The following is a 144,179-nucleotide window of genomic DNA, read 5'->3' as shown; positions in this document are numbered from 1 at the left end:
CTACCACTGTTATATAATTGCAACAAATCTTGTACTAAGTATGTCAAGTAAGGTGTCTATGGAGAGGTTATGATTTGCTGAATATGATTATTTGTATACATGTATATTTTTTGTATTGGAAGTTGAGTATTGGCTCTATACCTGTATTTCAAATATGTTTGCTCCTGTGGTAATGCCGACAAGCTATTTAGCCTGCACATCTTGAAGGGACTATTCAAGTTAAATGGCTCATCAAGGAACACTTAACTCACAATGGACCATGGGAGATGCCTATCTACACTTAATGGACTTTCCTGTGAACATTCTATCTGGAGTATAGATAATGGCATCTTCTGTGACTAAGCGAAATCATGCATGGACATGTGACTTGCCCATGTGACTCCAAACCCCATCTTGGTCCCTGTAATTTTCCACAGTGAGAACAATGGGATTCCCTTCAATTGGCAGAAGCTATAAAAGGCCCTGGTAACCCCTCCATTTTGCCTCTTTTCTGCTCAAACCTCTGGACTTTGAACTTATACTAATGGGAGCATTCTAACTAAGTGACTGAGGACCTTCCAATGATTTGGAAGCAACCAGGGACTTGACTTACGCCAGCAGTTTATTCCATCACTGCTACAAGTCTGATCCAAGAACTTTGCAATTATTGTATGTATTTGATTCCTTTAGCCAATTTTAACTCTCACCTTTCTTTCTTTCTTTTTATAAATAAACCTTTAGATTTTAGATACTAAAGGATTAGCAACAGCATGATTATTGGGTAAGATCTGAGTGATGCATTGACCTTGGTGTGTGGCTGGTCCTTTGGGATCAGTAGAACCTTTTGTTTGATTAAATTGGTTTTAAATAACCACTCATCATTAACTCTAGTGTTTTTGGTGGTGGTACAAGGACTTGAATGCCTAAGGAGACTGCTTTTCTGACTTCTTTTTAGCCAATATGGTGAGACAGAAATTTACTTTTGTTGCTGGTTTGGTAAATCTTATGGGAGAATAACCACTAGTTTTGGGGGTGGGTGTCTGCCCTATTTCTTAGCAGTTTGTCCTGAATTTGGTATTCTTAGTTGTGACCCATGGAGGCACAGTGACACATGGAACCCAGAATCACCTAGAAGATTTAAAAACACAACTGTGACAGAGTGCAATATGTCTGGGACAAATTGTGATCTTAGTTTTGTACTGCAACCATTTTGTATTATGCAATGAACTCATGTGTAACCAAGGGTTGCCAACTGTGGTTGGACAAATTCCTGGAGATTTCATCACATGACTTAATCTTTAATTAAAGATTAATCTTTCATTCCTGGAGACTCCAGGTCAATCCTGGAGGGTTGGCAACCATAGTCTAACCTCACCTACAGCAATGCTGTTATGACATATTCCAGAGACCCATCCTGCCCACAAAAGGTGTTTTGACATGTAATTGAATGACAGAAAAGTCATCACAAAGGCTGGAGGAACTGTAGTGTCTCAGTCTGGGTATGTGGTGGGGGGGAGGGGGAGAGAGGACAGATAGCAGTTTTCCATCACCATGTACAAGGAAAAATAGGCTGGAGAGAGGAGGCAGGAGGGACTCTGCCTAGTCTGAAACGCTGACAAGATCTCAAACTCACAGAAGGGGTGAGTATGCAGTGGTGGTGTAGCTGTGTCGGTTCCAAGATACTAGAGAGACAAGGTGGGTGGAGTAATATCTTCTTTGAACCACCTTCTGTTGGTGAGAGAGACCCGCTTTGGAGCTTACACGGAGTTGTTCTACAAGTCTAGGAAATGTGCTTAGCGTCACAGCTAAATACAAATGTGGAACAGATTGTTTACCATAAGCAGTTAACACATTTCAAATGATCAAAGTGAAGTGGCCCATTAACATCCCTCCAGTCATAGGGAGGAAAGAAAGTGGGGGGAGACTGGGGGAGGGTGTTAGTAGGTTTTATAGTGTTGTAATATGCCATAAATCCAGTGTCTCTGTTCAGTCCATGATTTTTAGTATCTATCAAAGTTATGAATTTAAACTCCCAAGCTCGTCTTTTGGAAGTGTTGCGCAGGTTTCCTTTGAGGATGAGGACTGAGAGGTCAGATACAGAGTGATCACTTTGTGAGACGTGTTCACCCACAAGTGATGTGGTGGTTTTATCTTTTATCATTTTCCTGTGTGAGCTCATTCAAGAGTGTACTGATTGTCTGGTTTCACCCGCATAGTTGCTATGGGGGCATTTAGTTCACTGGATGAGTTACACCACATGTTGTCATTGGCATACGTAGGACCCATGGATCTTGAAAGGTGTGTTGTGGGGGGTGTTGATCATTGTAGCAGTGGAGATATCTCTACAGATTTTGCATCTGATGTTGTGACAGGGTCTAGTGCCGCTTTGATTTGGTCTGTCCTGGGCTGTGGGGAGCTTGCTTCTGGTGACTAGCTTGGAGAGGCTGTTTGAAGGCCAGAAGTAGGGGTTTAGGAAAGATTTCTTTCAGGATGTGGTCCCCATTGAGTATGGGTTATAGTTGTTTGATGATGCACTGTTTGTCGGTGACAACTAGGGAGTGAGGTTGGAGGGGTTTTTATTTCTGAACCTGAAGCATGTTCTCTTGGGGTATTTTGGTGGCCCATTCCATGGTGCAATCTACTTCTCTGGTGGAGTGTCTTTGTTTGATGATAGCAGTTTTGTGTGAGTTATGGTGTATATCCCAAACTTTTTCCTCAGAGCATATTCTGTGGTATCTGAGTGCCTGTCTGTAGATAACAGATGGTTTAGGAGGGTCAGTGGAGATATTTGAGGTGAGGTCAGACCTTTTGTTATTTGTAAATATCTATTACGCTGTAGTACTTTTAAGAGTAAATGTGATTGTTAAGAAATTCCTTTGCATAGCTGTTCTTTGCTTGCCAGCTATTTTGTCCCCAGAAGGTTAAATGAGAATCCAGAGTGCCCCAGCATAGGTGGGATGCTGAGAAAGCATGTGTAAACTACGAGGGGGGTTGGGAGGTCTGAGGCACTGGTTACAGGGTCTGCAGTAGCTGGACTGCAGAGTCCCATGTTCCCAGGAAGGGCTCATACAAGAGGTCTCAGCTGGGAGTGCGCCCTAGAGACCCAGAGCTAGAAACAGTGATTAGACTCAGCCTAGATCCAGTTGGCTTGGAAGCACATGGAAGTTGGAACCCAGCAATTGGATACACCTGCAATAGACTGGTGACTGTCAAGAAGGGGGACTGGGCCAGGTGGTTTTAACAACTTCCATTAATTTCAATGGGATTTGCTCGTGTAAATATCCCAACCTTACAGTGCTAGTGACTCAGATACAGGCAGCACCAGAGTGGGGGAAGCATTCATAAATTGCAGAAGGTATAGGCTGTGCAAAGCTGGAGTGAAGGGTTTCCTTGAAGAAAGACATACCTCCTTGCAGTGAGAGGAGGTGGCTGCGCTGACAGCGTGGGGTTCATTAGTCTCCTGCTAGTAGAAAAGTCACAATCTGAGATGGGCAGTGACAGAGAGACTTCTAGACGGGATACAATTTTTTTAACTTGGTTAAAATATAGCTAGTTGCAGCAAACAATGTTGTAGATTTATTCATCTGCAGAATAATTAGTACTTGGGGGTCCTTGATGGGTCTGAAGAAAAAAGTGAAGGGGGAAAATGGGAAGAGTTGATGAGAGAGCAGCCAGAGGGAAACCTCTCGAAGGTTCCAGCATGCACGCTGCTGCACTAATGGTTTATGTCACTGCAAAACATTAAATGAGCACTTAAAAAGGTAATTAGCACCTTTTCATTGGACCAGAAATCAAAGGTGTAATTTACCAAAAGTCAGTGAACAATATAAGAAATCTAATTTAATCACATTGCATAGCTTATCCGAGATGAAAAATTAGAAGCATCTCTTGGCTGAATAATTATACTTACAACATAGTCACTTTTTTCCTGCCCTCGCAGAACAACATAACTGTAACCAGAACTGCAACTGGTACAGACATTGAAACAATATGGGGCATTCTTACTGCTTGAATTTCACTGCATCATTATTGCTGTTCCCTGCCATAGGTAGGGTTTTGTGATGGACAAAATAAGACACTCTTCTCTAGAAGAGAGAACAATTTATAGCCCAAATTGAGAGTCCAAATACGTGGACTCTGTTCAGAACACTCTGCCAGGGTCCAGGGTATCAGAATCTTCTGAGATTCAGGGGTGTCTGGATCTGAGGTTTTGTTTGGCTCATTGTAGAGGTAGATCATATTGGGATCTAAATTTGGATTTCAAAACACCCAATCCCACCCCAGAGTTTGGGGATGTTGTTTCAACTGATCTCTGTTTAATATAAAGCAGAGTATTCAAAAATAAAATAAAGTAAGTGCCATTAAAAGTTAAGTGCCATATAAAGAACCTCAGGAGGTCTAGCAAATTCCTTCACTGGCCATAGTTACACCACAGTGCATGTTACCTCTCTAGGGCATTCTTAATTAAAAAATGTTACTGTGTACACAATGTAGAGACCAGCTGGCAGATACACTGCTGACCACAACTCGGCTGTCAGTGCAGCTCAGGGCAAATCATGTTCAGTGTTGTGTCAGCTAATCATTCCCAGAACACTATTTCCTTCCTAAGATTCCCCTCTTTTCTCTGCTAGATCTTCATGCTTGTTCCAGTGATATTAGAAGGTGAACACCCAGATTCAGTAGCGAGCTTTTGTTTTTAATTGAAACTCCTAATCAAGCAAGGCCTCCCCTTTGAACTGCTTCCTGGTATGTATGGTCAGATAAACTGACACCACTCTTTTTAAGAGTTCACTTCACTGCTTTGCAGCTAGATTACATATGCACAGGCAGTTAATTTGTCAGTGACTGTGCTGTGGATTGCAAACCAGGAAATGGTATGCACTTAGTATAGGCCAGGGGCGACTCTATGTATTTTGCCGCCCCAAGCACGGCAGTCAGGCGGCTTTCGGCGGCGTGCCTGCGGGAGGTTTGCCAGTCCCGCGGCTTTGGTGTACCCGCCGCCGAATTGCCACCGAAGCCGCGGGACCGGCGGACCTCCCGCAGGCATGCCGCCAAAGGCTCCCTGACTGCCGCCCCCATGGGTCTATAGTTTTTGCCGCCCCAAGCGCAAAAAAAAAAAGCCGCGATCGGGAACTCTAACGCCGCCGCTTCATTTTTCGGCGGCAATTCGGCGGTAGGTCCTTCCCTCTGACACGGACTGAGGGACCTGCTGCCGAATTGCCGCCAAAGAGCTGGACGTGCCACCCCCTTCCAGGGGCCGACCCAGGCACGCGCTTGGTGTGCTGGTGCCTGGAGCCGCCCCGGTATAGGCTATATGAGATGGGATGCTTTCTGTTGAACCCAACAGACAGTATTCTCCCAAAAAACCCTTCCCAGAGCCCTGGCACAAACATCTGACTGTACCCATCATAGCTAGAACCATAAACACATGTAATCATTATATATTAATGTGACAAGTCAAACTGAAATTTTAGCTCTGCACCCAGATAATGCATCTTACCGAAGAAGTCTAACTTATCAAGGAATGACCTCTTCAGCAACTCTAGCCAACACAGCCCAAATGTTGAATACTCAAACTATTTGCAATCAGTCCATAGATAGAAAATTGCAAAAGCAGTTCAGCAATTGAACAGGAACCAGAGACCCTGATGTCTCTGAAAGGATCCAATCTTCTTAGGGACAATTCTTTAAGCCAAAAAAAAAAAAAAATCTTATTGACTCAGCTTTAATAACAAATTACAATGCTCCTAATCCGAAGAAGTGGGTTGTAGCCCACGAAAGCTTATGCTCTAATAAATTTGTTAGTCTCTAAGGTGCCACAAGTATTCCTGTTATTTTTGCGGATACAGACTAACACGGCTGCTACTCTGAAACCTAATTTATTAGCATCTCTAATTGTATGTAGAGTGCCCTAGGCACATTGGTGGGGTAAATGTATTGTAAATTGTATTATTAAATATTAGTCTATTGTTGGGCCAAACCCTGTGATGTTAAAAGCCCACAGCTCCCATTGATTTCAATGTTACTCTATTAGTTAATGCCTATGTTATTAAAAAGTGATGTCACAAACTTCTCCTTGCTTGTTTAATTTCACTTCCCTGTTCACCAAAGTGACACTTAATGCCTCTTAAAGAACTTGCTTCCCTTACCCATCACCTCTTCTCCCAAGTGCATATTTCCCCCAACTTGCCTTCTTTTTTTTGCTAGTTGCTGAAGAGACTCATCATTTTTTCCCATCCAGACTACAGTAATGACAGTTTAATTTCACTGTAAAGCTTCATGAACTAAAAGTGCCATTTTTGCCTCCAGTACTATATTGCTGCCTGGTGCTTATGGGGGGTTTTGCTCTTCTCCTGGTCCTTAATGTTTCTGTGTTCCATATTATATGGGCTTGAGTGCCATATAGTGTCACTTTACTTACTTCCACATCACTACTAGATAATATCTTTAGCTTAACACCATTTAGATGAAACAGTTAGACTTTGATAAATCTGCATTAAGTGAATTAGGAAACTAAGCCATGAGGAACAGAAACTTGGCTGCAAAGCCTGGAGGAGGGCGTACTACTGGGCAGACTTGGGAGAAATTATTTCTCCCTTTCTCTCTTCATGGATGGATAACACCAGGTAGTATGTTTGACATAGGTACTGTATTTCATCGTCCACAATAAATATATTATGGGCCTCCTTTTAAAAACCATGGAAAGAAGTGATTAACTGTTCAGAAAAACCTTGAGCAATTCATTTAAATCGAATGGAAAAAAGGCTCCTAAATAGGGTTACCATTCGTCCGGATTCCCCCGGACATGTCCGGCTTTTTGAGCTAAAAATAGCGTCCGGGGGGGAATTTGTAAATGTCCGCACTTCTCTCCCCCCCCATGCAGAGCGCGCGCGGCTAACAGGGCAGCCGGCCGGATGGTGCCACTTACATGGGGCTCCGACAGCCAGAGAGAGCCCCTCCTCCCCCTGCAGCTGAGATCACTCCCTCCCTCCCTGCATTCGCAGATCGCCTCCGGCAGTCTGGAACTCCTCCCCCGCTCCCCAGAGTGCCGGGACGAATGGCTCAGGCTGTTCCTGAGCAAGCTCACAGAGACATTAGGCGAAGGCCAACAACAAGGGGGCCAGGTGGTCGGAGTAGGGGCAGGGAGGTTCTGGAGGGGGCAGTCAAGAGACGGGGGGGGGCTTTCTGGGGGTGGGGGTGTGGATAAGGTTTTGGGCAGTCAGGGTACAGGTAGGGGGTAGGGTGCTGGGGGGCATTTGGGGGGGTGTCTTAGGAGGGGGCAGTTATGGGACAAGGAACAGAGAGGCTTAGGTAGAGGGTGGGGTTCTGGAGGGCAGTTAAGAGCAGGGGTCCCAGGAGGGGGCAGTCAGGGGACAAGGAGCGGGGGGGGGTGTTTGGGAGTTCTGGGGGGGGGCTGTCAGGTGGCAGGGGTGGGGAGAGGGATCGGAGCAGACAGGGGACAGGGAGCAGAGGGGTTTAGATGGGTCGGGAGTTCTGGGGGGGCTGTCAGGGGGTGGGGAGTGGTTGGATGGGACGTGGGAGTCCCAGGGGTCTGTCTGGGGGTGGGGGTGTGGATAAGGGTTGGGGCAGTCAGGGGACAAGAGGCAGGGAGGCTTAGGTAGGGGGTGGAGTCCTGGGGGGCAGTTAGGGGCAGGGGTCCCAGGAGGGGGCAGTCAGGGGACAAGGAGCGGGGGGAGGGTTGGACGTTCTGAGGGGGGGAAGTGGGAAGGGCAGGGGCGGGGCTAGGGCAGGACAGGGGCGGGGCTAGGGCAGGACAGGGGCGGGGCTAGGGCGGGGCTCCTCCCGTCCTCTTTTTTGCTTGCTGAAATATGGTAACCCTACTCCTAAATCATTACATTTATTAACTTCCAACCACCAGTATTTAAAAGTAAGCCCTTGTAGACATCTTGCAAGCGCTTTGAAAAAAATCTCCATATTAGTTGCTACTAATTGCACAATAAATGACTTCAAATATCCCTTGTATATTTGCCACTCCTATGTCGTGTGGTGACTTGCAGTACAAGCCCTGTTTCTTAATTATGCAATGATTGGGTTCTACACTTGATGAGTGCATTAACATATACATACTGCCGGAAGAGCCTTATATCATGAATGGTGGAATAAAAACAAAGCAAGAAGCTGGGGATGTGATTGATTAAAGTAATTCTTTAGTATAAGCCTTTTTTGCATGATTAACTGGTTGGGTTTTTTATTGTAAGTCACAAACATAATATATGGAGATATACCTATCTCATAGAACTGGAAGGGACCCCAAAAGGTCATCAAGTCCAGCCCCCTGCCTTCACTAGCAGGACCAAGTACTGATTTTTTGCCCTAGATCCCTAAGTGGCCCCCTCAAGGATTGAACTCACAACCCTGGGTTTAGTAGGCCAATGCTCAAACCACTGAGCTATCCCTCCCCCCTAATAGCATATTAAAAGGTAATAAAAATAATCTAGCGGCCTCAAATTCATACAACTGGTGTAAGAAAAGCACTCAAAGGTCTGCTGTTCACCCCCACCCTGCTGGGTCTTACGAGAACAGGTTCTCTTGTCATATGCGGATTACTGCTTACAATAATCTGTATGCAAAGTGAAGAAGAAAAATCTTTATGAACCTCAATGTTCCATGTGAGTTTTGGGCAAAGGTTTGAAGGAGGATTTTTAATGTCATCTGAAAAAAATTGCATTTCTTATTTACAAAACCTAAATCCTTGAATTTTAGAGGAAATCTGTAGGTCCCTTTTCTAGTCTCATGTTCATTGTGAGAAACCTCTTGAAGTCAAAGTACTTGATGAACAAGAACCAACTAACTTCACCAGTTAACCAGAGCCGGTCTTAAATCTTTGTAGGTAGAGAGAGAGAGACTATTTGCAAATATATATATAGTATGTGTGTATATAAATTTTTAGCCAGCTCTACTGCTCTTAAATTTTCCTACACAGGTAGCAAAACATTCTTGTAGACTAAAGTTTCTTAAGAAAAACAAGAGAAAAAATTGTGTCATGACAGGGTATAGTAAATATTCTATCAGGGTACAGCATCTGAGAACAAAATGGCTGTACAGTTACTAAAATGTTAGACACCGTACACAAAACAAAGGTATGAGAATTACAAGTTTCAAACATCACCTCTCCCTTTTCCACTGTAACTGTAGCAGTATGGCCACAGAAAGGGACCAGAACCACATATCTATTAGATATTTGTAAGGTGTTGGTTCTTGTTACCTCACAAACATCTAAGAGACTGATAATCTCCAGGGTTGAAGTTAATCCAGCTCCTGAGAATCCATTCAAGTGGTCAGTTACCTGTTGCCTCAAAGCTGCTCAGTGTTTTTTCTAAACTACTTCCTCCTACCTGGACCTGCCCACTTAGACCACTTAAGAACCTACTGAAGTCAATGAAAGTCTTCCCATAGTGTTCAATAGGTTGTGGATCAGGCCCCTAACATAGTAGAGCTGGTTGAAAATTTTTCAAATGAAATGGTGGGTAGGGTTTTTAAGAATGAGAAATTTCCCAAAATACTGAACAGTTTGGATAAATGTAGAAAAGGTAATCTAAACTTGTTTATCTGAACCTGCTTTTCAGCAAACAAAGAGAGTCAATAACCCTTTTGATGTTTTGAAATAAAATTGACCAACTTAAACTAAACTTTGCAAAAGAATAAAGAGAGGAAAAATGGATCTGCTTTTAAACTCTGTCAGATGGAAACACCTGTGATTTTTTGTTCCTCAATTTTTCATCCAGTTCTTCTACATAACCACTAAGCAAACATTACATTGTTTAGGATCTGGAAGCCTCCAGGATAACCTCTGATATTTCCTCCTGCTCCACCTTTTTTTCCTTCAGAATGATCACTGAAGGACTTTGTCTTTCTCCAAAGCAGATTATTGTCCATCTGCCAGCTATAGCCATCTAGCTTTGATAGAGTGGGCCAACACGCACTTACCTATATTTTCAATTTCAGTGAAACTTGACCCAAACCCTCTGATTCAAAATCTGCCCGGGCCTGCCTGAAAAGGGTGAAGTGTGGCCAGCACCAAGCCATCAAAACTCATGAGTCAAGTCCCAAAAAATCATGTCCTTTTTTTATTAATTTTTTTTTAAAATGTTGGGTTATCTTTCTTCGGCTCTGAGTCTTGAGGCTTTACTCTGATTTTTTTGAAGCTTTTTCACCACAAGCATGATGACCAGAAACTTATAATTTAAAAACAAATAAAATCCTAGAGATTTTCACTTAATCACATTTCCAGGAGCTGAAACTCTAAGGGGAAAAAAAACACCAAATACCATGAGACTCATGACAAAATAGAGTTGGCACCATTGATTATGGAAGGCTTTAGTGTCAAACTTGCTCATAGAAATCCTAGGGATTTATTGGCACACTACAAGTAACAATTCCATCATCCCAGGCAGGATATAACTTCTTACGAAACCACCCCATCTCCCAGTCAGATACAACATAACAAACAAGACAACAACTTTAACACTAAGGTAAACTATCATCTGTTGGTGGAGGTGCTGTCTATATTATCAGACCATTAGCTCCAGAGTCCCACATATCTATTAACTAAAACTTATTAAATGTTAATGTATTACTGGTTAAAACTTTGGAGTCCCCCAACTTCTCAAACTATTATATCCAAAGGCAGAGCCATGATGCATATTGAGTGAATGTAAACAAGTTGCTGTGTTTTTCTAAGGTGCCAGCAAGCATTTGCAAGCATGGTTTCCAGAGCAGACTGCTGAACAGAGGATACTGTGTCTTTTTCAGAAGGAATCCCTGGCTTCTCTGAAAGAGAACAAACTTGGCAGAAAGCATGATTGAACTTACTAAAACATCGTTGAACTCTAGGAACATAGTTCCTTTAATACTTCAGTAGCGTTTCAAGGTTATAGCACTTCACCGTGACTGCAGGTCTATCAATCGTTAACAAGCAGTCACTCCATCGGACACCAAGGGCCAAATCCTGGTCCCTATAAACAGCACAACTCATAGACTCTGCACAAAGTTATACAAACGTGGGAGATTCAGCAGTGTGCCGTGACCCCCATTCCAACCCATTGCACCATCGCTACAGGGCTTTAGTATCATCTGCATAAACCCTCTGCAGAAGAACTCTGATTCAGCAGGGTCTTGATGTGTCTAACTTTAGTCCTATGACGTCAATGGATTACTCCTTTGTTTAATGTTCAACAAACTTAAGGATGTTGCTAAATCAGGGCCAAGGTTAGGTCCAACTCTGCTCCTGGTCCTACTCTGCTTCACAGAACAGATTCAGGTAAGGGTGAAATGAACAAGAAACACACCGGTACTGTAGCTATTGATACACGGCAATACACTAAGAAAGGTGATGGATATGGCTATGGGAAGACGGCAGAGGAACTAACAAGTTTAAAAGCAGGTAGTGCCCTGGAAAGACTCAAAGCAAGTTAGGATGCTCTCATTGTAGTAAGCAGGGCTGCTCAGCCAATGTATGATACTATCACAAAAGACCAGGCAAACGGGCATGTTGGATGGATGTGCAGAGGAAGTTAAGGTACAGCTACTAGGAAGGCAAATCCAAAAACCTTATTTGAAGGGGGAAAAAGACACACCCACATTTGAACAAATAGAGACTCCAAGTGAGGGTGAAGACAGCAATTCAGAGCAGGTAATGAAATTTCCCTATGTACTATAAAGGCACTGAAATGAAAAGAATATCCAGAAATCATGAGGAAACAGAATTAGCCTATAGTTATGGAAGTGGATGCTGCTGTCTGTTCTTGCTATTTAAAAAACTAATGACAAATAACGTTAATAGCATGGTTGTATGGTGATGTCTGTGTGATGTGCACAAATAACTCTTCACATATTTCATTTGTAATTTTGAAAAGGCTCAACATTGGCCTAAGGACATAAGAATGGCCATTCTAGGTCAGACCAAAGGTCCATCTAGCCCAGTATCCTGTCTTCTGACAGTGGCCAATGCCAGGTGCCCCAGAGGGAATGAACAGAACAGGTAATTACCAAGTGATCCATCCCCTGTCTCCCATTCCCAGCTTCTGGCAAACAGAGGGTAGGGACACCATCCCTGTCCATCCTGGCTAATAGCCATTGATGGACCTATCCTTCACGAACTTATCTAGTTCTTTTTTGAACCCTGTTATAGTCTTGGCCTTTGCTGGCTGTGTGTTGTGTGAAAAAATACTTCCTTTTTTTTGTTTTAAGCCTGCTGCCTATTAATTTCATTTGGTGACCCCTAGTCTTATGAGAAGGAGTAAATAACACTTCATTATTTACTTTCTCCACACCAGTCATGATTTTATAGACCTCTATCATATCCCCCCTTAGTCATCTCTTTTCCAAGCTGAAAAGTCCCAGTCGTATTAACCTTTCCTCAAACGGCAGCTGTTCCATACCCCAATAATTTTTGTTGCCCTTTTCTGAACCTTTTCCAATTCCAATATATCTTTTTTTTTCAGATGGGGTGACCACATCTGCATGCAGTATTCAAGATGTGGGGTTACCATGGATTTATATAGAGGCAATATGATATTTTCTGTCTTATTATCTATCCCTTTCTTAATGATTCCCAACATTCTGTTTGCTTTTTTGACTGCCGCTGCACATTGAGTGGATGTTTTCAGAGAACTATCCACAATGACTCCAAGTTCTGTTTCTTGAGTGGTAACAACTAATTTAGACCCCATCGTTGTATAAGTATAGTTGGGATTATGTTTTCCAATGTGTATTACTTTACATTTATCAACACTGAATTTCATCTGCCATTTTGTTGCCCAGTCACCCAGTTTTGAGAAAGCCTTTTGTAGCTCTTCGCAGTCGGCATGGGACTTAACTGTCTTGAGCAATTTTGTATCACCTGCAAATTTTGCCAACTCGCTGTTTACCCCTTTGTCCAGATCATTTATGAATTGGTTGAATAGGACTGGGCCCAGTACAGACCTCTGAGGGACACGACTATTTACCTCTCTCCATTCTCAAAACTGACCATTTATTCCTACTTTGTTTCCTAACTTTTAACCAGTTACCAATCCATGCGCAGACCTTCCCTCTTATCCCATGACAGCTTACTTTGCTTGACAGCCTTTGATGAGGGACCTTGTCAAAGGCTTTCTGAAAATCCAAGTACACTATATCCACTGGATCCCCCTTGCTCACATGCTTGTTGATCACCCTCAAAGAATTCTAGTAGATTGGTGAAGCATGAATTCCTTTTACAAAAACCATGTTGACTCTTCCCCAACAAATTATGTTCATCTATGTGTCTGACATTTTTGTTCTTTACTATCGTTTCAACCAGTTTGCCCGCTACTGAAGTCAGGCTTACCAGCTTGTAATTGCTGGTATCACCTCTGGAGCCCTTTTTAAAAATTGGCGTCACATTAGCTATCCTCCAGTCATTTGGTACCGAAGCTGATTTAAATGATAGGTTACAGACTATAGTTAGTAGTTCTGCAATTTCATATTTGAGTTCCTTCAGAACTCCAGGTGACCAGATGGTATTCTGGACTGTTTAGTTTATCAATTTATTTCAAAACATCCTCTAATGACACCTCAATCTGGGACAGTTCCTCAGATTCATCACTTAAAAAGAATGGCTCAGGTTTGGGAATCTCCCTCACATCCTCAGCCGTGAAGACCAATGCAAAGAATTCAATTAGTTTCTCCGCAATGGCCTTATCATCCTTGAGTGCTCCTTTAGCATCTCGATCCTCCAGTGGCCCCACTGGTTGTTTAGCAGGCTTCCTGCTTCTGATATACTTAAAAAATATTTGCTATTACTTTTTCCGTCTTTGGCTAGCTGTTCTTCCAATTCTTTTTTGGCCTTCCTAATTATATTTTTACATTTCATTTGCCAGCGTTTATGCCCCTTTCAATTTTCCTCACTAAGATTTAACTTCCACTTTTTAAAGGATGCCTTTTTGCCTCTCACTGCTTCTTTTACTTTGTTGTTTAGCCACAGTGGCACTTTTTTGGTTCTCTTACTATGTTTTTTAATTTTGGGTATACATTTAAGTTGAGCCTCTATTATGGTGTCTTTAAAAATATTCTGTGAAGCTTGCAGGAATTTCACTTTTGGCGCTGTACCTTTTAATTTCTGTTTGACTAACCTCCTCATTTTTGTGTAGTTCCCCTTTCTGAAATTAAATGCTACAGTGTTGGGCTGCTGTGGTGTTTTCCCCACCACAGGGATGTTAAATTTAATATTATGGTCACCAAGCGGTCCAGCTATATTCACCTCTTGGACCAGATCCTGTGCTCCATTTAGGACTTAATCAAGAATTGCCTCTCCTCTTGTGGGTTCCAGGACTAGCTGCTCCAAGAAGCAGTCATTTAAGGTATCAAGAAACTTTCTCTGCATCCCGTCCTGAGGTGATGTGTACCCAGTCAATATGGGGATAGTTGAAATCCCCCATTATTATTGAGTTTTTAATTTTAATAGCCTCTCTAATCTCCCTGAGCATTTCACAGTCACTATCACCATCCTGGTCAGGTGGTCGGTAATATATCCCTACTGCTATATTCGTCTTCTTAGAGCATGGAATTACTATCCATAGAGATTCTATGGTACTGTTTGGTTCATTTAAGATTTTTACTTCATTTGATTCTATGCTTTCTTTCACATATAGTGCTACTCCCCCACCAGCACGTCCTGTTCTGTCCTTCTGATATATTTTGTACCCTCGTATTACTGTGTCCCATTGATTAACCTCATTCCACCAAGTTTCTGTGATGCCTATTATATCAATATCCTCATTTAATACAAGGCACTCTAGTTCACCCATTTTATTATTTAGATTTCTAGCATTGGTATATAAGCACTTTAAAAACCTGTCACTTTTTAGCTGTCTGCCATTACACGATGTAATTGAATGGGATTCTTTTTCATTTGACTGTTTCTCATCAGATCCTACCTGTATTTTATCATCTTCCATCCTCTCCTCCTTACTAGGACATAAAGAATCTCCGTTAATAGATCCTCCCTTAAGGGATGTTGCTGTCTGAACCACGTGCTCCTCTGCTTTCCCCCAGCGCTTAGTTTAAAAACTGCTCTATGACCTTTTTAATTTTAAGTGCCAGCAATCTGGTTCCATTTTGGTTAAGTGGAGCCCATCCTTCCTGTATATACTCCTCCTTTCCCAAAAGTTTCCCCAGTTTCTAACTCTGCTAGTCTTGAAGTCAATAGGAAAATGCTCATTGATTTCCATTTGATTTCAATAAAGGCTCATAAGGATATGGCCAATCACCATCTGCCAACTTTATTTGTTTGTTACTCCCCATCCTCTGTTAGGTTTTCGGGGTTTGGTGGATTGTTTGGTTTGATTACTTTTTCCCACCAGAGTGTAATTCTTCAGTGCAGGGACGGCGACTACCTCTCGGTTTGTGGTGTACCTAGCATATAAATAAGGAAAGGTTTAAGGAACCACCATTTCAGGGCATAGATATCAAGGTAAAAATGTTGATAGGTCAAATGTGATCAGATACTGTCAAGGATGTGAAGAATCCATGTGTAAGTGTAAACCTGGTCAGTTAGCACAAAGACTTCTCTTGCATCAGCACATTCTAAGGTATGGGCACTATGGCCCATGGCAGTGAGTTCATATGTAATTTACCTTCCATAGGTGAACAACCTTCTGATTATAGCACATGCATAATTAGAATAGCAATAAATTGTTTGTATGTTCTAACAGAGCCAGATGATGGGAGCCTTTCTGGATGGGGATGTAATAGTATGAGGAAAGGATCATCTTCCTTCCTTCCTGTGGCCCACAATGAGGCTGCAAAAGCTTTGTTGTTGTTTTAAAAAGTTTGCAACCAGCTCTATTCTCCATGTTTATTAGTCTCTTACCATCAGAACCAGGGAAGCCAAATGCTTTGTGAGAATTCTTTAACCCTTCCAGGAAAGCTGTCAGAAGAGAGTAGGGTGACCAGATGTCCTGATTTTATAGGGACAGTCCCGATTTTTGGGTCTTTTTCTCACATAGGCACCTATTACCCCCCACCTCCTGTCCCGATTTTTGACACTTGCTATCTGGTCAGCCTAGAAGAGAGAAATTATCTTAAAATCAGAAAATAACTTCTTTCTTGTCTTGTCAGGACCACCACACAGGGCCGGTTGGAGTCACATCATCCTAAAACTACTGTAACAATGTGGAGAATGAGGCTGTCTGTTTCTACCAAAAAGCAACAGAGAGTCCTGTTAGTCTTAAAGGTGCCACAGGACTCTCTGTTGCTTTTTACAGATCCAGACTAACACGGCTACCCCTCTGCTACTGTTTCTACCAAGTGTAGATCAGCTGAGCTACTATTAAGATGTCTATGCACCAAACTGGAAGCTAGGAGTCAAATTTACAAAGGTATTTAGGTGCCCAGTGGGATTTGCAAAAGCATCTAAGTGAGTTAGATGCCTAACTCCCATTGACTTAATGAACTATATACAAATAATTTACACCTCCTGGAAAGAGAACTTGTTATGCAGAACTTGGTGACCCTCTACAGCTTTTGTTATATGCAGTGTTGGGTATGTAGAACATGTAGAAAAATGGAAACTCCACAATATGAAGAAAAAGGAAGCAAAACTTAACAGCTGAGTACATTTCTCAGACCTGAGAAGAGCTCTATGTAAACTTGAAAGCTTGTCTCTCACCAATAAGTTGGTCCAATAAAAGATATTCCCGTAACCATCTTGTCTCAGCTTTTATTATGACAGAACCAGGAAAGGAAGTTGAATTTAAGATCTCATTGCACAAAAGATCAGGTGCTATAGCAGGTTAAGAAGGAGCTCTTATCTTGGAAAGCACATTCACTAGCAGAGAGGCTATCAGATTTTTGCTGGTGTAATCAGAATATAATAAGATATGGTGTACGGGAAGTCTCCTGTTCACTTAACATTACTGTTCTTCCTCAAGAGGGCGGGGTCACTACTTACCTTTAGAAAAGATACCAAACTTGATGTAAACGCAATGAATATTTATGACCTACTCATTAAAAGGGTGTGCTCCAAGAACCCCAACGCAAACATTCACAGATCTGAGCATACTAGAAGAATACCCATTTACTTACAGGAATTTAAAATGGATTAGGCATACGACGGGTTTAGTAAGAGCCTGGCAGATTAGCCTCTTGACTTGATCTCATGGTTCAGGTAGGTCTAACAAGTCCCTGTACTATTTCAAGTTAAATTGCAGTTCATCAGTCAAAGTCAGACCTGTTTGCAGCAGTTCAATTTAAGTTAGAGTTTCTTTTTGATAAAGATGCTTTAGAATCCTTTGCATAACACTTTGCAGGGGGAAGGATGAGGTGGGAGGAAAAGATCATAAATAATATCAAGGGCTTGATTCCTCATTCACCATGTAAGGAGTGGTGTAATGACTTAGTTGTTGACAAACTATCTACCTTGGACGCATACAGTAAGTGAGATGGAAGTGCAATGTGCAAGCTGATGCAATTCAGTGCTAGTGCAACTGTGTGCTAAATCCCCTTGCTCAGGGCTGGGACAGAGTTGGGTAATGCAGGCAGGAAACAGGGTGTGATCTATACAAATTAGGGGCTGGTCCACCCTTTCTGCCTGTTACGGATAGAGCCCTGCACAGACACACAATTTGTAGCCGCATCCAATCCCTGATCTGCAGACCATTTTTGCGGATATCTGCGGATATAAAGCAGAGATCCATGGATTTGCATGGATTTCTAGTGACAGTCATGCAGCAGTGGTGTTGGTGTTGGTGAAGGTAACTGATACAAGTGTGGGCAGGCCCGGATTAACCTTTTGTGGGCTCGGCGCCAAACATATTTGTGGGCCCCCATGGAGGCAATGGAGCATGGCGTGGGGACGTTAGTCCCCAGAGCGAGGGGCCAGCCAGAGGCAATGGGGCATGGCATGGCATGGCATGGCTAGGGCACTATTTACAAACCGGCAGTTGCCAGACATACAGTGGCCCACCTGACCCTGTGCTGCCAGCATGCCCCTTGCCAGCGGGGGCAGCCCATGCTGTGCCACACAGCACCCCTGGCCAACACCGGAACACCGCCCCCCCCCATTCCCTCTGGCCAGAGTCTCCTGGACCCACTGTGCCCAGCACCTCCCCCACCCCCAAATGCACAGCACCCTGCACAGTGCCCCCCTGCCCACAGCCCCACCACCAGGGCCATCCTTAGGATTTATGGGTATGATTAAACTGGTGCCCCTATGCCCAACTTGGGGCACAGCCACCATCTCTGCCCACAGACCCCCAGAAGACACACACTCCCCCCAAATGCTGACACACACTGAGCTTTGTATGCAGCAGATGGACATATCAGGGGAGAGAGATGAGGCTAGGGTTACCATATTAAAACATTTTAAAAAGAGGACACTCCACGGGGCCCTGGCCCCGCCTCTTCCCCATCCCCGGCCCCGCCCCAACTCCGCCCCTTCCCCCACCCCTGCCCCAACTCCGCCCCCATTCCAACCGGCCGGGAGGGGAAGCGCCCAGCCGGGGGCGCAGGGTGTGGAGGTCTGGGGGCTGCCCGGCAAACCGTGAAGCCGGTAGCGCTCAGGCAGCTCGGCTCTTCAGCTGCACAGAGCTGAGGTGTCTGGGGGGAGCAGCAGCAGCCACCGCTGCCGGAGCCGCTCTAAGGTAAGCAGGGGACAGGGATGCCGGCAAAGCATTTTCCCGGACATGTTCGGCTTTTTGGCAATTCCCCCCGGACGGGGATTTGAGGACCAAAAAGCCGGACATGTCCGGGAAAATCCGGACGTATGGTAACCCTAGATGACGCACCAAAGGATACCGAGCTGCCCAGCCCGCCTCACAGTGGCAGAGAGTCACAGTTCCCCACAGAGACCCCTGTACCCTCTCCCTCATGCAGAATGCGCCACGCCGGTGCATTTGGCTCTGTGAATACGGCCCCTGCCTAAGGAGACAGCCATGTGTGCTGGGTGTGTGGGAGCCAACCCACTCTTACCTGCTGTCCCGATGGTGCCCCAAATTTTTGGGTTCCCTACGTAGCTGCATATGCCGAAGGACGGCCCTGCCCACCACAACTGCCCAGCACCCCCTACAGAACCTCCATTCCCTAGTGCCCCAACACACAGCTCTTCCCCGCCACCTCACAGGCCAGTACCCCCCCGAGACCCACTTCCCACCCCCTGCCTCCCGGCTGCACACACCAGCACTGCTGGGAGGTGACTGTGTCTGCTGAGCTGAGCCAGCAGCGCAACCAGAGCTGGTCCCGGGGCCGGGAATCACTCTGGCCCCTCGGGAGTGCCGCGATCAGCCAGGCCAGGGCCTGCTCCACCCAGGCTCCCTCAGGACCCATTTGCCTGGAGGGACCCAGGCAATCTCCCCCCATACTGTCACCCCGCACACACCTGGCTGAGACTGGCCAGGCTTCTGCACCAGTCCTAAGCAGCTCAGCTACAGGGAGACAGGCGGGGCCCCACAGGTGTTGGGAAGAAGAGACTGCCCGGAGCCAGAGGTGCACTGGGGTCTGGCCAGGGGGCAGAGAGGAGCAGGGGGGTGGGGCCAAGGGGTGGAGAGGCGCCCTTGGCCTGAGGAGCAAGTGGTGGGTGGTGGGGAGCCAGCAGGCTGGCGGGGTCTCAGGATGCAGTGCAAGTGGAGCAGGCCAGGGCCCCTTCTGAGCATGGGACCGGCTCCATGGAGCCACTGGTGCCATTGTAAACCTGGCACTGAGTGTGGGGTTTGTTTGTTTTTTGTTTTTTTTATTTAAGTTGCACCACAGTGATGAAGGCAGTATGGACAACGACACTTTGAAAACTGTAAGACCAAAGCTTCAAAAAGAGAGGTCCTAGAGCCATGTACAACTGTGCACTTACATGTTAATCATTGCAGGTGCATGAAAATAACTGGCTAGATGACTGTGTGTTTGTTTGCATATGCAATCACAGTAACTTCAGACCCTAATACAGATTCATTACACAGTGCAAACTTCCAATTGCCTTTTTAAAAATGGAACCCTGAGAGTTTACATTTGTTACCGGAAAATTTCCACTTATCTGTTTGTATTTTTCCTCTCAGTAACTAGAGGTTCAGCAAAAAGAATTCCTCTATTGTTATATAAGTTAAAATGAGGTTAAATTTTAGAACTCTTTCTTCCTCTATTCAGTCACCTGACTAGTTTAGAGTTACAGCACTACACTGGGTTCTCCTGCTATCACAGATCAGACAATCTTATCCAATGTAAGGAGAAGATATCTGTATTAATAAAGCAGACACAGATCAATAACCTGCAAAGGACACATGTCACTGAATTTGGTTTACAAAATGGAAGCTGATTCAAAATAAAATATGTTCCCTTAGAATTCCCTCCCCTAGGCTATTTGTGCCCCTGATTTGGATCTTGGTTTTAAAACCAAACTTAAATTTCACCTTTGTATTTGATTATTTTTCATTTGTTTGCCACAAACTTCAGCACACATGACATGCTTCGACTCTGCTCAAAGGTCACTCTGCTCATCCCCTCTGTTTGAATGTGATAGTGCATCTCATTTGCATCTAGCCATTATGCCTCTCTTTACTTGTAAATGGCGCTATAAGATTTATGTAATAGCACTAGTGGTTTGTGCTAACATCTAGTTAGTGTTCCGTGTGTTCCATGTTGTAGAGAATACAGTTGAATGCCACTGTTTGTCAATGCTGGAGTATGCAATGTCAGTTACTGTATGACTTTTTCAGTATCTCTATAAAACTAGCATGTTTATCTGCCAGGAAATGAGAGGAGCTTCAGAACCTGGTAACTTACAATATGGTCACTGATGATAATACAGGAGATTTAAATATGATAAACTTCATTTGACTTCCAGGAGTTTGAGGTTGAGGTTTTGTTGTAAAATGGTGTTTAGGCCAACACATACTTCTGTTTCTTCATCATTTCCACGACCCATTTCTCTCCCATGAGTCTTCTGTAGCCTCATGTCACATCTGCCACAAGAAAGCTCCCTGCACTGCTTCATTCCCCCAGGTATCCTTGCCTCTGAATCCTATCCCTGCTCCAGGGAACCTCCCTCTGGGACCAGCCCCTTGCTCCTGGGTTCCTCCTGCAGCCCTCCACTCAGGCCTTCTGCCAGAGGGCTCCCTGAAGAATTACATTCCCTAGGTCTCCTTGCCTGTGAGTCCAATGCCTGCTCCAGGGAATCTCCCTCCAGAGTCAATCCCTTGCTTCTGGGCCTGGCTTATGCTGACCAAGCTGATTCTTCCCCTTTTTTCTAGGGGCTTCTGTACAAGCCTTTCCACAACAGGGCAGGACTTGATTTGAGAGTTAGAGCAAAAGTTCCATCCTCTCTCTCCTTCACTCACCTGCTCCAGATTTTACTGCCTACTTACTACTGAACACCCAGAACAAAAGTCCAGTGACCCACATAGGAATATAAGGGAGTTCTTACTCCCCCTTAAATCCTTGCATGGGCCCATATCCATGTCAGGATCTAATCCTTACCTTGTAAACTCTTCAAAGCAGGGATTATATGTCCTGATTTGTCTCCTTTTAGAGGCTAAACACGGGCCAGATTCATCCCTGATGTAACTTAATTTAACTCTGAGTTATACCAAGGGTGAATTTGGTACAGTGAGTTTAAAGACTCTCTCTTATCTCAGTTACTCTGTTCAATTGTTTTGTTTTTATTTATCTTCATGCTTGAAGTGGCATGAATATAAGTAAGTATCACAGGGTGACTTGCCCCTTTAAGATGGAGCAGGATCCAGTGCACCTATGACTCGTCAGCTGCTTCCCAATTGGATTTAAGAGAGAGCTCAGTGGGCCTGAAAAGGGAAAAGGTAGGAAGGAGAAGGTGTAAACTGCCTGACAGGAGACTGAAAGAGTCATGAGGGGTAGGTGAGAGCTGTCTGAGAAGAGAGGAGAGATGGAAGGAACAGCAGAGAATTGCCTGAGGGAAAGATCTGAAGGAGATCAGTAATTGTGAGCTGCTAGGAGGACTGGCTAGGGCTGGGGAATCCTGCTGTGTTGTGGGAAGGCTTGTACAGAGACCACTAGAAAGAAGGGGGAAGAACCAGCTTGATCAGTGTAAGCCAGGCCCAGAAGCAAGGAGCTGACTCCAGAGGGAGGTCCCCAGGGGTAGGACTCCCAGGCAAGGAGGCCTAGGGAAGTGAAACCATGGAGGGAGCTTTCTTATGGCAAATGTGACTTGGGGCTGCAGAAGACTCAAGGGACAGAAGTGGGTCTTGGAACTCTCAGGTAGGAGAGAGGGTCCCTGGCATGGGAGCTAAAGGTGCCAGGATGGAATGGTTAGTCACTCTCGGGTGAGTGACCTGGGAGTAGTGACTTTTGAATGGGATTAGAAAGCTGCTATGTTGTAACTTAGTTCTACTTTGAGATTTTGAGAAGAGTTGTTGTTACTATGAGGGATCTGCAAAATGTAGCTCTCTATAGGAATAAAAAGGTTTGAATTTCTCACTGAAAGAGACAGCATTCCTTAGCATAAGTGAATAAAGGGGAAACTGAGGCAGGTGTACCTATCAGGCTGCAGCCTATGGTTGGAGGATGACCCAGTTGGAGGTTGCCCTATAGCAATAAACTATACCAAAGAAAGCCACTGATTCCAGAATGGAGTGTCCACATGTGGAGTTATACCTGCATAGCTATAGTACTGTAATTATATTGCTCTGGTTCCTCAGGTCAGTTTCCTTGTGTAGACAAGTCCTCAGTTCACACAGGACTAAAATACCCATTTAAGTAGGTGTCAAATGACTTGCACTGTTTATGAACGTCTCAAAGTAGCAGCAGCCCTCTTATCTTTTATTAGCTAACATTACTGTCCATGAAAGTTCTATTGGGGTATATCCTCTTTTTTCCAGTGATATTTTCTGGGAGATAAAATAATGAGGCAAATGATAAATCCCATTATAACTGAAGCTGGTGGGAAAATTTTCACTGAATAACAGGGACAAGTTTTTTGCACACAAATGCATCTCTTTAAACCAGCTCTAATTACAAAACACTTATGTCAGGTACATAACTCCAATACAGTTTTCAACTTTCACGTTTGAATCGAGAACAACTACTGATACTTCTAGGATGTGTTTACGCTGACAAATTGAACGTAGAATTCACTACCAGTGTGGGGCCATTGGTAACTGTAACAGTAGGAAGTACAGTATAGCCAGGACTTGGGGAATTTTTAACACCAGGTTGCACCTGCACTGGTGAATTTCATATCAGATTTTTGCTAGAGTAGCAAACCTCTAGTGGGAAAGATAGCAGGGAAAGAATTGTAAGACAATGCAGCTCTGTAACTAAAGGTCTAGGAGACTAATTTTTGCTCTTGGATGCACAAGCCTCTAATCAATGTCAATAGGAGAAGTATTGTACATAACCTTGGGCTCAAACATACTAATCTGAGAGAGAACAATTTTACAGTTCAGGGTGTTTGCCATACAAATTCTAGTTTCTCCTTGCTGAGAATCAGTCTAGCAACTTTCATAACCAAAATTGGTAGCTCTACTGATAATGACTAAAGAAAAATATTCCTTAGCTGTCAATAATAGAAGGAGCTCTCTCCTTCTCCTCTTTTAAGAAGGTCACACGTTATGACAGCTGCTTCATTACTCTGCCTAGCAGAGATTTCATAGGTGAGAAGGCGTATCTTCTTCAGGACTTCATGAAGTCCTAGCCACTGTGACAGACCCAGACCAGTGTGGTACAGGAGTCTGGTAGAGAGCAAATATACTGGTCACTGGATGAGTAGTTTTCTGTTCCCTGAGTGACCAGAGCAGGGGCTGCACTAGAGTAATCAGGAACCTGCTAGAACCAGTTAAGGCAGGCTAATTAGGACACCTGGAGCCAATTAAGAAGAAGCTTCTAGAATCAATTAAGGCAGGCTAATCAGGGCACCTGGGTTTTAAAAGGAGCTCACTTCAGTTTGTGGTGGGAGTGTGAGGAGCTGGGAGCAAGAGGTGCAAGGAGCTGAGAGGGTGTGCTGCTGGAGGACTGAGGAGCACAAGCGTTATCAGACACCAGGAGGAAGGTCCTGTGGTGAGAATAAGGAAGGTGTTTGGAGGAGGCTATGGGGAAGTAGCCCAGGGAGTTGTAGCTGTCATGCAGCTGTTACAGGAGGCACTATAGACAGCTACAGCTGGAACCCGGAGTAGAGGGCGGGCCCGGGTTCCCCCCAAACCTCCCAATTGACCTGGACTGTGGGTTCTCCCAGAGGGGAAGGTCTCTGGGCTGTTCCCCAACCCACATGGTGAATCTCTGAGGCAAGAAAATCCACCAATAAGCGCAGGACCCACCAAGATAGAGGAGGAACTTTGTCACACCACATTGTTGGTAGCTTACTCTCAGGAGATGGTACCAGGGGTAGCAACTTCTGCCGTGGCTGGACTTGTCTCATTATTAGATGATTTTCTGGGTGCTCTGGCTCTCTTTTGGTGCATCCCTTAACTGGGCCAGACACACATGTGTAGAATATAAAAGGCTATACTCTTTAGAGGCTTGCTTAAGTACATTGCTTTTAAGCACAAGGCTTTAACCAGTGGTTCTCAACCTATTTACCATTCTTGGCCACATATGCAGCTTTGTGTCTTGTGGGCTGCATCCATACAATACATATACTACCTCTATGCCCCAGGGGTTGTCACATGGGCCACAGTTGTGTACTGATTGGACTGAGGGTTGAGAACCACTTTCTTAAACACATGCTTAAGTGCTCTGATGAACTGTGCCCTCAATATCACATGGTATTTTTATAAGGCTAGGGTTTCAGGCTCAGTGCCCTGGTTAAATGTTAGCACAGTAATTGAATTCTCACCTACTTTCACCTTTCAGTGTTTCAAAAGACTATAGTAGTTCTCGCATCTCTATTGTTGCTGTGTGCTGTTAAACACGTCCTGCATTTCAGTAGTAGGTGTAGTCATCGCTGTATATCTTTTATCCTGCCACTCAGGAGTGTTATGAGGCTCAATTCATTAATGTTTGTTCAACTGTAAGCTCAGTGCATGAAAGGCACTATACAAGTGCAAAGAATTTTTATTGCTTTCGGGGGCAGTCCTTAGGGGAATGACAGAAAACAAGATGGATGATACAGCAATTGTTAAAGGGACAAGCAACCTGGTGTCCATGAAATCTTAAGATCAGCTCCTCATTTCTGGAGTTAGCCACAAGCCATTTTTCAAACCTTTCATTGTTTGGAAGCTTTGATTGCTTCATTACATCTCTATAGTACCCAAAACAGGCCACCATGCTCGTACATCTGTGCTAATTCTAGCAGTTATGTATGATGCTATCCTAATGTCTGGAGAAAAAGAAATGTCACAGAACCCCATTCTTAAATGTAGGCAGAGCTTGAATGCAACCAGGTAACCATTAAATTATTAATGTTGGTGCTGGAGTGTGGTCACATAAAAATGTGCATGAGCATTAATCTCAGTTCAGATAACGTTCTATTATGACTTCAGCCATGTGTTCTGCAAAGAGCATACTCCCTGGTCAGAGAGAATATTTACCTTGTGGTATTAAATCTAGTTTTCTACAATAATCATTGATGATCACATGGTAGATAATAGTCCCAATGTCCTGGCTAAATTCCAGATTGAGTAGTTATATTCTGCCTCCTTAAATTCCCCCTTCAAGAGCAAGAGGGTGATATCATTCTTCACTTGTTATCCTAAACTGTTTCTCTGCATTTTTGGAGAAAAGAGCCTATGGGTTTGGCTACACTTACATTTTATAGCGCTCTAACTTGCTGGCTCAGGGGGGGTGAAAAATCACCCCCCCTGAGCACAGCAAGTCAGAGTGCTTTAAAGCGCTAGTGTAAACCGGTTCTCATGGAGGTGGAGTACCACCTCACACGCGACCACACTCGCACTTCAAAGCGCTGCCACAGGAGCGCTCCCACGACAGCGCTTTGAAGTTTCCAGTATAGCCATGCTCTAAAATCTCAAAACTAAACCTCTGCCAGGGAAGGCCTAGGTTTACTTGGCCCGGCCTCAGCGCAAGGGGCTGGACTAGATGATTTCTCAAGGTCACTTTGAGCTCTACATTTCTGTGATTCTATTCTGTTTGTTTATTATGTCTATTATAGTAACACCTAGATGGCCCAACCAAGATCAGGCTCACTGTACTAGGTGCTGTACAAACACACAGTAAATAACAGTCCCTACCTCAAATTGCTTGCAGTCTAAATGGACAAGTCAAAGAGTTGGAGGGGAAATAGAGGCACAGAGAGGTGAAATGACTTGTCCAAGGCCTTGCAGCAGGTTAGGGGTCCAGGCCCATTAGATCACATCAGGCTAACATGCAAAACATTTAGATTCAAAGCAAAGAGATTTCCTTGCCTTTATCTTATGTACAATTTCTGTATTAATCAAATCTCAGTGCTACTGTTGTTTCTAAAGGATTTAAAACACACACAAATTGGCAAAGAAGGTTTTTTTTTTTTTTTTAATGCAAATGTCTGTTATACAGAAAATGTAACATTTACCCCAAAGAAAGTCTTCTATATAAGACGGCGGCGAACAGCAGAGGCTAACAGAGGGAGTTTGCCTGGGAGCTGTCGGAGAGGAGGTACGCTAAGTGCTGCATTAGGGGGGCTGTGTTGGTGAGTATCTGAGTGTCTGTTGCTGGGACAGTTTGTCAGTTTGACCGTGTGCTTGATTGCTTGCTTGTTTGTTTGAAAAGTGTGAATTGGGAGTGCTTTGTTCCAGGTGGGCCTTGAGTGGGCCTGACTGGTATATAAGGGCAGTCAGCAGCGAACCAGCTGAGGGGCGAACAGCAGAGGCTAACAGAGGGAGTTTGCCTGGGAGCTGTCCGAGAGCTCACTGAGGCTTTCATCTGCAGGTTTCTCTGAGTAGTTCTTGCAACAGCTGAGGAAGCTCTTAAGAGGAAGGTGATATGGAAGGTGAGCGATCAGCTGTTGTAACTTGCACAGGTTGTGCCATGTTTGTCTGTCTTCCACACAGAAGCGACTTTGTCTGTACAAAGTGCAAGCTGGTCTCCATATTGGAAGAGAAGGTTCGAAGTCTGGAGAAACGAGTATCGACTCTGCGTTGCATAAGGGAAAATGAAGATTTCCTGGACAGACGTCAGGAGATGCTTCTACGGCCACAATGTTCTGAAGATTCAGAGCAGGCGCAGCAGGGACAGATGGATGATGAAGAAGTTTGGCAGCATGTGACCTCCAGAAGGAGAAAGAGGAGCGTCCATGTACCAGCAATGGAGATACAGGTGAGCAATCATTTCCATGTTCTCTCTACAGGTACTAATGCGGAGAGTGGAGTAGATGACCAATCTGAGGGAAGGGAGCAGAAGGAGACTCCACCGATTGGAAGGCAAAAGATGCACTGTCCTAGGGATGGGGGTTCCACGACCACCACTCCCAAGAGGAGGAGGAGGGTGGTGGTGGTCGGGGACTCCCTCCTCAGGGGGACTGAGTCATCTATCTGCCGCCCCGACCGGGAAAACCGAGAGGTCTGCTGCTTGCCAGGAGCTAGGATACACGATGTGACGGAGAGACTGCCGAGACTCATCAAGCCCTCGGATCGCTACCCCTTCCTGCTTCTCCACGTGGGCACTAATGATACTGCCAAGAATGACCTTGAGCGGATCACTGCAGACTACGTGGCTCTGGGAAGAAGGATAAAGGAGTTTGAGGCGCAAGTGGTGTTCTCGTCCATCCTCCCTGTGCAAGGAAAAGGCCTGGGTAGAGACCGTCGAATTGTGGAAGTAAACAAATGGCTACGCAGGTGGTGTCGGAGAGAAGGCTTTGGATTCTTCGACCATGGGATGGTGTTCCAAGAAGGAGGAGTGCTGGGCAGGGACGGGCTCCACCTAACGAAGAGAGGGAAGAGCATCTTCGCCAGCAGGCTGGCTAACCTAGTGAGGAGGGCTTTAAACTAGGTTCACCGGGGGAAGGAGACCAAAGCCCTGAGGTAAGTGGGGAAATGGGATCCTGGGAGGAAGCACAAGCAGGAGAGTGCAAGAGGGGAGGACTCCTGTCTCATACTGAGAAAGAGGGACGATCAATGAGTTATCTTAAGTGCCTATACACAAATGCAAGAAGCCTGGGAAACAAGCAGGGAGAACTGGAAGTCCTGGCACAGTCAGGGAACTATGATGCAATTGGAATAACAGAGACTTGGTGGGATAACTCACATGACTGGAGTACTATAATGGATGGATATAAACTGTTCAGGAAGGACAGGCAGGGCAGAAAAGGTGGGGGAGTTGCGTTGTATGTAAGAGAGGAGTATGACTGCTCAGAGCTCCGGTATGAAACTGCAGAAAAACCTGAGTGTCTCTGGATAAAGTTGAGAAGTGTGAGCAACAAGGGTGATGTCGTGGTCGGAGTCTGCTATAGACCACCAGACCAGGGGGATGAGGTGGACGAGGCTTTCTTCTGGCAACTAGCAGAAGTTGCTAGATCGCAGGCCCTGGTTCTCATGGGAGACTTTAATCACCCTGATATCTGCTGGGAGAGCAATACAGCGTTGCACAGACAATCCAGGAAGTTTTTGGAAAGTGTAGGGGACAATTTCCTGGTGCAAGTGTTGGAGGAACCAACTAGGGGCAGAGCTTTTCTTGACCTGCTGCTCACAAACCGGGAAGAATTAGTAGGGGAAGCAAAAGTGGATGGGAACCTGGGAGGCAGTGACCATGAGATGGTCAAGTTCAGGATCCTGACACAAGGAAGAAAGGAGAGCAGCAGAATACGGACCCTGGACTTCAGAAAAGCAGACTTTGACTCCCTCAGGGAACAGATGGGCAGGATCCCCTGGGAGAATAACATGAAGGGCAAAGGGGTCCAGGAGAGCTGGCTGTATTTTAAAGAATCCTTATTGCGGTTGCAGGAACAAACCATCCCGATGTGTAGAAAGAATAGTAAATATGACAGGCGACCAGCTTGGCTAAACAGTGAAATCCTTGCTGATCTTAAACGCAAAAAAGAAGCTTACAAGAAGTGGAAGATTGGACAAATGACCAGGGAGGAGTATAAAAATATTGCTCAGGCATGCAGGAGTGAAATCAGGAAGGCCAAATCACACTTGGAGTTGCAGCTAGCAAGAGATGTTAAGAGTAACAAGAAGGGTTTCTTGAGGTATGTTAGCAACAAGAAGAAAGTCAAGGAAAGTGTGGGCCCCTTACTGAATGAGGGAGGCAACCTAGTGACTGAGGATGTGGAAAAAGCTAATGTAATCAATGATTTTTTTGCCTCTGTCTTCACAAACAAGGTCAGCTCCCAGACTGCTGCACTGGGCAGCACAATATGGGGAGAAGGTGACCAGCCCTCTGTGGAGAAAGAAGTGGTTCGGGACTATTTAGAAAAACTGGACGTGCACAAGTCCATGGGGCCGGATGCGCTGCATCCGAGGGTGCTAAAGGAGTTGGCAGATGAGATTGCAGAGCCATTAGCCATTATTTTTGAAAACTCATGGCGATTGGGGGAGGTCCCGGATGACTGGAAAAAGGCTAATGTAGTGCCCATCTTTAAAAAAGGGAAGAAGGAGGATCCGGGGAACTACAGGCCAGTCAGCCTCACCTCAGTCCCTGGAAAAATCATGGAGCAGGTCCTCAAGGAATCAATTATGAAACACTTAGAGGAGAGGAAAGTGATCAGGAACAGTCAGCATGGATTCACCAAGGGGAAGTCGTGCCTGACTAACCTAATTGCCTTCTATGAGGAGATAACTGGCTCTGTGGATGAGGGGAAAGCAGTGGATGTGTTATTCCTTGACTTTAGCAAAGCTTTTGATACAGTCTCCCACAGTATTCTTGCCGCCAAGTTAAAGAAATATGGGCTGGATGAATGGACTGTAAGGTGGATAGAAAGCTGGCTAGATCGTTGGGCTCAACGGGTAGTGATCAATGGCTCCATGTCTAGTTGGCAGACGGTTTCAAGCGGAGTGCCCCAAGGGTCGGTCCTGGGGCTGGTTTTGTTTAATATTTTTATTAATGATCTGGAGGATGGAGTGGACTGCACTCTCAGCAAGTTTGCTGATGACACTAAATGAGGAGGCGTGGTAGATACACTAGAGGGTAGGGATCGGATACAGAGGGACCTAGACAAATTAGAGGATTGGGCCAAAAGAAACCTGATGAGGTTCAACAAGGATAAGTGCAGAGTCCTGCACTTAGGACGGAAGAATCCCATGCACAGCTACAGACTAGGGACTGAATGGCTAGGTAGCAGTTCTGCAGAAAAGGACCTAGGGGTCACAGTGGACGAGAAGCTGGATATGAGTCAACAGTGTGCTCTTGTTGCCAAGAAGGCTAACGGCATTTTGGGCTGTATAAGTAGGGGCATTGCCAGCAGATCGAGGGACGTGATCGTTCCCCTTTATTCGACATTGGTGAGGCCTCATCTGGAGTACTGTGTCCAGTTTTGGGCCCCACACTACAAGAAGGATGTGGAAAAATTGGAAAGAGTCCAGTGGAGGGCAACAAAAATGATTAGGGGTCTGGAGCGCATGACTTATGAGGAGAGGCTGAGGGAACTGGGATTGTTTAGTCTCCAGAAGAGAAGAATGAGGGGGGATTTGATAGCAGCCTACAACTACCTGAAAGGGGGTTCCAAAGAGGATGGAACTCGGCTGTTCTCAATGGTGGCAGATGACAGAACAAGGAGCAATGGTCTCAAGTTGCAGTGGGGGAGGTCTAGGTTGGATATTAGGAAACACTATTTCATTAGGAGGGTGGTGAAGCACTGGAACGCGTTACCTAGGGAGGTGGTGGAGTCTCCTTCCTTGGAGGTTTTTAAGGCCCGGCTTGACAAAGCCCTGGCTGGGATGATTTAGTTGGGAATTGGTCCTGCTTTGAGCAGGGGGTTGGACTAGGTGACCTCCTGAGGTCCCTTCCAACCCTGATATTCTATGATTCTAAGACAGATTCTCAGCACTCGGGTTTTTGTCTCTTCATATATTGGTCTCTTGGATTTGAAATTAAGAAGTTATTGACAATAAATTGTAAACTGTCCATAGATTTTTTTTTTTTTTTTTTTTTTTTATTTTAAAAAATGTCTTTGTAGAGACTATTCAATTCAGTTCTCAAGTTGAAAGATACCCAGCAGTTTTCTAGATGGAAAGGAATTTATTACATGATGTGAAAGTCTAAGTCTCTCTGAAGGTTACTTTCGTTAGCACTAAGCTATTTAAGACTAAGGTGTCCTAGAATAAGTGTTTGTTTGTCTGGGAAAACAAATTACCAAGAAGAGGCTCATGAAATCTCTGCTAGCAAACACCTATGTTGTTCTTATGGAAATACAAACATATCCCCAGTTAAGTTCTTTGAAATATCCCAGTTAGCACTCAGTGTTTTTCAGTCGTGTTTTTTCACTTCATTGTTTATATTTATTCTCCTCTCTTTTTACCTCCTGATTTTGGCTGTAGCACTCCTATTTTTCAATACACCATCTAAGAAGTAATGTAAGGAACATGATCCAGGGTGTGGATGTCTTCCTGATAAATCTGGGTAGGGGTTCTCTCTTTAATGTTTATACAGTGCCCAGCACTATGGGGCATTAATCTCAATAGGGGCCTTTGGATACTACCGTAATATAAATGTATCACTGGGTTTCTCCTTTTGCTGATACTATATATGATGGAAGATGATTGAGAGCAAGTTTCATACCTAGGTGGTATGAAATAGCTGCCCCTTTCCCCATGGGAAGTCCAAGAGGATGATGCTGGAGTAGCTGGTGCTACATAAAGAAACTCTTCTTTGTCTGCTGCCTTGTGCCTTCCAGAATAAGGTCCCTTGTCTTTACTCTTTCCATCTTAAACCAATGCCTGGTTGCAGGTATTAAAGCGGTATGCCTCCTACGCAAATTACAGGTTGCAGATAGCTATTGGAAGTGGCTTCATGACTTAAGGGCCTTCATTTGTGAGTGCCCCTGGCACCTGTACTCCACCAACTGTACTACTTGCCTGTTATCCAGCAAGTTACTCAAGGTTCATTCATATTTAAGGCCTTAAATAATAGACAACTGCTGCCTCGCGTCCTGATGAGGCAGCTGCAAACAGGAGCTGCTCATTCTTGCATGATGTAATCTCAAGAGGTCTAGAGATGGGGCCTGTGACTCTGTAAAGCTATCCCCACGGATGCCCCTCTCTAGAATCCTTCTGAGCGTGGGCTCAAGATGTTATCAAATTCCCAAATCATACAGGCCTCAAAAAAGATTCCCTAGAGTCTGTAACATATTCAACGTTCTGGTACGAACATAATCTTTCATCAATCACACTTGGCTTATTTTAACAAATCTGTGAGTTTCTAGGAACTTCATGATTGCAAGTATGCTACAGGCAGTGGACACTCAGAATTTCAAAGAGTCAGCAGAAGTAGAACTTGAATCTTTCTGCTTAAAAAATTGGGTCTACTCCTTTAAGTTAAAGAAGACTCTCCACTGGCTATCATCAGTAGAGGGCCTCTGACATAATTGAGCTGTACTGAATCCATCCAACAGAGGGCAGCACTGCACATATTACTGTGTTCCATACAATATTCATAACCATTGGATAGCATCTTTTTTTTTTCTTGTGGAGTTCCTCTTTAAACACAAGGGAATTGACTGTGTCCTGCTTCCCTTCCTTTTACATAGACCAGAAAACTGGCACAAACTACATACTCCTCTTTCCACATGGAGTTCAGCTGCCACGTGAAAGCATGCTAAGAGAATTGAAGTTCACTGGTGAGTTAAATTTGGGCATTTTGATCTAGTTGTACAGTTTCTTGTTTCAGGCAAGAAATGTTTGTCTGTTTACATGTAAATTAAGTATTGTATGGTTCACAATGGGCCTCCATTTACAGTCTGAGCCAAGTGCTAAGGAAGGATTGTGAAATCTTCAAAGAGTAAATTTACAGAAGTTAATCAGCAGGGTAGAACCCTGTTTACAAGTAAGGACAATGAACTTTTTGGGGTATAACTAAGGGGTACAAAGGTATAGCTTGGTTTGTTCAATCAGTGAAGACAAGCTGCCAGGGGGCTAGATCTTATGAGAAGATGTCTAAGCCAAACTGGTTGAAAATGCTGGGGAAAGGACTTTGGGTAAGCTATCTTGCAGAAGACAGGGGAAAGCCTTGTTATTTGCATACTTTCTAGGAAAAAAAAGTTATGATTTTGTTTTCTATGTAACCATTTGTTTCCAATATTCTAACTCTCTCTCACTTGAATCTCTGTTCTTCAATAATAAATATATTATATACAGTGAAAACAATACATAAAAAAGTAGGGTGACCAGAGGTCCTGATAAAATCGGGACTGTCCCGATATTGAGCAGTTTGCCCCGCATCCTGACCGAAGTAGGGTCGGGCCGCCATTTGTCCCGATATTTTGTTTTGGGCGTGGCGGCCCACTTTTATTTTATTTTTATTTTTCTGCTTAGGCGGTGGGGAGAGGCAGGGGGAGCACCTTTTCAATTGTTACACTCACCCGGCATGTCCGTGTCTTTGGCGGCATTTCGGCGGTGGGTCCTTCAGTCGCTGACGGTCTTCAGCGGCATTTGTGGGAAATGATCCACAGCGGGTACAGATGAGACTTTCTCACACTAAGGGCAGGTGGTGGGGAGGTGCCTCATACCCCTGAGGAAGCACCACAACACCTTCTTTCTTTGGCGGCAAAATTTATTACCCGCTGCCGAAATGCCGCCGAAGACCGTCAGTGACTGAAGGACCCACCCCCGGAGTTCCGCCGAAGACCCGGACACGGTGAGTGTAACAATTGAAAAAGCACTCCCCCTGCGGAGGTCCTGATACTTTGAAGTTCTCATCTGGTCCTGCTAATAAAAAAGTAACATGCTGTGTGTTAAGTGGAGATCCTGAGTTGACTCTTACAAGCTGGTGTGTACTATGCCTCTGGCAATAGCAGATCTAGGAGTTCTGCACATGTTCAGTGGAACAGGGGCCAAGCACTACAACAATGCTCAGAGGACTCGGGTTGGTGTGTGCCTATCTCTAACCCGCACAGACAGAGCAAGGCCTGCAGAGGCTTGAAAGGCCATGCTTGTGCTGCCAGAGACTGGTGTTCTTCAGGGAAATGATCCACAGCGGGTACAGATGAGACTTTCTCACACTAAGGGCAGGTGGTGGGGAGGTGCCTCATACCCCTGAGGAAGCACCACAACACCCTCCTGGTTTGACAGTGAACCATTGATAACTACTCTTGGAGTACAGTCTTTCAACCCCTTGTGCCACCTTATAGTGATTTCATCTAGACCACATTTCCTTAGTTTACTTATGAGAATGTTACATGGAAGTGTATCAAAAATCTTACTAAAATCAAGCTATATCATGTCTACTGCTTCTCCCGATCCACTAGGCCCATAATTCTGCCAAAGAAGGAAATTGGGTTGGTTTGGCATGATTTGTTCTTGACAAATCCATGCTGGCTATTCCTTATAACCCTATTTATGCTCTAGGTGCTTACAAATTGATTGCTTAATAACTTGTTCCAGTATCTTTCAGGTTGACTGGTCTATAGTTCACCTTCTTAAAGATAGGTCCCATGTCTGCCCTTCTCCAGTTCTCTGGGGCCTCACCTGTAATCCATGAGTTCTCAAAAATAACTGCTAACAGTTCTAAGATGGCTTCAGCTAGTTCCTTAACTAGTAACTGGAATACTTACCTAAATATTCTTTTACATGGTTTCTTTTTTCCTATTTTGGCTTGCGTTCCTTCCCCCTTACTGTTAGTATTTAATTGGGTTGAGTATCTGGTCACCATTAACCTTTTTAGTAGATACTGATGTAAAGTAGGTATTAAATTCCTCAGCCATCTTGATGTCCTCAGTTATTAGTGCTCCTTCCCTACTAAGTAGAGGACCTACACTTTCCTTTATCTTTCTGCTGCTCCTAATCTATTTATAGAACCTCATCTCCCTGCCTTTATGTCCCTTGCTGGATGTAACTCATCTTGCACCTTAGCTTTTTCTTATTTTGTTCCTACATGCTAGTGCTGTTCTTTTGTACTCCTCCTTAGCAATTCATCCATGCTTCCACTTTTTGTAGGATTCCTTTTTGACTGTCAGGTCACTAAAGAGCTCCTGATGGAGCCCTGTTGGCCTCTTACTATTCTTCCTCAATGATACGCATATGGACATTCACCCTAACCTAAATGGAACACACTATGAAGTTCAGGCCTAGGCTGAAGAGGAACACTAATAGGGAGGAAAGCAAATGGGAAAACTTTCATCTTCCACCACTCTTGGTAGCAGTGGAGGTGCTAAAATACTCTGTGAAAACCTGCTTCTGAGGAGCTTGCAGATGTTTGAGGTTTGCAAAGAAAAGAAATTTATTTTAGATATAAATTTAAACCCTCTGAGTCTCACTCCTCACTAACATTTGTTGGTGCCCCCCAAGAACCTTTTGTGTGTTGAAAACTGCTGTTGCCCCTACTTCTATGAATGGTAACCTGAAGCAACTGGTGCAACTGCACTTACCAAAGTTACAAAAAATTCATGGTCAGTCCCATTTTAGAGGTGGAACATGCAGAAGAATGGAAAAATTCTATTGTCCAATCCAATCTAGGGTTCTCTATTGCATATTCTGGATCTGATGCATTCTGAGATCTCAGAATAATGTCAATGGAAACCCAACTTTGGGTTTGTTGACTGTTCATATGTAGACTTCACTGCTTCTGAAGAGCAATATATTCCCTTATTTCTCCCTCTCCAGGGCTTGGTGACTAATGGACGTTAAGTTGCTTGCACTCTGTGCTTCCACCTAGTGAGCAGGTGCATAAACTAGAAGACAACCCCTATGACATCTAGGATGTTACAAATTATTGTTGCAGGGAGTCAAGGACTCATAGATAAGGATCAAAGTACTTTATTCAAGGGAAAGCTAAGAGTAAAGAGAAAGGAAGTGCCAAGGGGTATCCAGCATATCAAATAAATAAATGACTAGCCAAGCAACCAAAATAATTGCACTGCCCCCTCAAAAGCTCACAATAAACTTTCCCCGAGCTGAAGGAGAGCTGTGTGGCTAGAAAGCTTGTCTCTCTTACTAACAGAAGTTGGTCCAAAAAAAGATATTACCTCACCCACCTTGTCTCTTTCTGTCTAGTTGAATAGATCTCAGTATAATACATAACACATAATCTCTGTACAACTAGATTGTGTGGTGATTGCCTCATAAGTGAAGAGGAAGTTTATCTTAGACCTTGTCTACACTACAGGTTACTTAGGCATAATTTACATCACTCAGGGGTGTGAATAATCCACCCCCCTGACCTAAGTGCCAGTATAGACCACAACATAGCTACCCCTCTTCTTGCACAGGCAGGAGTTAAGCCAATGGGAGAGCTTTTCCCTGTCTGCTTAGAGTGTCTCCACCACAGCAGCATCACTGCAGCTGTGCCGCTGTAAGTGCTGTAGTGTAGATGTAGCCTTAGATTATTTGCAGAGGTCATGGTCTGGTACTAGGAGTAAGGAGTGTTTTTTAGTCTTGGCTCTGCCACGGACTTGAGTGACCTTGGGCTAGTTACTTTGCTTCTCTGCCTCACTTTCCCATATGTAAAATGGGAATAATAGTATTTACCAACCTCAGAGAGCTGTTGCGAGGATTAATTACTTAGAGCCCAATCATGGCTTTTCCATGAGCCCTGTGAAAGGAGCAGCCTATTGTTGAGTTGCATGGGAAGCAGACTTTTAATTCAGTCACAACCTGCCTCTGGGGGCCGGGCCCTTGCACGCTGTGGGGATGTCCTCTGCAGCAGCCCTATACCTGGCACATCATACATCCCCCTTGGTGTGCTGGCACAAAGTTGGGTAAGGTAAGGACATCTGTCCTGTCTGCCTGGGGAGTAGTACCTCTGCTGAGGCTATGTGTTACAGGCAGCTCTTAGCTGTGCAGACAGGCAAAGCAGGCTCCTAATATTTGTAAAGTATTATGTAAATGGCAAAATAGTGTGGCTGGTGGGGGCCTGCAAAGAAGCAAGCATATTGATATACAAAGTGGGGGTGATGATAGGTGTCCCTTTTACAAAAGGCTTGGCATGAAAAACAAAACAAACAACCACCTTACTCCCAGTTCACCCCAACTCTGCTAAAATCCTTGAATTAGATCTTTGGCTCAGTAAACTGTGTGTTATAAAAGCAAATTTTAAAATGCCATAGTGATGAACAAGATAATAAAGAAAGCCATCATATTCTTGAGTGAGGTTTAATAAAAATCAAATAAAAGCAATTATATGAATTTTCAGGAGGATCACCTCTTCCTTCCCTGAGGTATAAAAGAGAACGAACTGAGGAAATCATTAGAATCAGAAACTCGAGCCACATAACAGAGCCAGCGTCTGCTGTGCAAAGACAAACGCAGAAATCTCTTCCCAGGTTAACATCCTCATTTCTGAAACAGCTTGAGTGGAAAAATCCACCTATAGGTGAAGAAGGGTAATTAAAGAGGCACAAGAATTTCTTTGTAGTGAGGCTGGCTTTTCTACTCCAGCTTTTCATATGTTCATATTGTGCCTAACCCGTATTTAAAGAAGTTGAACATTTTGAAATCCCTACAGCTTGCAGATGTATGTTGATAATTACATACATTAGACCTCTTCTGCTCTCCTTTACATGGGTGTAAATCCAGAGCACCAGATATATTATTCCTTTCCCCCTTATGCAGTCACTTGCCCCTAGTGCAAAGTAAACACAAAGTGGGTACAGAGTGGTATCAAATAGAGGTGTGTTTGGCCCAACAGTACATATGCTCAGAAAAATGTAGTTTTGTTAATCTAGATATTTCTTCAGGAATGTGTTTATTTCCACACAGTTGTCAATTGAAGAAAATCTAAATTAATCATTTAAACTCATTACAATAAGGAAAGAATACTTCACTTTGACTTTTTCATTGTGCTACAGTCCATTTTGAACATTTAAATATATATATTTAATATCCACATAATTATGATATCTAAATGGAATTTTTTTAGTGGTTAATTTTGCCCAGAAATTTTTACATGTCCACTTCTCATTCCGATTCAGAACACAAACAGATTTCAAAATGTCAGAATTGCCCTGGTAGTTGAAATTCTGTTTTCCAACAAGCTAGTGGTCTGATCTTGGAAGAGGAAATGTGATCGAGTGGTTGGAGCTACAAACTGGGATTCAGGATTTCTGAGTTCTTTGCCATAGGGACATCCGAGCTTTGTTGGGTACCTTTGGGCAATTCACTTAACGCTCAATTGTGGGTTTACAGGAATTTTCCTTGTGTAACTCAAATTGGTAATTTTTTTCTATGACCACTAATTGGCCCAATCATGGCACTGCTGTGCTTTGGCAGGATTGGGCCCAATACTCTATGTATTTATAAAGCAAATGCTGATCTTCAGGAGGCAATCAAGGGTCTGCCAAAAATGTCCACTATAATTGCATGAACACAAAAAGAGAAAGGGGGGTGGGTGGGAGGAGGAGAAGTGACTCAAGCCCTGATTCACAAGGAAGGGGGAGTTCCATTGAAGTTACTGGGTGCCAGTGTCTGCTTGTGAAGCTGTCAATGTAGGACTGGGGCCTTAATTTCCTGAAGCAAAAATGGAAAGGGACTAAGAAATGGAAGAAAGTTTGACTGTACTCCCTCTGCTCCCCCATGGAATTGCTCTTCCTGCTTTCCTGAGGATAAAAGCAGTCCATTGTTATGTACATTTTACAATACTTGAAATATATATAGTGCTGGGCCAAATTGCCAGCTTTCCTGGCATATATTTTCCTAAGAGAGACAAGGATGTTTTGCAAAATATCTTAGCAACAACTATATTTAGCCTGAGAGGCTCAGCACTCTCCCAATTAAAACAAATATGTATCCAACCCTTTCCCCCCTTACATGTCTTATTGTTATAGTCACACTAAATGAATTCAGCTGTGGTGAAAGGTGTCAAGTCTTTAGGGCTCTCAGGTTGAGCTCATGTTATTGAGGAAATGGCAGGCTCACCAGCCCTGTATTTCAGAAAGCATGAGTCAAGGCCCATAGAAATCATAAGATTGGCTAAAAAATCAGGAGTTGGGAGAAAAAATGTTTTTGGGAGGACGGGGCTCTCAAAGAGCATAAGTACCTACCTCAGGGCAGACTTCTAGGAACCAGTGCACAAACCCCACACTGGCTGTTAGGGCTATACTTAGATTTACCAACCAATTATCAAGTGTAAACTCCTCAGGCACTATACCAGCCTTAACATAGAGTCACAGACAGTCCCTTTGGGTACTCTGATCAGTCTTGCCCCCCAGGTCAGAGTATCTTTGTGATAGATGGTCTCTTACACCAAGGATCACAGCAATATTCAGGTTACTCCCAGTCCCAAAAGACCAGCCAGTTACCCTAGATCAATTGCACTTTAGATCTCACACCAAAGACAATGCTTGTAGCCTATAATAAACTATCTAAAGATTTATGACATAGGAAAAGGAAATTAGAGGGTTATTTACTAGGTTAAAGCAGGTAAATATACGTACACAAATGAGTTACAATCTTATGTTTCCAAACTACTAAAAGCTGCTAGGATAAACAAGCTCTATATGTCCTTTAGGGCCCTCAGGTTGAGCTCATGTTATTGAGGAAATGGCAGGCTCGCCAGCCCCGTATTTCAGAAAGCCTGCCCTGCTCCCAGTGCACGTTGGTCTGGAGCCCACCCCCTGAACCCCTCCTGCACCGCGACCCCCTGCCCTGAAACCCCTGCCGCACCCCTCCTGCACCGCGACCCCCTGCCCTGAGCCCCCTGCCGCACCCCGCACCCCTCCTGCACCCCACACCCTAACTTCCTGCCCTGAGCCCCCGCCACACCCCACCTGCACCCCCTGGGGGCAGGGAGGGGGCGGAGTTGGGGTGGGGATTTCGGGGAAGGGATTGGAATGGGGGGAGGGAAGGGGTGGGAAGAGGCAGGGCAGGGGCGGGGCCTCATGGAAGGGGTGGAGTGGGGGCAGGGCCGAGGGCAGCGGGGGGGGAGGTGTCAGTAAATGCGGCCCTCGGGCCAATGTACTAGTCTTCATGTGGCCCTCGTGGTCATTTGAGTTTGAGATCCCTGCCCTAAATAATGAACCTGGCCCTGGTTGCTGCCGGCTCCACCTGGCAGAAGGGTTACATATATTAAGATGCACTATGCAGAAAACAAAGGCATTGGTCATACATAATAGCTAAACATGCCACATATAGGTTCAGATGGGCATTGGGGGATTTTTAGCTTTGTAAGAGGCAAGTCTAGGCAATTGCCAGTCCTCTTAAAGCCATTTCTCCATGTGGGGGAGAGTATTATTGCCTTTGACAGGCATTCAGTATGCCAGTTGCCAAAAGAAAAATTCTCAGAACGGAAATGTGGAGAAGTAAGGTTGGTACAAAAGAACACCATCAAAAGCCAGGAAGCCATCAATTAAAGAGCCTCTGTACAAAACTGAATTGTTAACAATCACAGGAAATGAAATGGGTGCTGTCAGAATGTACATGGCAAAATAACTTTTAAAAATGAATGAATAGAAAGAACCCTAAAAGCAGAAGAGAAAGACGAAGGGATGGCTTTCTCTGCTCTGAATTTTTTGAAATGCGAGGGAAAGTGGAACAAGAAGAGTTTAGTTTGGAATATTAGCATCACCTCTCTTCTTCCATACAAGCAGAGATCAGTGAGCAAAAATAGGCTGGTCAGGTACTCTCTCGTTTGGACAGATATATTGTGATGCATCAGATAGGAAATCACCACCTAACTTCCTTTCAAAAGAGAAGGGGTGAATTTGCTGCGAAGGCTACTCAAAGGAAGAATAATAGCAATTTTGCAGCAGATCAGAGAAGACGATGCATAGTTTCACCTCCATTTAAATTGCTGTAACTTTAATGTAGGGATTGAAGCTACTGGGGAAGTGGAAGGGTTAGTAGTTAAAACAAGAGCCTGGTCATCATGACTCCTGGGTTCTATTCTTTGCTCTGCCATTTTCTTGCTGTATGAGTTTGAGCAAATCAGTTTGGCCTACATTTTCAAGTTTTCACTAATTTTGGGTACTCAACTTGAGACAGCTAATGTCTGAGCAACAGAGGTGCCGAGCAGCCACAGTTCAAATATTCTGTCATTGAGCATTGAACAACCTGTCACTATAGCACTTTTTATGCAAAGTTCTCAAAGCAAGCAGTTATTTTCACAAAGGCCATGTGCGATAACTATAAGCATTATTATTTCCATTGTTCAGATGGGCCAGTTGAGTTTCATCAATCAGGGACTAAATTTTTAAATGGCCACTAACTGAAGATGCTTCAGTTTGTGAGTGCCCAGTTTGAAAGAGCAAAGATCAGTATGGGATGTGGCTGAGAAACACTGCTGAAAATCAGGTAGCTGACCAGAAACTAAAATGTTCTAAGTTAGGCCAGGACTGACAATACATCCACTGCCTGGAGTTCTATGAAACAAAAATAAGTTTGCAAAGCAAGAGGCAGTGTGGCCTCGTGCACAGAGCACTGGACTCTGACTTAGGAGACCTGGGTTCTATTTCCAGCTCTGCTACTGGCCTGCTGGGTGACCTTGAGCAAGTCCCCTCACCTGTCTGTGCCTCTGTTTCTCAATCTGCAAAAGGGGGGTGGTGATAATCCTCTCTGTAAAGTAGCTTGAGAGATGGAAAGTAATAGGTAAACACTGGGTATTATTACTAATCTATGAATATGATAATAGTGGCTTAAGGATGAATAAGGTCTGGATTCATCAGATTTCTGGGACTTCGCCCAACACTTCCAGGGTCCCAGACAGATTTATCTTCCAACTTGTAACCCCTTAATCTTGTTCCCAAATGCAGTGGTAACATTTTACATCCATTTTCCACAAGTGTAAAGCACTGGAAGATCAAGCCCTGTGGGCCTCCTTTGGTTGCAGTTCATCTGATAGGCATAGCCATGCCTTTGGACCATACCACAGATAGACATCCGTGAGATCTTGCAGATCACACTAGAGAAAAACAAAAACACTCTCTCCTTCTCTAGTGCTGATGCTAATTAGCTGAGCCTTGCCATGCCCAGGGCCGGCTCTAACTTTTTTGCCACCCCAAGCAAAAAAAAAAAAAAAAGAGCCCTGCCCCGCCATAACACCCCCCCGAGCACCGCCCCGCACTACCGTAACACCCCCCCCCTCGAGTGCTGCGCCGCCAAAACAAAAACAACCCACGCCGCCCGGCCGAAACAAAAACAACAACAACAACAAAAAACCTCGAGCGCCGCCCCGCCGAACAAAAAAAACAAAAAAACAAAACCCGAGCGCCCCCCGCCACCCCAAGATTGGCCGCTCCTTACAAGGTGCCACCCCAAGCACGTGCTTGGTCGGCTGGTGCCTAGAGCCGGCCCTGGCCATGCCTCTGTGATGAAGCTATTATTATCCTCACTTTCAAGATGGGGAAACTGAAGTGACTTGTCCAAGGTCACACAGGAAATCTGTTGAAGAGCTACACACAGAGACCAGGTCTCCTGAGTCCAAGTCTTGTGCCTTAACCACAAACCATACTTCCTCTAAATTCTAGCAATGAAGCAATTTCTTGTACAACTCAGCTGAAGAACAGGTGAACTCAGTTGTAAATCAAGTGCTGGAAATTAACAGGGCTGGTCAGAATTTTGTTTGAATAATTTTTCCTTTTAAACAAAAACTGTATATTTGTATGAAAACCTGCTATTAATTTTTTTAAGTTAAGAGAAAAATTAGGAAATTTATTGAATTTAGCAAATATATTTAGGGTTATATTCTGCTACACTTAAACCAGGTCAAATATTATTATTGTATTATGGTAGTGCCTTCGCCCCAACCATGAATGGAGTTCCAGTGTGGTAGGTGCTGTACAAACACAACATGGTAGCTGTCCCAAAGAGCTCACTTTGCTAAAAGGTAATCCCATTAATTGCTAGAAATTACTGTTTTTTCTCTTTTTTTCAGCATTGCCAGTTGTGATTGTTCAGATTAATCACATGGTGGATTTTTTAAAAATTTGAACTCATTTAGAAAATTTCTAATTCAATTTTTTTTGAAAATGTGTGATGTTTTTGTTTAAACAAAAACAGAAAATGTGGAAAATAAAAAAATCAGACAACTGCAAAATGCAGTGGTATAAGAAATGTTTTTAAATTTGCTGAAGTTCTAGTGAATTCTCTTTTTCTGTTTTGAACAGTTCTAGTTAGTAATCACTACTACTTACCTAGAGCCAAACAGATGCTTTTACTCGCACCTAATAGTAGCTTATTCTGTGAGTAGTTCCATTGATATCAAAGTGACTTACTAGTCAGTGATAGTGAGGATGTTAGAATCTAGGCCTTAGTTTCTCCTGGTCCTTTAGTTCAGTCTAAACAAACCTATTCAAATTGTCTACCTGGAAGGAGGTCATTAATTCCTTGTGACATTAAAGTAATGCAGCAGGTCAAATCAAAACTTTATTCCAAATCTGGAGTAAATTCCCTTCCCAGTGCCATGTGGGACAACCAACCTGTGTAGAAGTCAACCTCAACTCCACATACATGATCACGATCCACATGATGGACCCAATTCTGTCTCTAACAGACTCCTAACTCTCTAAGAGGAGAGAACAGAGCTGATAGTTTATTGAGAAGGACCTACTTATGGACATGTTTACCTGAAAAACATGGCAATCCCAATGGTGCTATGCTAATCGCTAGGCTCACTTCAGATGCAGGAAAAGAGAGACCAAAGATAAATATATATATATATATTTTTTGCATAGCAACAGAACGGGGGAGGGGGGGAATCTGCTCTTTCACTGGTGTAAATCTGGAGTAATTGTTGAATTCAATGGACTTACTTTACAGTGGGGGGAAAAGGAGAATAGAATTTTGGCCTCAAGATGGTCAAGCTCATAACAACTAAGGAGTTTGTTTAGGGGTGAAACATCCAGTGCACTTGAGGGTTGATCACAATTTCATATTTTGAGCACTTTTCATGCAGATGGATCTCAAAGTTGTCCAGACTACTCAGACAGGGCTATGTAGTTCTTCTCCTAGTGGGTCAAGTACCGCAGTAACGCTCCATGCAGCCTGCCTGGCTCAGTATACTTTGGATGTTGGGCCTACGCTTGGTGGCAACACAGTCTCTGTATTCCAGGTACTCCCTCTGCCCCCCTCAACAAGAAGGTGCAAAAAAGTAGTGGAGAGGGTGTGGATTAGGTAGAGCCTTGCCTCTGTACCTCCATGCTTGCTAGCCATGTGTGGGGGCGGGGCAAGGAAGCTGCACCAGCCTAGATTAACCAGTGTGCCTGACAAATGGAGGGAAAAAACTAAGTGGTGCTGCAACCCCATGTGCCTAGTCACAACAACTCACACATATTTGGCCAGGCCGCCCCACCGTCATGAGGGGTCAAACCCAAGTGGAGCTGTGAGCTGGTGATTGGCAATCCCCCCCGCCCAACCACCAAACTATCAGAAGACTCGCCACAACCCCTGTGAAAATCCAACATGCTGCCCCAGGAGTGTGCGTGCCTCCCTCCCCCCCCATTTGAGAAACTCTGTTCTAGGGGGTTGGGGTGGGGTGGCATATTGAAGTTTTGCCTAGGGTGGTGATTGTATGTCTTGTATATCACGTGCTCTGACTAGTTTAAGGAAGGTGGGGGGAGGGGGGGTGTGACAATTTCCATAGTGCACAGATCCCCAAATTTCTCTCATCTGGGCCTGAACCTTCATCCTTTCAAGAGCTGCAATGACATATATTCCTCCTATATCTGGACAACAGTTGATTAGGGGAGGAATTACAGTTCGCTGAGTCCCAATTCCTCTCTGGGATGGAGCAGTTACATGTCGCCCTATACTCAAGGTTGAGCCTGAAGGCTCCATCCAGCCCTAGAGGATCATTTCATCTACTATTTACCGACCTCTGGAGTGAATCTCTGCAGCAATTGTCTCAGCACCGCTATGCAACAGTGTTTGGAGGGCAAGTGAAAAGCATCTTTGTGTTACTAGTGTAGTGTTGCAATATTTTGGAGTCTAAAGGATACAGGCCTCTGCTGCAAAACTGGATCTCAACCCCCATGAAGCTAGGAGGCAGATCTGTTGCTTGGGTTTGACCCATTATAGGAGGAAATCCCAATAAATTTGGACCCACATTCCCCCCAGTCTTCGGGGCTGTTTGTCTTTAGAATTTTTCTCCAAGACCATTTCTAGAAATTAGGTAGGAAAAAGGAGTTGGAATTTGGCCAGGACACCAAAGTTTAAAACTTCTACTCTTGAAAAAAGTACCTTGATATCTGTAATAACCACAAGTGAAATGAGCCTCCGGTTTTTACACAACATCCAAAAGCCAGCACAGCCTGCTGGGGTTGTGGTATAAGGCCTGATTGAAACCCATTGAAGTAAATGGGGGTCCTTCCATTGACTTCTTCAATGGACTTGGATCAGGTCCTTAGGGAGAGATGGGCGGCTATTGGGAGTATGGGGGATCAGTGTAGTAATAAAAAGCAATAAAAATTCCTCTTGCTGCCTTTCCCTAAACAAACAGAAGAACTGGGACACTCAGCAGAGGAAAAGGGCCAAAGATTAAGTTCTGTGCCCCCCAATATTTCAAACATAAAAAGTTTTAACAAAATGGAAAAAAACCCAACTCGGAAAGGACATTTTTTAAAGAGTAGCAGTATCCAGGTGCCCAAAGGAACATGTGGGACGTTGTTGTTGTTTTTTTAACAATAGAGCTTTGCTACCTTCAATTTTGAAGGGGCCTGGATTCCTGGGTTTTCTTTATTTTTCCCACAGTTTACATGACTTCTGACACTTTTGCCATGACAAATCCATGTGTGTCTCAAAAATTTACCATGAAAACCTTGGAGCTTCAATTATGGTGCATTTGCATAATTAGTGCAAATACATGCAATTACCATGTGTACCTATACAATTACCAGCTACAATGATGTACTAACAATCCTTATTAAACTTTAGCAGGGGAAATTGCCTGTGCTCAGCAGGGCCGGCTCTAATTTTTTTGCTGCCCAAGCAAAAAAAAAAAAAAAGCGCCGCCCCGCCATAATACCCCCCCCCAGCGCCGCCAACCCCCCCCCCCGAGCACCGCGCCGCCGAAACAAAAACAACCCGCCCCCCCGAGCGCCACCCGGCCGAAACAAAAACAACAACAAAACAAGCTGGAGTGCCGCCCCGCCGAACAAAAAACAACAAAAAAAACCCGAGCGCCCCCTGCCACCCCAAGATTGGCCGCCCCTTACAAGGTGCTGCCCCAAGCACGTGCTTGGTTGGCTGGTACCTGGAGCCGGCCCTGGTGCTCAGATACACTGTTTAAAATTCAATGACTCTTTCCTGGTTCAAAATAGTTGGAACTTCAAGCCACCAAAAGTAATCAGTCCCCACCAGCATGAGCTGCTGTCTGTCAAATATACTGTTTTACTGAGATCTTTGATACATTCTGAAAACAGAAGAAACAGTTCCCAGTTACGTTTCCAGCATGAGAAGGCTTCTTCAGTAAGTGAAATAGATTTAGGCTTCTTGTGAAGTCAAGGGCAAAACTTCCATTGACTTCAATGGTACTGGGATTTCACCCCTTGTATGCAGTCTGATTACTCAAAGAAGTGCTTAAGTATCTTAGTTGTTCTGCTCTTAAACAAGTATCTTAAAATGCCAGATCTGAATTTCTAGATTGGCATCTTAACTTGGACACAAGTGATAGAAATTGTTAATCTGCTTTATAAATGTGCATGAATGTGTAAGAAATGTATAGCAATATTAGTTACTCCAGAGGTAGGGATGAAGTTAGTTTCCCATTGTAAACCCTATTTTCAATCCCCATCTAGTGTAACTTGCCCAGAAAGAAACCAGTGTCACTAAAACTGTGCAGGCTTCATCTCATTCTCATCTTGGAAGCTTGGAAAAGAATCTGAAAAGGAGCTCACTGCCCTACAACCCTTCATCACTCACTCTCACCCTAGCTGACTTACACAGCCTATCGGATCTTCATAAAGAAAGGAATCTATTTTTTATGCTAGCTGGACTCCATGAAACTATTTCAACCTTAACGTTTTTATGTGGCACATACACCCCCAAACACATGCCCATCAAAAGAGTTTTGTCACACTTGAAAGTCGGCATTTTTGTTTGGCCTGCGAACAGCAAACCATTAGTATTTGTTGAAGCACTGAAGATTAAGGGAAGCTAATTGTTAGTTTTAGATTCAATGGAAGTCAGACTTTGTGCTTCATCCGTATTAAGGCAGCTATTACATAAAACCTAATGCCTCAGAAAAATTTGTTTATTTATTCAGATTTTGTGAAGTGCTTTTTTCCTACAAATTTGACTAACCATCTCCCTTGTGGCACAAAATACAGGCAATGAAAAATGCAAAGGAGGCTAAATAGAGATACCTATAGGAAAGCAAGTCATAAACAAGTTTCCCTCACTGACAAGGTTGCATTTTATTTAGCACAATTAGCCTTGTCACTGATATAATGTATCTTGGGGCTTTGTTTTAAATGGGACTATCCTCATTCACTATTAGGCTTCATCAATGTTGGTTCACTTTTGTATAGTCTGATATCCCATTATGTCATGGCGGGTAGGGGTTAGCTGTGACCAAAACCTGATCTAAACACCCCCAAAGCCCGGGGAGTTCCCATCTCCTATTCCATTCTCACAACAACCTCCCACAACCAACATCTGGCTTCTTTCTTGTAATTTGCCTTTTTGCCTGGTCCAGGTCATATATCAGGATCCAGAGCAGAGGCGAAGAACTTCTCAGACTTACAGCCACTTGCAAAGCAAGAATGTTTGTCTGTTTCCTCTTAAATCGCATTCTCTTTCTCCATTAAAAATCAGGCTGGCCAGAGAAGCTCTACTCCTTTTCCAGCTAGACAGTAGGTGTCACAGAGACAGATGCAATACATTCCTTCTACCCTCTCAAAAGTGAGAACATACATCACAGGCACCTCATATACATGCCCAGCTCCTCAAAGAGATTTAGGTGCCTTACTCCCATTGATTCAGGTGCCTAAAGAGCTTTGAGGATCGGGTCCATAGTAACTAGAATTATTTCAAGGAAGCTATATGCATGTCTAGTTCTGTGGTACCCGATTGCATCATTTGGAGGAGATTAAAAACAAGGTCCCGACACTTGTGGTCATTAAAGATTTTCTGGCACTTCTTGCAAAAGCAGGCTTGTTAGGCACAACATCCTGGCCAGATTCCAGTATGGATAATTATATTCTGCTTGCCTATATTCGCCTAAGTTTCAATCTCATCAGGTATTTTCCTTCACTTCCTGTCCTACAAAGTTGTGAAATGTTATTGAAACAATAAGTGAAATAGTACCAGTGGGGCCCAAATCTCTCATTTCAGGTCTGAATCCAAATTTCCCTACTGTTCAGGTGTGTTTGGATCCAAGATTTTGGGGCTAGCAAAGGGATTTAACCAGAACCAAGTCTAGATTTAAATTTCCTCAAAGCTGAGAAGGTGTTTGGATCTGAAACTTTGGTTTGGCCAAATCGCTGACAGTGTGGGTCAAGATCCTTTTAGAATGAAGGATTCTAGAGACTATAACAATGACTATTGTAGATGTCTTTTTAAATGTACATCTTGGACACTGTACCAATAACGTTTATGATGCCGCACATGATGGGATCTACAAATCCCACACTGGCTAGAAAAGGGTTAATGAGCCGCTGTGGGACACCCTCTGCTACATCTGCAATAGGTGTCTGTCTTAAAGGGAGGAGTTAAAAGGGGGAGAGTCCAGCACATTTGGGAACAGGTTTTGAGGGAGAACAGACTCTTAGGTTTCATTCTGTGGAAAAAAGTCTGGCAAGGGCCAAAAACTGAGTAGAGGCCATTGCTGCTGCCAGAGCCTTTCTGAGGGAAGGTACCCTGATACAGGACTATTGTTTGATTTGCTACCCGTGACTTGCTTGTTGTGGTTGAATAATACCGCTGTAGGCAGTGCCCTGCCTGAAAGGGGCAGCAACCAAATAAAATCCTTTTCTTTTACACCTGATGGGGGATGCAGCAGTGGGTTGTTATGATCCTAGGAGTGACCCAGTCACATTGCATTTACCCAGGGCACATAGGCCAGGCCCCTTCTCATATGCTAATGAATTGCCTTATTTTCCTATATACTCAGGCTTATTTTTTGACTTTTTTTTTAATGGAACTCCTAAATCTTCAATATTCAAATCCTGGATTTCAATGCTTTCTTGCCACATCCTAGTTTTTAATTTGTTTTATAAAATAGTTTAATTTTATTGCCAAACTTATCAAATCTTCTCATCTAATGTAGCATGAGGAGGGTTGCCAATTTTGGTTGGACGTATTCCTGGAGGTTTCATCACAACATAATCTTTAATTCCTGGAGACTCGAGGACAATCCTGGAGGGTTGGCAAACCTAAGCATGATCCAAACTGAAACCATAATCCCACATGCACACACGTTTAACTTTAAGTACATGAGCAGTCTCAATGAGTTCAGTTGAACTACTCATGTCTAAAAGTTAAGTGCGTACATAAGTGTTTGCAAGATTGGCCATTTAGGCCCCAGTCCTGCAAACTGCTCCACACAGGCACCCCTGAAGCCAGGGAGATTCCATGTGAGTGCAAGGATCCATCTATGTGGAGCAATGTGTGGCATTGGGATTTAAACACCAAATTCAGAAAGATCAAGTTTAGGGGCAGATGCAGAAGTTTAATTTGTGTGTGCAAGCTGGGCTGGACTGGGCCTGGTGTCTGCTGCCTGTTTTGATCAACAGATTCCACCTCCCCTGTACCCCTGGAGCCCTCTTGAATAGTGGTCCCCAACCTTTTTGTGGCCAGTAGCACATTCATGTTTTCAGAAGAGTGTGGCAGGTGCCAACAATTTTTCAAGTCTTATTTTGTATTTGTACATTAAATAATACAAAAAATATATGAATCCATAAGATAAAAAAGATAATTTTACATGTAAAAGTATTAATTAAATTATTCGGCAATTACTCTTTCACCTTACCATGTGAACTTGCTCTTTTTTTATCTACCTGTAAGAAAAATTAAGGAGTTTTTACAAAATAAATATCATAAACATTCAGTCCATTCTGCAGAGGTGGAGCGTTTTTGGTTTGGTTTGGTTTTGGCGGCAGTTCTGGGCAGTGCAGAGAGAAGTCTGAGAGAAGCCGCGAGGACAGAGAACACCAGCGCCCGCAGCACTCTGTCCCCAGCAGGCATGGGGCCCTGGCTTCTCTCCCCTGCTAGGCACTAGGCGGGCCCCGCGCCTGCCAGGGACAGAGAACACCAGCGCCCGCAGCCTGCAGCCCCGGAGTTCTCTCTGACCCCGGCATGTGCGGGGCCGCGGCTTCTCTCCCCTGCTGGGCACTAGGCGGGTGCACATAAATGCCCTGGCGGGCACCACATTGGGGACCACTGCTCTTGAACAAATGTGGTCCCTTGTTTTTGTTGCTGAAGACTGACTGTCAGGTAGTGTAGATTAAAAAGAACAAAAGGAGGACACAATCTCTGAGAATATGCAAAAGCTTAAATTGCTTAAAAGCTTCAAAAGGGGGGGGGGGGGACTTCAACCACTCTTCTCCTAATGTCTTGTAATCATTTTCAATGTGTTTTTCTCTACAAACTTGTTTGTTTTTGTTTTTTCCTCTAGGACTCCAATTGCATAACTGCAAATTTACTTAATGTTTGTTGCACTGCAATTTAATCTCTCCTTGAAAAATCCAAATAAGCCCCATTTTCTATATTATTAAGACAAAGATAAAAATACAGACATTCGTCACTACTGGAACTATATACCTCACGGCCATAGGGAAACACACAGGGCCTGAGTCTGGTCTCAGTTAGTGTATGTGTACACTTAAGGTGCAGTTTCCAACTTGAGTAAGTATACCCATCCGAGCTCTGATTGAGTTAAAAATAATAGTATTGCTGCAGCAGCATGAGCTGCTGAACCAGCTAGTCACCTGAGTAGTTGCCTAAGGTTTCAGATGGGATAATACTTGGGACAGCTAACCTGTCCATCTTTGCAACTAAGCTTCTGTGTTTAGCATGCTAGGTCAATCAGAGTTAGCACGGTTACGTCTACCCAAGCTGACAACCTTACATCTCTAGTTGCAGTGTAGACGTACCCTTAGTTTCACACTGGTGGAATTTCACAGTCTTCAATGGTATTAGGTCTGATTTACATTGGGATGAGATCAGAATCAGGTTCCGAGTCCACATCCTTTCTCTGAGGCAATGTTAGTTGAACCTTAGTAGGGCTATTTACATGACTAAGTATCTGCAGGAGAGCCTCTATAGGTGGTTGGTAATGAATAGAGAAACACATATGAGAGATATTGATACATGATGAGACTTTTGTCCCCTGGAATCTGGATCAAAGGGTAAGAACAATGCACTGCTCTTCGGGGCAAAGATCTTCATATGTGTCTGTACAACACCTAGCATAATGGTGCCTCACTACTGGTGGAATATCCATTACTGGTAATTTTTGAATCCAGATTAGATGTTTGCCTGAAAGACCTGCTCTAATTCAACCAGGAATAATTTGGGGGAAGTTCTATGGCCTGTTACGTAAGAGGTCTGACAAGATGATCACAGTGGTCCATTCTGGCCTTAGAATCTATGGTCCGGAATAATAAGCAAAGAGCAAGAAAATAAAGCAATCCTGACTTAAAACCATGCTGGACAATGAGAAATGATCATCAGTGATAGTTATAGAGCAAAAGAATCAAATAGGGAGTGGTTTTCTGAGAATATCATATGATGACCTAGGTTCCTGCATGTAATCATGATCAATTTCATTTTCATTACAATGTGAATTATGGGCACATCAAAAACTAATAATTTAAACTACATCTGTAGAGGGTGAGGTGATGCACTGGTTTAGTACTCGATCCTCTGCAGAATGGAATTCAAATCTGCCTTGGGTTATAGAAGAGAAATGAGTTTAGCAGATTCAGTCTAGTCCCTGTGGAGAGGACCACCGCATAGTGCAACATGATTCAGAACAACTCTCTCTTCTCAGGAGAGGTTTTAGTACTTCAGCATTATAACTTTAAGCCAGGATTGAGGTGCATTTGTTGAAGTCTGCACAGTTTCTATGTGAAGGCTGGTTATAGCCACTGCTATGAGTCTTTAATTGTCAAGAGCATTCATTCACTAAATGTAGCCTCCATGGTAAAAAAACACCCAACCAAAAAACTGGGCCTAAGCCTTGGCCCTGCAAATGCTGTTTTCTCTTGCTCTGGCAGTGTGAAGGATTTGGAAAGGCTGCTGCTCCCTATACTGGAAATCTCCAGGTGACATGAGGCCACTGTAGTGGTTCTTACATTGCCCCTTCTCCTGAGCCCCCATGATATTCCTATGCCTGGGTAAACCTCAACTACCAGAATTGTCCCTTGGGCAGCTGGATGTAAATTTGAGCAGTTTTGGGGCTGCTCTGCTTCATGCTGAGGACTGACCTAGTCCCCCACGATGGCCCCAGAATCAGAAGGATGGGAAGTAGAGAGTATACCGTGTCGTAAAGCCACCTTTGCAGCTCCTTGAATTATGCTGAGCACAGATCAAACCAGCTCGGGCTCTCAGCTTTATCTCTTAGCTTGCATTTATATAACACCTCTCATCCCAAAAAACTTCACAAACTTAAAATAATCTCCAAATATACCTTACAAATGGACCACTGAAACCCACTCTGGGATGAACATGGCTGGAGTTAAACACAGCAACAGTTGGGGAGAAAGTAAAGGATGATATCTTGCCCCAGTGCATTCTCAGGCGGGTATTAGGCAGAATGTAACAGCTGGCTTTTGGCCAGGCACTGTAGTTTACACCCTTACTCTTACAAGAGAGTCTGATCTCCAGTGACTACAAGGGGCCAGGATCTCAGTTTTATGTCTATGCACATGGCACCCCTAGCATCACCGTGCCCTAACACTGTACTCAGAGAATTGATTTTTAGTACAGACTGGGAGAGTAGAATGACACCTCCTAAATCAACACTACCACTTCCTGCAACATCTTGACTTTTCCCAGCCCCGTACAAATTCAGTCCACATCTGCTTAGCTGCTGAAAACTGCAGGAGCACAGCACAAGGTGGTATGGTTGATTAAAAAACCCACACAATGCAGTGATACAGGGGGTTCTTTGGTGGCAAAGTCCCAAAGAATCTTGAAGAATTAAACCAGTTACTACACAACATACCAATAACACAGCTTCCAATTTCCATTTTCTATCCTGTTGACATCAGTAGAAATGATGTTTAAGTAGAGAGGTTAGAATATGGCCTTGTAAACATTTTTTCCATCCCAGAGAGACGTTTAATTTCTTAATTTTATAATACTTTTGCCTTCAACCAGCACAGTTCTAAACCATTAATTGTTAGAATGTGAAACATTAAACCGAGTTCTGGCCATTGCTTTTGTGGACTGTTACAACAAAAGTTTTGACTCCTTAGCAAGCTGATCATTCAATAAGAAGAGGAAATTAATTGCTAATTAATCCACTATTAAGGTGTGATGTTAATGACATATCTATGTGATTATAATGAAATGACTGCATGGGTACAATGTCATCATCAGTTACTTAGAAGGCTGGGTTTATGCAGCCCACGTTTCAATAATGGGCATCAAACGCAGGCTTGGGAGCAGAATGATTTATGGGCTGCATTGACTAAACAGTATCCATCTTTTTAATCTCTGGACTGCTAGGTAAAATTATTGGGGTTTATATGGATCTCAAAGGAAGGGCAATGGAGTATAGAAATGGAGAGGCAAAGGGGCCATCATATTTAAAGGAAGGTAAGACATGTTGGGGCTGATGGTCTTGTCCTCAGGATGTCCCAAAATCATATGGGGCTTTCTGCAAATGTGTGACATGGGCATTCTCACCCTCCAAGAGATCCAGCTCAGTATTAACCCTGTTTCTGACACAGGGATCCCTCTAAGATGGTAGGAAGTGAAACCCTTGTTTTTCCCAATTTAAAAACATGTTTAAAATATTCTAATTGTATTGGTAATGGTTAGCACTTGCAAAGTACTGTACATTTTTTAAAAGGCTGTACAAACAGCCTGTCTAATCCTAAATTGATATAAAATAATCACCCTAATCAAATCACCTACATTAAAATCCAACTTTAATACACATTTTGTCCCTACAGCCATTCAATGAAAATCCACCGAAGCTCTTAGTACTCTTCTTATGAAACTTTATATGGCTCTTTACAAACATGGAGCAAAGACAATATAACACTGACATTTTTGCACTTCTAGCATAGTAAATAAAATTACACTCCTTTTTTTTCCCCTAGGGAGCCTTCCATAGCTTTCAGGCATGCAATATATGATGATTATTCCTATTTTCCAGATAAGGAAACAGAAGCATAGATTGGTTAAGGACTACATTTTAAAAAGTTAGTATCACTGTTTTTGGGAGCCCAGCTGGAGCCACTAAGGACCAGATTATTAAAGGCAGTAGGCATTCGGGGGGGGATTTTCAAAAGTGCCTTGAAATAAATGGGAGTTAGGCAGCTGCATGTTTTGAAAATCCCGATTGTTGTTGTTACTTTTTGTTTATGTGTTTTGCTGCTGTGGTAATACAAATAATAATAATAAGCCAGCAGCCCAAGTAATGGACCAGGTCCCCGTTGTGCTAAGGGGACACAAGATAATCCCTGCCCCCAAAGAGTTTACAATCTACATGTCTAAATACTAGGGTTGCCAGGCGTCTGGTTTTGGACCGGAATGCCCAGTCGAAAAGGGACCTGGTGGCTCCGGTCCGCACTGCCGACCAGGCCGTTAAAAGTCCATTTAGCGGTGCAGCGGGGGCCTGAGGCTAAGGCAGGCTCCCTACCTGCCCTAGCTCCATGTGGCTCCTGTCACAGTTCCCCACAGCGACCCCCGTACCTTCTCCCTCTCACAGAATGCGCCACGCCAGCGCATTCAGCTCTGTGAATACGGCCCCTGCCTAAGGAGACTGCAGCGTGCGCTGGGCGTGCGGGAGCCAACCTGTTCTTATTTGCTGTCCTGGTAGTGCCCTAAATTTTCGGGTGCCCTACGCAGCCACGTATGCCTAAGGACGGCCCTGTTGGCAACTAATGGGAGCTGTGGGGGCAGTGTGTGGAGCCTCCTTGGCTGCCCACGTGTCTAGGGGATGCAGGGACCTGGTGGCCGCTTTCTGGGAGCTGCGGTAAGTGCTGCCGGGACCCCTCACTCCCCCAACACCCTGCCCCAGCCCTGAGTCCCTTCCTGCATCCCAAACCCCTCATCCCCAGCCCCACCCCAGAGCCCACACCCCCAACCAGAGCGCCCCCAGCCCGGAGCCCCTTCCTTCACCCAAACCCCTCATCCCTGGCCCTACCCCAGAGACCACACCCTAGCCCTCTGCCCCAGCCTGGTGAAAGTGAGTGAGGGTGGGGGATAGGGAGCGACAGAGGGAAAGGGGATGCAGTGGGTATGGGCGGGGCCTCAGAGAATGGGCAGAGTAGGGGCAGGGCAGGGGTGTTGGGTTCTGTGCAATTAGAAAGTTGGCAACCCTACTAAATACCTTTTAAAAATCTGGCCCTCTGGGGCTGAGTACCCCCAGCTGATGCCTATGAGAGCTGCAGGTTGCTGATGCAAAGCCCACTGAAGTAAATTGAAATATTTATATTGACTGCATGGGGCTTTGGATCAGGTCTATGCACTGAGCACCTCTGACACTCAGGCCCTGGGTATTCCAAAATGGCACCCAGCAACTGCGGCACCCAAACTCAGAGGACCCATTTCAAAATTTAAATCTGCTGCTGGCCACACTTATGCATGGAAATTTTCCCCTTGGAAGTCAATAAGCAACTACACCCCCAGGTGAAGCAGAATGGGTGCTTAAGGGGTCCGAAGGTAGTGGGGCTATCTCAATTGGTTCCTGAGTGCTAAGTCCAAGGTCACTCACATGGGGAGAGTGACACAGAATAAGAGCCCAGATCTTCTAGGCCAGTGGCACTCAAATTTTTTTACTGGTGACCCCTTTCACATAGCAAGCCTGAGTGCAACCCCCCTTATAAATTAAAAACACCTTTTAATATATTTAACACCATTAAAAATGCTGGAGGCAAAGCACAGTTTGGGGTGGAGGTTGACAGCTTATGACCCCCCCCCCCCATGTAATTACCTCATGACCCCCTGAGGGGTCCCAACCCCCTTTGAGAACCCCTGTTCTAGGCCCTACTCATATGACCTGACCACAAGATGAATCATCCTCCCCTTCTTCTCCTGACCCAGCAGAGCAACATGGAAAAAAGGAGCTTGGCCTTTCACAGCAAGTACCCTGTGTAATGAGCACCATGGCAATTAATGGAACTACTGCAATGTTTTTTTTCAACAATCAAATAATCTAGTAACTAATGATCGGGCCATCTGGTGTGTGGAGTCTAGGCTGGTGGCCGAGGTGGGGCCGATCCTGCACCCCCTGCTCACAGGTATGGCTTACGCTCGTAAGTAAGAGCCTGTAGGAGCGGCCCCGTTGGGGGCAAGAGCGGTGTCCGCCTCCAGGGCCAGCAGCTGCCTTGAGCAAATAAGAGCAAGGCTCCAAACAGCACCAAGCCGGGCCGGTTCCTGCACCCCGGTGTGAGTGGCAGCCAGGCACAGCGGGGCTGGTCCTGCAGCGGGGCGCGGCCCCTTTAAGGCGCGGAGCAGCAGAGAGCCCCGCGCTGCGTGTGGCGGTGGGGCCGAGGGGGAGCAGCAGCGGCGCGGTGCGTGTGTCAGCGCGGCTGGCACTGGCATTGTTCCCTGACGTCACTCCGCCAGCCCTGCCGCCGCGGCTGCGGCTGCCGCTGCTCTCAAACTTGTCTTTGTTATTCAGCGCTCTCCGGCTGACACGGCGGCTGTCTGCAAAACGCGGCGCCCGGAGTCGGCCCCGCAGCACCTGGACTGGAGCTTCCTCCACGCACGCTGCTGCTGCACCTCCCCGTTACCGACGGCGCTGGCCTCTAGCAACATTCCGCTCGTTTCCCCCCGCGGGGGCCCTTCGGATCTCCCCGCCTGTGGTACCTTGCAATAGCACCTAGATCTGCGCCCCTGTATGTCTCCCCACGTTTCCCTAGTTATAGAGGTGACCTGCTGGCGGGGATTTATTATTTACACAGCTGCATATGGCTGGTGCTTTGCAGGCGCGTCAGGAGACAGTCCCTGATCGAAGGGGCTCGCTCTGTGCAATAAGGAGCTCTCCACGCCTTCTGGTTGGTCTGTTGCAAACACGGTTAGAGGGGCAAGGGGAGGCAGAAAGCACACTGGGCTGGGATTCGGAGATCAGGGGAAAGCACTAAGACCCTTTAGTAGGGTAGATTTGGGAGAGGGACGTGGGAAAAGCACTAAGGAGGTGGGGGGTTACTTTAGATTGAGGAACAGGAAAAAAATCACTAAGGGACTGATCAAAAGCCCCCCGAAGTTAATGGCCAGGCTTCCACTGACCTCAATAATGGATCAGGTCCTCAGAGCATCAGTTAAAGTGTTAATGAAAAGCAGGAATAACACTAGGTTAGACGGATTTGGGGGATGGGGCTACATTTTTTGAGGTAATAATAGCTGAGTTTAAATTCTGGTTTGATGAGGGATTTATGTATTAGGAAGCAGGCTGGAAAAGAGAAGGTAGCAGTTAAGGGTATGACCCTCTCCCCTACTAATCAACTCTGAATTCCTAGTCGCCCTTCTCCTTACAGACGGAATACCCACGTAAATAAGCGAGCACCACTAAAATGGGTCAGGGAAACAATTGCAGTCGTTAGTCGGCATAAGTGTTCCCACCGTAAATAGTGCAATGTGAATACAGTTGCAGTTTGACTGATAAAAACATAGTCCCTCCCCCTTCTAGTAACTCGACATCCTTTAAATACTAGATCTCTTTCTCCTCCTCCAACATCAAAATAAATCCGAGCCGATGAAGAGCTCTATAGCACTGTTTAAATTGCTTATCTTAATTGCATAATCTAACAAACCCCGTTGGAACCGGAATGAATATATTAGGCTTATTAACAACTCATCATAAAATATTGATTGTCCTGGAAGTGTTTTATCAGGGGAAAGAGAAGTCGGGGGAGTTGTTTTTAGAGGATTGGTGCTGGTAATAACAAGAAATTGTCCTTGTCTTTTCTTATTGGAAATCACGCTGGATTTGTTCTTAAAAAAAAAAAAAAAAAAAAAAAACCTCACCCTCTATTATTTTTGTTATTCGATTGAACCGCCTAGCAGTAAGGTCTGAGAGCTCATCTTAAAGCCCCGAGATTTGCAGTGACATGGTCAAAAAGTGTGTGGGGCGGGGAGGTTAGCTCATTGAATTGATAGCAAGGAACACGATCAAACTTTCAGGGACAATTGGACACCCGCATCCGGAGTGGTTGCTATTAAAATAAAAAACAGCCCCTCCTCTTTTTTTTTCTGTTTTCCCCTCCCTCTTCCCTAAGCCGTCCTTCTTTGGGGAAGCTTGTGCGTTACCGCCACTCCTCTTCGGGCTGGAGCTGCTACTGGCAGTCAGAAAGCTCTCTTAAGGAACGATTCTATTCTCTTCTCTCCTTCCCCACCAGAACAGAGAGTCTTTTTTCCGTGGGGCTAGAAGGGTAATCCAGCGCTCCTCTCTATCGGTTCCTTTATCCCTTCCTTCCTGAATCATTAGGGCTGCTCGCCTTGAAAATCAAACCCCACAGAACTAATATAAAGTGAAACGCATCAAAAAGGCAAAAGAGCTTGACCCTTGCAACCAGCCATTCAGTAGTCTCTGCCCCCCCCCCCCGTCTTCCCCAAAACCCCGGCAAAGATCCCCTTTGAGGAGAACATAAACTGGGGCAGCATCGCATGCTTTTAATTACATAAATTCCAGAGTGGGAATATCAAAATATCAAAAATATCAGCAATATCAAAATCCAGAGGGGAGGATAGTCCCATGCGTTCACTCTGGGATGGTTTGCACTGCACGCCATTCACTAGGATTAAGAGGAAGTTTGTGGGTTTTTTTTAAATCCTGTAAAACAATATTTGCATTTTTAACTTTAACTTTATGTGATGCGGGGAGGGAAGAGAGGGGGCGAGAATAGAGAGCGAGGGACAGAACATCCCTACAGGAGGCAGCTCCCTTTCAGATAGGAATCTGGGACAGATTTTGCCAACAGCCACAAAGCATGGCCCTTTGGTAATAGAATAGCCAATGTAATTTGACACTTCAACTTGCTGTGCTCTCTGCTAGTTGATTCACTTACTCACCCACTAACATTGAGCTCCTTTTCACTGTCTGTATGGGGGGGGGAGCAGGAGAGAGAAACCGCTTTTAAATGAAAAATATTTTTAAAAGCACCTGAACAGAGCTGCCAATCAGTTGGGGAAAGAGGATTTTTGCCTGCCTGCTTTCTTATTATATTTCTTACTGCAAGCCTGCTGTGCAATCTAGGTAAGTTTCGTGTCTATTTCAGTCTTATGTTCACACCTCCCTGTGTTTGTGACCGGGCAAGGATTGTATCTTGAATGAGGCGAAACAATGGAGTAACCAAGCTAAGGAAATATATATGTGTATATATATAGAGAGAAAGAGAACATTTGTTTTTTGCGAGACAAGAAAATGTGTGAAGATTTCTTAAAGGGACAGGTTGTATCTGTGTGTCTGGAAAAGGAGGAGAGGAGAAGGGGGAATGAGACAGAAAAAGAAAACAGGAGATCCAGCGGAAAAGGAAATTCCTTGCCTTTTTGTGATTGTAGCGAATAGAGATTAAGGAGCCAGAGTGTTCTATATTATGGATATGGGGCTCAGATCACTCCCTCACCCCCTTTGAGCTGGGGCGGGAAGGGGGCAGTGTTGGGGAAATAGGTGTCTTGACTGTAAAAGGAGGAATCCTTGAAAATTATAGCAGAAGAGGGGGGGTCGTGTTGTAGATTTAAGTTTTAAAAGCTGAAACAGTGAGGCGAATTAGGCATGCCTGAGAGAAAGAGAGCGAGCGATCTTGTGCCATAAAAACAAAGGAGGTTTTAAAATATTCCGGATAGCTTCTGTTTTCTGGCCAGTTTACCTTTCCTGACTGCTCCGGTTGTGCACCGACAGGCTCGTAATCAATCGAGCTGGCACTGAAGAATCTTTGGGGGTAAGGGGTGGGAAGAGGAAGGTTGCAATAGCAAAGTATTTTTCCGGAGGGGGGGGGGGCGTGTGTGGCGGGGGGATTGGGCATGTTTTCCGGGCTTTGGGAAGCTTGCCTGAGTGTAAATTCCTTGTGTCTGGGTTTTGAAAGCCAGTTGGGACTGGGGCCTCTCTCAATCACAAGGCAGGAGTAGTCTCCTCTCTCTCCTGTGTACATCTGTCCAGGAAGCCGGTGGGGAGAGGGGCCGATTGAAAGAACCCAGCTCCTGCTTTCTTGCCATTGTGAAAGGAAAAAGGAGGGAATCGTTTTCACGGGAGACTGGCTGAGTTAGCTGTAGTAAAAGGGAGAATGGCAGCCAGTTAAAAGACACTTAAGGAATGTAAACATAAAAATAGGAGCCATCTAGTCATGTTGTATTCCTTGCTCTAATCATCTGGAATGGGGTTCTCTAGGCTGATTTTGTAATGGGGGAGGGGGTGGAAAGGTAAAAGGAGGAATGGGGAAGTTGTTACTATACCCATTTTTTTACTCTGCAAACTTTTGTTTTACACGTGTATAGTTTAATTTCAATCCTACTTTGGTGTCTGTGATGGGGAGCATAAGACTAGTTCTTGTGTTAAGTTCCTTCTGCTGTTGCAGACCTCATTCATATGCTTAATAAAACTGACATATATAATGGTGAAAACATAACAAATTGCTCTGATTGTGGGTCTCACTAACTGGTCCAGGCAGCTGGACTGAGAATTAGAAACTACCACATATAGGTAATTTATTGAAACTGAAGCTAACTTAAGCAATAGCCCTGCATTACTGTTTGTGCACAGTGTATATTTTTTTGCCTCAGTTAATAATCTGCAAACGGCTTAATGGCTCTGTAGCGACAGAGGAATTGGTTTTCTCCATTTACTTCAGCAGGCCTGAGTGAAGCTGGTATTCTGACTGCTTTTTTCAATGCATTGACATGAGGGAGGAGGATTTAACTTGGCAGCCTGAACAAATGCTCTATCAAAGGTTTCCTAAGAGACAGTAAGAGAGTCGGTGGGAGATGAATGACCTGGGGTAGTTTTAGGGTGCTACCTATGCAAGCTTTCTTTTAAATATGAAATGGCCATTTAGAACCCTGAATAGAACTGTGTGCATCAGAAAGGCAACAGGCTTATAAAATTTAAAAGGGCAAAAGCCCATTAATACTTTGGCAAAGCTTTGGCTCTGGGCTCTGGTTGAGTAGTTCCAACTGCCTTGAAGTGCCAGAGCTTTTAAGGAATCTTTAGCAACAGCTTCTCTATAGTGGCAATATGGAACTTGGCCTTGTAAATTGGAAGGTTAATGATGCAGTCTCCTCCTCTCCAGACAGGAGAATGGGGGGTGGGTATAGGATATGGATACAAGGGTAAAAAAAAAAAAGCCCCACGATAAATGATTAGGCAGGGCTGTTGCTAATGAAAGACTATTCCAGCTTTAATATACTTGTGCAATCATTTTGCACTGTGGCAAAAGTTCTAACCCAAAATTAATGTACAGGCAACTGAGGAAAAGTTTGACAAAGAGGTTCAGCAAAATTATACACTTAGAACTACTGACAGTTTTTGGGAGAATTAGGATTAATCTAGCAGACACAGAGTTGGTCTCTGCCTCAAACTTGCACCCCCTTCTTTTGATCGAGGGAAGTTTACTATGGCATCAATCTTCTCTTGGCGGGGCCTGATTCAGGTTTATGAATACCAGAAGACTTGCGCTGACCTTTTTCTGTTCAACTCGAGGATGTTGAAACACCAGCCATCAAACAAAAGACACATTGAAAGCAAGATCTGCAATAGAGCACGTGTGACTTTGAGGCTGGTTGAGTGCATTTGGTGACACTGTTTTCTTCTGAGTTTGGGTGGGGGGTGAGGGGGTGAGGGAGAAAAGGCCATTTATTAAAATAAGATTGTGGAAAAAATGACTTAAAATAATCTAAACACCCCTAATTAGAGGACACAATTTTGCTTTTTTTAAAATCATCACCTTTTTAGTTTCTTCAAAATTCTGAGGCTAAGGAAAGAGACTACAATGTTTTCTTCCTGAGTGCAAAAATGATATGAATTTTGAAGTATCTATCCTGTTTATTTTTTTTTTTTTTAAATTGTTTTAAAGAACATGAGAACTGAAGTTCTAGAATTGTCTTTAGGATGTAAAAAGAAGAAAAAAATAAAAAATTGCTCAGGATTTAATTGCCAGATCTGTGGTTTTGCCCTATATCAAAAGTAGTTCTTGTCTACTCTGTAGGCTAAGCTTAAAGGAGATTTTAGTTTCATTTAAAAATAAAAAGCAGAGCCAGTGAATTTAGTATTTCACTTGTCTGTCTCATTCATGTCAACATGAATGGATGCTTTCATTGTTTACAGCGGCTAAGGTTCACAACACCTTAAATAAAATTTAATGATTTCAGAAATTGTGTCTATGGCAAAGGCTCAGTTAAAATTTTGTTGGGGAAAGAACCATGTTGCTGGACATCTATACAGTGAATGTTTTGTAGTGTCTGAGATCATGAAACCTGGCTATGAGTGTGGTGTAGAACTTTGTTTTCCAAAATATTGTATCACACAAAAGATAATAGTTATTTTTTCCCATTACTTAAAGGATTTTTTTTAATAATCAGAAAGTTTTACAAGGAGTTGAAGTGATGAAATTTTAGGTACCATATGTTTCCATTCATAACTTTTCTTGGGAGTTGCCTGCCCTTTACCCTATATCTCTTCCACTTTTATAGGTTCCAAAGGTTTTGTGTCCACAACAAAACTCACGGGTGGTAATTACATCAGTGACACTACAGTTGATCCAAAGTTAGCTGGTCCCTAGCAACTTGACATGTGTGTTATCTGCCAGAAAAGCTTGGTTTCTCACTGTAAACTGGAAAAATGTACAAGTTTGTTAATTTTGTTTTTTGTTTTGCCTTCTGTCTTGCTAACATGTGCCCTAGCATTTGGAGGCAATAGGGGCCCTGCATTTCCAAGTTATACAAGAGTACAGTGTGACTTGAGGAGTGAACATAAGGGTGGCTCAGGATCTACTAGTTTTTAGTCACTATGTCATAACAACTTGGGGAATCAAACAGTGCAGAGAGTAATCTATTTATTGTTCTACCTGTAAAATCTGTTTCTTATACATACCTGGGACTGCAGTTGGTGCCTGTGGTAGCGAATTTGACCACTATGCAACTGACTAATTTGTTCCCTCCTAGTTATACCAATTTCTTTGAAATCCTATACAGTATTAGTGTAAAGACATGGAGAGAATATTGCTGCGGAGTTGAGAATTGGTTTATGATTGCACTCATCAGCTACTGTGCTGACAAGACTTCTTTATCCATTTAAGATGTTGGTTTGTTTTTTAAAGAGGAAGCATATTTCATCAAGATGTAGTACAAAGCAAATATGCATGGGGTATATCCAGTAGTTCAATATGGTAGGAGCGTTTTGTTATTTCACTGAACTTTGTGTGGATCTAAACTTCCCTGCTGACATAAGGCTAGGCAGTGTCAGTGGAGCTAGAATTTATTCTTCAAATGGGTGTCTTTTTGGTTTAAAACAAAAGGTTTGCAAACCCAAGTGTTACTTTGTCATAATGATTTTATTCCTCTCTCTTCCCCCAAAGCAAAAACTTCTTATGTAGCAATTTTCATTTTATTTGTTTACATTGGATTTTATAGAACAATCTGCATTTAGGTTGGTTAATTTTAGGAAGTTTTTAAAAGGGCTGTAGGTTGCAAGAGAAATGTCCAGGCGAGGAGGTGTAATGGATCATCCTAATTTGACTGTTGGAGGCAGTAGTGTATTATGAGAGTAGAGATGGTCTTAGGCTTTGTCATGTGATGCTTTTGTTTCTAATAGGTTGAGATGCATTGAAAACTGAGTGGTTTTTACTACTTGCAAACGTTGGGCTCTGATTATATGAGCAAAGTGGTACAACTTTCTCCCAAGGAGAGAAGGATGAAAAATAATGTAGACAGTACTTTTCTAGTGGGAGAGAGAAAACTATCTTGTGTAGGTCCTTAGTGTGTCTAGCTAAATTATCCAGCCCATGGTAATAGAAATTAACTTTAATCAGTGGGAACAACCCAAATCTGCAAGGAACATACCCCTCTGTGTAACTCAGAAATGTTCATTTGATTCAAGCTGTCTTATGTTCGCATCCGTTGAGATAATTATACCTTTCAAACCTGCATATGGGGGTAAAAGCAGTAGCTTATATTCCTATCATTCAATTCTGGAACAGCTGGATCCAATTGTTTCTGGGGTGAGGGGATGATGGCTTACTTTTTAAAGGTGTCTCTAAAGGGCTAAAAACAAAACAGACCCATATGCCCTTTGTAATGATAGTTCAGTAATTCAGGCTGGGTGTTTTGTATTTTGTTTAGTTATTTAATAAGTTAGCATTCAAGTGGTCACATCTAAACTATCAAGTTAACACTTCATTAAAATGAATATGGGAAATTCTCCTTCTGTTGATACTGTGTCTCTTTGACTCTACAAAGCTGCAGTGAATTGCTTCACAAAGTAAAGTGTGTAGCCTATTGGTTCAATCTAGGTAGGATTTTTTTTTTTTTTTTAATATAAAATCCCTTTACTATTCATGGCACTACAGAAATCTGTGGAAGTACCATAAATCTGTGGATTTGGATTGCCCCTACTGTTCACTGTTTGTCTGCGTAAGGAGCTTGCTATTTGATTTTCTCCTGACTAAATGTTTATATGTCAGCGGATGGTGGAGAGTCGATTTATAAAACAGATGTCATAATACTAAGACATCATTCTCCAGATCTATGCAGCCTTGAATTTTGTCTCTCTCTCTCTCTCTCTCTCTCTCTCTCTCTCTCTCTCTCTCTCATAAAGTATTTTGTGGCTCCCTGCCCTGCTATCTCCTTTGCAATAGAACCATATTTTAGTTTCTCAGTACTGTATGGAGTGCAAGCTCGAAGGCATTCTTGGTTGCTCTGAGCCTTCTTTACTGGGCTAAGGCCGTGGCGAGGTAGAACTACCTTTGGCTGGCCCCAGCTTCCATGAATAATGTGTGTGCAGACTCAACTGGTTGCTCAGTTTTTTGTTAATTGTGAAGGGCACATGTTTTTATCTTACTACTCTCCACAGCAGCCACTACTTCCTGAAAGCTTAACGTAAGGTAGGAACTGGGAGCAATTCCAAACTAGATATTAATAAATGTATCTACTGGAAATTAGCATCAGAATGAAGCCAACAGACATTATATACCTTCCATACAGTGTGATATGAAATCAACATGGTAATTTTCTAATCACTGTGTCTGGCCTCTTGAAACTGTTTCTTGCCTCTGCTATTGTAAACCACGTGTAAGAAATCACTGGAGGAGGTAATGGGGCGGGGGGGGGGGGGGAGGGAGGAAGAGGGGAAGGAGCTGTGTGTGTAAACAGTCTCCTGGTGAGTTATTTCACAAGCATAAGTCAATCTGGGCCAGGATGGTATTAATTGAAGGATACTAACAGGTCGATCTGCTTAATACACAAATGCATACAGTGTAGATAAACTGTGCCCTGATCTTGTTACAGTTTTCTGTACCTGGTGAAATATTATCTGCCCTCGTTTTGTAAGGATCTTTTGCTTAACAGATTAACACACTTGTTGGCAGAGGGGACTTGGAGGGGTGAAACAAATGGAGAAATGCAGCTCATCTGTGAGCAAGTTTGGGGTTTATTTGTTTGTGCATGTCTGTGACACTGCAGAGCATGATGATTGACTGGCTGACAAAGCCAGTGTTATCAGTCTCGTAGGGGTTTCCAGATAGTCTCATAACTAATCAGAGCGGTTTATTTATTGGGGCTACAGTGACACAGATATATGACAGAATGGTAAGGGCTTCAATTGGTCATTTAGTAGGGAAAAAAACAATTCCTCTGATAAATATCTGCTTGTCTCTTGGCTGTGCTCCTGTTACCCTCTGAGAACAGAAGAGCTTTTCAGCCTGCTCTGAAAGGTACACCTTCTGTGCCTTAACCAGCAGTTTTTAAAGTGTAAGCATCTCTTCTCTTTTCCTTGTTTAAACACCCACCCTCTCCAAATACAGTCAGCCTGAGCTTTCTGCCTTCCTCTGTTAATAGGTCATGACTGGGTGATAGTGCTACTATAGTTAAGGTTGAGACTAGTTTACTGTTTAGCAGCTGATTTTTCTAAGTGCTTTGAAATCCACATCCTTACTTGGATTGTCTTGAAAATTGTGTGCCTCATGAGAATCCAGGGAGGGTTAATGGTCCAAATCTGAGATCTTTTGATCAAGGTGTTCCTGAAATACATTCCCCACCCCACCTCCTAAAAATCACATGATTCAAAATTTTACAGTTCTTAATGTCTTTCCCCTCCCCCCCACACACATATTTGAAGCTCAAATGATGTCTTTGATCCTCCCCAGTCTGGTATCACCCACTTGCAATTGATCTCAGTTTGGCACCCTTATTGCAAGAGGCTATAGCAGGAGGCATGAAGGAGCCAGGAGGAGGGCAGAGCAGGTAGGTGAATGGCAGTAAGGTATGCAGTGTTCTTGTAGCCATGCTGGTTCCAGGATGTTACAGATACAAAGTGTTTGAACAGCAGTGAGGTGTTCCCCAGGTGATCTCCTTCAGCCCTCCCATCATGGCCCCCTCAGTACTACCATTTCCTCAAAAAACAAGGGAAATTCACTGCCCAGAAATGGTTAATGCAGCGTTGAGGTTGACTGGAGTGCCTCTTACGTCATCAGGAAGTCAAATGCACCTATACTTTAATCTATGAAAAATAGGAATTACAGAGTTAAAGTACTGCCAGTTGTGCCCTGCACCCTTAACTCTGCCCTCTTTTGAATGATACCCCAGCCCACCCCGACAGATAACATTGCAGCACTCTGTCCTTCCAGATGATATGGAACACTCCAGGGATGGTAGCTGAGTACAGCAGTAGAAAATGTCAGGCTGTGTCCTCATTAAGGCAAAAGTTATATTTAGGACGGGTTTAGTGAACACAAGCTGGCTGTGCCGGGCCTATACCAAAGCATTTCACCTGTTCAGGACAAACCACTTCAGAGTTGGCAGATGTTACCTCCCTTTGACCCTTGTCCTAAGGATTCCTTCTGGAACATCACCCGAACATACCTCTTTCCTGTAGTGTATTGTCATGTATGCTTGCAGCTTGCTACAAATCCCTATGGCAACAACAGACCATTGTGCTCTTCTGCCCACACAACCCACATAACTCAACACAGAAAGGAGGGGCCCAGGATACATTTGGGTGCAGATGCACCTCTCCTCATATCCCAGTGTGAGCTGTGGCAATCTACAGCAAGTATCCCTGCACCAGTCAATATAGCTGTTAATAACACACTGAAGAGCCGTTGGCGCAGCATGCAGACAAATGAGAGAATACAGTTCTGTGGGACACAACCAACCACTTAAAATAGCACATTCATTTAGTTATTCCTAGTGTCTTCCTATTATAGGGCAGCCCTGGCTGAAACATACTTACACTTTATCACCAATGGCTCTTGCCAGCTCCAGGGGGCAGAACGGAGGTTGTGGGGAGGGATTGGTGTGTACCTTGACTATGTATTTCCTTGTTTCGGTATAGGTGCACTCAACGTTCTGGAAGGGAATGAGGCACTGTCAGGCAACCTTAACTGTGTGTTAAGGAAGCTTTTGGGCAGTGACTTAAGTTGGGTTTAATAAGAGGATTCCTTTCTCACAGTGAGGTTTTTAAGAGCTCCCCTTTCTGCCTCCAAATTTAATAATGTTAAAGCAAAACAAAGCCTTTATAGTCTGGAACAGGCTCTTTTCTCAGGAGCTGTAATGTTTTCAATTAAGTATCACACACAGCATGGCCTCAACACAAACCTTAAGGATTCCACGGGATTGTAGTTGCTCATAAGATTTTGGCCGCCTTAGTGACCAGAAATTGGAATGCTTATCTATAAGGAAAATTTGCCTAGAGTGTGTTTCAGGTTAAGAGATAGTTTGAGAATGCTGGCTACCAGGGTAAGAAGTGTGTGACAGTAAAGAGCCATCACTGTTAAAAGCGGGAAAGTGTTCATAGGTCAACAGAAATCCCATCTGGCTGCCTTTTCCTCTTCCCAAGGGGGAAAAAAAGCATTAAAAATAATTTTGAGACTTCCTCAGTGGCATTAAATTCTTAATAGAACAATTTATAAATGAGAGAGAGGGTTTCTTCTGCTGCGGTTTGCAGAGGGAAAGAAGAATGATGTGACTGTCATAAGATCTATCTCATTTCTTTGTGTCCTTCCTACAATTTAGATGTTTGTTTAATGCTCTTATAACTCTTTCCCAACAATAGGATCACAGAAGTTAACTTGTTTACAACAGGTGCACAGCTTACACTGGCTGCCCTTGCAGCAACCCTATGCTACCCCCAAGCATTTTCAAAGAAAGCTTCCTCTTTTTGTTCTGCTGCAGGTTGATGCACTTTACATTTGATTTAACGTTTTGTATCTAAGATTGGAATGCTCCTTCTAAAAGGAACCTGGTTTAGTGAACTTTCTCCTGACAATGCTTCTATGATTATTATATCTCTTCAACCTTATTAAAGTACTTTATAAACTTTAAGTACAGCTCATGATGGCACTGTTATGTAGGTATTATCTCCATTTTATAGATAAAGAAACTGAGGCACTGAGAAGTAGTTCCTTGTTTGTGAACACTGTGTGCAGATAGAGTATACACTTACTGAAAACTCTAAGGCAACTTAACTGTGGACTCCCTGCTGCTCCACCATAATAACATCTGCATTTTTGTGTACTCCTCACCAATTCATCTTTTCTGCTGCTCCTCCCCCATAGCCGACTGATCTAACAAGCTTTTAAAACTGCTGATGGTGATTCTTCAAATGACCTGTTTAAGGAGTGTTGCAAATCAAGAGACTGAATGGGGAAGAAATATTTGGTCAGACTTTTTGAAACTTTTGTTTTTTGTTAACACACACAAAGCTCCAATGTGCAATGAACAATTGGGAGAAAGGACATCTTTGTTAAATATCTCACACCCACATCTTTCAGTTATGGTGTAAGAGCTCACTTCAGTCATCTGAGGCCTACAAGAAGTCTTCTAGCAAAACCAGACCTTGCATACCTGATACTTCTAAGCAGCATTCCCTCTAATTTTTCCCACCCATGTACGGAATGAATTGTGTTATGTGCACCAATATGGAAGTGATGTGTGAAAAAAATGCCTCCGTATTGATGCACATAACAAAATTCATGTGGTGGGGTGGGGTCGAGGGGTTCAGAGTGTGCGAGGGGGCTTAGGGCTGGGGCAGAGGGTTGGGGTGTGAAGAGGGGTGCGGGCTCCAGGGTGGGGCCAGGGATGAGGGGCTCAGGGCTGGTGTGGGGGGTGAGGGCTCCAGCTGGGGTGCAGGCTCTGGGGTGGGGATGGGGATAAGGGGTTTGGGGCGCAGGCTGCCCCGGGGCTACGGCAGGAAGAGAGGACTCCCCCCAACTCTCTCCCCGCAGCAGCACCTGGGCTGGGGAGGGAGGGGCACCTCTCCCCACCGCGGCAGCTCTGGTGGAAGAGCTCCTCTCCCAGGCCGCGGCAGTTCTGGCGGGCCTGGGCCGGGCCGGGGGAGGGGCTTCTCCCCCCGGCAGCTCCAGAGAGGCTGCGCTGGGGGACCTGCGCGGCCCTAAATAGCTTGCTGCGCGGCCTTGCAGCTTACAGGGAACCTAGCGTCTAAGGTATAAGTGCAAGCAAAGAAAAACCCATTCAGACTTTGTTTATATTTCATAAAGAAGCATGAGGCAGACACAAGTCCAATATTTTTTAAAATCCTGTGCCAGTGACTTTGAATTGTAATTTCCCTGTCAGGTCTGTGTGCTAGGACTTACAGGGTTACATTTTAAGAGGTGATGGGCACTTATTTTTAGTATTATTTGTGTTTTGTATTAAAGTAGAAATTGGGGATTGGGACTGCGTTATGATAGCCACACTACAAACACATAGTAAAAGACAGTCCTTGCCCCAGAGAGCTTGCAGTTGATGAAAATAGATGTGGGCGCTCAGTATTTCAGAAAATCAGGCCTCTTTTAACTCAGACCACTGGTTTGACAGGCAGAGGGGTATAATAGTAATTGTAGTAACTTTCTTTTGAAACTCCCTGAAACATTAATAAATATTTTTCTGTCAAGTCTGTGGCATATGCAGAATAAACAGTGGTGTGGTGTATAGCTTTTACTGACACTGGTTTGAATTGACCTACATAACTGACCAGTGGCAAAGCCATTTGATAATAATGAGGACATCTTAACCACCTGCCGATAAAATCCTTAAGTCAGACCACACACCATCATATATTCCCTGTGTGCATGCGCATAGTATTGTGTATGCAGTTTTGCATTATGTATGTTTTGTGCTTTTAACTCTGGATCTTTTGGTTTCATCGACCTGGAAGTTCTCTATGCAGGATTCCGATTCACTTTAAAGGAAATTGTGCATGCAAAAGGTAGACTTCCAGGATCAGGACCAGAAAAGGCAATAGTCCTCGTATGTCACAGCTTTATTGTGATAATTTGTTCTGCTGTAGAAGATGGAGAAAAATTTTCTCAGAAGCATTTATTTAGGAAGCTAAAAAACTAGGACCTTATCTGGCATTGATTTAAATAAGTGGGAGTGGCACTGATTTGGTAATATCATTGACACAGATTAAAAGCAGAGGGTCTGAAAGTAAACTGCTCCATAGGAACTGTAGTGTGGATAGATGACATCTTAGTCCATTTATCCATGCTCTTACAGTTGCCATTTAAGGGCAGATGCAACAACAGTAAATAATGTCTTAAATGTTTATCCAGAACAACTTACTAAGTAAATCTACCAAAATATGTACAGATCCACTGGCTCTTACAACTTCCCCCCTCCACTTCTCTCTCAGCCTGCCTTGCCAGAAAATACCTTATGTGCTCAGAAATAAGAAGAGGTCTGCAACAAAATATTTAATATGCTCAATTTGGGTTTTACTATTGTAGTTCCCTTAACTAAAACACAGAGATGTTAAGCATCTGTATTGAAGATTTGACATATTTCCATGGGTTGGGTTAGAATGTAAGTTGACTGATTGGTGCAGTGTGTTAATACATTATCTTTAATCTTTGGCTATCTGGGTTCAGTGCTACCTTAGGCGATAGAGGTTCCTTGCCGATTTTAACTGATATTAGACCTGTTTAGATACAACAACAACACTGATTCATGTAGTACAACTGTCCCACAAGCTTGCGCTGTATCTGGTAGTACCCTGCCTGGCTCTGCTCAATGCTGTTAGAAACACAGGTGAATGTAGGGTTGCCAACTTTCTAATTGCACAAAACAGAACACCCCTGCCCCACCCCATGCCCCACTCCTTCCCTGAGGCCCCACCCCTGCATCTTCTCCGAGGCCACTCACTCCATCCCCCCTCCCTCTGTTGCTCGCTCGCTCGCTCTCCCCCACCCTCACTCACTTTTACCGGGCTGGCTCAGGGAGCTGGGGTGTGTGTGTGGGGGCTCTGGTTGGGGCCAGAAATAGGGGGTGCAGGAGAGGGCTGGGGCAGGGGGTTGGGGTGCGGGAGAGGGTACAGGGTCCTGGCGACACTTACCCCGGCTCCCAGGAAGTAGCCACCAGGTCCTTGCAGCCCCCGGATACATGTGCTGCCCCCGCAGCTCCTATTGGATACAGTTCCCGACCAATGGGAGCTGCGGAGCCAGCCCTTGGGGCAGGGGCAGCGTGCGGAGCCTCCTTGGCCGTTCATGCATCTAGGGGCTGCAGGGACCTGGCGGCTGCTCTTGGGAGCTGTGCGGAGCTAGGGCAGGCAGGGAGCCTGCCTTAGCCCCGGGCCCCTGCTGCACTGCTGACCGGACTTTTAATGGCCCAGTTGGCAGTGCTGACCGGAGCCACCAGGGCCCCTTTTCGACCGGGCATTCCGATTGAAAACTGGACGCTTGGCAACCCTAGGTGAATGTATTTATCATTGAAGTAAAGAGGGGGGGGAAATCACATGAATATATACTAATTTTGTTCCATTTACAACAGTTCATTACTAAGGCGAAGCGAGATGCGTAACAATAGGTTTTTGATCAGGGCTTCATGTAATTGTTTCACTAGATTCCTTTCACACTTAAATGCAGAAAGTGAAAACACCCTGATAGGTTCCAAGTAATTTGCCCACTCCAATCCTTATTGACTTTATTATGATGTGATATGACCTGAAATAATATGAAAATTATTTTCTCAGTGCATAAACTTCGTTATAATTGTTTGAGAAATTCTTGTGCCCAGTTCCTATTTTGGGAATAGTCCTGTCATTAAAGCGCTACCAAAATTTCTGATACTTCTTTGCAGAAGAATTTCAAGTATTTCTGACACTGCTGTATAGTTTAGTACTTTGTACCTCACTGAACTTGGTTTAAACAAAGAAAAACAGAGGCCTGGCATGTCATTTTTAGCTCCCCGTTGTCTGAAATTGTCTTTCTCAATAGAGAGAAATGGAAATAAAAATATTTGTAGTATTGCCAGCATCTTGTTCTAGCAATTTCCCAGTGTATTAAGTCACAAAATGATGAAACATAGTTCATATCTCCTGGTGCATTAAATATATTTTTAAATACTTATATTTTTTCTGTTTATTCCCCTCAGGCTCTCGTGACTTCTCACTTTATTTTGTGGCAGAAATTGGTAAGGCAGGAAAGTGATCTGAAATTTTCTTATGGAGGAAGCAAAGAATTTGGAAGCCAAGTTTCTTTCCTCACTTCCAATGTGGATTTGGAAACATTTTCAAAGGAGGCTAAAGATGAGCTATACATATGCCAATCCCTTTTAAAAGATTGCTTGGCTTCTTTGTTCAATAAATACAAAACCCTAATAAACAACACTGAAAAGGCTGGTGTTCTCTGGCAACTGCTGTGTTTGAAGATAGACATGGCTTGTTTTGTGAATGTGTAATATTTTTAGTTTGAGATACAAACACACACCCTGATATAACCACCGTACCCTTTCCATTTACTTTAAAACCTAAGGGGTCTAAGGTCCAAAATTCTTAAGGCATTAAGGTGTTGCTGTGCTGAACATTGCAATGCTTAACTGATTTAGGAGCCTAAATGTTGATGGAATTTAGACCCCCCAGTGCCTAAATCCCTTTTGAAATGAGATTTAGGCTCCTATATCATGTAGAGTTGGGACACTGAGCACAGCAGTGCCTACATACTTTTAAAAATCTGGGTCTCAACCCTTACAATTAATGTATATTGGCCTGCCCTTGCCCACACATGCAGATGAGTAACTTAAGTTGCACGTATAGTACACCTAGATACTTGCATTAGTAAAGATATGTGCTTAAGTGTTTGCAGGATTGTGCCCTAAAGGTTTCATGCCAGGAAGTAAGATCAGATTTGTGATTTATGTCTTGAAAACAAATGTGGCTTAAACAATACTTGTAAGTGAATCAGGTTTGAAAATGTTTTGAGGTGTGTTTTTTTTCCCCATGTTGATAATGCTTAAATCTTCCTGCCCCCGTGTTAAGAAAATTTTAATGATTGAGGGATGCTCCAAATGGTTTTTCATTGCTATTTTTGAGTGACTAGGATGAGGAACTTCAAGAGATCAGTTCAACAGCTGGAGTGCTCCACCTGTGTCTTTCTGCCACATCAATGGATCAGGACAGCATCAGGTGATTAGCAGGCAATTGGAACAAACTCCCCTTTTCAATTGTGGCTCCCACTGTATTTCAGAGGGTGTGGGGGAGAGGCTAAGTATTTGAGATATTCTTAATTTAATTAGAAATGTTTGCATCCAGCTGAAAACTCGCAGGGACAGCCTCAGCCTGAAAGCAGCCTTTAAATTTGTGTGTGCTTGTATATTTGTGTGTTGTAGCATCTATAGAGAAGGATATAATTAGAGAGAGTGTCTTCCAGTTACACACAGAGATGGAGGAAAAGGGAGCGAAAGTGTGTGTGAGAGAAATTTCATTCGTAAAGAATACAGTATAAAGACTAAAAGCTAGGCTAGCTTTAGTTGGCTACTTTTATCCCTAAACAACTGCAGGTTTAATTTTAGACTGAACTTTTTTTCCTAAATGTTGTTAGTTGGAGGATGAGGGGTTTAATGCAGATGTAAATGTCAGTATGGTGAAAAAATAGTTTGAGCGTCATACAACTTTGGACGGCATGTGGTTCTCTATTTAGCATACTATTTAAAAGCTGATTTTGTTTTTTAACCTGGAAAGCAGACTACTGAGTAGAAACTAATTGTTTTCTTAGGGGCCATTATTCCACAGGTTCAATTCTGTACATTTCTTGAAATACACACTGATATGATCAGACCAAACTTTTCTAAGGGTGATAATGGGATTGCACAAATGTGACGGACCAATATCTGAATACCACATGGTTTTACACTCTAGCTGTCCTACCATACCTTAATATGATGGTATGAGCCAAAGCACGGTTTTTCTTTTTGCTTTTAGAGGTTTAGGTCAAGAGCCTTCATTTGTTATTTGGTTTTTGTGTTTTTTATCATCTTTTAAAATGTAAATAATGCTTGACTACAGAAATGGTAGCCTTCAGGCACCCTCCTTCTGTAACTTGATGATTAACATTTTTGACTTGAGTGCGGGGCCGGTTCAACCGCTAGGCAAACTAGGCGGTCGCCTAGGGTTCCAAGTGGTTGGGGGCGCCAAAAAGCGGTGCCCTGGCTCGGCAGGGAGGAGCCGCCTTCCGGAGGCACCAGAGAGCCAGAGCGTCGGCTTGTGGGGGCGGTGAGCCCCAGCCATGGAGGAGTCGGTGCAGCGCAGGGGGGCAGCAGCCCTGCAAAGGCGGCGCCGCCGCTAGCGGGGAGTAGCCGGGCTCCCCGCTCCTCCTGCCCAGGCTGCGGCCTGGCGCCCCCCCAGGGGGCTCCTGCAGGCTGCAGCAGATGCATTTGGGCACCGGCCCCTGTCCGCCCCCCGGCTCTCCCCTCGCCACGCTCGGGCTCTGCGGCTTCCGGGCATGTGAGTCGCCGCCAGGGCGCGGGACCCTGAGCCTGCTCCAGGAAGGGCAGCGGCGGCTCTCACTCCTGGGAGCCGCAGAGCCTGAGAGCGGCGAGGGGGGAGCTGGGGGGCGCACGGGGGCCGCTGCCCGCAGCCCAGGGAGGCGCGTCCCCCGGATCCCCCCTCACTGCGCTCGGGTTCTGCGGCTCCCGGGCGTGTGAGCCGCCGCTGCCCATCTCGGAGCTTCCCTCTCCCGCTGCCTCAGCACTCTGCGGGGGAGGGGCTGTGCGTGCGGCAGTGTGTTTTGCCTCCACGTGGACCCAGCGTCTGACCAGCATGGGCATGGTAAGGGGAGTCACGGGGTGGCGGGGGAGTCAGGGAGCAGGGGGAGAGTTGGATGGGTCAGGAGTTCTGGGGGGGGAGGCTGTCAGGGGGCGGGGGTGTGGAGAGGGATCGGAGCAGTCAGGGGACAGGGAGCAGCAGGGGTTAGGTCGGGAGTTCTGGGGGTCCTGTCAGGGCGGGGAGTGGTTGGATGGGGCATGGGAGTCCCGGGGGTCTGTCTGGGGGCGGGGGTGTGAATAAGGTTTGGGGCAGTCAGGGAACAAGGAGCAGGGGGGCTAGGGCAGGGCTCCCGCCCCCCCCCCCCCGGTCCTCCTTTTTGATTGTTGAAATATGGTAACCCTAGGTGAGGGGGAAGCCGTGGGGGGGCGCATGGGGGGCCGGCGCCCACATGCATCCGCTGCAGCCTGCAGGAGCCCCCAGGGGCAGGGCGCCGGGCCGCAGCCTGGGCAGGAGGGGTGGGGGGCGCAGCCGCTCCCCGCTAGCGGCACCACTGCCTTTACAGAGCTGCTGCCGCCCTGCGCCATGCCGGCTCCTCCGTGGCTGGGGCTCGCCTCCGCCACAAGCGGGACGCTCTGGCTTTCTGGTGCCTCTGGAAGGCGGCTCCTCCCTGCCGAGCTGCTGCAGCAGCCCAAGCCCAGCAAAGCCAGTGAGTGGACTCGGGGCGGAGGCCGCCGGGGTGGGGTGGGGAGGGTTCGCGGGGGGGGGGGGGGAGGGCTGTGCATCCTCCAGGGGAGTTCAGGAGGCGGGGAGGGGGGAACCTGTTCTGGGGAGCAGCCCCTGGGCATGGCTGGCCCCTGGGGTCTATAAAGGCTCGTTGGGATTTGCCCCTCAATGAACCGATTTGCGCGGGGTGGGCGGGGCGTAAGGTGGAAGTTTCGCCTAGGGCGCAAAATATCCTTGCACCGGCCCTGATGAGTGTTGTAGTTTTAGGTTGTGTTGTTTGCATAGTGTTAAGAAAGAGTGAATGTACTACAGAAATGGTGTTGTCTAGTGATTAAAGCAGACAACTAGGTGTCAAGAATCCAGAACTGATGACCTCCAACATTCATCCATTATGAACCAGGCCGCCCAAAATCATAAGGTTGTAAATAATAATTCACCTGGGGTTCTTTTTATTTGCCTTCATATTTTTGTTCCTTTAGTATTCATGCCTACAAGTTTTTCTCCACAACCATCAGTGCTAGAAATGCCCTTTCCCCCCGTTTTTAAATGAAAGCAGAGATTTTCATTATTGCTTGAGTCCACTATCTCACACTTTGCCTCAGTTTACTGTCTCTAAAACATTTATTTATGCACAATTATTTATGAAACTGGGGGCTTAATTTTCAAAAGTACAAAGCACCTGCAGCTCCCACTGACTTAAGTGGCAGCTGTGGAGGCTTGGTACCTTTTGAAACTCAAATTCTTGATGTGTAGAAAATGCTTCCTCAGATGGGAGGATCTCTATTTGAGGAAATAATGTAGTTCAGGCCCCACCCGCATTAGTCTGAAATAGCTTGAATCTGTTGTCTTCTAGGACATGTTGGAAAGTCCATCTATTTGAACGGGGGAAGAATAGTGAGGGAATAGTAAATGGTGAGTGGGGTTGTTTTTTGTTTGTTTACCTTTTGCTTGGTCATTTTGGGTGAGGGCGGGAGAAGAGAGAGGGTGAAGTGAAAATGCTGGATTTCTAACATATATAACATATATATTGCATTTTTAAATATTTGTCAAGGGCTCTGAGAGTCTGAGCTGTAGAAATTTTTACCTTTATTTAACAAATCCACATAAATCCATAGTGCTGCTAGATACAAATACTGTTGGAGGTATTTAATTGCTTGTGTATGAGAGAGAGAGAGATAGGACTTTATCTCTGTCGGTCAAGTCCACTTTAATTGCTATGCTCCATGCATCGTTCCAACATCTAAATGCAGCTTGTGAATCGGTTTGATTAAAATTGCATCTCTAGGTGTACGCTCTAAATACCTTAGGTACTTCACCTACAAACCAACTGTAGAATTCCTGGTAAGAATGACAGCTGCAGGCAATAAATGAGGACAGTAATAGAAGTCTCAATGCTAGAACATCATAAATCATGAGGAGAGAGCAGTATGTGTGCTGACAAATCAACGAGCAGCTGCAAACAGCACTTTCCAGGTAAGAATTATTGCACTGGCTTCTGATAAGTACTCAGAATACACCTCTAGCCCTTATATGTGGATGACTTCCCTGCTGCATTGCTAGTCACGGTCATGTAATCAATAGAGTTCTGGTAGTTTGACTTGGTGTGGTAACTGTTTTGCAGGGTGTCATATACATACTGTACTATGGACTTTCATTTTCATCCAAGGCATATTCAGGTGTGAGCTTTCTGTTTCTATGAGGAAAATCCTAATGCCTTTCCATCAGAGAAGTTATTTTACTTAATTTCCTAAGAGACTTTGGAGAACAGTTCTTGACAGCTGGAGAGAATGGATTGTTTTCCACTGTTTTAAAACCAATTTACTTTGTTAGCTCATGGGGGTGGGGGAGGAAGAGGCGAAAGAGTGCACACATGAGTGGTATTTTTTTTTTTTTTTTGCCTTGGTAGAAAAAGATGAAAATGCAGCCATGTAGGCAAATGAGATGGCAATTGCATCCCATAGAAAGCCAGTGTGTATTCTACTGTTAAAAAAACCTAAAATGTGTGTGTGTGTGTGTGTGTGTGTGTGTGTGTGTGTGAGTGTGAGAAATGATGGTGTAAAACCGTTGTCTGTCAAAGGATTAAGTGACTAGAATGTCTCTTTTGAACCCCACAAACTGGAGTATCAAAATGCATGTCAATATAAAACAATCTTTAATTAAGTTATATTCACACTGGATTAAAGTGCCAGAACATGACTTTAACATACAGATGTTTATATTTAAATTAAATCTCCTGATTTGTTGTCAATTAATTTACTTTCATCTTGCCACATCATAGGTTTAAGGTTTAGCCCAGATCAGTGGTGCCCAAAAGTTACTTTACTGCTGTCTCATTTTAGTACCTATTTACAATGAGCTTGATCTTGGTCTAATTCTGAGACCTATATGTCCACATTTAAAAAAAAAAAAATCATTAGAATTGTCACTTACCGATAACCTTGATAGAAATCTCAGCAGACTAATGATCTGTATTCACGCTTAGGGGCCTTGCCTTCACTAGGAAAAGAGGTGCTAACATATTAACTAACACCTGTTAAAATCCTAAAGTAGACAAGGCAAATTGTAGATTTAACTTGTTCGCTGTCTGAAGGAAACAGTAGGCTCCCAACCCCTAAGATTTACCTCAACCAACTCAGAGGTGTATCAACAATAGTTGCCTTTGTCTACACTAGGATTGCTAACAGGTGTTACAAAGCTCTTAGGCCTGGTTTACATCTAAAACACGGGTCAACCAAGCTATGTCATTTAGGGATCTGAAAAATTCACTGCCCCGGAGAGTAGGATGCCCACTGATGTATGTCTAGAATACAGAACATCATCTCAGTTGCACAAACTTCCGGGATGGCATGAGCCTACCCCAGTCTGTGTTACCTCATATGCATGGTGAGTGCAAGGTCACACCATATAAGGATGCCATTTTGAAGAGAGCGCCATGCAGGTCGTGGTAGCAAGGGTGGAGCCCGCGCTTTGCAAAATGGCATCTTCAGTGTGTCCATGATGATAAAGATAAAACCATGTCCGGTTATATATCAGTACTGGACAGGAACAAACCATACAAAAACAAAACTGTCTAGCTTAAAACTGGATGAATGGGCTCCCTACCTGAGAGAGGAAGTTAAGATGACTTAAGCCCTAGTGTAGACAGCGCAAGGTCAATGGAAGAATTCTGCTGTCAACTTAGCTACTGCCTCTTGGAGGTGTGGATTAACTACAGAGACAGAAAAACCCATTCTGTCTCTGTAATAAATGTTTGCATTACTGTGCTACAGTGGCCCAGCTGCTGTGGCGTATGCAGTGTAGATATAGCCGGAATGAACTACCCCTAGATGCATTCTCCTGACCTCTCAGTCCATACCTCCAAAGAGGGTAGAGGTACAATAATTAAGCAGATGTGAGGATACTTAAATTCTGCTATACCTGCTCTGTGGCTTCAGGACACTGGACTGCAGGTCTGCTAAGGAAATCATATGAAAGGTGCCAGATTGTCTTTATAATTTTTTTTTTCAGTAGTGTAGTGCAAACAATATATCCTAAGAGAAATGTTTCCTTTAAACAGACAGCTTTTAAAGCAGACAGAACAATGTGTGCTCAAAACTATAGCTCCCAAGATGCACTTAAAAAAAAAAGGTCTAGAAATAGCCATAGTTAGCCTGTAGCCACTTCACACCACTCCCAAAGCAAAAATCAAAGGAATATTGTTAAATCTCTGAAGAAGGTAAATTTGGAGGTCTTTAAATCCAGTGTGATAGATTTTCTAGGGAAGAAACACTTTCTTCCTTTAACATATTTTTCTTTTCTAAAGCTAACAGGGTAAGAAACTTCCAAAAGACTTGCTTTACTTACAAATATACTATGTAATCATTCATGTGTAGTTGGCTCATGTAAGCCTTGACAAACAGAGGTCATCTTTTCCTAACATCGCTCTGGTATAAAGCTCTAAACAAGAGTAACATTTCAACTTGGTTGCTAGCATCATTATTATTAGGGAGTAAGTAAAAGTCAGAGTAAATCTGTGCTAAGAAGCCCTTGCTGCTAATGGAAATCATCAGGGATCAAGAAAAACAAGAACAAAACAAACATAGCCAGTCAGTGAGGCTGGGTGATTGTAGCCAATTCCTGTTTGAAGCCCTTGGTCCAGTTTATGAACTTAGAAGGCTGAAACCCTTTTGATCTTCAGCGAAGTGATTCAGAGAACGGAAACGATGCTGGAAACACTCTGCCTGAAGCCATACCACTTCAGGCTGTGATCTGATCATGCCTCAGAAAATAGACAGGGTTAGCCTGGCCACTACAAAGGAGAAATCTCCAAAGAACCCCCTCTTCCCTCCATCTGGTGCTGCAGGGCAAGTTGTGTTTGGTTTTTCAGTATGTGTCATTCTTCCCTTTGTCAGTACTCAACAAATGCTACACTATGGTACTATAAGATACTGAGTTTAAGGCCTGGTCTGCACTAGGAACTTGTTTCTCTGAGGAGTGGATTTTTCACACCCCTGAGAGATGTAGCTATACTGACCTATCCCCCAATATAGACAGCGCTAGGTCGACAGAACCCCTCCTGTTGGAGTAGTTAGTGTCTACACTGAGGCTATGTCTACACTAGAGAGCTTACCGTGACACAGCTTTACAGATGCAGCTACACCACTGTAAGATTTCTCATGTAGCTGCTCTATGTCGACAGGAGAGAGCTCTTCCGTCGACATAATTAATCCACCCCCAACAGGCGACAGTAGCTATGCTGGTGGGAGAATCTCTCTGGCTGACACTGCACTGTGCACACTAATGCTTATGCCGGTGTAATTTATGTCTCAGGGGTTGGAATATTCACACCCCTGAGTGACATGGGTTTTGCCGATGTAAGTGGTAGTGTAGATGGCCAGAAGCGCTACAGCAGCACAGCTGCAGCATTTTAAGTGTAGATATACCCTTAGATGAGCCATAGAGCCAAGGTCCTGAGCATTCATGACCATTTAAGATTTCATGACAATTCTGGCAAGTGTAGATTTAGTTAACACAGATTTAGTCATTTAGTTTCCTCTAGAACAACCAGTTAAGTTCCTGTGGTTCAGACAAAGTTGATATTTCCACAGATCCAAAATCTTCATGTGAAGCTTATTAAACACATTGGGTTTTGCTACAAAACTGGCAATTTATGTAGATAGCCTCCCCATCCTGGGACCTTTTTCCCCGAGAAATTTGGTGGGAGACAGGGCTATGACCTTGAAGCCCAGGTCCTAACACCTTTGAGGTGGGGTATAGCTAGGGCCCTATCAAATTCACAGTCCATTTTTGTAAATTTCATGGTCATAGCATTTTTAAAATCTTGAATTTCATGGGTTCAGATATTTAAATCTTAAATTTCACAGTGTTGTAACAAAGCATAAATATAAGATGTAAAAGACCTTAAGACTTAATGGTGTTTCTCAAACTGGGAGTCCCAACCCAAAAGAGAGTCGCAAGGCTGTAGTAGAGGGCTCATGGTATTGCCCCCCCTTACTTCTACGCTGCCTTCAGAGCTGGGCACCCGGCCAGCAGCTGCGCCTCTCCAGATGCCCAGCTCTGAAGGCAGCGCAGAAGTAAGGGGGGCAATACCATGAGCCCTCTACTATAGCTTTGCGACCCCCTTTTGGGTCGGGACCCCAGTTTGAATATGTAATATAGGGTAAAAGTATACAAGAGACTAGATTTCATGGTCCGTGACACATTTTTCATGACTGTGAATTTGGCAGGGCCCTAGGTATAGCTACAGAATAAATCCTCTGTTACAATGTATGAACCACACACGGACAGCTGGCACTAGAACCCTGGTTCTCATGCTCCAGAAACACAGGCCCCTACTCACTGAACTAAAGGAGAACTGCAGTACCAGCAGCTCTCATAGCCTCCCTGTGGGCCAGCCTCTAGTTATCAACTTTGCTCACTCATGCAAACAAAACCAGTACAGTACAGTCAGCTGCTTCTTGGGAGGGACTAGCTGTCAAGTAGGCCAACTGGCAGAATCCCTTAGCTGCTTGCTTGACCAATCCCCTGTTCAATTTTTGAAGCTTTAAAGCTTAGTTGGGGGGCGAGGGAAGGGGGGCGCTGAAGTGCTGCAGGAGGAGTTTGAGGTTCCTAGCATAATGGGGTCCTGGTCCCTTACTGGGGCTCCTAAGCACTGTAATAATACACATAATAAATAATAATATCTAGTGTCAACCTAGAAATTAGTGCTGACTAATATCCAATTGGTAGTAAGTTATCTGCTTATTTAAGTTCCCCAAGAAACACTGAGTGCAATATTCTTTGCTCCATGATTTTTAATACTGTTGTGTAGTCTACGCACTGCTTCTGTTTGTTCTTAAGCAGCTGCCAAGTTTCGCCCTAGAGGTGGTTGCATCAGTTTAGTAGTGGTGGATAAAGTCATTAGGATTACTCTGTGGGTGCTTAGGTAATATATCTGTCATGTGCTTTAGAATCCTTGGGAATGAAATATTCTCTCGATTTTATATAAAACGTGTGTGTGAGAGAGAGAGAGAGAGATTTAAGGGGCTCTTCCCCCACTGATGTGCATAATGGGAGGTACATACATATGTTAAATGGAGAATAGAAATGAATTAAATAAATGTCTTCAACTTCCTAAAGAACAAATAGATGGAACAAATGCATACAAACTAGGGACTTGGTCCTGCAAATGCTTATGCACATGCTGAATGTTGGGCACTCTGAGTAGTCTCAGTGAAGTCATTAGAACTAGTTTATGTTGTGTTTGTACAGCACCTAGCACAATGCAGTCCTGCTCCATGATTGGGAGTGCTAGGCACTTTAGTAATACAAATAATAAATAACAATACATTAATTAACAACAATAAAGTTAAGCATGTGTACAAGTGTTTCGGGATCAGGGCTAGGGCTCATCTCTGTGTAAATTTTTTGACTAGAATAGTGCTGCCAACAGAATAACAGTCCTCTCTTTTCAGCCTTTATTATAAAACATCCCAGAAGAATGATCCTGTCACACATTCTCTGTAGTTGCTATCAGGAAAGCCTCCCATTCATCTCATAGAGCCTTGAATTATGCATGCTTCTCAAACTTAAGTAAGTAACTAACTAATTTATTTATTTTTTACTAATTGCAGCTGGTTGGAAAACAAACACACACAAAAAATCATAGACATCTTCGTATAATTTCCTGCATCATTTTCCATCAAAATTTGGTTTGGACAACATTTTTCTGACCAATTCTGCATGTTTTCCCAGGTGACTAGTTTTTTGGGTGCATTAAATGACATGCTGTAAAAGCGGCCCAAATCTAGTACGTCCTAAGCACTTCCCATGTGAAAATCAGGCCCCTTTAAGGTAACTCAAGTTGGACATCCAAAAAGAGTATCCCGAAATCACTAGTCACCTTTGAAAATTTAGAGCATACACTTTCTTTGTGCATAGAATTTGTCATTTTTCCTTTCATGATTGGTTGCTTTAATAATAATTCTCAGGAGAAAATTTCATGTTGAAACCCCTCTATTTCAAAAGGATCCGCCTTAGAGATCTGTGCGTTACACACACACACAAGTGCTGGAAGTAGGGATGCTGGGGGTGCTGCAGTACCCCCTGGCTTGAAGTGGTTTCCATCATGTACAGGGTTTACAATTTGGTTCAATGGCTCTCAGCACTCCCACTATAAAATTGTTCCAGCACCCCTGATTATACACATTTGATTAACACTTTTCAGACATGTATGTATTGACAAATATAGATTGTTTAAAATATTTAAGCAGAGGACTTCATCTTTAAACTCTCAGAATGTGTCATCAGAACCACTTTTTATATGAAAACTTTTTTCCTATCAAAGGGAATGTAATTTGTAGATGCAGAAATCTGTAATTATTACAAAATCTTACTTTTGAGGATTCACTGTACTGTTGTTAGTATAACACAAAGTAGGAAATTCATTTAAAGTGGCACTCATAATTAAAATTATTAATACATTTTTTAACTGACTAGATTTCAGGTTGGTATCTCTTTAATACTGTAAATGAGTTATTAATGGCACAGGTTAAAAAAAAAAGTTTCAAGTATTTCATTTACTACTGAGTTACCATACCAATTTGCATGGGTTTATATTCATACTTTCCCCTTTAAAAAAAAAAAAAAAAAAAGTGTTTCTTTCCAGTTTGTATGTATAAGACACAAACAGAGGAAACTGACATATGAAATGGCAAAACTGACTCTACAGAGTGCTGTCAAATGCACAATATATTACCAGGCCCTGATCCCACAATGGGAGTTGGGACTACTCAGTATGTAAAGTTAAGCACCATGCATAAGTCCTTGGAGGATTTGAGCTGTACATATTTACACAGTTAAAGAAATATGTATATATACTCTTTTTCTGGAAACAATGGACCTAGCCTATAAAAGATTACTGCTGGATGGAGTGAGAAAAGAGTGTCTCGGGGTTAAGGCACTGAATTGGGATTCCGGTAGTCTGGGTTCAATTCTGTCCTGCACTACAGACATGGGTGAATCACTTAAACTCTCTGTAATTTGGTGTCCCATCTATAAAAAGGAAAACAGCAGTCCCATCCTCTGTCTGACTTGTCTATCTGGAGCAGGGATTGCCTTCCTACATTATTTGTACAGCACCAAGCACAGTGGAGCATCAATCTCAGTTGGGGCCTCAAGGTATTATTGTAAAATAACTCTTTATGAATAATCTCAATTCAGTCAATTCAGAACTAAGGATACTCGGGTGCCCTGGGTTTGAAGGAAAAGCTTGTGTGGTAACTGCTTCTTTGGGTAGTTCTTAAGTGCTATTGTTATGTGTTTTGAGAAAAGCTCTCAGCACATGAAAACCTGAGAGTCCAGCAGCCATGTGCTGATGTTACACTGATTTTAGATCCCTCACTTTGCTTCCTTCCTTGGAGGATTGGTAAGCAAATTATAACATCAACCAGTGTGCTAAGTAGGCAACTGCCCACCAGGGAGAGGGATGGTGGGAGAACACTTGGATTCCAAATTGGATTCTCATTAGGCATTTCTGCGTGTACTTTACAAGTCTGTGGACAAACAGTGGTTAAGATTCAGATGAAGATGCATGCTCTTTACAGGAGGGAGAGGGGGAAATTGGAGAAACATGGGTGTTTCACTTTACCTAAGCTTATAGAGATGCAGCATTGTGTGTTCCAACAGAGCTGATGGTGAGAGTTGCGGAGGAAGGGAGTGAGGGAGAGGAGGGAATGGTGGCAGGCTTGATTACAAGTTTCCAAACGACATGTTCAAATCAGTGCTTTCTATTTAGAGACTATGTTAAACAATGGGAATTCTGCAGAGAACTGTGTGTGTGTGTGTGTGTGTGTGTGTGTGTGTGTGTGTGTTTCTTGCAAGTATGAAATCAGACTGAATTTTTCCAAAACCTGCTTAATGAAGAGTAATTTTACACAGTCATGTGGTTGAATCAGATGACTTCCAATGTGTCCTCAAGCCGAGGGTTGCTGTAAACACCAAGCTGCTTCTTAAAATAATTCTGTATATTAGACTCTTAATGTTCACACTTTTATTTTTCTTTTGCAAGGAAGATGCCCTTGGCGGTTATTGACCTGTTTACAGTCTCTGGCGTGGTTTGTGGAGGAAGCGGGCATTATCCATGTTGATTCCGTACATTCAGATAAAGCAGGCCTGCACAAGATGTGGCCCGGGGGCCGCACGTGGCCCGCGTGGGCTCACTGTGCGGCCCGCGGGGGTTGAGTAGATGGGGTCATTGTGCGGCCCGCGGGGGGGGGGGAGGAGGTGAGTAGGCAAGCAGCGGGTGAGGGAGCGGGGGCTGAGTAGGTGAGCGGGCGGGCAGTGACGGGGAATGAGTAGGCGAGCCAGGTGGGTGGAGGGCTGAGGAGGCAAGTGAGCGGGCAGTGGCGGGGGGGGGGGGCAGGTGAACCGGCGAGCCGGAGGGGTGGAGGGCCGAGGAGGCAAGCGAGCAGGCAGTGGCGGGGGGTGAGTAGGCGAGCCGGGGGAGGGAGGTTGAGGAGGCGAGTGGTGAGTCGGTGGCTGACCTGTTCTACTGATCTGGTCTGGCTCCCATCCCCTCTCCCAGAGCCGGCACCAGCAAAACAAGCAGGTGCTTGGGGCGGCACATTTCTAGGGGTGGCATTCTGGCGCCGGCCATCATAGGTGCCGACTCTGGGGCATGGGGAAAAAGTGCCCTCACCGCCCCAGCTCGCCTCTGCTCCGCCTCCGCCTGCTCCCCTGAGCGCGCCGCCGCCGCTTCGCTTCTCCCCCTCCCTCTTAGGCTTGCCGCGCACAGCTGTTTCGCGCAGCAAGGCTGGGAGGGAGGGTGGAGAAGCCAAGCGGCGGGGCGCTTGGGGGAGGCGGCGGAGGTGAGATGGAGTGGGGAGTGGTTCCTCTACCCCCCGTTACTTCCTGTGCCCCCCCACCCTAGCTCAGCTCCGCTCCGCCTGCTCCCCTGAACGCGCCGCCGCTCCGCTTCTCCCCCCTCCCTCCCAGGCTTGCCACGTGCGAAACCGCTATTTCGCGCAGCAAGGCTGGGAGGGAGGAGAAGCCGAGCGGTGGGCGCTCGGGGGAGGCGGTGGTGGTGGAGCGGAGGTGAGCTGGAGCCGGGGAGCGGTTCCTCTACCCCCCCCTTACTTCCTGCGCCCCTGCCACCCTAGCTCACCTCTGCTCCGCCTGCTCCCCTGAACACGCCGCTGCTCCGCTTCTCCCCCCTCCCTCGCCTGAGAGGGAGGGGGGAGAAGCAGAGCGGCGGCACAGCCGGGGGAGCAGGCGGAGCGGAGGTGAGCTAGGGCGGGAGGTCACAGGGGGCCCGCAGGAAGCAATGGGGGCTGGAGAAATGCGGCACGCCGGGGGAGGAGGCAGTGCTGGGGATTTGGGGAAGGGGTGGAGTTGGGGTGGGGCCGGGGGCAGAGGGGCACGAAAAAGAAAGGGGAGGCGGCCAAAATTTTTTTTGCTTGGGGCAGCAAAAATCCTAGAGCCGGCCCTGCCCTCTCCAAGGGTTGCAGCTGTCTGGAGGTGCCTGCCTTCCACGCCTTCCTCATTCACACCTCATTCATTCACAGGGCAATTGATTACAAAGTGGGGGGAAGATCTTATTCTACTTCTAGCAAAAAGACATTTTTCTTTTACCTTAATTATACTACCTTAGGGGCCTGCTATAACATATTACCGAGGTTCAATACTGCTGTTTCGGTGGGGCGGCGCTGAGGAAGGAGGGTTTGTTTCCGCGGGGCAGGTGGGGGGGGGGGGCGTGTTTCGGCGGCGCTGGGGGGGGTTGTTTCCATGGGGCGGGCGGCGCTGGGGTGTGTGTGTTGTGTTTCGGGGGGGCTGGGTGGCGCTGGGGGGGGGGGGGGGGGTTGGCGGCGCTCGGGGGGTTTCGGCCCTCAGCTGTTTTCTTTGGAGTAATATGGCCCTCGCCGCTTTACGAGTTGTGCAGGCCTGAGATAAAGGAAACAGATGCTTGACACTAGTTTTGAGAAGCCGCTGAAGGAGGTGGTATAAAAGGACCATGCATCCAGGGGAGAATTGATCTGGGGTGGGGATGGCAGGGGTGCTGGAACAATTTGTATAGTGGGGGTGCTGAGAGCCATTGAACCAAAGTATAAACCCTGTATATGATGGGAACCACTTCAAACCAGTTCCAGCACCTATTGGGGGGAGGGGGGAGCATTCTTTACATGATGATGCCCCACCAGAAAAGAGGGGAGGCGGGGAGACCCACTTGGCTTGTGTGGCTTTTAGGCTGGGCTTTGGAGCCACGGATGGGCTGCTGGCGCTAGCAGTTACAGCAAGCATCTGGGTCTTGATGTAATTGGCAAAGGGGCTGGAGCATGTGTGTCTCTCCTTTCTCCCTCTCCCCCCCACCCCCACCCCCAAGAGGGGGAGCCTGGGACCGCTGATGGAAACATGATTAGCATCAGCTGGGTTCCCGCAGCCGGCTGTGATGTGCCCTAGAGCTAGGGGAGCCGAGGGGGTGAAAGATGGGGAGGAGGCTGGAAAAGGGATGGGGATGGGGGGAGGGGAAGGAGAGAGAGCCTCTTAAGGGCAGATTCAGTTCCTCCTGATCTGTGCAAGGCAGAGGGATTAATGGGAAGAGAAATGGCATCGCCAAAGCTGCAGCGTCCCCTTGCTCTGTGGCTGAAGATCAGGTCATTCTGGGGCCCTGTGATCTGCTCTGTTTGTGGATTAAGGTTGTGAAGCCTAGTGCAGCTGACAGAAATTCAATGCAGGCAGAGAAGAGCAGCTGGTCTCTAGCCAGTGTGTTTTAAATGCTTTTTTTTTTGCTGCACAGCTGGAAGCTGAATGAGTTTGCTTCAGTGGAGGAAAACTCAGTCCTTGGTGTTTGTGTAAACACAGTTTGAGAGACAACAGCCTTGACAAAGAAACTGAAATGTGACTTGCACATCAGAAGTACAGTGTGAGAGAGAACTGTATTTATACAAGTTGGTAAAGTTTTACGTTTTTGTTGTGTTTCAGTGAAAGACGTTGGCTCTATTCTACGGACTAGAGTGGCAGGAATAAACAGTGTAAGACCTTGTATGTATTTTTGGCCCAGGGTACCTAATGCAAGCGTTGAATCATTGGTAGCTGGCATTCGGTGGTAAAAGTAATGCAAACAATGCCAGAGGATCTGAGCTGTGTTGTGGCTGTATCACACTTACTGGCCAGGGAAGCATTTAGGACACTTAATCTATGAATATTGTGTGCTCTGTTTTGCCTTTTTTGTGCAGTACAACTATTACAGTAATGTTCAAGTTCATCTACAATTGAATGGATAAAACATTGATCTTCAAATCCCATTAAGTTTTTTGGGGGATGGGCATTGGTAGTATTTTACTTAGGCATATAGTATATAGATATCTTTTATTTTTGAATTGCAGCATTTTTGTGATCAACAAACAGTTCAGTGTTTTGATTTCCTCCCCCTCTCCCGTTAGGTTAAAAAGCAATTACTCAATACAGCTTTCATGCATTATTGGTTTTCCTTTCTTTCCCCCTGTTGATCTGGATTGTCTGTGTGTGTGTGGGGGGGAGGGAATCATTACATAGGTTGGTAGAGCACTTCCTTTTGTGTATGCTTTTAGCTGTAAAAAGGGTGGTTGAGAGGTTGTACCACGTGAGTGGTAATTTTATTTATGTTGGTCTCCTTTCAAACTGTCACAGTAAATCTATTTTACTTGTCACTTTGTAAATCATTATACAGGATTAAACCTTTTACCAGCTTTTAAGAATTCTGCAATCATTTTAAGCACCTTCTCTTCCCTCCCCTTTCCCCCTCCCCCAGTTCTGTTGAGTGTCTAGTGCTCTTATTAGAAATCCTGACTCTTTGCCCCATCTTGAAAAAGATATATTAGAATTAGAATAAGTACAGATAAGGGCAACCAAAATGATTAGGGGTATGGACTAGGGATGTAAAATATTAAACGGTTAAATAGTTAACCGATAAGTATTAATCTTACCGTTAATATATTGCAGTTAACGTTTAAAACAGATTGGTAAAATGATTTCATGACACCGTAATACCTAATGTGCACATTAAAAACGTCGCAGCAATACCTGGGAGGCGCAGGAGCTTGCAGCGCTCTCGCAGCTCAGGGCACCGCAGCATCAGCCCCTGCCCGGTGGGGAGGGCACCGCTGGGGGGCAGCCCTGCAACACCCCCCTCCACCCTCTCCCTCCGGCTCTGCTTCTCTCTTGCAGCTGGCTGCAGCAGTGGGTCTTCCCGGGAACTACTGGCTCTGCCAGAACGCTTGGATCTGCCCTGGCACCGCTGCTCTCCTGGCAGCGATCCAACTAACAACTGCACTAGGCAGCGCCTAGTAACTGGGAGAGTGAGGGGTGGGATCAGAGCAAGGTGTGCAGTGCCGAGCCATGCACACAAAAACGATGCCCCAGCCCACTGTACTCCACCTCCGAGGAGAGATAGCAAGGTGGGCCCTTCCTCCCAAGCCAGGGGTAGATTGTGAACTTGTTAACGATTAAACGGTTAACCAATATAATTTTAATAGTTTAAATGGGTACTTTTTAAAAGGATATTCACATCCCTAGTATGAACAGCTTCTATCTGAAGAGAGATTAAAAATATTGGGACTGTTCATTTTAGAAAAGAGACGACTAAGGGGGCATCTGATATAATTACAGAAAATCATGAATGGTGTGGAGAAGGTGAATAAGGAAGTGTTATTTTACTCCTTCACATAACACATGAACCAGGGGTCACCCAATGAAATTAATAGGCAGCAGGTTTAAAACAAACATGAGGAAGTACTTCTTCAGACAGCGCACAGTCAACCTGTGGAACTCATTGCCTGGGGATGTTGTGAAGGCCAAAACTATATCTGGGTTAAAAAAGAATGAGAGAAGTTCACGGAGCATAGGTCCTTCAATGGCTATTAGCCAAGACAGTCAGGGACACAACCCCATGCCCTGGGTGTCCCTATGCCTCTGACTGCCAAAAGCTGGGACTGAATGATGGGGAATGGATCACTTGACAGATTGCTTGTTGTGCTCATTCCTTCTGAAGCATTTGGCATTGGCCACTGTTGGAAGATAGGATACGAGACTAGGTGGGCAATTGGGTTAAACCAGTAGGGTGGTTCTTATGACTATTCAGATAATATTGTACACAATTAGGAGGAAAATACTTTGTCTCCGGAATGTAACTGACATTTTCAAAGGCGAAGCTGGAACAAAGGACAATTTGAACTGTGCAAAGATTTTAAAAGTTAAATAATATTTTGAATGTTATAGTTCTAATGTTTTTCCTATTGTCATGGGAGACTTGGATCAGGTCCCAGGATTGTGGTTAACTTTCCCAACACTCTTGGGCTTATTTAGTACCACCGAGGAGTTCAAAATATGAAACTGTTCTAGTTAATTCTCTTCCCCTGAGAAGACGTGACAATATAGGATAAAGGCTCTTTACTCTCAAATAAAGAGTAACTACTATGGGTTTTTCTTTTATATATGGTCCAGTTCTATTTTTAATAGACGCTAATGAAACTTATATTGTGCTGTACAGCATGGCAAACTCTTCACTGACCACCTTTCCATGTGAGGGGATTATCTGGAGCCAGTTTGAGATGTTTTAATTAATTCTATCATCATTGGGTTGGAAAAGTGAATATAACAACAAATGTGTGGCTTAGGGGTGAATGTAAATTGTTAGGAATGGAACACAGTTTGCACAGTGTTCTAGTCACGTTTTAGGTTTTCTGAAAGGAAATAATTTCATAGAATGGGTATAAATAGGTCGGAGGTCAAAACTAGGCCTTTAATAATAAAACTAAATTAATAAAAATCATGTGTGCTTCTGAATGCCATCACTAATAAAAATTGTGGTACCCGAGGACCAAAAATAAGGTAGGCTATGTTCACTTTTTTCTTTTGAAGCTTATTTCTTTAATGTAGTGGTAAGTAAGGGCCTGATCCTGCAAACATTTAAGTATATGCACAATTAGCTAATGCAAGTCATCCTACTGATAACAAATTTTACTAATGTAGGGCCTAATGCTGGTGTGGAGTTTTTAAAATTCCAATGGAAAGGGCTTTTTTGTTTGTTTTTGTTTTTAAAACCAAGTAAAGAAACATTATAAACCAATATGAAACTGACTTGCTTGTTTTTCCATTGCCTGAGCTTAAAGAAGTGCAAAAAAGAACTTTCAGTTTTAACAATCCAAGACACCTAGTTAAAACAGTTTATTCTAAATTGTACTTTCAATTGAGAGTCCCTTTAAAGCAGTGTTTCTCAAACTGGGGTCGCTGCTTGTGTAGGGAAAGCCTCTGGCGGGCCAGGCTGGTTTGTTTACCTGTCCCGTCCGCAGGTCCAGCTGATCGCGGCTCACACTGGCCGCGGTTCACTGCTCCGGGCCAATGGGAGCTGCTGGAAGCAGCGTGGGCCGAGGGACATACTGGGCGCCACTTCCAGCAGCTCCCCTTGGCCTGCAGCGGCGAACCGCGGCCAGTGTGAGCCGCGATCGGCCGGACCTGCGGACGGGGCAGGTAAACAAACCGGCCTGGCCCGCCAGGGGCTTTCCCTACACAAGTGGTGACCCTAGTTTGAGAAACACTGCTTTAAAGCTTACATTATAAGGAGTAATTAAAAGGGGAGAAAATGCTCTTAGTACATGAATTCTGTAAATGCTTTAAATGTATGTGTAACATTACTGATGTGACTAGTTCAGTAGAATTCAGTGAGACTACTCTCACAAGATAAACATTTTCTTGCATCTTTCAGAGACCAGGATCTAGAGTTATTTAGCTTTTTTTCTCTTATGTCAGTTATTTGACATAAGATGTCAATAATGTGATGTCATTTATGTGACATCAGATTATCTGCATATGATTGTCATGACAGCATTTGAACTTGTAACTTTAAGGATGTAAGTCTAAGGCTTTTATTGGTTTATGAAGTCTCTTAGGGCTCATTTTCCATTTATATATCCTTCCTGTTCCTTCCCTAGAGGCCTATTATTATTATAATATGTAATGATAGCTTATCAGACCAGATTATCCCGGTGTAACTTGCTTTTAATATGTTAACTTTTAAGTGAACTTGGTGGTTGAGTTGAAAGCAAAGCACGTAACTGCATTTCAGTCAGTTTCTCTGGCAAATAAACTTCCCCTTTCAAACTTCCAATAGGATACATCCATTTCCTAGTTGGTAAGGTGAGTGTATGGCAAAAACATAATAAAAGGTGTGTTACATAGCTTCTTTTTGGACCTGGTAAAAATGCAGTAAATCAAGCATGTGAGGGAAACAGAAAACTAATCAGATGCTAAATAGTCATAAAATCTCTTAAGTACTTTACACTTAAGCAGTCTTATTTTTTTTTAAAATAGTCCAAAACATTAGTTACTATGTCTGTCTCCATGCAAGCTGTATGGGGAAAAAAAGTCCCAGTTTAGGGTGATCTTTATCAGCTTGCATGTGCTAGTGTTTGACCTATAGAATAAGGCTAGGTCCACACTACCCGCCTGATTCGGCGGGTAGAGATCGATCCCAGAAGCGCTCCCCCGTCGACTGCGGAACTCCTGCTCGCCAAGAGGAGGAAGCGCTGTCGACGGGGGAGCTTGCCTGCGCCGCGTGGACCCGCAGTAAGTAAACTTAGTTCAATCTACGAAACGTCTGAAGTTGCGTTTCCTAGATCGATCCCCCGCCCCAGTGTGGACCAAGCCTAAGTCAGTTTGCATTTTGGAAAACCGCTAAATCTGAAAGCCACACAGAGTCAGCAGCATGTACAAATAAATAGCATAAGCAAAGCGTGTCATTTTGGTTCTTGATACTAAATATAGAATTTGAGGATAGACTGTACATCCAATGTGCCCTCTTAAACACATTGGACACAATTGGGTAACAGATTGTAATTGAAATGCCTAAGTTACTTGTTTTTTCAGGTTTTCATTCTTAGTGCCTAGAGTTGGTTGTACTCAGTAAGTCAAGAATAAACCTTAAATGCATGTTGGGTGTCTGCTGAACTGTTTGTTACCAATTGAGTGGAGTATCCATTAGAGTTGCACACTTTTGGGCTGTTACAAGTATTGCAAAACAATGATTGTGAATTTTTTTAGACAATTGGTGTATTAAGTGTTTTAAAAAATGTAAGATGGGCCAAAATCCTCATTTAAGTTTATCCAAATATGGTGGCTCAAATGCATATCTAGTACCATGGAAACAATACTGTGAAATTCTGCTTTCAGGACCTTCCTTATCTGCCCCCCTTTCTCCCCGCACCCCACCCCATGAAAAGAGGTGAAATATTCCCCATGCATTCCTTTATACAGACTGCTTTCTCTATAGGGAGTCCCAGCATATTAAATTACTCTGTTTAACAGGAGTGAATACAAGGGAATAAAAATCCCATTCAATAGGAAAACTCCATCTCCTTTTGAAAACTTTCCCCAGTTAGCAGTGAACATCAGCCATAGAACCTTCATCGTATCTATGAGGGGAAAACTTATTGTCATTATAACTGTCCCAAAAGTGGTTATACGATTTGAAGTAGTAGTATGAATCATGGGGAATGTTTGCTAAATATGTTAATAGCTTCAGAGTAAACAAGTAATTCAGCTGCCCTTACTCAATGGTATATGCTAAATTCTCTTCTTGAATTTGAGCAGAGACAAGACCTCAACCCAAATCTATTCACCTTCATAGCCACGTGCTTGGGGAGAGGATGAGGTGAGCCTTGTGGAGGGGGAAAATAGAGAATAAATATACTGCAGCATTCATTTCTCAATCAAGAAACAATCTAATTGCATGCATGTATCTCTCATTGTAGTCCATTCATAAATATTAAATTAAGAGAAACAATGGGCGTGACATTCCTTAGAGTTAATTTAGGGTTACCATATTTCCACAATCAAAAAAGAGGACACGGGGGGGGGAGGAGCCCTGCTCTAGCCCCGCCCCGCCCCATCCACTCCCTCCCACTTCCCACCCCCTGACTGCCCCCCTCAGAACCCCCAACCCCTGCCCGCTCCTTGTCCCCTGACTGCCCCCTCCTGGGACCCCTGCCACTAACTGCCCCCTAGGACCCCACCCCCTATCTAAGCCTCCCTGCTTCTTGTCCCCTGACTGCCCCCTCCTGAGAACCCCCCACCCTAACTGCCCCCCCTAGGACCCTACCTGTCCCCTGACTGCCCCGACCCTTCTCCACACCCCCACCCCATATTCACACCCCTGCCCCCAGACAGACCCCCGGGACTCCCATGCCCTATCCAACTGCTCCCCGCCCCCTGACAGGACCCCCAGAACTCCCGACCCATCCAACCCCCTCTGCTCCCTGCCTGCCTCGACCCCTCTCCACACCCCTGCCCCCCTGACAGCCCCCCCCGAACTCCCGACCCATCCAAACCCCCCCCCCCCCGTCCCCTGACCAGGGCCGGCTTTAACAAGAGCCCAGGAATCGGGCTGCGCTCTGACCGGAGTCGCGGGGCTTGGGGCCAGACCGGAGGTGCTCGGCTGGGGCCAGGGCCAGCGCGCTCGGCCGGAACCGTGGCCGCCGCCCTGGGGCCCGAGCCGGGCCGGAGCCGCTGGGGCTGGCGTGCTCGGCCGGGGCTGGGGCCGGCGCCCCGGGGCCTGAGCGAAGCCGGGCCGGAGCCGCTGGGGCCGGGGGTGCTCGGCCGGGGCCGGGCCGCCCGCCCTGGGGCCCGAGCCGGGCCGAAGCCGCTGGGGCCGGGGCCGGCGTGCTTGGCCGGAACCGGGGCCGCCGCCCTGGGGCCCGAGCCGGGCCGGAGCCGCTGGGGCCAGGGCTGGCGCGCTTGGCCGGAACCGGGGCCGGCGCCCCGGGGCCTGAGCCAAGCCGGGCCGCAGCCGCTGGGGCCGGGGGTGCTCGGCCGGAACTGGTACCGGTGCCCTGGGGCCCGGGCCGGAGCCGCTCGGCCGGGGCCGGAGGGAGCTGCTCGGCCAGGGCCAGGCTGGGCCGCGCCACGCCGCGCCTCCCCGGAGCCCTCCTCCTCGCGTCCTCCCACCCCCCCGCCCCAGCTTACCTGCTGCTGCCGGCCTGCCCCTGCTTTTTTTCAGACTTCCCGTGAACTTCTGATTCGCAGGAAGCAGGGGAGGGGGAGGAGCAGGGGGGCAGAGCGTTCAGGGGAGGGAAGGTGGGGGAAGACAGCTGCCGGGCCGGACGGCGTGCTAAGGCTGCAGGGGATGGGGGGAGCCGGGAAGGGGCTTTGGCTGCCCAGCGGCGCTTGGCCGCCGCTTTTCCATCTATAAATAGCCGACCAGGGGGAAATCCCGGACATTTTTAGAAATCCCCCCCGGACGGCTATTTATAGATCGAAAAGCCGGACATGTCCGGGGAAATCTGGACGTATGGTAGCCCTAGTTAATTTGCATAAGGCCAGTATTTCCACAAGCAGCTGAAAACAGCTTCCTGCCTTCTCAGTCAGTTGGCCAATGAGAGTTTGCTGTTTCCAATATACAGTGGTTGTAATTTGAGATCCTGCTGCAGAGTTGGGAGGGGTTTCTGTGGAACCAGATAGCTGGAGTTAGTATAACAGATAATGGTATCATTTGTCACAAAATTTCAATGGTTTGTTTGAAAGCATATGTGACATAATATATGGAGATATACCTATCTCATAGAACTGGAAGGGACCTTGAAAGGTCATTGAGTCCAGCCCCCTGCCTTCACTAGCAGGACCAAGTACTGATTTTTGCCCCAGATCCCTAAGTGGCTCCCCTCAAGGATTGAACTCACAACCCTGGGTTTAGCAGGTCAATGCTCAAACCACTGAGCTCTCCCTCCCCCCAATAATGCACATGAATTCTTTGGATTCAATTTTTAATGGCACTCAATGCAGTCATAATTTTCGGCCTACTTTTGTCAGGTAAATGACATTTGTATTGTAAAGTAGGAAAGAGTGTCATTTTGCTTCTGTCTTGTTTATTCCACTTATGCACGCTTTTTACTATCATGTTGTAGATTGTTCCCTACTATTGAAAACATATGAGTAAACCAGTATTAATTACATATATGTAGAGATAGTCAAGGTAGGTGAGGTAATATCTTTAATTAGGCTAACTTCTGTTGATGGAAAATACAAGTTTTTGAGCTACACAGATATTCCTCAGGTCTGGGGAAGGAAGGAGAGTGTCTTTATATTGAGAGATATTTTTGCCTTTTAAATATTGAAAATCACAACTAGCTTAAAGCAGAGCTGCAGGATGGGGGAGGAAAATTATTAGTGCTGTTTTGTTTTTTTCCCCTTTTTTTAGGAGAGGTGAAATCCTGAAAAGTATTGCTCACAAAAATACTTTGTGTGTGTCTTTTTTAACCTGACAAGTATTAGGAATAGCAAGTCCTATCTTAGGAGTTTGTTAGAGGGCCCCTTGGAGGACCAGAGAACTGGGAACTGGAATGGGAGATTTCAGAGCTCATAATTCAACAGGAAGGGGTGCTGGAACTTTCACAAAGAGATCTAGCCTTCCAAATGTTGATCAGAATGTTGAATAAAATAGTTGTTAACTAAAGTAGCTTTTAATGGTCTGACATGTCACATTGCACTGTCTTGGTGTTTGTGGTGTTGTCATGCTATTTGTTCACCATTCATGCATAGTTGTCCATGGAGAAAAGGGCAGACAAGACCTGAATTTCTAATTTGAAGAAAATCTTTAAGGCCTTCTCTATAGAATAGAGAGAGGCAAAATGGGGCAAATGCAATTCTTCTACCATGGCAGGTTAACATCAACCATTATGTATACCTTTCTTCATTTTCCATAATTTTTATCTCGTAGGACTTAGTAAACCTGGCTTCCTTGGTGCAGGAAGACATCACGGGTCCATTTTTGGCTTTCTTGGCCAAATGAATGAATGTTAGTGTGTGCCATTTGTCATATTACAGCATATAAGTGATTCAGTTATGGAACAATAACTCATAGGTAACACAGTGGTGTATGAATGATTCCACGCTCTCCTGGGGAGAGAATGGGGTGGAATAAAGCTACGCTAACCATATTTAGCCTCAGTGTATTGTGTGTCAGCTGTGTCGCATTTTTAGTTATTGCTAAAAATTGTGGTAGGAAGCTGCCTGAAATGAAATGTGAGGAACTCTGTATAATAATAAAATCAATTGGACTGTTTCCCCAGTAATTCTAGAGACTGATGCATCATTAATGTTGGTAATACAGTGGCTGTCAGATCACAAACTTCTCAATAAATGTGCAGCTGGCAGGCTTTGATGGAAATTGGAGGCAAGGAGAGAATGAGATTTAGGGTTTTGATATATGGGGTGTCAGCCATGTGATGAAGTTTTTATCAATTTTTGTCCTTTCGGTCTCTTGTGCTCACTACATCTGTGGTCTTCCTTGCCCTTTCTGTTGGTGGCTGAAATGCTAACTGTGCTTTTTTTAATATTTAGTGTTGGGAACGTTGTTTAAAGGAAGAACCAGCTTTGCGTTTTCAGTATGTTGTTTGATTATACCAGTACTATAGCATTAGGAATGTAATGCTATAATTGGCAGTGGTTAGGTATCTGTTGTCAGTAATAAGACTTTTGATGGAAATTGGAAGCCGAACTTGCCAGCTAAGAACTTACAGTGGCACATCTAGAACAGCAAGTCAGTTATTTAGTATCCTAATTAGCCACCTTGTCTAGGAGAGGCACCCAAAGAGCTGATTGATGGATTGGCTCCTCATTATTTGGCCTCTGAATTTTTTTTCTTTCCATTCAAGCTTTGAACCATCTGATACTGATAATTTCTGATTTATCTTTTAGATAAATCATTTTAAACCGCCTACTCCTCGTGCGATTACTTCAAAAATCAAATGGGTACCGTTGCAAAGACCAAATGGATGGAAAGTGGTGCAAATATCTGCAACTTTAAGGAAAAATAAACAAACTAGTTTGCTTAAAGCAAATACTGATAAGTGAGCTAGTCTCCATTTACAGCCTGTAAGGAACACACAGCCAGGTGGATTTGCTCCCCTTAGGGATTGCTCTGATTTATACTTTCATTAAAGCCTTGTTCACCCTTGTTATCCAATAACACAAAGAGGTCTCCATAAACAAAAACGGGGTCCTTGCCACCAGAGGGGAAAGTTTATAACTGTGTATTGCGGCAGTGGGGACTTTTGGGTGGCTTTGAGCCAAAGTTGGCCTAAAAGTGTTTGCTGTTAAAACTACTTGAAAGCTGTTTAAGGCAGGTGTATTGTTGCATTTTGAAACTAAAGTCAGGGATGGCATTTCCCTTCTGGTTTACAGCATGAGATTGTCAGTGATTTCTAATCTTGACAGGATTAGGGGAAAGTGGTGTTGTTTCTGTGCTGTGAAGATCTGTCAAAATTGTAAACCTAGCTGAGGGTAAAACCTCAAAAGAGGAGCCTCAGATACTTTGAATCCATACTCTCTGAATTGTGTGTAAACAAACTTGTGGGCCCCAACCTCACAGACAACATTACTAAAAGATCACCCTGATGATAACCACTGTGATGGGGTGAAGTAAGCCTCTAAATCAAACAGCAAATAATAATAAAAAGGCAGGAAACGCCAAAGTCCTTGGAAAATATAACATTCCTCAGAACGAAATGGATAAAGCCTCAAGGGAGCCCAGGTGTGAATAAAACTTCAATTATAAAACTGTTTATCTCCTCCCCCATCACTCCTGCCCACCTCCTTGTGAAGGTATGAGTGGTATGCATTGTAGTGAAGTCCTATAGAATTTAATAATGGTAGTGTTCTATGGAAAATTAATTGGGATCTACTAAAAAATTATTCTAAAAATCTGTAGGCCTGGATTCTTCCAGTGCTGCAGTTGCTTTGCATTGCACCTCTGGCAGATTGTGGATATAAGGCTGTTCTAGCTAGGGTGATTGGGAAGTCCCGATATTTGGGGCATTTTCTTCTATAGGTGCCTATTACCCCCCATCCCCGTCCTGATTTTTCACACTTGCTGTCTGATCACCCTAGTTTTAGCTGGTGTATAGGAAGATCACCTCAGTGCAGGCAGGGATCTACCAGTGGCTCAGAGCTGCTTAATGGCTTATAAAACACATGTGCCCCTTAGGGGGTGTGATTAGGGTTCATCCGAGTTAGAACAGCTCTGTTGATTTCAGCATTGGCTGGGTACACAGCCAGCCCAGGACTAAAAGGTGGCTTAAAGCAGAGTTGAAACTCTGATCACTGACAGATTGCTACTTCTGTAAATGGCAGCTTGGGTAGATGACCTAATTTCTAAAGGCTGCTGGCCTATGAATTTGGGGTACTGGTCAACCCCAAGAATTCTACAAATATGTAATAAATACAGGACTGTAAGCCTATTAAAAACACATCCAAGAAGCTGCGCCTCCCCTCCTCCCCCCCCCCCCCCGCACCTTTTAAAGGTATTTTATTAAAGTAAGGAGCACAGCTTTCATTGACAAATAAAAATAAAATAGTTTGTTTCCCAGATTATGTTGAGTGCCCAATACTTAAGGTGAGAGATTTGGTTATTACTCCTTCTACAGCCTGAAACTGGAGGCCTGGGAGGTAAAGCAGAGATCCAGGAAGCATCATCAGACTTGGAAACTTTGGATTTCATAGAGGAAAAGACGCTAATTCTGGTTCCAACTAGTTTAATCAAAGTATCTTTGACTCCTCCTGTGGTCCTAAATATATACATATATCTGTTCCTACTTTCCCTGGAGCTGTAGAATTAGCAGTTGTGTTTAGAAAGAAAACTATAAAGCAAACCAGATAACTTCATGCGAGGTGACTTGGCTGATTTGCTACTTGTTTTTCAGATGTCCCTGCTGGCGCAAAGGTAGGTGCCCACCCTAATCCTCCTTTTGTTGATACATACATTTCTTCTTAGTTCAGGGTAATAGAATATTCATGGTACTAGTGATACCTCATAGGTAGCTGGCTTTCTCGAAACAAATTGCTGCCAGATAAATGCTTTTCATTCCATAGAGTTTTTAATTTTTTTTACACACCGTTTAACCTTCCTGTTCCTCCCTGTATCCTTCTCCTGCAGAGGTTGAGCATTTAAGGCTCTGTTCCTGTGAATTTGATTAGGGGGTTATAGTACATGTGATATATTTTAATATGATTAGAGTTGCATGAGTTGAGCACAGTAGCTGTGTAAAGGAGCTGCTCTGACCTGATAGAGATTTGATAGTTTCCAGAAATTACAGAGTTTGTATTCTGACAGTGTGTAAAGCTAAATGGACTTTCTGTGTAATAGGCAACTGTACGTGTGTAGAACATATTTATTTTAGTCAGGGCTAAGGAGGTTCTGCATCTGGCACTTAGGCTACTATAGGCAGCAAGAGTGATGAGGAATAGCTGGTGATGTCAGGTAGAATAGATGATAAAATTATTAAATTATGTAGCATTGTCTAATCTGCTCACACAGCTTTGCCTGTTACAAGTGACAAACTAATATGCCATCAAACTTGACAGCCCTCTTAGTTTATTGTAGAAACTCAACACAAACTGTCGTTCGTGTTCTCTAGACGTGATGTGTTTCAGATAAGGGGAAATATATTCCTCTGGCACTCTTTAAAAATGTACACTCAGTTGTGAATGTTCTATGTAGGAAAACACGCAGTCCTGCTTCTAATAACAAATTCAGTTGAGTACATATACCCATTTTCCCTTCCTCCTTTTGTAGGGGTCTGCAGAACCCAGTTTTGTTAGAGTTAAGGCTTTGATTAACAGAAATTCAGCATGTCATTATGTTTGTTATTCTAAAAATGTGTAGGCCTGGATCTTATAATGGTATAAATCGGTGTAGCACCATGACTTCAATGGAGCTACACTGATTTAGACTGTTAAGTCTCACTCCACGAAGTAGGTATTATACAAATTGCTAAAGGTGAGTGGGTGGCAGAACTGCAAATAGAACCCAGGAGTACTGACTGATTCTTGGCTCCGGGCTCTAATCTCTGAGTCCAGTTTCCACCCAATTGTGATTATCATCCTCCCAAAAATGGGAAACTAATAGCATTAGTTTGAGCCAGGTCTAGTCTGGGGCAGATGCTGGGAAAGTTTCACTGTAACATCTCTGCCAGTGCTTCTCAATTCTGGACTGTACTATCTATATTATTAAACTTTGGTCCCCTTTTATGAAGATCATGATAACTATGTGGTGGTATTGTAATGGTGTTGGTGAAGACCTGGACATTAAACTGGCTTCCGCTGGTCAGCTCCAGGATGTAAACTTTCCCCAGAGGCAAAGAGCTTTGCTGTTATACTGACCCTCTGCTCTACGGAGACGACACTAATCTGTAGAGAACATGTTACGTTTTAAAATATATATATATATAGCCGCTGGTATAAATCTGGAGTTAATTTACAGTGGAATAACTGAGGGCAGAATTTGATAGATGTGATTAAATATAGGGAATGCAGATTGGTGTGGTGTATAGGTTTTATTGGCATGTGTTTGGCGTGGCTTGCATAATTCTTGCTGTTAGAGCCTTTATCCCATTCACTCATGTATCCGCTACATCTCATCTAATCTGCAGAATTCTGTTCTCAGTTATTCTGTTATAAATTTGCTCCACCAAAAAAGCTTCTGGTTTAAAAAAATAACTTTTTATTTCTGCCTTTCTCAAATGTAGTGTCTAACCACTTGCAATAGTCACCATTTATTTAATAATGTTTTTTTCCCTTCCTTTTGGGGGGTTAAAAGCGTACATAGAGTTAGGGTTCCATAGCGGCTAATATGGTAATAGATTATCTTCCCTAACTCTTTCCAGAAGACAAATAAATCCTATCCCTTAAATAAATGAAACCACTTGTTTTTATCTATCTGCTCTCTAGAGCATTGTCATGAGCAAATCTGTTGTTTAACTTTTTTTTTTTTGCTGCCTCTTCAATTTTTCTCTTACTAAAAATTCTTGAAAAGAGCCGATCCAGATTAGCAAGAATTTGGGACATCTGTGAAGTATCTAACATAATGATAAAAATTAGAATTAACGTGTAGGATCAGGGCCATTAAGATCCCAAACTAATTAGAGACTGATTTAGCTTTGAATTACATCCGATTTCATATCTGCTTGATATGGGAAGACAAAAGGAATGGTAACAAGTGAAGAGGCTGAGATGTTTAAAGACCCAACTTCTCCAGTAGAAAAAACAGACGGAGGAAGATGAGACTCAGCTTTGCTTTATTTATGCCTTAATTTGTTTTCAGATTTTTTTTCTCTCTCAGAAGATAGTGTTAGCTTTTCTTTAATGTTCAGCCACTAAATGATCATACTTGACAAAGATGAGGAATAGCTTTGGTGTCTCATTTGCTTCATTTGTGTTGATCACCAGGGGATGGATCACTTGATGATTACCTGTTCTGTTCATTCCCTCTGAAGCACCTGGCATTAGCTACTGTCGAAGACAGGATACTGGGCTAGATGGACCCAGTATGGTCTTTCTTATGTTCTTATGAAAGCTTTCAGATGTGCCTTCCAGATACTGCCCAACTGGTGAAATAGTGCATGCTCTTCCATAAACGAAGGGTATTATGTGGAATGAGTTTTCAGTTGGGTGTATTTCTGTTATAATCATACAGACGATAGAACCTGTTTAACATCCAACAGTAGTCCAGCATTGCTTTGGTTTGCTTCCACTTTGTTTCATGAGATTAATTTTGATGACGGACCTTTGAGACCTTACTTGGGTTTCCCAACTATAACACGCTGACTTGGGTCAGTTGGTTGCTTTAGGTTTGTTCTTATTCAAGAAATGCATCCCTTGGATTGCAGTCGTAAAATGGCTTATTGTTTTAAAAGGTAGATTGTTGTCTTGATCTAATAATCCTTAGGACCAGTATCCTTCTTGATATGGAATCTTATCAGGTTTTTTTTCCCATAAGGTTGAAAATATTTCCCTTTAAACACTTAACAGCCAGTTGGTGCAATTCACTTCTGTGGGTGAAGTGGGAGAGGGTAGGAGAGGTGAAATGTACGTGAGATCCCAGGGTAAAGGCTGCAGTGCACGTTCCTCCATCCTATGTTGCCACTAACCCAGCCACTGTGTGCCACTTCAGTAGTTGGTTAGGGCCAGTGGAGGGTTCCAGTTCTGCAAAGCATTTGAACACGTGCTTAATTCCATCCCTATTCAGAAAAGCTCGTAAGCGTACATGCTGCGCTGAATAGGGATAGACTGCTGAACTCACTTGGCTTGCTCTCACTGCTACCCTCCATGTTGGCTTACGTGAGGTTGGCAGTGTGGGAGTATGGGAGGAAGGGCAGAAGCCTCACTTTGGGGTGTGAGATGTGCTGGAGCAGTGGTTCTCAACCAGCGTACCCATACCCCTGGGGTACGCAAATGTCTTCCAGGGGGGTACATCAGCTCATGTAGATATTGGCCTAGTTTTACAATAGACTGCATAAAAAGCACTAGCGAAGTCAGTACAAACTAAACTTTCATACAGACAAAATGAGACAGTAAGCAATGTTTCAGTAATAGTGTGCTGTGACACTTGTCTATTTTTATGTCTGATTTTGTAAGCAAGTAGTTTTTAAGTGAGGTGAAACTTGGGGGTATGCAAGACAAATCAGACTCCTGAAAGGGGTACAGTAGTCTGGAAAGGTTGAGAACCACTCTGCTAGAGAGACTAATCCTGTCCCTGTACAGCTTGGGGAATCTCCCCTCCTCTGGACATCAGGGTTGTGTTTATTGATGCAGTTGTGTTTAATGTTTAGAGGGTTGGTTCAACATTAAATATCTTTTTTTAAAATTACTATGCGGTATCTTCAGTTAATCAATTACTGATAATACAGAGCATGACCATTATTAAAGATGCTGTATGGGAGGCTTTTTCTAATAGCACCATAAAAATAGCTATTCTATGTTTCAGTGGGCTTGTTTACTGTAATTTTTGCTCCAGGTATTTGTGTGATTGCCCTTCAAAAAGGTCTGGGGGTTTAACACACAATTGGCAGCCCTTTCCAAATTTATTTTGCATCTTTTAAAACTACCAGCATGTGATGATTCTGCATGTGAAAGCTTTATTTTCTTCTTATCTGCACTAGCTCTACATCTTATTAAAAATAAATGATTATTTTTTTGGTTTTGTAGTTGGAGCAGTTTTGCCTCAAAGCATGAATGGGAGAAGAGGACGGAAACGGGACCATTAATTTTGTTAGCATAGCCAAATGCAGCACTAAGATGTGGGCACATTTCAGCAGAGGCTAAGGGCACGTCTTCACTACCCGCCGGATCGGCGGGTAGCAATCGGTCTATCGGGGATCGACTTATCGCAAATCGATCCCTGATGGCTCTGCCGTCGACTCCGGAAATCCACCGCGGCAAGAGGCGGTAGCGGAGTCGACGGCGGCGCGGCAGCGGTCGACTTGCCGCCGTCCTCACAGCCAGGTAAGTCGACCTAAAATACGCCACTTCAGCTACGCTATTCACGTAGCTGAAGTTGCGTATCTTAGGTCGACCCCCCGCTGTAGTGTAGACCTAGCCTTAGACAGCTGCAGACTAGCTGTCATGGTACAGTTGTGGCTACTTGGTGAATGCTGCAGAAATGTTTGTAATGAAGTTAAAGCTGTTAACTGAATGCGCATCTTAAAGTTAATTTATGTCACTTGTTTGTTACTTTGAAGGCTTTAGTTTTATATAAAATGGTGTTGGTTTGAAATGGAGACTATTTAAAGAGTTTGTTGTACTGATAAATGGCAATCTACTTAAATGTATACCCCAAATTAAAAAACACAGTAAAAGAACTAAAAAAGAGCCACCGTGGCTTGGCTTAACCATGTAAAAGAAGCAGTGAGAGATAAAAAGGCATCTTTTAAAAAGTGGAAGTCAAATCCTACTGAGGTAAATAGAAAAGAGCATAAACATTGCCAAATTAAGTGTAAAAATGTAATAAGAAAAGTCAAAAAAGAGTTTGAAGAACAGCTAGCCAAAAACTCAAAAGGTAATAACAAAATGTTTTTTAAGTACATCAGAAGCAGGAAGCCTGCTAAACAACCAGTGGGCCCCCTGGACGACTGAGATACAAAAGGAGCACTTAAAGATGATAAAGTCATTGCGGAGAAACTAAATGAATTCTTTGCTTCAGTCTTCACGGCTGAGGATGTTAGGGAGATTCCCGAACCTGAGCTGTCCTCTGTAGGTGACAAATCTGAGGAATTGTCACAGATTGAAGTGTCACTAGAGGAGTTTTTGGAATTAATTGACAAACTTAACAGTAACAAGTCATCGGGACCAGATGGCATTCACCCAAGAGTTCTGAAATGTGAAATTGCGGAACTGTTAACTATGGTTTCTAACCTGTCCTTTAAATCAGCTTCTGTACCCAATGACTGGAAGATAGCTAATGTAACGCCAATATTTAAAAAGGGCTCTAGAGCTGATCCTGGCAATTACAGACCAGTAAGTCTAACGTCAGTACCAGGCAAATTAGTTGAAACAATGGTAAAGAATAAAATTGTCAGACACATAGAAGAACATAAATTGTTGGGCAAAAGTCAACATGGTTTCTGTAAATGGAAATCATGTCTTACTAATCTATTAGAGTTCTTTGAAGGGGTCAACAAACATGTGGACAAGGGGGATCCAGTGGACAGAGTGTACTTAGATTTCCAGAAAGCCTTTGATAAGGTCCCTCACCAAAGGCTCTTACGTAAATTAAGTTGTCATGGGGTAAGAGGGAAGATCCTTTCATGGATTGAGAACTGGTTAAAAGACAGGGAACAAAGGGTAGGAATAAATGGTAAATTTTCAGAATGGAGAGGGGTAACTAATGGTGTTCCCCAAGGGTCAGTCCTAGGACCAATCCATTAAACTTATTCATAAATGATCTGGAGAAAGGGATAAACAGTGAGGTGGCAAAGTTTGCAGACGATACTAAACTGCTCAAGATAGTTAAGACCAAAGCAGACTGTGAAGAACTTCAAAAAGATCTCACAAAACTAAGTGATTGGGCAACAAAAGGGCAAATGAAATTTAATGTGGATAAATGTAAAGTAATGCACATTAGAAAAAATAACCCCAACTATACATACAATATGATGGGGGCTAATTTAGCTACAACTAATCAGGAAAGAGATCTTGGAGTCATCATGGATAGTTTTCTGAAGACGTCCACGCAGTGTGCAGCGGCAGTCAAAAAAGCAAACAGGAAGTTAGGAATCATTAAAAAAGGGATAGAGAATAAGATGGAGAATATCTTATTGCCCTTATATAAATCCATGGTACGCCCACATCTTGAATATTGCATACAGATGTGGTCTCCTCATCTCAAAAAAGATATACTGGCATTAGAAAAAATTCAGAGAAGGGCAACTAAAATGATTAGGGGTTTGGAACGGGTCCCATATGTGGAGAGATTAAAGAGGCTAGGACTTTTCAGCTTGGAAAAGAGGAGACTAAGGGGGGATATGATATAAGTATTTAAAATCATGAGTGGTGTGGAGAAAGTGAATAAGGAAAAGTTATTTACTTTTTCCCATAATATAAGAACTAGGGACCACCAAATGAAATTAATGGGCAGCAGGTTTAAAACAAATAAAAGGAAGTTCTTCTTCACACAGCGCACAACCTGTGGAACTCCTTGCCTGAGGAGGTTCTGAAGGCTAGGACTATAACAGGATTTAAAAGAGAACCTCCATGAATTTATCTAGTTAAGTCCTTTAATGGCTATTAGCCAGGATGGGTAAGGAATGGTGTCCCTAGCCTCTGTTTGTCAGAGGGTGGAGATGGATGGCAGGAGAGAGATCACTTGATCATTACCTGTTAGGTTCACTCCCTCTGGGGCACCTGGCATTGGCCACTGTCGGTAGACAGGATACTGGGCTGGATGGACCTTTGGTCGGACCCAGTATGGCCATTCTTATGTTCTTATGTTATGTTATAGTTTTTTAGGGTTTTTTTTTTTTTTTTTTTTTTTTGAGTTTATTGTAAGTTGGGAAGCAAACTTTCTGTTTTCCCTGTTCTGACGAAACCATCTGGTAGAAAGACGATGAAGGGAACACTGGAATATCCTGGTCCCTTTGTGGGAGGATTTTCCCTTCCCCTTGTGCAGTGGCAGGATCTGAGACTAATTTTTTGAAGAAGATATAGTTAGGAGCTGTAGTTCCATTCAAGCAAAACATGTAAGCACATGCTTAACTTGAATCACACACGCAGCCCCCTTGACTTCAGGAGGACGATTCACATGCTAGGAATTGAGCACTTGCTTAAAATCTTGACTGAAAAGAGGCATATTTGCATTAGTCTTCACTTATAACTTATTTTGGAAATATAGTCCAGCAAGCTTTTTTAACTATTTATTTAGGAAGTTTTAATCTGTTTACAAATTCTTGTTATGTAAATATCAGAGACAGTACAATAATCATATCATTGCAACAGTAAGCTTGTGTTTAGAGAAATATTATACAGGGATATAATCATCAGATCTCTCTATTTAACAGGTTGTTTCCATATTGCTGAGTGAGAATCTTTATTCTGCCCATGACACGTCGTTTCTAGTCATTTTACTAAATTGAGTGAAATCTCTTATATTTAACAAACCTAGGGTTACCATACGTCCGGATTTTCGCAGACATGTCCGGCTTTTTGGTCCTCAAATCCCCGTCCGGGGGGAATTGCCAAAAAGCCGAACATGTCCGGGGAAAATACTCCCAGCTTTGTTTTGCCGGCATCCCTGTCCCAGTCCTCTGCTTACCTTAGAGCGGCTCCGGCAGGCTGCGAGCTGCAGGCGGATTCCCCTGCGGCGGCGGCGGCTGCTGCTGCTCCCCCCAGACACCTCAGCTTTGTGTAGCTGAAGAGCCGAGCTACCCGAGCGCTACCAGTTTCACGGTTTGCCGGGCAGCCCCCAGCCTCCAGACCCTGCGCCCCCAGCCGGGCGCTTCCCCTCCTGGGCTACGGCTGCGCTGGGTAAGCGCCCGACTGGGGGCGCAGGGTCTGGAGGTCTGGGGGCTGCCCGGCAAACCATGAAGCCGGTAGCGCTCGGGCAGCTGTTTCGCGTGGCTGGGAGGGAGGAGGGGGAATGCAGGGCGCTCAGGGGAGGGGGTGGAGTTGGGGCGGGGACTTTGGGGAAGGGGCGGAGTTGGGGCGGGGAAGGGGCGGGGCCAGGGCCCCGTGGAGTGTCCTCGTTTTTTAATGTTTAAATATGGTAACCCTAAACAAACCAGGCATGCCTTTCAAATGTTAATATTAAAAAAAAAACAGACAAGTGTGTGGGTTTGTTTTTTGTTTGTTTTTTGGTAGGGAAGTGCACTTTGTCTGAGTATGGTATAAATAATAACCAAATATCTAAGTATCTTTTGTCCACCAAGCTCTTTAATCATGGTAATGAATGTCCAGCTAAAGTAACCCACATCAACCTAGGTTGGCTTACTTAGTAGGGATGGTTGAAAAATGGTAAGTCTCGTCTGCCAAAATTTTTGTAAAAATTGAGATTATTTTGTTTTCCTTCAAAGAACTATTGGGCTTTTTGGCAACATGATTTTTTGGGGGGCTTTTGAAAATGACTGACGACATTTTGGTATCTTCACTCCCCCCCCCCCCAAAATACGTGCACGCACAGAGTAAAAACAACTAATTTTTGTTATTCCTTTTGAGTTGTTAATTCCTTTTCTGTATGCAGAACAATTCCATTAAGGGGCTCTGGTGACTTGCTAAAACCACAATAGCTAAGTAGAAAATCTGCAGTATTTTTTATGAGAACCTCTATATAGAATTTCCTTCTATTAAATCATGGGTTATTCTATTTTTATTAGATTAGATATTTTTCCATATTTCCCACACTGTATTCTAAGAAAGTAATCCGTGCTGATAATACTTTGTGCAGATACTGATTTAATGGTGGAAGTGGTAGAGTAGGAGAGTTTGGCATAATATCTGTTGAGCACTGATGGGGGAGCGTTCAGTGCTATACAGAGAGAAGACATTGGATCTACCCAAAAAAGATAGGTACATGTAAGTTTTACTTGTATAGTTCCAGAGCCTGTTAAAATTTTAAAATGCACCAGAGTTTTTAGACAACAAAACAGTCTTCTGGTGGACTTTAAAAAAGGGTTAATAGCGTGGCGTGTTCCAAGGCCAGCGAAAGAGTGCTAGATGGTCCTGAACTAAAGCCCACAGAAGGCAGTCTGAGTCTTTCCATTTATACTAACTGACTTTGGATCAGGCCCCAGAAACTGTTTTGTTGTAAAAGGCAAAAATTAAGTTAGTACCCATTTTACCCTCTACACTGGCACTGTGGAAATAAAGCTCCACAAACTTACTCTAAAATCCTGTAGAATTATACTGATAGGAGGGTTCAAAAAAAGCTTCTTTCCGCTGACTTGGCACTGCTGACCGAGCTCATTAATGGGTGTTATTTACTAATGCTGAAAACATGGGTGCTTACAATGTTAGAAAGGAGGCAGTGTGGCCTACTTGGTGGATAGGGCAGTGGTCTCAGATCAGTGTTCTATTCCTGGCTCTGCCACTGACTTCCTGTGTGACCATTGCTAGTCACTGTCGCCTCTCTGTGCCTCAGTTTACCCTCCCACCCTTGATCTGTTTAAATTGAAAACTTTTCAAGGCAGGGATGTCTTGTGTCTTCATGTGTTTGTACCAGGGTAGAGCAAATTGAATTAAGGCCATTTAAACCATGATCTAAATCTTAATTTTTTTAAAAAATGGTTTAAATCAGGGTGAGGCTTTGTAAAATGAATTTGTGCTATTGCCACTTTAGATTAACAGTTACAATTAATTAAAATATAAACGTTAGGGTTTTTTTAAATGCCTCTACTTTTGTGATATCTTTATTTGAATTTTACACAATTGCAATAGGCACAAGAAAATATTAAAAACTATTGTCCTGATCCTTTACACACTTGAAATAAATGTAATCATTGAAAGGATTTCACCATTAAACTGGTACATGAATTTAATCACATGTGTAGTTCCATTGAAGTCAACAGGTCTATCCCTGTTAGCAAAGTGAAGCATGTGCATAAGTGTTAGCAGCATCAGAGGCAAAAATTGTATGTTTATTAAAAACTTTTTACTTAGTGGCATACCGTCTTTGTCACTCCAAAACAGAAATGCTTTAGCATTAACAGTGAAAAGCTATTTAGATTTTCAATAAACTTGCAAAGTTATTATGCACTTCTTTGTACACAGGCCCAAATTGATTTGAGCACCAATCCCATTGACCTCCAGATGGAAACCCTGATGGAAGAGATTGTAGCATTTCAGCTTTCTTGACATGTGGCAGTTCAGTATATTGGAAGGTGGTGTTTGTTGCAAATATAGTCCAGGCTTTTTGCTTATGAGTTTAGAGTTTATGATCTTCTTGCAGTAAGGATGCTAATGAGGCATTGCACTTGCCCTTTTCAGCATAGATGAACATGTTGAGTGTGAAACTTCTTAGTGGAAACTGTTAAGTCAGAAATTCTGTTAATAATGAGGATTGATTAGAGAAACAAGAACAAAACCTCCACGTTAAAAATTTTATACTCAAAAATAGAAACAAAGGAACAGGCAATGTGTACCAAAAAAATAATAATCTGATTTTGAAATTAAAAAAACAAATCTCTTTATACACCATGGTTTTTTAGTGCCCAGTCCAGCGAGGCCCTGATCTCAGTTGAGATGTGTGGGCAATACTGCAATATATATAATAATTAAAATAATCTGCTTTAGGTATGCCTGAGGAGCGATCTGGTATGGTTAATGTATGAACAAAGTCCCTAACCATGTTTTGGAATAGTGCCTCTTACTCTTCTTATCCAATGCTGTTATAAACTCACTCAAAGACTAGCACTTGGGAAAACGAAAAGTGTAGGTGCAGGACTTGGGTTACATGCGCCGGTTGAGGATTTTTGTTATATTTAGGTTTCTAGAGGTTCTCCCAAGAGTGGTACTGCTTTAGTTTGTTGGTTTTTTTCACCTTCTGAAAAGGGTCAAAAGAGAAGAATCTATTCAAAAGCATGATCTGAAGATGGGCTCAAAAGTGGTTCAGTAATGAAGAAATGAAAATAAAGTTCATTTGTGGAGCTAAGCCTCCTGGGAAAGTCATTTGGGACAACCCAAATTCTTCCCCTTACCTGACTCTGGTGGAGTAGGAGCAGTCAGGATGGCTGTGTGGGGGGGGGGGGGGGGGGGGCGCGCGCAGGGTTGGAATCAGTGGCGTGATGGACAGTGGTTTGCATTTGTGATATTGGGAGTTGGTGTAAAAGAGCAAGGCTTCTAATTCTCTTGCTAGGTGTTTTCTGGTGGTTTTAATTGCAGGTATCCCTTTTCTTTTGTGTAGATTTAATAAAATTAAACTTCTGGCAGTTTACATACTGAGTTTGGAGTTTCCAGGGCCTGATCCAGCTCCCATTGAAGTCAATGGAAAGACTTCCTTTGATTTCAATGGCAGCTGGATTGGGTCCCAAGAGACCGCTTATCGGAGTGCCTACATGCCACACAGTGCCATACTGGTAAGTGCCCTGTCTATATTATATGTCTGCATGTTTACATTCCATCTCATCATCACTGCATTCTGGATCTCTGGCTCAGTCTCTGCATAAACTCGCTTCTTTTATTTTAAGTCTCCCATCAGTGTAGTTCCACTGATGGTAATAAAGGGGAGAGCACTCACCGGGGTGAGGTGGCTGTCAGAATTTTTAACACAGTGTTGCTTATGCTAGCTCTGAGCAGGGTTAACTGACAGTGGTAAAAATGCCGGACCCTGTCTATGGGCTTGTCTACACTACAAAATTAGGTCGGATTTATAGAAGCCGGTTTTATAGAAACCGGTTTTATGCAGCCGATTGTGTGTGTCCCCACATAAAATGCTCTAAGTGCATGAAGTCGGCGGACCGCGTCCACAGTACCGAGGCTAGCGTCGACTTCCGGCGCATTGCACTATGGGTACTTATGGGTACCTATCCCACAGTTCCCGGAGTCTCCGGCGCCCATTGGAATTATGGGTTGAGATCGCAATACCCGAATGATGCAAAGCAGTGCCGCGGGGGGTTCTGGGTACATTGCATCAGGCCCCTCCCCCGCCGTCACAGCAACGGCAGACAATAGATTCGCGCCTTTTTACCTGGGTTACCTGGGTTACCTGTGCAGACAACATACCACGGCAAGCATGGAGCCCGCTCAGCTCAGCTCACCGTCACCATATGTCTTCCGGGTGCCGGCAAACGTGGGACTGCATTGCTAAACAGCAGCAGCAGCTTACTGCCTTTTGGCGGTAGACGGTGCAGCATGAGTGGTAGCCTTCATCGGCGATCGGGATGCTGGTAGCTGTGGGGCTGGCAGCCGTAGGGCTGCATTGCACCAGCCCCTTGCCTTTTGGCAGTAGATGGTTTATTACGACTGGTAACCGTCCTCGTCGGACAAATTTACAGGTTGCCTGAAATGCTCATAGATTATTGTAGCCTGAGCGCCTTTACCGATCCTTCTGGCTACTGCCTTTAACCGTCCTCGTTGGACGATGATGGCTACCAGTCGTAGTATACTATTTTCTGCCAAGTATTGTCTGCTAAGCACCCAGAAAAGGCCGAGGACGATCTGGGTGCTGGCAGAGATGTGGCTGGCACACGTAGGGTTACATTGCTACCAAGCACCCAGAAAATGCCGAGGGCTATCAGTCATGCTGCACTGTCGTCTTAAGATGTAAAAAATAGATTTGTTCTGTATTCATTTCCTTCCCCCCTCCCTCCATCAAATCAACGGCCCGCTAAACCCAGGCTTAGGAGTTCAATCTCTGGGGGGGGGGGCATTCTGTGTGACAGTTGTTTGTATTTCTCCCTGATGCACATCCACCTTTCTTGATTTTAATTCCCTGTACCTGTACGCCATGTCGTCACTCGCCCCTCCCTCCCTCCCTCCCTCCCTTCTTCCCCTGGTCTTTAGATACTAGTTTCGCGCCTTTTTTCAGACCAGACGCCATAGCTATCACTGGGATCATGGATCCCGCTCAGATCACCCCGGCAATTATGAGAACTATGAACACCACGCGCATTGTCCTGGAGTATATGCAGAGCCTGGACATGCCAAAGCAAAACCAGGACCAGCTGAGGAGGAGGAGGAGGCGATTGCAGCGCGGCGACGATAGTGATGAGGAAATTGACATGGACCTCTCACAAGGCACAGGCCCCAGCAATGTGGAAATCATGGTGTTACTGGGGCAGGTTCATGCCATGGAACGCCGATTCTGGGCCCGGGAAACAAGCACAGACTGGTGGGACCGCATCGTGTTGCAGGTCTGGGACGATGCCCAGTGGCTGCGAAACTTTCGCATGCGTAAGGGCACTTTCATGGAACTTTGTGACTTGCTTTCCCCTGCCCTGAAGCGCCAGAATACCAGGATGAGAGCAGCCCTCACAGTTGAGAAGCGAGTGGCGATAGCCCTGTGGAAGCTTGCAACACCAGACAGCTACCGGTCAGTCGGGAATCAATTTGGAGTGGGCAAATCTACTGTGGGGGCTGCTGTGATCCAAGTTGCCAGGGCAATGAGAGACCTGGTGATATCAAGGGTAGTGACTCTGGGAAACGTGCAGGCCATAGTGGATGGCTTTGCTGCAATGGGATTCCCAAACTGTGGTGGGGCGATAGACGGAACCCATATCCCTATCTTGGCACCGGCGCACCAAGCCACCGAGTACATAAACCGCAAGGGGTACTTTTCAATGCTGCTGCAAGCCCTGGTGGATCACAAGGGACGTTTCACCGACATCAACGTGGGCTGGCCGGGAAGGGTACATGATGCTCGCGTCTTCAGGCACTCTCTTCTGTTTCGAAAGCTGGAGGAAGGGACTTTCTTCCCGGACCAGAAAATAACCATTGGGGATGTTGAAATGCCTATCGTTATCCTTGGGGACCCAGCCTACCGCTTAATGCCATGGCTCATGAAGCCGTACACAGGCAGCCTGGACAGTAGTCAGGACCTGTTCAACTACAGGCTGAGCAAGTGCCGAATGGTGGTGGAATGTGCATTTGAGCGTTTAAAAGCGCGCTGGCGCAGCTTACTGACTCGCTCAGACCTTAGCGAAAAGAATATCCCCATTGTTATTGCTGCTTGCTGTGCACTCCACAATATCTGTGAGAGTAAGGGGGAGACATTTATGGCGGGGTGGGAGGTAGAGGCAAATCGCCTGGCCACTGATTACGCGCAGCCAGACACCAGGTCGGTTAGAGCAGCACAGCAGGGCGCGGTGCGCATCAGAGAGGCTTTGAAAACTAGTTTTGTGACTGGCCAGGCTACGGTGTGAAACTTCTGTTTGTTTCTCCTTGATGAAATCGCAGCCCCCCCACCCACCCGGTTAACTCTACTACCCTGTAAACCAAGCACCCCACCCTCCCCTACCCTCCCCTCTTCAAGCACCACTTGCAGAGGCAATAAAGTCATTGTTACTTCACATTCATGCATTCTTTATTAATTCATCACACAACTAGGGGGATAATTGCAAAGGTAGCCCGGGATGGGTGGGGGAGGAGGGAAGGAAAAGGACACACTGCACTTTAAAACTTTAAAACTTATTGCACTGGAAATCATCTAGGCTGGAGTGATTGGGTGGCCGGAGGCCCCCCCACCGTGTTCTTGGGCGTCTGGGTGAGGAGGCAATGGGACTTGGGGAGGAGGGCTGTTGGTTACAGAGGGGCTGTAGCGGCGGTCTCTGCTCCTGCTGCCTTTCCTGCAGCTCAACCATACGCAGGAGCATATCACTTTGATGCTCCAGCAGCTGGAGCATCGACTCTTGCTTTCTGAGTACAAGTTGACGCCACTTCTCCTCTTCAGCACGCGTTTCAGCACGCAACTTCTCCTCTTGAGCACGCAACTTCTCCTCTTCAGCCCGCGATTCAGCACGCCACCTCTCCTCTCGCTCATATTGGGCTTTTTTAAAATCAGTCATTGACTGCCTCCACGCATTCTGCTGTGCTCTGTCAGCGTGGGAGGCAGTCTGTAGTTCAGTGAACATTTCGTCACGCGTCCTTCGCTTCCTTCTTCGAATATTCACTAGCCTCTGTGAAGGTGAAACATTTGCAGCTGGTGGAGGAGAAGGGAGAGTTGTTTAAAAAAGATACATTTTAGAGAACAATGGGTACACTCTTTCACGTTAGATTTTGCTGTTCACATCACACAGCACATGTGCTTTCGTTACAAGGTCGCATTTTTCCTCTTATATTGAGGGCCTGCCGGTTTGGTGTGAGAGATCACTCACGCAGTGCCAGGCCACAGATTTCAGCTTGCAGGCAGCCATGGTAAGACACAGTCTTTTGGCTTTTTTAACCTTGTTAACAAGTGGGGATGGTTTAAAACAGTACTGCTCTCATTAACCATACCAAGCACCCGTTGGGTTGGCCATTTAAAATGGGTTTGCAATGTAAAAGGAGGGGCTGCGGTTTCAGGTTTAACATGCAGCACAAACCCAACTAACTCCCCTCCCCCACACACCCAATTCTCTGGGATGGTCACTTCACCCCTCCCCCCCACCGCGTGGTTAACAGCGGGGAATATTTCTGTTCAGCAGAGCAGGAAGGGGCACCTCTGAATGTCCCCTTAATAAAATTGCGCCATTTCAACCAGGTGACCGTGAATGATATCACTCTCCTGAGGATAACAAAGAGCGATAAGGAATGGATGTTGTCTGCATGCCAGCAAACACCGGGACCATACGCTGCCATGCTTTGTTATGCAATGATTCCAGACTACGTGCTACTGGCCTGGCGTGGTAAAGTGTCCTACCATGGCGGACGGGATAAGGCAGCCCTCCCCAGAAACCTTTTGCAAAGGCTTTGGGAGTACATGAAGAAGAGCTTTCTGGAGATGTCCCTGGAGGATTTCCGCTCCATCCCCATACACGTTAACAGACTTTTCCAGTAGCTGTACTGGCCGCGATTGCCAGGGCAAATTAATCATTAAACACGCTTGTTTTTAAACCATGTGTAATATTTACAAAGGTACACTCACCAGAGGTCCCCTGTGTGCCCACAGGGTCTTGGGTGAGTTCGGGGGTTACTGGTTCCAGGTCCAGGGTGACAAACATATCCTGGCTGTTGGGGAAACTGGTTTCTCCGCTTCCTTGCTGCTGTGAGCTATCTATGTTCTTTCCATCGTCATCTTCCTCATCCGCCGAACCCGCTTCCCTGTTTCCAGCGAGGGACTCATAGCACACGCTTGGGCTAGTGGTGGCTGCACCCCCTAGAATGGCATGCAGCTCCGCGTAGTAGCGGCATGTTTGCGGCTCAGCCCCGGATCTTCCGTTTGCGTCTCTGGCTTTGTGGTAGGCTTGCCTTAGCTCCTTAATTTTCACGCGGCACTGCTGTGCGTCCCTGTTATGGCCTCTGTCCTTCATGGCCTTGGAGATCTTTTCTAATGTTTTGCCATTTCTTTTACTGTTTCGGAGTTCGGCCAGTACTGATTCATCTCCCCAGATGGCGATTAGATCCCGTACCTCCCGTTCGGTCCAGGCTGGAGCTCTTTTGCGATCCTGGGACTGGGACTGGGACTCCATCACGGTTACCTGTGCTGATGAGCTCTGCATGGTCACCTGTGCTCTCCACGCTGAGCAAACAGGAAATGAAATTCAAACGTTCGCGGGGCTTTTCCTGTCTACCTGGCCAGTGCATCTGAGATGAGAGTGCTGTCCAGAGCGGTCACAATGAAGCACTGTGGGATAGCTCCCGGAGGCCAATAATGTCGAATTCCGTCCACACTAACCCAATTCAGACCCCCTAAGGCCGATTTTATCGCTAATCCCCTCTTCGAGGTGGTGTAAAGAAACCGGTTTAAAGGGCCCTTTAAGTCGAAAGAAAGGGCTTCGTCGTGTAAACGTGTCCAGGCTTAAGTCGACTTAACGCGGCTAAAGTCGACCTAAACTCGTAGTGTAGACCAGGCCTATGTTAGCAGTAGTAGCTGATGAACTGTGGGAGACTTCCAGAAAGTCAAATGTAGATACTTTGCAGTGTCTGTCTCTGCTACTTTAGCCCATATAGAAACAAGGTGTGTTGTGTGACTACTGGTTAACTGTGTAAATGCAATAGATCTGGTCTGATTTTGCAAGGTGTTTTTCCCTGGCCATACCTCACAGGCCAGGTGTCATATTTTGGGAGGGGAAGAAGGAATTGACTCACTTTAGTAGTGTCTGATTTAACATCTGTTAGCTCTAGTTAGTCTAAATGCTCAGTCGTGCATCTTTCTAAAACAAAACTCCAAAACAACTCCAACTTGCATGGTTTGGTTATTAACCTGAAATTAGGCCTGGTTTCCCAGGATTTCTCATACCCTTCGGAAGAAATCCTTCTCTGTGGGTGCCAGGAAGAAAATATGTGTCTCAAACCCAACTGGTTTTCTCAGCTGAATTTTGGTTGAAGTTCAGGTTCACTCAAACAGTAAACTCAAAGTGAAACTTCGGTGTGTGAACCCACACACACCAAAAAAGAAAAAGTTGCTGTAACCACAGTTTGACACAGCTCTCTAGTCATTACCTATTGCTCAACCCCTCTAATCTGTGCATGGCAGCTTGCTTCCTCCCTTTCTAGTGAGGTAAACCTATTTCAGCGGGGGAATAGACTAGTGTTTTGAGATCAGTGTTACATTTCTAGGGGCTTGTTCAGTGGAGCCTTCTCCCACGAAAAACCCAGCAGGTGGGTGTTTTAGAGAGGAGCGAAGCTAAACCTTGTTACCTGTATTGAAATTGTCTAAATTGTGTATTCAGTGATTTAAGAAGGTAAAACTGAAAGGAGGCAGGGGATTTCAGCTATGGCTTCTTTCTCTCTGTCCTTGCATTGTGGAGCTGAAGCTGGAAAAGCTTTGAGGAAGTGCACAGGAGGCTCAGGTGAAAGGTTCAAAGTGCTTATGCTTTGGTTGTGAGAAACAGAAACAGCCGTTTCTGTTTGTGAAAGCACAGCCTTCCCAGCGCTGGTGAGGGGAGGGTTAGGCTATCAAGCTGCAGAGGATGTCTGTGTTCAGGGAGATGATTGGCAGGGCTGGAACACAACTCATTATACAAGCTGCAGCAGATAGGGGAAACATTAGTTTATGCCAATTCAAATTGCTCGAGTCCCTAGAGACCTGGTGATGTGATCCACCAGTATGAAATATTCAAGTTTTAATCATTGTTGCCTAGTGGAAAAACTGTAACTCAGTCTCCTCTAAAATGTTTACTCTACTCTACATAAACAAGTCTGACTATATGGAGAGTGCATGCAAATAAAGAGAGATGTTCCATAGCTATATTTTAAATTTCATTATATATAATTAAGAGATTTGATACATTGTTTTAGAGACTATTTGTATTACAGCATAATGAGCGTTGTAGAGAGAATGGTGGGAATGAGGTTAGTATTCTGTGTGGCTGAAGAAGAATAGGGTATGACATTTGAATATTATGAGTACTATCAGATTAGTGATGGTGCATTGTAAAGAACAGAAGCTGAACTAGTGTTTAGAGCCTCAACTTAAATGTGTGCTTGAAATGCTTTTGATTTTTTAGTAAAACCAGTCATTTTTTCTTTAACCGGTTTTTTTAATAATCCCAAATTTTAGTGCTTTTTACTTCGTTTGGCCATGCAATATGATCTCAATTAGCTAAAAAGTCCTGTTATCCAAAGTAAGGTCATGTACTCTAATAATTACGTCAAGTATCAGGGGGTAGCCGTGTTAGTCTGTATCTACAAAAACAACAAGGAGTCTGGTGGCACCTTAAAGACTAACATATTTATTTGGGCATAAGCTTTCGTGGGTAAAAACCTCACTTCTTGTTCTAATAATTACGTACATGATGGTATATGGTCAGGGCTGTCCTTAGGGGGGCGCAGTACCCGGGGCAGAAGTGATGGATTGGTCTCTTCCGGGACCGACTGCGCCGGCCAATTGCACCGGCCTGCGGGGCCCCCCAAAGCGTGGGGCCCAGAGCGGGGGATTGGGGGTGGGGAGGAGAGAATGCGGTCGCCCCAATTCGCCCTACCCAAAGGACGGCTCTGTATATCGTACTCATGAAAGTAATGTGTTCGCTGGATTAGGGGTGGGAAGTGAGGAGGAGAGAATGCTGCATAGACAGCCTGCCTCCCAATTGTATGACTCTTCCAGTGTGGTTCAGTCATTATGATTTTAGCTATGCGAAGGATAACTTAATAATTGCGACAGTTTTGTAAGTGACCTGTAAAGGGGAAAAATGGATTTGTGCCTCTCTTCACTTCTTAATTACATAAGGAACAACTTGCAAATCTTTATTCTTGGGTATTGCCTAACCTGGGAGATTCTTTGGCATAGTGGATCACTAATGGGGTTATGATAACATAGCATGATCCCAAGGAAATGAAATCTATTTACATGAGAGATGGCATTTTTTACTTTAAAGCTGTGGTTTGGGTATTTTAAAATACCAGTTTAACTCAATCACCCTACAAACATGCCGGGGGGGGGGGGGGAGGTGAGGGGGTGAGAGGAGAAGCAGTTGCTGAAGATTCAGCCCTCTCCTTTCCTTATGAACTGACAGAGCTGTACTGTCCACATCTGACTCCCCAGGAAAACCATAGAAGAGATTAAAATCCCTAGTATTTCTAATGTAAGATACATATTTTTTAAACAGTACATTTCCAGAATTTTTCCCTCTGCAGTCACCTCAAGGTTTCATTTGTGAAACCAAATTGCCAGTTAGAAATAGATGCCATTAGTTGGCTATATGTTTTAACATAAAAATATAGATTGGAGGTGCTGAGCAAGAAATATCTTCCATAGGCATAATATAGAGTTCTCCTTGGATTCAGTTTTTTTTTTAAACAGTCCTAAGTAAAATCAATTTTCTTTAATTGCAGTGAAGTATCTGTATAGAAGGTTAAGGTTTACTCAGAGAGCTGCTCCCTGCCACAGGAAGGATTCAAATACTGTCTGATTTCTCTTGCAAGATGCCAGCCCGTTGATTAGTATTGATTGCTGAAGGAATTGGCCACTTGACTAGGAGCCGAATCAAATAATCCCTCCATTCTTGCTTCGCAAATCCATTGTCATGGAACAATCTGCTCTGAAGCTTTACATACACACCACACCTTGATGGGAAATTCTCCCTCAGAGTGGTTGTTAAAATTCACGTTTAAAAAAAAAAAAAGGGTAGTTTTAGCAAGCAATGACTGTTGATTAAATGAAGGGTAGAGTTTGTCCTAATACCTTATCCTGGCAGGTTTTAAAAGAGTAAGGGGTGGAGGGGTGGGGGGAAGGCAGACAAGAAATATGGGCTACTGGTGAAACTTTCAAAAATGCTTAAATGACTTGGAATTTAGGTTTTCAAGTCTCAAGTGCTTTTGAACATCTTACTCTGTATCTACACTAGTCTTTCCCCCCCTACAAAATGTCCCTATTGTTACTGCCACTATCAGAGTGCTAGAGTAGAGGGGCTCCTGTGACCAGTGGGGAAGCCCTTTTAACACCATGTTATCTAACACTGCTCAGAGCAGGCCTAATTGACACTAGTGAAACCCCAGAGCCCTGTCTACCCTATAGCACTCAATTGTTGCTACTACAAGAAGAGTGGAATGATAAGGTATATAGGGGAAAGGCTAGTGCAGAAGAGCTGTGGTGGCTGGTTGGAAAAAAAAAACCATGCGTGCTTCAGAGAAACTCAATGGGTTTGTTTTTGGATTTGCTCAGACTCCAAGGGCACAATCCTGCAGCTCATATTTGCATGAGTATTCCCATTGATGCAAAAAAGAAAGGACTAACCTATGGGTAAGAGATGCAGGAGCAGGCCCTTTGGCCCCAGTCCTACAAATCAAACCACACAAAGCCCCACTGAAGTCAGGATCCAGCTGCATGATTTTATTTACAGCATCAGGGCCTTGCTTTGTAATGCTTTTTGCATGTAGCCTACCTCTGGATTTTATTAATCTACTGGGAGCTGGCTATTTCTCTTTTGGTCCTTAACTTCCTCTCCTCACCGCAGCCTTTCCCGATAGTATTTTTGAGAAACCCCAGCAGGACTTATCTCCTTGAAACACCAGTTCTGTTGCTTTCAGTTGATTACAAATTTAATGTGTGTTAAATTATTTATCAAATAATAATGTTAGTAATCTTTTAAAAAATATTAAATTTCTAGGAATAGTTCTATATTTCAGGTTCTAGAAATATTTCTTATTCCTCCATATGAAGCTTTTGGAAAGACATAAAATCCCAATATAAATATTATAAGTGAACACGGAGGTCAGAATTATTCTTTTGGATACAATTTCACAAAATGGAAACCATTCACCTGTTTTATCTCTAATGCAAATTTCGGTTATCATCAATCTCTAAGGGACATGCTAATATACCGTAAGTAATACAGCTTGCCAAGTGATTTCCCCCCACACATTTACAAATATATATCCAAATCCAAAATTGCCAAATTCCATCTGAATATTCCTTACTTGAAATTTATCCCTGCTCCAATTATTTCCTCATTTTAAAATCAGTGATCGCAGAACAAAGTTAAATAGGATAATGTGAAAATATTTCCATTTTAGAAAAATTGAAAACAACTTAATTCATAAAAGTGAGTTATGACCGGCATCGCCAGGCGGCACTGTTTTTTGCGCATGCACCGGGAAGACAAGCCAGAGTGGTGGTGCTTTGGGTAATGCAAATTTCTGTGTAGAGGCTGTAGTTACTGGAAGGAGGAGCAGTGGGAACAGGAGAGTTTGCTCTCTGTCTGGTCTCTAATTAGAGTCTGTTCTTGAGACTGTTCTTGGGGAGGGAGAGGGATAGCTCAGTGGTTTGAGTATTGGCTTGCTAAACCCAGGGTTGTGAGTTCAATCCTTGAGGGGGCCACTTAGGGATCTGGGGCAAAATCAGTACTTGGTCCTGCTAGTGAAAGCAGGGGGCTGGACTCAATGACCTTTCAAGGTCCCTTCCAGTTCTAGGAGATAGGATATCTCCATTAATTTATTTATTTACACTTTAGGAACCAGGCATTGGTGTTTGGGAGAGAATCCTGAGAGAAGGGATTACCTGTGTGCTGTAGTGATTGCTGCTGTTCCAGAACTGGTGCATATGTAATAATAAAATAAGTTACATTAAGAATATACTCAGACTATGAATTGATAATTTCTCCTCCATTGGGAAGCCAGCCAGCAAGGCCCTGACCATCTGCTGCTGTTTGGCAGGACATGATGCTGGTGTCAGAAAGGGATCCTACTATTAGAAAAAGGGCCAACAGTATTTTATAGAAATATTGAGACTGCAAGGAACACATGACTATTTTTATTTAAACGTGCAGGTCTTCGTTACAGAACATAACCAAGTATTTTAACACACTGAGCTCTTCAAAATACCTGTGTAATGTAGAAAGGATGAGCGGGAAGTTATATAAGTGAAGCATTGTTAGTCATAGTACTTTCTTTGAAGGTGGTAATTTGTTTTAATACACTTAGGATAATGAGTAGGCTAGGGTGTCTCCCCTTAGCTTTCAAGGTCACCACATTTTTAACATCTCCAGACTCTTGAAATGATTAGAAAATTGAGAGAGCTGGTCGAAGTTAATTTCCCTATATATCGCAAAGAAATGCAACTGGACCCATTGGCAGGATCCTCTTCTCTCTTTGCCAGCACCACCCTGTGACTTTTAAGAGAGTCTCAGGCTATGGCTACACTGGCGCTTTACAGCGCTGCAACTTTCTCACTCAGGGGTGTGAAAAAACACCCCCCTGAGCACAGCAAGTTACAGCACTGTAAAGCACCACTGTAAACAGTGCCCCAGCGTTGGGAGCATGGCTCCCAGCGCTGTAAGCTAATCCCCTCGGGGAGGTGGAGTACCTGCAGCTCTGGGAGAGCTCTCTCCCAGTGCTGGCGCCGCGACCACACTCGCACTTCAAAGCGCTGCTGCGGGAGCGCTCCCGCGGCAGCGCTTTGGAGTTTCGAGTGTAGCCATGCCCTCAGGTAAAATAGGATCCGGAGCAGAATTGCCCTGATTATGATTTTGCAAAACCAGAACTGACCCATAGATTTTAAACAGCTCTCCTCCGTTGCACATGAAATGGTTTGAAATGACAATACCATTACAAGTCCTTGATAGTGGGGATGCTCTTGCCAAATGATCTTTGTTTACAGATAATGAAATTTTGTCTCTCATGCTTGTAACTTCCCCCAGGTGTTCAGACCAGCTTTATTTATCAGCAAATGACTTATGAAAAGGACACTTTACTTTAAGTTTCAAATTAGCAATGGGTTGGTAATTGTTTGCTCAAATGAGTGGCCTCATTATTCTAAGACTTTCTTGTCAAGGGATCAGTTTCTGGAAAACCAACGCTTTTTTGGTACAGCCATATGAGAGAAGTCCAAAGGTAGATGGGTACACTCTCTCTGAAAGAGGCCAATGCCAGATGTGGACCTACGATAGTGCAGCTAACTGTGCAACGTCATAATGGAACAGGGTATGAATTCTTTCTGATCTGCTTATACCCTAAAGCATGAGGACTTCATTGCCTTCATTTATTGGTTCACAGAGCACCCTTCCCATTTATCCTTGCAAAGGTAACTGTAGATGCTGAAGATCATTTTCATATTATGTTTTTTCTTGGAGAATTGAACTTTTTGTGGCTGTTGGCTATGTCTCCTCTCCACGAGAGCTGCTTTAAGATATGAAGGAGGAATACTAGGGGAAATCTCAAATATAGCGTAGAATGGAGAGGAGCTGTGGTCTCTTTGAATGTGTATTCTGTGAAAGAGGGAGAGTGGGCATGGGCTCCAGTGATAATATATTTAACCTTAGCACTATAGCTGGTTGAAAATTGGAATTTCTGTACTACAGGAAACCGATATTTCAAAATGTTGTTTTTGACCTGAATTGGGGTGAAAATGCAAAGTATCCGTTTCTTTTGTGGAATGGAAAGTTCTGAAAAATATGTATTAGGAAATGTCTAAACATTTCATGTGGACATTGCCCATTGAAACAGATTGTGTTAACGTTCTCAGATCAAGAAATTTTATTTTACTTTGGTTCGACATTCATCTGTTCTCCATCCCCTGAACTGCCTCAGTGCCTGATGTGAGTTGTAGTTTGGATGCCTCATGCCCCTATTCTAATCTAGAGGAACTCAGCCTATAGAGAAAAATGGAGGCCTGAGGTACTACAGCTCCCATGAGGCATTATACAGCAGCTCAAGCAGCTACAGTTCATTGTTGCGCTAATCCAAAACGAAAATGTTTTGATTTTCCAAATGGAAAATTTTCCTGTGGGGAAAACCTAAATTTTCCAGAAATTGCAATTTCCATTCAGAAAACATTATGATGGAAAACTCGCCATATACTAAATGTACCATCTCCTGTAGATGAACTGGTAGAGGTTGGTAGGCTTCCCCATGGCATACCTGTGCAGATCAGTATCACTTATTTGGGGTCATGTTGGAATATTAAAGCAGTTTTTAAGGCACTTAAATGCTAGCGATAGATAACAGCATTTAAACAGTACCATATACAAGACAAAAGCTTAAGAGCAAACAGAGGAGATGGTGATCAATTATGTTACTTCTTGTCGTAACTTTAAAGATCTAATATAACAAATCTGATAAACCTAAGCACATGAAATTGAGAAAAAAATAGGTGCAAGAAGCTTATCCTAATGAGTCAGATGTATTCAAATAATGATGAACCATGCATTCTCAGTGGAACTTAAATACAGATGAGCTATGATGGGTTACATATAGAATGCTACAAATTAATGGGACCAGAAAGCCCTCTCCTGTTATGGATCAAAGTAATGGGTAATGTATGAGAAGGTACATGGAATACTGTGCTGTCTATTGTATTGGCTCATGGAACGTGAGGTGTCCCCCGTCCCTCTGAAGACCCCAGGACTTGTTTAATAATTTGCTCCTCTGCTTCCAGTAAATTAAATGTATTTGTATCCAAAGAAGAGTAATGCAAAATGTCTAAATTCACATACCTGAAGTACATAGACATGAAGGTGTAAATAGTGCCACAGCTTCAGGGGCTGTCCATTTTAAACAAATGACTTCATGAGCTGCAAAGGTGCCACCAGACTCCTTGTTTTTTTTTTTACAGGACAAAAAGATACCTTTCTAGACAGGCAAGCTCTGTTGATTTCATCACATAGGTCTAGGAGGCAAGGCCTGGGATGGCAGGAATATAGCCACCCATAATGTCCCTTGTTCAGCTTGATTGCTCAGCTTGTGTGTGATTTAACTGCAGTGTTGTTGGCATGCATGCCATGGAGCTGTTACAAGCACAGTGAATTGTTGGACCCACCCTGATTTTTATCCTCCTTATCTTTGCAGTTAGCTAGCATTGTGGTATACTGCTTATGGCCTGAGGATAGGCCTGCGCATTACTCTGAGGTTGACACTGGTGCCTGTCTCAGTGTGAAAGCTTGCGGTTGTCGCCTGTTATGTTAATAATCTGAGTTATTACTCTTATAGTTAAGTGTAGAGATGAGGATGAAATATTGTACTGAAATTGATTGCAAATGGGTGCTTGTGATGCAGCATAAAATCAATAATTCAACATTGTCATATCTTTTCATTTTACCAATATTATTGTATTACTTTCCATGAGACTCGTTATCATACGAGTCATAAGCTGGTTTGGAAAGAGAAATTTTAAAGAAGTTTGATGCATTCCTGCACCAATTTGAAAAAAAAACATGTTTGGTGGGTTTTTTTTTGATGACAGCTTTTGATTGTAAACAAACATTGTACAAAATGTTTTGTTAAGACAGCAGCTTTTCCTGGCTAGTTGGATATCAATATTTGGCACCATTTCATTGCTTGACTCTGCTTTCTTTAATTGCTTTCAACAAAAAACTCCTTAGGATTTAGGTTTGGGAGCAAATAGAGACTTAAATCGTGTGTGTTTAAGCATAGTTCTATTGTAACCTCTAAATTATCTTTTTTACATGGAGAGAAATGTTCTACTTCAGTTTTTACTCTGATGTGTACAATGCAGCATTCTGATCATCAGGAATCTTTCCTGGCAGTAATTTCTACTTGGGTTCTGGATAATGGGAACAGAGGCTCACAAACAATAATGCGCATTAGTGGATCTAGCCTGTATGTAGTTCTTAATTGCTTTAATTTACTGAAATTTTAAAAGAAAGAACTTCAGCGGATTTAGTGCTGGTTGAAAGATGGGAGGCTGACAGTGGAATATTGAAGTCTTCCTTTTTATTCACAACGTGTGCCGTGGCATTGCAGGCTTAACATCACTGCCTGGCCCGTATATCACAACTAGAGCTGTGCAGATGATGGAAATTGCATTTCATGAAAGATTTAGAAATTTGTCTTTGTTCTGATTAGAAATGAAACCTGAAAAATTAAAAATTATCCAGAAGAAAATTCAGAGAAAAAAGTTGATTTTGGGTGGATCAAAATGTGGTTTTTATTAATAGTAATTTCCAAACAAAAATCAAAACCTTTTGTTCCAAAAATGTTGGTTTTCCCCTCAAACAAAATGTTAGTGAAAGGGACACAGTTTTGCGTAGTATTTCAGCTTAGACCCACCTGCATTCTCTGATGGATGGTGGATCCCTTGAAGTTTTTTCTGTTCAGATGTAGGCTGCAGCCTTGACCACGGAGGGTTCATATATGGGAAAGAGATCAGTCTGCATGCAGATCAGCCCTTGGCTTTTGTGCTGAGACAACCAGTTGTTATTGGTGGGGGTGGCTTTGCTTTGTGAACAACCCATTTTACATTAGCTGCCAGCTAGTTAGTTATTAGTGTGTGGTGAAATCTTGGCCTCACTGAAGTCAGTGGGCTCAGGATTTCACCCCTGGTTGCTACTGAGATAGATTAGATTTGAACTAGAGAGCAAAGGGCCTGATCCTCTAAGTTACTGAATGCTTCCTGGATGATACCAAGTGCTTTCAGCACCCACTCCCACTGAGGCTAATAAGAGTGGAGGGTGCCTGCCACCTTACACGTTGGACCTTAAATGAGGGGAGGTGGATAGCCTGTTACCACTCTATGAAATCATCCACTTCCCTGTATTGCTAACAACAAAAATCTCCCTTTCCCCTGTCTGCTTCAGCCCCTCCCAACAGAACTCTTTTTTCTTCTCCAGTCACGGTGAACAAATTCATGCCTTCAGGATTTGTAGTCTTTGCACTGTGCTATGTGATAGCTACCCAGTGAGATGCTCTGGAAACTGCATTAATGATTGATAAAAGCTGAGAGCTGTTTAATTTTTTTCCTGTTTAATGGCTATCAATAATTTAATGCACTTACTGTATGTTTTTAAGAAATAGCACCCATTTTACAGGCTTGGTTTTCGCAGGTTAAATGATTCAAGCTTCACAAATGTTGTTTTGAGGAGCTAGAGGTTTTCCCTTTTTAATTTAAAAAAAAATATGGGGACATGAGGTAGAGGCATTTCTCTTGAAACAAATGGTTCTGGTTTTTCAGTATCCTTTAGTTCTGTTGTAGCAAGATAGCTGGTTTTCTGAATCGCTGAAAACCGTTTCAAAGCTAAATAAGAACCCGTGTCTGCTGTCATGTTAGCATGCTGCCCATCGATAATGGAAAGCATAGGAGCCTGACATGGTGTAACTAACAGGGATCCCCAAGAGAACGCCACTCTAGAGAGTGTATCCATGTGCCTGACATTCCTGCCTTTTCTATTCTAACTCAGGGCTCAAGTCACACAGAAATGTTATTTGACTAGATTTATCTGCATCCAATAATCAAATTCACTTATAAAAACAAGAAACAAAGAGAGGGGATTACTTCTAGATGTAACTCTTGGGATCATTTGCCTTAGCCTGGTACCGAAAACTGCAAATCAGGAATTAAAGTAGGGTTGCCTCCTGTCCAGTTTTTACCCGGACAGTCGAGGTTTTGGCTTCTGTGTCCGGGTGCCATTTAGGGTTGCCAGGTGCCCAGTTTTTGACTGGAAAGTCCAGTTGAAAAGTGGACTTGACAACCCTAAATGGCACCCAAACCAAAAGTCTGGTTACCGCGGGGTAGGGGGAGGCACCAGGTCATTAACCTGCACCCGCCCTCTCCTACCTGCAGCCAGGCTCCTTGAGACAATCCAGCAAGCGACTGACGGGGGGAAGGAGGGGAGCGATGGGGGCGGGATCTTGGGGCAAGAGGCAGAGAAGGGGGTGGGGCCTCTGGGTTACCAGCACTTAGAAAGGTGGCAACCCTGAATTAAAGAGAGGGGAAAATAGATATTTGGACTGATATAACTGGGTCTCGCCTTCCAGAGAAGCAACCAGTCCTATGAAGTGCTGAGTGTCTTCATCCATAGTCATCTTTTGGAGTGGAAGGCACTTGGCACCTTGATAGATTTGGTCCTCCAGGCCTTGTGTATAAAATATACACACACTGCAAAATTCTACTTGCCCCGGATGTATAAATTACATTGATGAAATAGTCCAATGTAATTTGCTTTCTTCTTGTTGGTCATTGTGGTTAAAGGCTGTGTGAGTAAACTTAGTGCCTGGGATGGTAAATTTTAATGTTTGTTATATAAATGTGTGTGTATGAATATGAGTATAAGTATTAAACTTTGTTTCACATTGACAAATGGTTTTCTTGTCTTTTTCCAAGTTAGAATACATTTAAGAAAGAGACAATAGTTCTTAGGGTGTATTTGGGGGAAGTATATATAGGTATAACATGAAAATGACCAAAATAAACCTTTAACGATGTAAGTAATGGAGCTGGTTGGGAATCTTTTAATGAAATGTTTTTCTGTCAAAAAATGGTGGTTGAACAAAATTGAAACTTTCTGCAGTGTTAACAAATTTCCAGTTTTGAAAAAAGTTGAAATGGTGATGTTGTTTTGATGCTTTCAAAATGAAAAGTTCTGTTTTAGGTTTGAAACAACTTTTAATTATTAAAATAAAAAGAACAGTTGAGAGATGTAAACCAAATTTTTGTTTGAATTTTTGGTTTGTGTAAGTTGTTGAGTTGTTGATTTGACTTTTCATTCCCATTCAGGATGGGAAAAATCTTTGTCATCTTGAACATTTGTTCCTGGGATAGGAAAACAATTTACAGCCCAGCCCTAGTAAAAAGCACTCCTACTTCTTCAAATGCCCTAAATAAAATGGTAGAAGGATATTTACTACACCCAGAACTTACTCAATTCAAACCATTATTATTAAAAAAATGTAATACTTTTTATTTAGTACCTTTCATACAGATGAAGTTTAAAGTGGCTTATAGATTTCTACTAGCGGGCAAACCTGTGTGTTCACTGGAGCCGGTCAGATTATGGGAAAACGTTATTAATGAAATCCTCATGACTCATCTGACCATGCTCCTACCCTTTGTTTTCATTTCTATAAATATTTTTGCAACTTTTCTGTTTGCATAGATATTTGTAGTGGAGCTTTTATGTTTGGAAACACGTATTCCAAACTGTAGGCTTTAGAAAATAAGGAGAGACTAGAACAGTGATTTTAAAATAAATACACCATCCGTTTTAATCAGCAGCGAGGGAACATGCTCCAGAAAGTGAAGATCCCGTAATCGGAGACATGTGAATGTGTACTAGCCTTATAACGTAAAAAAGGTGTCTGCAGTGTAGACAGCCATGGAAGTAGGAGAGAATAGTGGCTGGAGACAACTAGGGTGACCAGAGGGCAAGTGTGAAAAATCGGGACGGGAGTGGGGGGTAATAGGTGCCTATATAAGAAAAAGCCCCCAAAATTGGGACTGTCCCTATAAAATCGGGACATCTGGTCACACTAGAGACAACTGTCCTATGGAAGCAACTCTGCATACAGCACAGAGCTGTGTGTATGGTTTCGTAGTAAGACGCTTAGCTGGCTGGTGCTTGTGAAATGGCTGCTGCTCTTTGACAGGCGGTGGATGTGGGGAATAGTGACAGAGACTAGAGACTTGTAAATTCAATAAGAATATCTCCCAGATACATGAAATAATGTTGTAAGGAACATTGAACTCCAGCTTGTAAGGGTATGCATTTGGGGAAAAGTTCATGCACTTTTTGCCACTTCATCATGTGTCCCCTCCCTCCTAGTGTCTTTTTTTCTTTCTTTCTTGATTTTTTACAGTTAGAAACTTTGGTTTCGTCCAGAGGCGCCAACTTTCTGTTTTCCCGGGGATTACTTGACCCCTGCTCCACCCAGGCCCCACCCCGACTCTGCCTCTTCCTGCCCCCCTTCCTCTCCCTCCCTCCGCCTCCTGCACACTGCTGATCAGCTGATCAACGCGAGTGAGAGGCGCTGGGAGGGAGGGGAAGGAGCTGATCGGCGGGTGCTGAGCACCCACTGTTTTTTTTCCGAGGGTGCTCCAGCCCCCGAACACCCACAGAGTCGGCGCCTATGGCCTCATCTACCCTGGAAGGCTCTGTGGTGACTAGTGAAGTAATAATTTTATTGGGTCTTCTGGGTGAAGAAGCTGAAAGCTAAGCAGTAAAAGGGAAGAGATTTTTACTTACTCTGTGTAAAATTCTTAGGTTTTTTCCCTTTTTTTTAGCGCCTGTTTAACTCCAATGCTTATTGATCACTTGGAGAAGGGATATCTTTGCTAAAAATTCAATCTTTGTCCATTTGAGTACACATCTGAGACCCTCAAGAAGTCCTCCAGGAAAAAAAAGATAAAACCAGATCTGTTGTTTCTCATTTCTAAGGGAGAGGGGGAAAAGCAGAACAAGAAAAATGATAGGAAAGAGTGTCTGAGATGAAGGATGGTCTTGTGATTAAAGCACTGGTCTGGGATTCGGGTTCATTTCCTGGCTCATAAACATCCTATGTGCTGTTGGGCAAGTCATTGAGGCAATGTCTACACTAGAGATCTTACAGCAGCATAGCTGTACCGATGCAGCTGTGCCGCTGTAAGATCTCCTGTGTAGCCACTCTATGCCAGCAGGAGAGACCTCTCTGTCGGCATAATTAAACTACCCCCAATGAGCGGCGGTAGCTATGTCGGCGGGAGAGTATCTCTTACCGACATAGCGCTATCCACACCGGCACTTCAGTCAGTGTAACTTACGTCAGTCAGTGGCGTTTTTTTGTTACTTTTTCACTCCCCTGACTGACAAAAGTGCTATTGAAGACATAGCCTTAATCTCTCTCTCCCTCACTTTCCCATCAGTAAAATGGTGATAATACTTTCTTTGTCTTGCCTACTTACCTTGTAAGCTCTTTGGATCAGGGACTTTCTCTTACTATGTATATGTTCAGCATTAATACAATGGGGCTCTGATTTTAGTTGATTTCTCTAGGTATTACTGTAACACAAATAATAAACTTTTGGGCATGGTCTTAAATAATCAAGAAACAAAACCAGATTATAAACCAAATCACTTTTAACAGAGCAGTTACCCAAATCATCTCTTCTCCTCCCAAAGCCCTGGCACTGAGTGTGTGGTGTGTGTGTGTCAGTCAGAGAGAGAGAGAGAGAGAGAAAGGGGGATGGGGGATAGGTGATCAGTCTTGGTCAGGAAATGATGAGGAATAACTTCCCCCTGAATTGTTTCAGAGTGGTAGCCATGTTAGTCTGTGTCAGCAAAAACAACGAGGAGTCCTTGTGGCACCTTAGAGATATGCCCAAATAAATGTATTAGTCTCTAAGGTGCCACAAGGACTCCTCGTTGTTTTCCCCCCTGAACTGTGATTTGGACGGCTTAGGTAGGCAGAATGCTATAGCTGTCTGGAATGGATATTGGCAGAACTACCAGGGTTAATACTCCTACTCTTGCAAGCACGGTGGGATTTTTGAATGATAAGAAATGGGTGGGATATGTATGGCACCTGCAGTAGAACAGTGCTCCCATGGCCTTAGTGCAGTGGTTCCCAAACTGGGGTTCGCGAACCCCTGGGGGTTCACAGAACGTTACAGGGGGTTCGCCAGAAAAATTTCACTAATGGCGGCCAGAGGACCCCGGGTATTGGAGGCAGCAGGTGGGACCCAGTTGCAGGGCAGACACCCCGAGCCCTAGGGAGAGCGGGGCCGGGCAGTTTGGGCTGGCAGCCCGAGCCCTGCCACCGTCAGCGAGGGAGCCGGCAGTCCAAACCCCAGCGCTCCAATCAACTTTTGTCTGAGTTTAAGAAACGAGTACCCCCTTCTGACAGAAAAAGCTGCTGCAGTTTTGTTACCTTTATCAACCACATACTTATGCGAGAGAGCGTTTTCCTCGTATGCACATCTGAAAACCAAATACAGAAACAGACTTGATGCCAAACCAGACCTGAGATTTTATCTTTCTCCAGTGGTTCTGGACTTCCAAGAGCTATGCAGAGCAAAGCAAGCGCATCCATCACACTGAGGAAATTTAAACTTAAATCCCTGGAAATATTCATTTTTAGGAGGGGGTTCACGAGATTTCACAATTTAGTGAAAGGGGTTCGCGGGTTGTTAAAGTTTGGGAACCACTGCCTTAGTGTTTACCTAAAATTATCTTGCTTAGGCTGAGATCTAATGAAACCTCAGCTCACGCTGCATGTGGCTGTAGGCTTATATTTATTAAAAGTTAGATATGGCAAAATTATTGGAATAAATCCTTGATGAATTTATCAACAGATCTTGTGAGAAAGCTTGTGTTGTGAATATGTGGATCTTCCCTTCAATTAGGATCAGTTACTGTTGATTACAATGAATATTGAAGTTTCTGTGTCAGTACTGAATGTCCTCTGTTCTCCATTTCTGTATTCTCAGACTATGTTGTAGTTTGTGTGTATATACCAACACTCCATTGTGGTAGGCGCTGTACAAACACAGAACAAGAAGATGGTTTCTGCCCCCCAGAGTTCACGCTGGAAGTAGAAGACTAGTGATAACAGTTGCAGACAGACATGGGGGAGTCACGTTTCATGGTTACAGGATGAACTGTGCCTTAGATCGCTTTAGTACCTCTGGAATGCAGCTCTTATGTGACTAGCCTGGCTTCCTGCACCTCACTGGATGGAACCACTCTAGTCCAGTCACTCTGACTGGATATCTGGGCTGCAGCCACCCAGTTTCCAACCGAGTTAATAACACAGGCCCAACTTGGTTTTGCGACCTGTAATAGTTTACCTTCAGGAGCCTGTGACAGTAATAAGGCCTAGTCTAATGTCTAGATTTACATCGCTCAGGGCTGTGAAAAATGTCACGCCATGTGTAGCCTAGTTAGGTCAACCTAACCCACACTGTAGACCTAGCTAGGTTGATGGAAAAATTCTTCTTTCAACCTAAGCATCACCTTTCAGAGAAATGGGTTAACTACTGCGTCAGGAAAACCCCTTCTGTCAACAGAGGAAGCGTCTATACCAGGGGTAGGCAATCTATGGCACGCGTGCCAAAGGCGGCACGCAAGCTGATTTTCAGTGGCACTCACACTGTCCAGGTTCTGGCCACTGGTCTGGGGGCTCTGCATTTTAATTTAATTTTAAACGAAGCTTCTTAAACATTTTAAAAACCTTATTTACTTTACATACAACAATAGTTTAGTTATATATTATAGACTTATAGAAAGAGACCTTCTAAAAGCATTAAAATGTATTACTGGCACGCAAAACCTTAAATCAGAGTGAATAAATGGAGACTCGGCACACCACTTCTGAAAGGTTGCCGACCCCTGGTCTATACTATGGCAGTACAGCTATGGCACTATGACCATAGCTGTACCAGTGTGGCTGTTGTAGTGCAGGCATATTTTAAGTATGCAGTGACACAAACAGCATCATCAAAACAAAGCATCATTTATTCATTCCTCTAAGGTACAAAGCATGTAGAGCAAAGGATAAAAACAATAAAATGCCTCTTGGGTCATATTTACAACAGCTGGCAAAGAAAGTTTAAGGTGTAAGTTCCTCTCAGCTTATCTAACTCCATCTAACTGGCAGGGAGAAGCAACTTCTCTGAGTACAGCAGACTACTTAGGCTCACCCTTGGGAAGAGTCATCCATTCTGGGCTGCATGGAGCCAGACGGGGTATTGTCCAAATTGTTTCCCTCAAGGACCCTTGTCTTTGCCATTGTTTCATTTCTCTTTACGGCCTCCTTTTGATTTAACTCCTGGCCACTGGTTGCTCATGAAGTTTTTGACTGGCGAGGCATAAATCACAAAATAGGCTACCCAGTGTTTAATTGAATAGCTACTAAAAGCTGTCCTTATTTACAGTGAAGAAGCAGCAGGTGAACCCAGGAGCTGGAGCCGCTACCCAGCCCAGCGTGGGAGGGTGGGAGGAAGAGCATAAGGCAGGCACAGGGCTTAATGGCAGCTCCTCACACGCACACATGGGGCCAGAAAGGCGCAGGGTGTAGGCCCCATGCCCGCAACCCTCCTACATCCTGGGCTGCTACAAACCTGCCATGGCCTCACCAAGCAGTGGTTACCACAGCAACGCCATTATAAAGTGACTCCTGGGCGTTGTTAAATTGCCATGGTAACAAGGCAACTTCTTGAGGCACTATTAGGTATGCCAAGATTTGAGTCTCACGTGGCACTATGTTCTTCAAAGTTTCTGGCATTGTGTTTCACCACTGGAAAGAGTGAGTTATGACATTTAAGCCTAGTGACAATTTGTCCTTAAATCTGTATATATTTATCAATGAAATAAAAAAGAATATGCAAAATGTATTTTATGGCTTTTGGGAATTCTTGGTTTGGCTGTGCCTCACTTGCCAGTGCCTGGGCTCCTGGCATTTAGGCAAGTTAATACCACAGATAACCGGAGGGGAATATGATGTTTATAAAAAGAAGTACTACACAGAACTCCCTTTCTTTTGTAAGCATTATGGCAAAGGAGGATAATGAGAGAGCTTTGCAGATGTTTTGCTTTTCCGTAGGTCCCAATTCTCTTTTTGTTCATGGTGGGAAGAGGACTACAACTATCTCTGTAAGAGCAGTGATTGTTGAGTCCTGGCTCTGGCCCTCAGTGAGGCTTGTGACTAGAACTGGTCAGGAAATGTTTGAGAAAACTGTTTTTTGTTGAAAATGCCAACCCAAAGCTTTTCCTGCAAAAGGGTGAGTTTAGGGGAAACATTCATCAGGAAAGGTTTCTCGGGACCAGGATGGAATTGTGAAAGCAAGAGATGCCCGCACCCCTTAATCTAGAATAGCCAATAGCTGAGTGGTTAGGATACTTACTGGGGATGTGGAAGACCCAGATTCAAGTCCCTGTTCTGTTTTAGGAGAGTGAAACTATGTGTATGATTTTTATATATAATATGTATTTAAAACATATGACATTTAACTAGTATAGAGACTCCTAACTGGCTTCACCTGACTGGTGTCTGTGGTTTTTATAATCATCCGTACAGACTTTTCATCATAATGCTGCCTAAAGCGTGTCTTTGATTTAATAATTAAAAAGGAAAGACGGATGTATTTGATTTGTATCACGATGAATGCAAAATAAGTGTGTGTATTTCTTTTGCTGTCTTTCCCGACATGGTCTGTGGTGAGTCTGTCAGTAAATATTGATTAGTGCATTGCCTCAGGAAGTACATATGTCACAACCAGTTCATTGAGGGTCATTTCTTTTCAGTTCTCCACAATCAGGGCTCTAAGCCTACTCCCCTTTGCATGAAAAAGTGTCACATTTTGAGTACTCTACTTATTATCTGAAATTGGTTAAAGGCAATTTAGTGCAAACAGCCGTGGTACCTGATGTGTAGAGGAGATGCAAATAGGGAAACTGTATATAATTTTGCTTTTCTACTATGTGGGAGAGTCTGCCGTTAGGGGTTTTTTTTAAGATAGATGATTCTTTTGTATCTTAGGATCTATCATTCTGGACCACTGGTTTATTTTGTCTGGGTACTTCAATGGGCAGATGTAGCAGAGCTGAACAGGAGACATTTTGTGCCACTGATCTTTTTTGTATTTTATCTCTCTCACTCCTGTTACGTGCAGTCTCTGTGTCTTTTCCTCCAGGATCTTTGTTGAGGTTTTCATTGTTTATTTACACTATTGTTGTTACTTTGTGAATTCTTTTTTAGGCCATCACGTATCTAGAGGGGAAGCTGGTCAGAATTATCTTTGCAGCTTTAAGTCTGCCTATCAGGTAGAAAAGGGTGAAGAGTGGAGGTTTAGTCCCCCTGGCAGATGCAGAAGCGGTGGCCTTTTGGAATTGGAGAAACTGTACTGTGCATTGAATGGTTTTAAGAACAGATTTCCGTATGATGCCTTCCCTTTTCTCCCTGTTAGCTTCCCCAGCATCAGATAAAAATCACCTCTTTAGCGAGATCAAGTGGCACAATTAGTCACTGTTTGGTATTAGATGCATTTGTTTTTTCTTTTTGGGGAGAAGGGTAATCTTAGTTTCTTCTGTGTTCAGACAATTCATACTCAGATTTTTCAGGGACAATTCTTTAAATAAACCCTCGGTCAGAGAGGGGCAGAAAGCAGTTTGCCATTTCCTCAAATATATTAATCAGGCAAATTTATTTCCTATGTATCTCTTTTATTTCCCCCCCCCCCCCAACTTGTTTGCCTTTCATTTGGGGCTAGCCACCAGTGAGAGGAAGAGGACCATGAAATATGAGACACCTTTGAGTACTCCCTAACATTGGTGGTAGCTGTGGGGGAAGGAATGGAACAGGCTGTAAACACCTCTTTTTCTGACAGTGGTATGTGGAGTGGGAGGGCAAGTTAGTCCTGACTGGGATAACAGAAATGAGTGAAACTCTGTGAGAAGCTTATTAGGTAGTGGAGGCTGAGGCTGAGCATTGGGTTCCTTGTTCTAAGTTTCTCTTTCGGCTAAGGGTTATGCTAAGCCTGCCTAAGGCTATGTCTGCACTACGGACAGCCGCTGTAAGGTCTCCTGTGTAGCTGCTCTATGCCAGCGGGAGACAGCTCTCCCGCCAGCATAATTAAAAGACTCACAATGAGCAGTGGTAGCTGTGTTGGCAGGAGAGCCTCTCCTGCCCACATAGCGCTGTCCACACCAGCGCCTTTCTTGGGGAAACTTGTGTCGGTCAGGGGTGTGTTTCTTCCTTGGACATCCAGTTGTGGCAGATGGGGCCAGAGATTCCTCTGAGGGGAGGGATTAAGCTATTGTGGGAGCTGAGTTGGGAAAGTTTCTGTTTTGTGAACTGGCTTCTTCAGTCTGGAGAAGGGTTGTTGGTTTGTACCTCAGTCTGGAGAAGGGTTGTTGGTTTGTGCCTCATCTTCATCTTTTTGGATTGTATTTTAAAGTATTTGTTAAAGAACGTAACCTGGGTTAGGAGTTCCTTGGTGTTTGTATACACTGGAATGAAAATAAAAAATAAAAATATTTAAAATTGGGGTAGTGGTTATTCAGATACGTCACGTGTTGGTATTAATGTTCTTTGATAGGATGAGCACACAAGCATTTGTATGTGTGATTTTTAAATGGGCCTGATCGTGACTGAGGCAAATTCATTTGAATGAATACTCGGGTATATTTTAGCATCTCCCTTGCAATTATCCTGTTGTAGGTTATTTTAGGATCAGTATCTTGCTCTTTAGAGTCTTCCCACCCCCACTCCTGGAAAACATTTGGTTTGGATAAGATATCTGACAGTTCAGATCAATCCATGCTCTTTTTTTTTTTTTATTAGCAGTTGATTTGGCCAACACATTCTGGACCTTGACATGATCAGCAAATCAGTACAGCCATGGATGGCTATTTTGGGGCTGGAGAAATGGGGAGGGACTAAGGAGTTGCTGTAATCTGCTGCACCTTCAAAGGACAAGAAAGCTGATATTTACCTTCCCCTTTTCTGTTTTTTCTCTCTCTTAGGAAATACTGTGTGTTACAGACTGAGACATCAATCCCAGCTCACCCCCCCTTTTTTTTCTTGCCTGAATTAGAAGCTCCAGGAATGTGCTAATTGGCGGCGGCCTCTTCAGAGAGGTAAAAGGTAATTGTTATCTGCCTGCTTTAGGTGTCTTGCCTGTTAAACCTCTTTTGGAGCAGGTGGGAAAGGAGGGGAGGGTAAGGTTAGAATAAGCTTGTCAATATGCTCTAATAAATTTGTTAGTCTCTAAGGTGCCACAAGTACTCCTGTTCTTTTTGCGGATACAGACTAACACAGCTGCTACTCTGAAACTTGTCAATGTGGAATTTTTATTTTCTTAGATCATCTCCAAGTTGATGAGGATGGTTTTCCATCCTCTTCAATGTACTCATGCAAAGAGAGGCTTCTGTGTATGTTCATTCATGCATACAGTCCTGTCCTGTGCCTATTTCTACGTGTAGGACAGAGAGCTCATTTTGAGCAACTGCAGGAAAAGGTTTGCTTAAAATGTTAGTAGAAAACATAATTTTTTAAAAAATGACCAGTGCATTGGTGGAATGATGATTTATCTGCATTAGCTTAGTTTCTGGGCCCCTGCCCTCCACCTCAGGTCCTCTGTGGTCATTTACAATCTCTTGTTCCATCCACAATACCAGGGGAGAAAGGCCTCCCATTGGGCAAAATACCAGTTCAGGTAAAATGACCTACATTTGAATAATTCTGCATTTGAATCACATCTTTCCTTGAGATTTGGAAAAGATTGTGTAATAATCGTAATACCTAGATCTTACATAGCAATTTTTATCAGTAGATGTCAAAACGCTTTACAAACGGAATCAGTATCAATATCCTTTTTTTACATATGAGGAAAGTGAGGCATGGGCGGATGTGACTTGCCAAAGGTTACACAGGAGACTGGTGGCAGAGCCAAGAATTGAACCCAGGTTTCCTAAGTCCAAATCCAGTGCCCTATTTTCTACACTATGCTTCCTTCCAACTGAACTTGTTTTTCATGTATTTAAATGCTTCTAGTTCCAGGCAGAAGTGCCAGAATATGGTATGTGTGAGCCTCTATGTAATAAATTCCATGGCCATAGATGATGGCGTGACCTTATGTAATCCTCACTCATCTTTCCATTTCTTGGAATATGGTTTATATGGAATATGGTTTATATTCCATGTCCACAATGCCCTGCAAGTTAATGATTGCAAAGCAGTTTCTATCCTTACAAGCATTTTAGATGAACCTATCTTAGAACATGTTTTTAAATGTTGTTACTTCCTGCTGAGACTTTCAGGTGATGCTAAGAGAGTTAAGTGCCCAAGTTCCATTGAGAGCCAAGTTGATTTGAGCACCTAATTCCTTTAGGCTCCTTTTGAAAGCCCATTGTTCATTCTTTAGCTCTCTGTATCCTACGATAACTGATTCCTAAATGAATCATTCGCCCTGTGATTCAGGGGCACCCATGGACAACAGTCCCATAGACAGTTTGATGCAAAATGTAAAACCTCAGACTAAGTGCAGATACCGCAAGGTATAACTTGCTGACCAAATGACAAACTGCAGGTACGCAAATCTGCCTGGAGCAGTTCTGTCCCATGCTTGCCACCGTGCTGCTGATAGTGGGGAAGAAAGCAAATCCTTTATTAGAAGGGCCCCTATTGGGTGACAATTTCTGAAACAAAGCAATGGACCTTTCGGGTTACTCTTTCTGGGGAGCTTCAATTGATACTAAGAGACAAGCAGAAACCTACAGACCAGTTGAAGCATTCTAATAGAGTCTCCTGGAATTTCCCTAGGGCTCCTTCTAGGTAATTACCTGTCTATCACTTTGTCTCCTATCTTTTAATGAGGGAGGAGTGCTAGACTCCCAGACCACTAATCCTTATTACTGTAGAAAGGTAAGTTTCACTCCTCCCTTTCTCACCTTTGAAAAATGGCACCAACTACCCAGCTGGCTTGGCTCTCTCATCTTGTTTAAAAATGGCTGATAACCTTTCTCCCTGGCTGCCAGACAAATCATGGGAATCTCCTGACTACTTCAGGCATGTATTCCCTGAATTAGCCATACGGGTAAGAGGGAGTTGATAGGGAAGAAAGGCTAGCAGAAGCCACCTCACAATCCCTAAATCCACTTTCCCCCAGATAGATTCTTTATTAGAGCTGTGGGATATGTTCATTTCAAACCCAGAACTTGGAGCAAATTGACTGAGATTTGCAAGCCTGTTCTGACCTGGAGTTCTGGGCAAAAGCCACTGCAAAACCTGGCAGTTCCAGCTGAGCTTGCTTACAGTCTCTGAGTTCTTTCAGACCCCAAAACTTGCAGGAACTGGGTTAATGTAAACCTGTAAACCCAAACCTCACAGGGTTATGGAGGGTTTTTTTGGTGGGACTCTGCTCATTAGCCTTGTGGGGGGTTTTCTGTTTGTATTTTGTTTTGTTTTAATCAATTATATTTTTTCACTGAAAACTTTGCATTTACCCTATATTCCCAGTCTCTTCCTGTGAAGGCCCTGCTTCGGGACTATTGCCATTTCTCTTAGGCCAGGGTACTCGGTCTGTGCCTCTATTACGTCAGCATAGTACTGGGTTTTTCCTTGGATAACCCCCTCTCTTCCTGTTGCTGGCTCACATTACTGTAACAAGTCAGAGATATTTTCCCCCTCCTCAGCTGTTGCTTACGCCAGGAGCTCAGACCTAAAGCCCCTTGTCCCTATATGCCCCTCTTTTCTTTATTCTTCACCTGACCAACATGCCAGAGGTCTGGGGAGATCATGCTGGTTTTGGGTGATGTCCTTTTCCAACTGCTTCCATGTGTCAGACTCCAGGAAATGTACATTGTTAAGCCCCTTGACAGTACCTTAGTGCAGCATGTGTTTTTAACTGTCTGCTTATGTATGGTATTTAAACAGCAGTCTGTTATCAAATGCTATCACCCAGTCTGTATCCCTTGGGGTGAAAAGCTTTAGGAGAAGAGGTGGGACATGGTAGTGATATTTTGGAAACAAAGCAAAAGGAAATTCTTCCAAGTTTGTTGGGCTGAAACCTTTTGGACGGCGGGGGAAGGAGGGAAGAAGGAAAGGTATTCTTGCTGGACTTTGAAGTATTTTTTGAGGGGGTGGGGAAGAAGGGAATGTCTGATTGTTAAGTAGCCAAACATTTGCTGAAGTTTCATGTTTGTTGTTTCATTGCTATACGTGGAGTTACCTTTTTGTCCTTTCGTCAATTAAACTTGGGCAAAGATTTTTTGCTCCTAGAAAGTATAAATCATATACAAAGATGAGACCCTGTTCATAATTGACACACTTAGAATAACAAGAAGAAAAAAGTGCTTTCAAGATTGGAGCAAAGTCATCTCTTTATTTTATTTTTTCCCTCTCTCCTAACCCATCTCCAGAGAAAAGGTGATACAGCTTCTAGCTAACATATTTCAGGTGGGTGACGCTGTGGTATGTTAAGCGGTGTCTGTAATAGCTTATCTACTGGTGGTAAGCTTACTCTGTTTGTATTTCTCTTTTCACACATAAATCAAGTTAATAGTTTTCAAGACTTTGAGCAGTGTTTCAACAGGATATTTGCTTAATGTCTTTAAAAAAAAAAAAAAAGCTTTTAAGATAGGTTTTGAGTTAGGATTTCTAGTACAGCAAACATATCCAGTGTCAAAGCTATGAAGCTATCCAGAACCCATCCAGGAGTCAGACTTCTGAGTCCCAATGAATTAACAGCAGAGCTTGTGTTTCCAGGGGTTCCAGTCTCTGGAGACCTAATCTTCACACAAGCCTTAAGTCCTGATTAAACAGTACATCACCACTTAAGTGCATGCTTAACTTTAAATTATGCTAAATTTTAAGCACATGCTTGTGGTTAAGTACTTTGATGAATAGGGATGGACTTAAGCACATGCTTAAATGATTTGCTGAATTGGGGCCTTTCTATACATTGACCCTGTAATCCTTCAGCAGCACTCCTTGGATGGGAGGAGGAGCGCTTCATGGAGGCTTGCATTTTCTCTCTGCCTGAAGAGCTCTCTTTAAGCGCTAGTTATGCCTATGCTTGGAAGGATTAGATTTTTATTGGTAAATATCAGTAAATGTTGATTTCACTTTCCACACACAAACCAACGAAAAAATATTTCCATCAATAGTAATCAAAATTTACAGATACTCAAAGTAAAAAAAATGCTGCCTGAGTATTTTTTTAACCATTTAAGAATATTTATTTTGTATATTTTGACATGTGATGCTGACCATCTGTTACATTTTAATTGTTACAAAGCTTTAACATCTTGAATCTCATCAGTGTCCACTGTCATTAAATAAGCATTGGCTGACCCCTTCCCCCATAATTCTGCACAGCTTTGAAAATTTAAATTGATAAAAATTGGAAAAAATGCTTAAAATAAAAATTGATAATGTAAAATTATATTTAAAAAAATCAAATTCTGCCAAGTCTTGTTATACCATATAAGACAGGGGTGGGCAAACTACGGCCCGTGGACCGGATTCGGCCCGCGAGCTGTTTTAAGCCAGCCAGCAAGCTCCCGCTGGGGCGGGTGCTGGACTTTGTGGCTCGGCCCTGCTCCGGCGCTCCGGCCGTGTTACTTGGTTGGCAGCCGCATCATGTGGCTTCGCCCTTCTCTCGCGCTCCGTCGGAACGCTGGATTGGGGGGCCGCACCACGTGGCTCGTCCCTGCTCTGTCCTGGGCGCTGGGTCAGGGGTCCCGGAAGCCGCGGCATGGCCCCGCTCCGGCTCCTACACGCTCCAATGGCCTCCTCCGGTGCGCCAATGGGAGCTGCAGGGGTGGTGCCTGCGGATGGGGCAGTGTGCAGAGCTGCCTGGCCGTGCCTCCGCATAGGAGCCAGAGAAGGGATATGCCACTGCTTCCGAGAGCCACTTGAGGTAAGCGCCGCTCGGTGCCTGCACCCCTGAGCCTCTCCCTACACCCCAACCCCCTGCCCCAGCCCTGATCCCTCTCCCATTCTCCAAACGCCTCAATCCCAGCCCGGAGCTCCTGCACCCCAAACTTCTCATTCCTAGCCCCACCCCAGAGCCCGCACCAACAGCTGGAACCTGCACCCCTTTTTGCACCCCTTCCCCAGCCCTGATCCCCCACCCGCCCTCCGAACCCCATGTTCCCAGCCCAGAGCACCCTCCTACACCCCCCACTCCAGAGCCCGCACCCCCAACCAGAGCCCTCACCCCCTCCCGTACCCCAGCCCCAACTTTGTGAACATTCATGGCCTGCCATACAATTTCTATTCCCTGATGTGGCCTTCGGGCCAAAAAGTTTGCCCACCCCTGATATTAGAGAAGAGGAGACCCCCACTGTAGTCTGTGGAGTTGGGGACAGGTCATAGATATATGGAAGGGAGAAAACTTGGAGTGAAGAGAAGAAAATGAACACAGAATATGGAGGAAGACAATTTGTGAGATGAGCTAAGTTTTTTACTTGCATGACGTGATGGCTGGACATCAGTATCATAAACTACATAGTACAGAATTAGTGGAATAGATCTGTGTCTCTTACATTTGTTATATGAATCTTAACTAAGTAGACTTCTAAATAAAGCAGTAAAAAATAACAAATATTGTCAGACTTTACATTTAAGAGGAGCTGGTTAGGAATTTTTCGAAAATGCATTTTGTCAGAAAACACCAGTTCATCAAATCCAAAAATGTCAATGGGAAAGGATAGATTTTGATGAATGTGTTGTTTAGAAAAAACTTGGGGGGAGAAGAGGAATGTTTTGAAATTGTTCTAATGGGCTGTTTTGACAATTTGGATACTTTAAAAAAAATTTAAGATGAAAATTTTTGTTTGAAATGACTTTTTGTTTTTGTAATTTAACTAATTACAGTAAAAAAGAAGTCAAAATAATAAAACATTTTGCAATTATCAAAATCAATTTTTTCATATTGTTGGTTCTTGAAAATTTTCAAGATTTCAACTTTTTGTCCCATTTAGAATGGGATGTTCGTCCCCTAAATTTTTAAAATTTCCCAGGCCAGGAAAAGATTTCCTGCAGAGCTATACATTTAAAGTCTTTTCTCTTGTACATTCTCTTCTCACTAAGGCCTGGTCCCCACTAACCCCCCACTTCGGACTAAGGTACGCAAATTCAGCTACGTTAATAACGTAGCTGAATTCGAAGTACCTTAGTCCGAACTTACCGTGGGTCCAGACGCGGCAGGGAGGCTCCCCCGTCGATGCCGCGTACTCCTCTCGCCGAGCTGGAGTACCGGCGTCGACGGCGAGCACTTCCGGGATCGATTTATCGCGTCTGAACCAGAC

This window comes from Emys orbicularis, chromosome 7, assembly GCF_028017835.1.
Source record: "Emys orbicularis isolate rEmyOrb1 chromosome 7, rEmyOrb1.hap1, whole genome shotgun sequence".
Classification (NCBI taxonomy): Eukaryota; Metazoa; Chordata; order Testudines; family Emydidae; genus Emys; species Emys orbicularis.
The sequence above is the reverse complement of the archived record's forward strand: the minus strand, read 5'-3'. Positions refer to the sequence as shown.